This window comes from Geotrypetes seraphini, chromosome 16 (assembly GCF_902459505.1).
Source record: "Geotrypetes seraphini chromosome 16, aGeoSer1.1, whole genome shotgun sequence".
NCBI lineage: Eukaryota > Metazoa > Chordata > Amphibia > Gymnophiona > Dermophiidae > Geotrypetes > Geotrypetes seraphini.
This window is the reverse complement of record NC_047099.1, coordinates 1,503,080-1,631,176: the sequence shown is the minus strand read 5'-3', so window position 1 is coordinate 1,631,176 and position 128,097 is coordinate 1,503,080. Positions and strand designations below refer to the sequence as shown.

At 43.7% G+C, this 128,097-nt stretch overlaps 1 protein-coding gene across 2 annotated transcripts; it reads right to left on the bottom strand.

Moving 5' to 3' along the window:
• Positions 1 to 49,895: 49,895 nt before the first annotated feature.
• Positions 49,896 to 104,140, bottom strand: LOC117350666 (solute carrier family 2, facilitated glucose transporter member 3-like). 2 transcript variants are annotated; one of them, XM_033925135.1, is made up of 10 exons: positions 103,173 to 104,140; positions 98,380 to 98,475; positions 97,470 to 97,633; positions 95,597 to 95,837; positions 94,717 to 94,879; positions 63,058 to 63,245; positions 62,306 to 62,410; positions 62,017 to 62,118; positions 61,360 to 61,560; positions 49,896 to 51,362 (listed from the first exon to the last, which is right to left on the bottom strand). In XM_033925135.1, the coding sequence occupies exons 1-10, from the start codon at positions 103,188 to 103,190 to the stop codon at positions 51,072 to 51,074; spliced, it is 1,569 nt and encodes a 522-aa protein (XP_033781026.1). In that variant the 5' UTR covers positions 103,191 to 104,140; the 3' UTR covers positions 49,896 to 51,071. The 2 variants fall into 2 exon arrangements, with proteins under 2 accessions (XP_033781026.1, XP_033781025.1); XM_033925134.1 differs by having other exon boundaries at positions 98,380 to 98,478; positions 103,173 to 104,139.
• Between the last annotated feature and the right edge of the window lie 23,957 nt (positions 104,141 to 128,097).

Below are 128,097 nucleotides of genomic sequence, written 5' to 3'. Positions count from 1 at the left end.
GGCGGCCCCCAGGTCAAAGGCTAGTGCTCTAAATGAGTCCAGCCTCACCTGCCTGCATATGTCCCAGTTTAGCAGGAACTTGTCCAGCTTAGTCTTGAAACCCTGGAGGGTGTTTTCCCCTACAACAGACTCCTTAAGAGCATTCCAGTTTTCTACCACTCTCTGGGTGAAGAAGAACTTCCTTACGTTTGTACGGAATCTATCCCCTTTCAACTTTAGAGAGTGCCCTCTCGTTCTCCCTACCTTAGAGAGGGTGAACAGTCTTGTCTTTATCTACTAAGTCTATTCCCTTCAGTATTTTGAATGTTTTAATCATGTCTCCTCTCAGTCTCCTCTTTTCAAGAGAGTTTCTCCAATCTCTTACTGTACGGCAACTCCTCCAGCCCCTTACCATTTTATTTGCTCTTCTCTGGACCCTTTCGAGTAGCACCGTGTCCTTCTTCATGTACAGTGACCAGTGCTGCTGGTAGGAAGCAGGAAATTCATTTTCTCACCTTTAATTCCAGCTCCTCTACTTCAAATCTCTCATCTATTCAGGACCTGGGATTGAGACAACAGCTTATGAGTTTGACTGGACAGCAAAACTCTGAAAACAAACTTGAAGTGAGTTCAGGAACTGAGATCAGGATACTATAGAGGTTTTCATGTGAGGGAAGGAAAGAATAGAGAGACCTGGGGTACAATATAAACTCAGAGGATTAGGACACTATTAGGGTTACCCTATGGCTCCAGAAAAAGGCGGACAGATTGAGTCATCTGGGTTTTACTTCCGTTGCTTTCACTGAAAGTAAAACCCGAATGCCTTAATCCTTCCTCCTTTTTCTGGAGCCATAGGGTAACCCTACACTTTATCATTCACACCCTCTACTGTGTTTTCCTGGCTCCATCTATACTTTTGGTTCTGGTAAAGGTTCTCTAGTTTTAAAATTGCTTGTATATTCTTTCCAAAAATACAAGGTGTATTTGTATTTTCTACTGTTTCTTTAAATTATTTATAGTTAGATGACACAGGTTTGTTTTAACTTTTCCCGTCTTTCTGGAATATGAAAAAAGAGGACCAATAGAACACAACTGCCTTGCCATTGTAAATTTCAGATCCCTCTAGCCTTAGGCCATGTCAAATATGAATACAACACGGATAGCTGGAGGAAGAACTAAGTGATGAAACAGACACCCAACTAGAGAATACATATCAAACAGCTGAACAGAGAAATTGGGGGGGGGGGGATGCAATAATAAGCGACAAACGCCCTTAATCCAAGGGCATAGAAAAGTAGAATGCTTTTGTGATTAGAATTTTTTTTTTTAATGCTCTGGTTACAGGACACACAGATAGGTCAATTTCTCTCAGTAGCAGTGTCTCCAAACGGGTCACTTTTGCATAGGATACACAGTCCAGTATGCCAGTATCTTGCAGAAGGCTACACACTGTCAACGGCAATGAAAAAATCAGATATTGTGAGGTGGAACTGGGAGGCGGGGGGGGAGAGTCTACAGGTCTGGATTTTATAGTGTAAAATCTTGCAACTACTCTGACCAGAACTTCTTTCTTTTCCTGCAGCTTATAGAGTTATCGCTAAGGGCAGGCACTTTGCTGATTAATGCCCATCTGGAGTTTTTCTCTTTCACCACTGTGTTCAGCACCTTACAGGCGTCTAAAAATAGGGTAAGTGTTCCTAGCAGTTACATTTCTGATTTTCCATTTCCCCACTCCTGTATTTGCTGCGATCTGTATCTCCCGTAATGCACTGGCCTGGGTTGCAATTTCCAATTTCTTATCCTTTGATATCAGTTCTCCTTTCCTTAAATGTGTCCAGTTTTGTTTGATTTACATTTCCCACTCTGATTCCACATTAACCACCTGTTTTTTTGTATCATGCTGGTGAGGGTAATGTTGAAACTCTTGCTCAGCTAGGGGAAAAATGGTTCAGCCTTTATGCTAGACATTCGCCACATGAGGGCAGCACTGAGCATCTCTGCAGTATAAAGACACTGAAGAGAAACAGTTTTAATGTTCTGAATGTCATATGTATAAAAATTTCACTACAAGCCTTCAAAATATGGCATAGATTTTAATAATATTTTAGCCTTAGTCAATCAACATATGTCTCAATCCAATACAGGAGACCTAGGCTAGATTCAACGGTCCCATTCACTATTTTCTATGCTCTTTTAAAGGTAGCCTCAGCCCCACCACTCCACCGCTGTTAATTTGTCATTGCGGGAAGAATTATGTGAGAGCTTATCATTGGCTGCCTGTACGCATTTTTTATCAAAAATTAATTTGCATTTGTGTTATCTCAATAGTTTTAATAAATATTTAGTCTTTTAAAGTGCCAGTGTACTTAGCTTTTTTATTCAGCCAACGTCTGGGAGTCAAACCCGACATGACATGTTTCGCACTATAAAGTGCTGTATCAAGGGTCTCCCAAGAACGCCCGTGTCATCCGACTCCACAAATTTAAGATCTTTCACTCTTAAATTTGTGGAGTCGGATGACACGGGCATTCTTGGGAGACCCTTGATACAGCACTTTATAGTGCAAAACATGTTATGTTGGGTTTGACTCCCAAACATTGGCTGAATAAAAAAGCTAAGTACACTGGCACTTTAAAAGACTAAATATTTATTAAAACTATTGAGATAACACAAATGCAAATGAATTTTTGATAACAAATGCGTACAGGCAGCCAATGATGAGCTCTCACGTAATTTTTCCCGCAATGACAAATTAACATAGCGGTGGAGTGGTGGGGCTGAGGCTACCTTTAAAAGAGCATAGAAAATAGTGAATGGGACTGTTGAATCTAGCCTAGGTCTACTGTATTGGATTGAGACATATGTATAAAAATAACATACTGAATAGATATATTTTAAATGTTCTAAATGTGGTAATTATAAAGACACTGAAGAGAAATCTTTTAAACGTTCTAAATGTGATAAGAACATAAGAACTGCCATCTCCGGATCAGACCTACGGTCCATCGAGTCCGGCGATCCGCACACGCAGAGGCCCAGTCAGGTATACACCTGATGTAGTTTTAGTCGCCCATATCCCTCTATGCCTCTCGTAAGGAGATGTGCATCCAATTTGCCTTTGAATCCTAGCACAGTGGATTCCTTAATAACCTCCTTTGGGAGAGCATTCCAGGCATCTACCACTCGCTGCGTGAAGCAGAACTTCCTGACATTTGTCCTGGACTTGTCTCCCCTTAGCTTCAGTCCATGTCCTCTTGTCCGTGTCACGTTGGACAATGTAAATAATTTATTTTCCTGCTCTGTTTTATTGATGCCTTTCAGTATTTTGAAAGTCTCGATCATGTCCCCTCGCAGCCTCCTCTTCTCAAGGGAGAATAGTCCCAGTTTCTTGAGTCGTTCCTCACATTCCAAGTTCTCCATACCTCTTATTAGCTTCGTTGCTCTTCTCTGCACCCTCTCCAGCAGTTTTATATCCTTCTTTAGGTTGGGAGACCAATGTTGGACACAGTATTCCAAGTGCGGTCTGATCATTGCTCTATAAAGCGGCATTATGACTTTCTTCCGATCTACTCGTGATTCCTTTCATTTATCATGCCTAACATTCTGTTTGCTTTCTTTGCCGCTGCCGCGCATTGTGCCAATGGCTTCAGGGTCCTATCTATCAGTACACCCAGGTCCTTTTCTTGTTCGCTCTTACCCAGAGTTGCGCCTGACATTCTATACTCGTGTTCCTTATTCTTACTACCTAAATGCATTACTTTGCATTTAAGAACATAAGAACATAAGAAGTTGCCTCCGCTGAGGCAGACCAGAGGTCCATCTCGCCCAGCGGTCCGCTCCTGCGGCGGCCCATCAGGCCCTTTTGCCTGAGCAGTGGTCCCTGACTAGCTTTATAACCTATCTCTACTCCTATTCCTGTAACTTACCTCTACTCCTATCCCTATAACCCATCTCTACACTTATCTATACCCCTCAATCCCTTTGTCCTCTAGGAACCTATCCAAGCCTTCCTTGAAGCCCTGTACAGTGCTCCTATCTACCACAGCCTCTGGAAGCACATTCCATGTATCCACCACTCTCTGGGTGAAAAAGAACTTCCTAGCGTTTGTTCTAAACCTGTCCCCTTTCAATTTCTCCGAGTGCCCCCTTGTACTTGTGGTCCCCTTTAGTTTGAAAAATCTGTCCCTGTCTACTTTCTCTATGCCTTTCATGATCTTGAAGGTTTCTATCATGTCTCCCCTAAGTCTCCGCTTCTCCAGGGAGAACAGCCCCAGCTTTTTCAGTCTGTCAGTATATGAGAGGTTTTCCATACCTCTTATCAGTTTAGTTGCTCTTCTCTGGACTCCCTCAAGTACCACCATGTCCTTTTTGAGGTACGGCGACCAATACTGGACACAGTATTCCAAATGCGGGCGCACCATTGCACGATACAGTGGCAGGATGACTTCCTTCGTCCTGGTCGTGATACCCTTTTTAATGATACCCAACATTTTGTTTGCTTTCTTCGAGGCTGCAGCGCACTGCGCTGACGCCTTCAGTGTTGTGTCAACCTTCACTCCCAGGTCTCTTTCAAGGTTACTTACCCCAAGTAGTGATCCCCTAATTTTGTAGCTGAACATCGGGGTTTTTTTCCCCACATGCATGACCTTGCATTTCCCTATGTTGAAGCTCATTTGCCACTTTTTGGCCCACTCTTCCAGTGTCGTTAGATCCTTTTGGAGATCTTCGCAGTCTTCCATGGTTTTAACCCTGCTGTATAGTTTGGTGTCATCCGCAAATTTAATGACCTCACATTTTGTTCCCACCTCTAGGTCGTTTATGTAGACATTGAACAGGAGCGGTCCCAGCACTGACCCCTGCGGAACCCCACTCGTGACCCATTTCCAGTCTGAGTAGTGCCCCTTTATTCCAACCCTCTGCTTCCTGTCCGCCAGCCAGTTTTTGATCCATTGGTGGACCTCCCCTTGCACCCCATGGTTCCATATCTTCTAAAGCAGTCTTTCGTGTGGTACCTTGTCGAAGGCTTTTTGGAAGTCAAGGTAAATGATGTCTATAGATTCCCCTTTATCTACCTGGCTGTTTACCCCCTCAAAGAAGTACAATAAGTTTGTAAGGCATGACCTACCCTTACAGAAGCCATGCTGACTCGACTCTAGCTGTCCATTGTTTTCAATGAGTTCACAGATGCTGTCCTTAACCAGCGCTTCCATCATCTTTCCTGGGACCGAGGTCAAGCTCACCGGCCTGTAGTTTCCTGGGTCACCCCTTGAACCCTTCTTGAAGATGGGCGTGACATTCGCTATTTTCCAGTCCTCCGGGATCTCTCCATTTTTTAGGGATAGGTTGAATATTTGTCGAAGTGGCTCTGCTATTTTGTTTCTTAGTTCCTTGAGTACCCTTGGGTGAATGCCGTCCGGACCCGGCGATTTGTTGCTCTTTAGCCTGTCTATCTGCCTGAATACATCCTCTTGGCTTACCTCTAATCTGACCAGCTTAACATCTCGGTCTCCATTTACGATCTCCTCAGGTTCCAGAATGTTGGTTGTGTCTTCCCTCGTAAAGACTGACGTGAAGAACTCATTTAACTTGTCCGCTATCTCTTTTTTATCTTTTACCACTCCCTTTCTGTCTCCATCATCTAAGGGTCCCACTTCCTCCCTAGCCGGTTGTTTCCCCTTAATGTACCTGAAGAATGATTTGAAGTTTTTTGCTTCTCCCGCCAGTCTCTCTTCGTATTCTTTTTTTGCTTTTCTAACCACTCGGTGGCACTCCCTTTGGTGTTCTTTGTGCTCCTTATGGTTTTCCTTTGTTCGGTCTTTTTTCCATATTTTGAACGATGATTTTTTGTCACTTATCGCCTTCTTCACTGCATTTGTTATCCACGCTGGGTTTTTAGTTCTATTTTTTTTGCACCCTTTCCTGAACTTGGGGACGCACAGGTTTTGTGCTTCGTGCACAGTGTCCTTGAGTAGGTTCCAGGCTTTTTCTACGGACTCCATCTTCCTTGCATTGCCGTTGAGTTTCTTTCCCACCATCTTCCTCATGGCATCATAATTCCCTTTTTTGAAGTTGAGTGCCGTCGTTGTGGTTCTTTTCACCTTTACTGATCCAATTTCAAGCCTGCACTGGATCATGTTGTGATCGCTGTTTCCTAATACCGCCACCTCCTTTGCGGGTCCCCCTAGTCCGTTGAAGATTAGGTCAAGAGTAGCGTCTCCCCGTGTTGGTTCTGTGACAAGCTGTTCCATGAAACAGTCCCTCATGACCTCCAGGAATTTGGTCTCCCTCATGCAGTTTGAGTGCCCTATATTCCAGTCTATCCCAGGGTAGTTGAAGTCCCCCATCACCACCACTCTTCCACTTTTGCATACCTGCCTCAGTTCCGCCTCCAGGTCCTGGTCGATTTCTTCCGGTTGTCCAGGTGGGCGGTAGTACAGACCCAATTTTATGTCTGCTCCAGTTCCTCCCGGTAGCTTAACCCATAGTGATTCCAAGCCATCCGCCCTTACTGTAGTTTCCATCCTGGTTGAGGGTATGGAGTCTTTTATGTATAGCGCTATTCCTCCACCCTTTTTGTGTGTTCTGTCTCTCCTATATAGTTTATACCCTGTTATGGCCACATCCCATTTATTGTCATCAGTCCACCATGTTTCTGTGATTCCAATTATGTCTGTGTCCTTCTTGCTGGCTATGACCTCCAGCTCTCCCATTTTGGCCCTTAGGCAATGTAAGTCCCGGTTGTTTGCCCTCCCTGTTGGTTTTCCTTGTGTTTTGGCACTCCTGCAGGCCCCCTCATGGGTTGCCAGTCCCCGAGCTTCGTCTCGGTCATCCTCCTCCCGCGGTGTGTCTGTGTCGTCCTCAACCTGTTTCCCCGTTTTTGGTTGCCGCTCTGGCTCCTGATGTTCTCCGTTGATCCTGCTTGCTAGTTTCATTTGTGCCCTGGGCCCCTGCATTGCGTCCTTAGGTTCTTTTTCAATAATCTCGCACTCAGTCCCGAGCCCTCTTTCACAATGTCTTTGCCCCTCTGGCTCCTGTTGTTCTTTGTTGATCCCGCTTGCTGGTTCCATTTGTGCCCTGGGCCCCTGCAATGCGTCCATATGTCCTTTCTCCAAAAAGTCCCACTCGGTCCTGAGCCCTCTTATACAATGTCCCTGCTCAGTATCCTTACTTGATACTGTTGTCCGACGTGTCGAGGTCAGATCGACTATCGGCTTTCCCCCTCTCCTCAGTTTAAAGCCAAGTCTATGACGCTCTGGACGTTGCGTGCCAGCATCCTCGTCCCAGCTGTGCTCAGGTGCAGACCGTCTCTCCTGTAGAGCTTGCTCTTCCCCAAGAAGGTTGTCCAGTTCCTAACAAAGTGGAAACCCTCCTCTTCGCACCATCTCCTCAGCCAACCGTTCATTGCTTGTAGTTCGCTCTGCCTCCTTGTGTCCGCTCTCGGTACTGGCAGGATCTCTGAGAAGGCTATCTTCCTTGTCCTCAGTTTCAGTTTCCACCCCAGGATCCTGAACTGGTCAGTTAGTGTAGTCCTGTTGAAGTTTCTCCTGCTGATGTCGTTGGTTCCAATGTGGATCACTACTGCTGTCTCCTCCGTCTCGGCTCCCTCCAGGATCCTCCCAATTTTGTTGATGATGTCCTTCGTTCTTGCCCCCGGGAGACATGTCACTAGTCAGTCCTCTCTCCCTCCGGCTATGTGACTGTCCACTCCTCTCAGGATTGAGTCTCCAACTACGATAACTGATCACCCTTTCCTCAGCTGTCTCTCTGGTCTCAGATCTGTGTCATTTGCGCAGTCCGCTAGTCCTTCCTCCGGGCTCTGTTGGGTCTCCACCTCATCTGCCTGTCCAGGTCCTCCGCAAGGTCCTACTCCCATGGCATCTGGTGGATTCTGTTGTTCAACTGTTGGTTCTCTCCTGGTGTGTTGGTAGTCCTGTGCCTCCACCATCCTGCAGGCCTCCTCGATGAACTTCTCCAGCTCTCTAACTTGTTCCGTGATGTGGTTTTCTCTGGTGGTGTCTTCAATTTCCCAGCACTGCTCCTCTATGGTGCAGAGTCCCTCCAGTTCCTGGACTCTAACCTGCAGTCTCCCAACCTCCTTCTTCAGGCTATCCAGTTCCTGGCATCGACCGCATATGTACGCCTGCCTCCCGGAGGGGAGGTAGTCATACATATGACACCCGGTGCAGTATACTGGATAGCTCTGCTGGGTTCCTGCAGTCTCCATTTCTTTTTTTCTGGTTCCTTTGTCCCTCGGTGTGTGTGTGAGTGTTGCCCAGCGCGCAGTTAGCTGAAAGAGTAGAGAGAGAAGAGAGAATGAGTAGAGAAGAAGTATTATACAGAAGTTAGATATTAGATATTGCTGCCTGGGCTCCTTCTCAAGGCTCCTTCGCAAAGGCGCTCTCGCTCCACGTTGAACTTCATCTGCCATTGCTCTGCCCATTTCTCTAACTGATACAAGTCGCTCTGGAGTTCCTCGCTATCCTCCTGCGATCTGATTGCCCGGCATAGCTTTGTGTCATCTGCAAACTTAATGATCTCACTGGATATTCCGTCTTCCAGGTCATTGATATAAATATTAAATAGGATCGGCCCAAGTACCGAGCCCTGGGGCACACCACTAGTCACTTTCTCCCAGTCTGAGAACTTCCCATTTATGCCCACTCTCTGCTTTCTGTTTTCCAGCCATTTGCCTATCCACCTTTGTATATCTCCCTCTATTCCATGGCTTTGTAGTTTCCTGAGAAGTCTTTCATGTGGAACTTTGTCGAATGCTTTCTGGAAGTCCAAATATATTATGTCCACTGGCTTTCCGCTATCAATTTGTTTGTTCACGGTCTCAAAAAATTGAAGTAAATTCGTTAAACATGATTTCCCTTTCCTGAACCCATGTTGACTGGGTTTCATCAAGTCGTGTGTATCTAGGTGCCGGACTATGCTATCCTTGATCAGTGCTTCAACCATCTTTCCAGGGACAGACGTAAGGCTCACAGGTCTGTAGTTGCCCGGTTCCCCTCTCGATCCTTTTTTGAAAATTGGCGTGACGTTCGCTATCTTCCAGTCATCTGGTATCTGTCCAGTTCTGATTGTCAGGTTTGCAAGTTTTTGCAATAACTCTTCGATTTCAACCTTCAATTCCTTTAAGACTCTCGGGTGAATTCCATCCAGTCCAGGGGATTTGTCACTTTTAAGTTTGTCGATCTGGTAGTATATCTGGTCCAACTCCACTTCAACTGTGGTGAGGCTGTCTTCTATTACTCCACTAAACACTTTCACTGCTTCTGGTATTTTTGCGGTATCCTCCTCCGTAAAGACGGATGCAAAGAAGGAATTTAGTTTGTCTGCAATTTATTTATCTTCCTTGATGTACCATTTTCTTCCCTGGTCGTCCAGGGGTCCCATCGCCTCTTTTGCGGGTTTTTTCCCTTTCACGTATCTAAAGAAGGGCTTGAAGTTTTTGGCCTTTTGCGCTATTTTTTCCTCATAGTCCTCTTTGGCATCCCTCACCGCCTTGTGACGTTTCTTCTGATCATCTTTATGTTTTTTTCCATGCTTCGGTTGTTTTCATGTGTTTCCATTTTTTGAAAGAGTCCTTCTTTTCTTTTATGGCTTCCCTCACCTGTCTGGTAAGCCATGCCGGTTCTCCTTTACCTTTTGTTCTCCCTTCTTTGGAGATCCTCGGAATGTGGAGATTTTGTGCTTCTGTGATAGTATTTTTCAGTAGGGACCATGCCTGGTCTACCGTTTCAAGTTTGTCCACCTTTTTCTTGAGTCGTTGTTTCACCATGGCTCTCATGCAATCATATTTGCCCTTTTTAAAGTTTAAGGTTTTGGCACGTTTTCTATTCCCGATGTCAAGCTTAAAGTTGATCACATTGTGATCGCTCATCCCCAGCGGTACCGTAACTTCTACTTCTTTTGTCGGTCCCGTGAGGCCATTTAGTACCAAGTCCACGGTGGTGTTGCCTCTTGTCGGCTCTGTTACCATTTGTTCCAGGAAGCAATCCCCTAGCGCCTCCAGGAACTTGGCCTCCTTGCCGCAGTTGGAGGTTCCTAGTTTCCAGTCTATCCTCGGGAAATTGAAGTCTCCCAATATTATTACATTGCCCGTCTTGCATTCTTGTTTGATTTCCTCTATCATTTCTGAGTCAGTTTCCTCCGCCTGTCCTGGGGGACGATAGTAAAGGCCAATTTTTGTGTCTGCGCTGTTTTGGCCAAGAATCTTGATCCAGAGGGACTCTAGCTTCTCTTTCGTTTCCGTCGTAGCCACTTCAACAGATTCTACTCCTTCCTGAACATATAGGGCAATACCTCCACCTTTCTGCCCTACTCGATCTCTTCTATATAGTTTGTATCCCTGTAGTACTGTGTCCCATTTGTTTTCTTCATTCCACCATGTTTCTGTTATGCCAATGATTTCCAACTTATCATGTCTTGCTATTGTCTCTAGTTCCCCCATTTTGTTTCCTAGACTTCTAGCATTCGTATACATACATTTGAGTTCTCTTCGTGTTACCTTTTTGGCCTTTCTACTCTTTGCTGTCTCTACTGTTTCTTTCACGGTATCCTTAACCGCTCCAGTGTTGTCTCCCTTGTTTGCTGTGCGGTCATCCCCTCCTGTATCTGAGTTGACCCTTCCTGCCTTGTCTTCCTTATTTGCTGTGAGGTCGTCCCCTCCTGTGTATGAGTAGTAGCCCATGGTTCCTTCTTCGGGGCATCCTGTCGTCCGTGCCATTGACTGGTGGTCGACTGTCGGCTTTCCCCTATTTATTAGTTTAAAGCCTTCTCGATGGCCTTCTTCATGTTGCCTGCCAATACTCTTGCTCCTTCCTTGTTGAGGTGTAGTCCATCCTTTCTGTAGTACTTACTTTTTCTCCAGAATGCCGTCCAGTTGCGCACGAAGTCAAAGCCTTCTTCTTCGCACCATCATCTCATCCAGGCGTTGATAGCTTGCAATTCCCCTTGTCTCTTTCCATCCGCTCTTGGTACTGGGAGGATCTTGGAGAAGGCCACCTTCACCTCCCTGATCTTCAGCTGTCTTCCAAGTGAGCGGAGCTGGCCCTTCATCTCTTCCCTGTCATACTTCCGTCCGCTCACATCATGTGTTCCCACGTGGATGAGCACACCAGTATCCTCTCCCCCTGTGCTGTCTATGATCCTGGAGATCCTGTTGGCCACATCCTTCACTCTTGCTCCAGGCAGACAGGTGACGATTCTGTCCTCTCTTCCTCCTGCGGTATGGCTGTCCACGTGACATATAATGGAGTCACCTATGATGATCCCCATCTTCTTTATTCGGGGGTTTCTTGGGGGTCGTAAGTCCACGTCTATGGTATAGGGCCAATCTTCTTCCTCCAGTGCTACTCTTGAAATTGTTTTCGGCTCTTCAGATGGGGGGACATCTTCCTGTGTTCTCTCTCTTCTTCCTGGTGTGTGGATGTCTCCTACCTCATCTTTGGTTTTTTCTGTGTTTGCACGGGTGTCTTCTCTCCTCTCTTCCAGGCCTTCTTTCTGGGTATCCTGGGTACAGCTTTTCCAGCCCTGGGATCTCTACGTGTTGCTGGTGGGCTTCCTCGATGAATCTTTCTAGTTCCACGATCCCTTCGCTGGTATCGGGCTCCCCTAACAACTTCTCCTGCATGCAGTTTTCCTCCCTCCTGGCAAGGAGTTCTTCGAGTTCCATCACAGTTCCCTCCAGCAGATGAACTTGCAGTTTCAGGCTGTCCAGCTCCTCGCATCAACTGCAAACGTATGCCCTAGTCCCCGAGGAGAGGTAGTCATACATACTGCAACCGGTGCAGAAGACTGGAAAGCTCATCTTCTGGCTTCCGAGGGTGCTCATGTCTTGTTCTCCTTCTCAAATGTGTGTGTCCTGCCCTCGTTGGTCTTGGTTGTGTTGGTGCTGTTTGAGAGTGCTTGTCTCGGTGTGTGCTGTGTGGCTAGGTAATAGTAAACAAAAGAACAATAACCAGAATGTAACTTACGTATTGGGGCTCCCTGTTAGTCGGCCCAGCTTCCTGGCTCCTTCTGCAGGCTCCTTTGCAAAGGCGCTCTTGCTAAGGCGAGCGCCTTTACCGCTCGCCTTCGTCGCGCGCCGAACGGCTGTGTGCCGTTGGCTCTCCTCCTGTTAAGGGGGAGCCCGACGCTCTGGTGGTGATGCTGCTGGTGACGCGTTGGGGGAGGGCGGAGCTCCCTCACGCTCCCTCACGCTACTGCTCGCTGCCTGCCACTGTCTCCTTCGCTCCGGCTTCTCCTCTCTCCCTCCCACCGCTGTCTTCGCCGGGCCTGCTTCCTCCCACACCGGCTGAAGATGAGATGTGTAGCACCGTGCTCTCCTCCTGTTAAGGGGGAGTCCAGCGCTCTGATAAGAATAAAGACACAGAAGAGAAACCTTTTAAACGTTCTAAATGTGATCTGTATTATAAGCATGCTTTTTCTCTGCAATATCATATAGACACATATTGATGAGATACCTTTTAATTGTTCTAAATGTGATAAGTATAAAGACACTGAAGAGAAACCCTTAAATCATTCTGAATGTGATCTGTATTATAGGCATGCTATATCTCTGCAATATCATATATTCACATGACATGTGTGAAGAGATACCTTTTAAATGTTCTAAATGTGAGAGATATATATATATATATATATATATATAGAGAGAGAGAGAGAGAGAGAGAGAGAGAGAGAGAGAGAGAGAGAGAGAGAGAGAGAGAGAGAGACGCAATGAAGAGAAACCTTTTAAATGTTCTAAATGTGATATGTATTATAGGCATACTTTTTCTCTGCAATATCATATAGACACATACCTTTTAAATGTTCTAAATGTAATAAGTATAAAGACACAGAAGAGAAACATTTTTAACGTTCTGAATTTGATAAGTATTTTAGGCATGCTTTTTCTCTGCAATGTCATATAGACACATACTGAAGAGATAACTTTTAAATGTTCTAAATGTAATAAGTATAAAGACACTGAAGAGAAATCTTTTAAACATTCTGAATGTGATATGTACCATAGGCATGCTTTTTCTCTGCAATATCATATAGACACATAGTGAAGAGATAACTTTTGAATATTCTAAATGTGATAAGTATAAAGACCACTGAAGAGAAACCGTTTAAATGTTCTAAATGTGATAAATATAAAGACACAGAAGAGAAACATTTTTAACATTCTGAATTTGATAAGTATTTTAGGCATGCTTTTTCTCTGCAATATCATATAGACACATACTGAAGAGATATCTTTAAAATGTTCTAAATGTGATAAGTATAAAGACAATGAAGAGAAACCGTTTAAATGTGGTGTGTGTAGTGTAAGTGTTTTCTGTGTGTGCTGAGTGTTGCGTGTGTGTGTTCTGTGTGTGTTGTGTAAGTGTGTTGAGTGTGTGTTTTGTTGCGTGTGTGTTGTATGTTGTGTTGGTGTTATGTGAGTTTTGTGTGTGTGTTGTGTGTGTTCTGTTGTGTGTGTGGTGTGTGATGTGTTGTGTGGGTGTGTAAGTGTTGTGTGTTGAGTGTGTTGTGTTGTGTGAGAGTGTTGTGTTTCTGTGTGTGTTGTGTTCTGTGTTGTGTTGTATGTGTGGTGTGTGTTCTGTTGTGTGTGTGGTGTGTGTTCTGTTGTGTGTGTGTTGTATGTGTGTTGTGTGTATTGTGTGACACACATGACATGTGACATATATGACATGTGACACACATGACATGTGACATGTGACACACATGACATGAATCATTTGATTCACACGACATGCGCATGTGACACACACAACATGCAACATGTAGCTTGTGAAATGCAACACACATGGCATGTGACATGTGACACACATGACATGCAACACAAATGACACACACAACGTGCAACACTCATGACATGCGGCATTTGATATGCGACGTGACATGCAACATGACACACAACACATGACATTCAACATGCAACACACGACACACAGGACATGTGACACATGACACACATGACATGCAACATGTGACATGTGATATACCTGACATGCGACATGTGACACCTACGTCATGCGACATGCAACACACATAGCATGTGGCATGTGACATGTGACACACATGATATGCGACGTGTTGTGTGTGCATTGTGTGAGTGTGTTACTTGTGTGTTGTGTGTTGTGTGTGTGAGTGTGTTGCGTGTGTGTGTTGTTACTTGTGTGTGTGTTGTGTGACATGACATGTGAAATGTAACATGAATGACATGCGACATGACGTAACATCTCAGGACATGCAACACACACAACACACACACAAAACACACAACACACATACAACACACTCAACACAACACACATAACACACACAATACACACACAACATAACGCACACAACACAACACACACAACACATACGCAACTCACTCACACAACACACACACAACACACACAACACACAACACATACACAACAAACATAACACACAACACACACACCACAACACACACTACAATACACAATACACACACAACACAATGTAAACAACACAACACACACAATACAACACTCATACAACACACCCACAATAATACATATCACATTCAGAAAATTTAAATGGTTTCTCCTTGGTATATGTCTTTATTCTTATTACATTCAGAACATTGAAAAGGTTTCTCTTCAGTGTCTTTATACTTATGACATTAAGAATATTTAAGTATGTGCCTGTATGATATTGCAGAGACAAAGCATACCTCTAATACATATCACATTCAGAACATTTAAAGGGTTTCTCTCCAGTGTCTTTATACGTAAGACATTCAGAACAATGAAATAGTTTCTCTAGAGTGTCTTTATACTTATCACATTCAGAACATTGAAAAGGTTTCTCTCCAGTGTCTTCATTCTTATCACATTTAGAACATTTAAAATGTATCTCTTCAGTATGTGTCTATATGATATTGCAGAGAAAAAGCAAGCCTATAATACATATCACATTCAGAATATTTAAAAGTTTTCTCTTCTGTGTCTTTATACTTATCACATTTAGAACATTTAAAAGCTTGCTCCTCAGTGTCTTTATACTTATCCCATTTAAAACATTTAAAAGGTTTCTCTTCAGTGTCTTTATACTTATGACATTTAAAACATTAAAAAGGTATCTCTTCAGTATGTGTCTATATGATATTACAGAGTAAAAGTATGCCTATAATACATATCACATTCAGAACATTTAAAAGATTTCTCTTCAGTGCCTTTATAATTATGATATGCAGAACATTTAAATGGTATTTTTTCAGTATGTCTTTATATGATAGTGCAGAGACAAAGCATATCTATAATACATATCACATTCAGAACATTTAAAACGTTTCTCTTCATTCTCTTTATGCTTACCACATTTGGAACATTTACAAGGTTTCTCTTCAGTGTCTTTATAATTATGACATGCAGAACATTTAAATGGTATTTCTTCAATGTATGTCTTTATATTGCAGAGACAAAGTATGCCTAAAATACATATCACATTCATAATGTTTAAACTGTTTCTCTTCAGTGTCTTTAAACTTATCACATTTAGAACATTTAAAATGTATCTGTACAGTATGCTATTTTTATACATATGACATTCAGAACATTTAATCTGTTTCTCTATCAGTGTCTCTATACTTATGACATGCAGAACATTTAAATGGTATTTCTTCAGTATATGTCTATATGATATTGCAGAGAAAAAGCATGCCTATAATACATATCACATTCAGAACATTTAAAACGTTTCTCTTCAGTGTCTTTATGCTTACCACATTTGGAACATTTAAAATGTTTCTCTTCAGTTTGTGTCTATATGATATTGCAGAGAAAAAGCATGCCTATAATTCATATCACATTCAGAACCTTTAACAGGTTTCTCTTCTGTTTCTTTATACTTATCACATTTATAACATTTAAAATGTTTCTCTTCAGTGTCTTTATGCTTACCACATTTGGAACATTTAAAAGGTTTTTCTTCAGTATGTGCCTATATGATATTGCAGAGAAAAAGCATGCCTATAATACATATCACATTCAGAACATTTAAAAGATTTCTCTTCAGTGTTTTTATACTTATGACATTTAGAATATTCAAAAGGTATCTCTTCACTATGTCTCTATATGACATTGCAAAGAAAAAGCATGCCTATAATGCATATCACATTCAGAACAATTAAACCGTTTCTCTTCCTTGTCTTTATACTTACCACAAGTGGAACATTTGAAAGGTATCACATTCAGAACATTTAAAAGATTTCTCTTCAGTGTCTTTATAATTATGACATGCAGAACATTTAAATGGTATCTCTTCAGTATATGTCTTTATATGACATTGCAGAGAAAAAGCATGCCTATAATGCATATCTCATTCAGAACATTTAAAAGATTTCTCTTCAGTGTCTTTATACTTATCACATTCAGAACATTTAATCTGTTTCTCTTCAGTGTCTCTATACTTATGACATGCAGAACATTTAAATGGTATTTGTTCAGTATGTGATTTATATGATATAGCAGAGAAAAAGCATGCCTATAATGCATATCACATTCGAAACATTTAAAAGATTTCTCTTCAGTGTCTTTATAATTATGACATGCAGAACATTTAAATTGTATTTCTTCAGTATATGTCTTTATATGATATTGCAGACACAAAGTATATCTAAAATACCTGTCGCATTAAGAATATTTAAAAGGTTTCTCTTCAGTGATTTTATGCTTACCACATTTGGAACATTTAAAAGGTTTCTCTTCAGTATGTGCCTATATGATATTGCAGAGAAAAAGCATGCCTATAATGCATATCACATTCAGAACATTTAAAAGGTTTCTCTTCAGGTTCTTTATAATTATGACATGCAGAACATTTAAATGGTTTCTCTTCAGTATGTGTCTATATGATATTGCAGAGAAAAAGCATGCCTATAATACATATCACATTCAGAATATTTAAAAGGTTTCTCTTCTGTGTCTTTATACTTATCACATTTAGAACACTTAAAAGGTTTCTCTTCAGTTAATTTATACTTATCACATTTAGAACACTTAAAAGGTTTCTCTTCAGTTAATTTATACTTATCCCATTTAAAACATTTAAAGGTTTCTCTTCATTGTCTTTATACTTATCACATTTAGAACATTTAAAATGTATCTGTACAGTATGCTATTTTTATACATATGACATGCAGAACATTTAAATGGTATTTGTTCAGTATGTGCCTATATGATATTGCAGAGAAAAAGCATGCCTATAATGCATATCACAAATAGAACATTTAAAAGGTTTCCTTCAGTGTCTTTATAATTATGACATGCAGAACATTTAAATGGTATTTCTTCAGTATATGTCTTTATATGATATTGCAGAGAAAAAGCGTGCCTATAATGCATATTACATTCAGAACATTTAAAACGTTTCTCTTCAGTGTCTTTATACTTATCACATTTATAACATTTAAAATGTTTCTCTTCAGTGTCTTTATACTTACCACATTTGGAACATTTAAAAGGTTTCTCTTCAGTGTCTTTTTGCTTACAGTATGTGTCTATATGATATTGCAGAGAAAAAGCATGCCTATAATACATATCACATTCAGAACATTTAAAAGGTTTCTCTTCTGTGTCTTTATACTTATCACATTTAGAACATTTAAAAGGTTTCTCTGCAGTGTCTTTATGCTTACTACATTTCGAACATTTAAAAGGTTTCTCTTCAGTATGTGCCTATATGATATTGCAGAGAAAAAGCATTCCTATAATACATATCACATTCAGAATATTTAAAAGGTTTCTCTTCTGTGTCTTTATACTTATCACATTTAGAACATTTAAAAGGTTTCTCTGCAGTGTCTTTATGCTTACTACATTTCAAACATTTAAAAGGTTTCTCTTCAGTATGTGTCTATATGATATTGCAGAGAAAAAGCATGCCTATAATACATATCACATTCAGAACATTTAAAACGTTTCTCTTCAGTGTCTTTATGCTTACCACATTCAGAACATTTAAAACGTTTCTCTTCAGTGTCTTTATGCTTACCACATTTGGAACATTTAAAAGGTTTCTCTTCAGTATGTGCCTATATGATACTGCAGAGAAAAAGCATGCCTATAATACATATCACATTCAGAACATTTAAAAGGTTTCTCTTCTGTGTCTTTATACTTATCACATTTAGAACATTTAAAAGGTTTCTCTGCAGTGTCTTTATGCTTACTACATTTCGAACATTTAAAAGGTTTCTCTTCAGTATGTGTCTATATGATATTGCAGAGACAAAGCATATCTATAATACATATCACATTCCGAACGTTTAAAACATTTCTCTTAAGTGTCTTTATGCATACCACATTTGGAACATTTAAAAGGTTTCTCTTCAGTATGTGTCTATATGATATTGCAGAGTAAAAGCATTCCTATAATACATATCAGATTCAGAACATTTAAAAGATTTCTCTTCAGTGCCTTTATAATTATGATATGCAGAACATTTAAATGGTATTTCTTCAGTATGTCTTTATATGATAGTGCAGAGACAAAGCATATCTATAAAACATATCACATTCAGAATGTTTAAAACGTTTCTCTTAAGTGTCTTTATGCTTACCACATTTGGAACATTTAAAAGGTTTCTCTTCAGTATGTGTCTATATGATATTGCAGAGAAAAAGCATGCCTATAATGCATACCACATTCAGAACATTTAACAGGTTTCTCTTCTGTTTCTTTATACTTATCACATTTATAACATTTAAAATGTTTCTCTTCAATGTCTTTATGCTTACTACATTTCGAACATTTAAAAGGTTTTTCTTCAGTATGTGTCTATATGATATTGCAGAGAAAAAGCCTGCCTATAATACATATCACATTCAGAACATTTAAAAACTTTTTCTCATCATTGTCTTTATGCTTACCACATTTGGAACATTTAAAAGGTTTCTCTTCAGTATGTGTCTATATGATATTGCAGAGAAAAAGCATGCCTATAATACATATCACATTCAGAACATTTAAAAGATTTCTCTTCAGTGTCTTTATAATTATGACATTTAGAACACTTAAAAGGTTTCTCTTCAGTTTCTTTATACTTATCCCATTTAAAACATTTAAAGGTTTCTCTTCATTGTCTTTCTATTTATGACATTTAGAACATTAAAAAGGTATCTATTCAGTATGTGTCTATATGATATTGCAGAGAAAAAGCATGCCTATAATACATATCACATTCAGAATATTTAAAGGTTTCTCTTCTGTTTCTTTATACTTATCACATTTAGAACACTTAAAAGGTTTCTCTTCAGTTTCTTTATACTTATCCCATTTAAAACATTTAAAAGGTTTCTCTTCAGTGTCTTTATGCTTACTACATTTTGAACATTTAAAAGGTTTCTCTTCAGTACGTGTCTATATGATATTGCAGAGAAAAAGCATGCCTATAATACATATCACATTCAGAACATTTAAAACGTTTCTCTTCAGTGTCTTTATGCTTACCACATTTGGAACATTGAAAAGGTTTCTCTTCAGTTTGTGCCTATATGATATTGCAGAGTAAAAGCATGCCTATAATACATATTCCATTCAGAACATTTAAAAGATTTCTCTTCAGTGTCTTTATAATTATGACATTTAGAACACTTAAAAGGTTTCTCTTCAGTTTCTTTATACTTATCCCATTTAAAACATTTAAAGGTTTCTCTTCATTGTCTTTCTATTTATGACATTTAGAACATTAAAAAGGTATCCATTCAGTATGTGTCTATATGATATTGCAGAGAAAAAGCATGCCTATAATGCATATCACATTCAGAACATTTAAAAGGTTTCTCTTCAGTGTCTTTATAATTATGACATGCAGAACATTTAAATGGTATTTCTTCAGTATATGTCTTTATATGATATTGCAGAGAAAAAGCATGCCTATAATGCATATCACATTCAGAACATTTAAAACGTTTCTCTCCAGTGTCTTTATACTTATCACATTTATAACATTTAAAATGTTTCTCTTCAGTGTCTTTATGCTTACCACATTTGGAACATTTAAAAGGTTTCTCTTCAGTGTCTTTATGCTTACTACATTTCGAACATTTAAAAGGTTTCTCTTAAGTATGTGTCTATATGATATTGCAGAGAAAAAGCATGCCTATAATACATATCACATTCAGAACATTTAAAACCTTTCTCTTCAGTGTCTTTATGCTTACCACATTTGGAACATTTAAAAGGTTTCTCTTCAGTATGTGTCTATATGATATTGCAGAGAAAAAGCATGCCTATAATACATATCACATTCAGAATATTTAAAAGGTTTCTCTTCTGTTTCTTTATACTTATCACATTTAGAACACTTAAAAGGTTTCTCTTCAGTTTCTTTATACTTATCCCATTTAAAACATTTAAAAGGTTTCTCTTCAGTGTCTTTATGCTTACCACATTTGGAACATTGAAAAGGTTTCTCTTCAGTATGTGCCTATATGATATTGCAGAGTAAAAGCATGCCTATAATACATATCACATTCAGAACATTTAAAAGATTTCTCTTCAGTGTCTTTATAATTATTATATTTAGAACACTTAAAAGTTTTCTCTTCAGTGTCTTTATGCTTACCACGTTTGGAACATTTAAAAGGTTTCTCTTCAGTGTCTTTATGCTTACTACATTTCGAACATTTAAAAGGTTTCTCTTCAGTATGTGTCTATATGATATTGCAGAGAAAAAGCATGCCTATAATACATATCACATTCAGAACATTTAAAACGTTTCTCTTCAGTGTCTTTATGCTTACCACATTTGGAACATTTAAAAGGTTTCTCTTCAGTATGTATCTATATGATATTTCAGAGAAAAAGCATACCTATAATACATATCACATTCAGAACATTTAAAACGTTTCTCTTCAGTGTCTTTATGCTTACCACATTTGGAACATTTAAAAGGTTTCTCTTCAGTGTCTTTATGCTTATTACATTTGGAACATTTAAAAGGTTTCTCTTCAGTATGTGTCTATATGATATTGCAGAGAAAAAGCATGCCTATAATACATATCAGATTCAGAACATTTAAAAGGCTTCTCTTCTGTGTCTTTATACTTATTACATTTAGAACATTTAAAATGTATCTGTACAGTATGCTATTTTTATACATATGACATTCAGAACATTTAATTTGTTTCTCTTCAGTATCTCTCTACTTATGACATGCAGAACATTTAAATGGTATTTGTTCAGTATGTGTCTATAAGATATTGCAGAGAAAAAGCATGCCTATAATGCATATCACATTCAGAACATTTAATAGGTTTCTCTTCTGTGTCTTTATACTTATCACATTTATAACATTTAAAATGTTTCTCTTCAGTGTTTTTATGCTTACCACATTCAGAACATTTAAAAGGTTTCTCTTCAGTGTCTTTATGCTTACTACATTTCGAACATTTAAAAGGTTTCTCTTCAGTATGTGTCTATATGATATTGCAGAGAAAAAGCATGCCTATAATGCATATCACATTCAGAACATTTAAAAGGTTTCTCTTCAGTGTCTTTATAATTATGACATGCAGAACATTTAAATGGTATTTCTTCAGTATATGTCTTTATATGATATTGCAGAGAAAAAGCATGCCTATAATGCATATCACATTCAGAACATTTAAAACGTTTCTCTTCAGTGTCTTTATACTTATCACATTTATAACATTTAAAATGTTTCTCTTCAGTTTCTTTATACTTATCCCATTTAAACCATTTAAAAGGTTTCTCTTCAGTGTCTTTATGCTTACTACATTTTGAACATTTAAAAGGTTTCTCTTCAGTATGTATCTATATGATATTGCAGAGAAAAAGCATACCTATAATACATATCACATTCAGAACATTTAAAACGTTTCTCTTCAGTGTCTTTATGCTTACCACATTTGGAACATTTAAAAGGTTTCTCTTCAGTATGTATCTATATGATATTGCAGAGAAAAAGCATACCTATAATACATATCACATTCAGAACATTTAATCGTTTCTCTTCAGTGTCTTTATGCTTACCACATTTGGAACATTTAAAAGGTTTCTCTTCAGTATGTATCTATATGATATTGCAGAGAAAAAGCATACCTATAATACATATCACATTCAGAACATTTAATCGTTTCTCTTCAGTGTCTTTATGCTTACCACATTTGGAACATTTAAAAGGTTTCTCTTCAGTGTCTTTATGCTTATTACTTTTCGAACATTTAAAAGGTTTCTCTTCAGTATGTGTCTATATGATATTGCAGAGAAAAAGCATGCCTATAATACATATCACATTCAGAACATTTAAAACGTTTCTCTTCAGTGTCTTTATGCTTACCACATTTGGAACATTGAAAAGGTTTCTCTTCAGTATGTGCCTATATGATATTGCAGAGTAAAAGCATGCCTATAATACATATCACATTCAGAACATTTAAAAGATTTCTCTTCAGTGTCTTTATAATTATTATATTTAGAACACTTAAAAGTTTTCTCTTCAGTGTCTTTATGCTTACCACGTTTGGAACATTTAAAAGGTTTCTCTTCAATGTCTTTATGCTTACTACATTTCGAACATTTAAAAGGTTTCTCTTCAGTATGTGTCTATATGATATTGCAGAGAAAAAGCATGCCTATAATACATATCACATTCAGAACATTTAAAACGTTTCTCTTCAGTGTCTTTATGCTTACCACATTTGGAACATTTAAAAGGTTTCTCTTCAGTATGTATCTATATGATATTGCAGAGAAAAAGCATACCTATAATACATATCACATTCAGAACATTTAAAACGTTTCTCTTCAGTGTCTTTATGCTTACCACATTTGGAACATTTAAAAGGTTTCTCTTCAGTGTCTTTATGCTTATTACATTTGGAACATTTAAAAGGTTTCTCTTCAGTATGTGTCTATATGATATTGCAGAGAAAAAGCATGCCTATAATACATATCAGATTCAGAACATTTAAAAGGCTTCTCTTCTGTGTCTTTATACTTATTACATTTAGAACATTTAAAATGTATCTGTACAGTATGCTATTTTTATACATATGACATTCAGAACATTTAATTTGTTTCTCTTCAGTATCTCTCTACTTATGACATGCAGAACATTTAAATGGTATTTGTTCAGTATGTGTCTATAAGATATTGCAGAGAAAAAGCATGCCTATAATGCATATCACATTCAGAACATTTAAAACGTTTCTCTTCAGTTTCTTTATACTTATCACATTTATAACATTTAAAATGTTTCTCTTCAGTGTCTTTATGCTTACCACATTTGGAACATTTAAAAGGTTTCTCTTCAGTGTCTTTATGCTTACTACATTTCGAACATTTAAAAGGTTTCTCTTCAGTATGTGTCTATATGATATTGCAGAGAAAAAGCATGCCTATAATACATATCACATTCAGAACATTTAAAACCTTTCTCTTCAGTGTCTTTATGCTTACCACATTTGGAACATTTAAAAGGTTTCTCTTCAGTATGTGTCTATATGATATTGCAGAGAAAAAGCATGCCTATAATATATATCACATTCAGAACATTTAAAACGTTTCTCTTTAGTGTCTTTATGCTTACCACATTCAGAACATTTAAAAGGTTTCTCTTCAGTAGGTGTCTATATGATATTGCAGAGAAAAAGCATGCCTATAATACATGTCACATTCAGAATATTTAAAAGGTTTCTCTTCTGTTTCTTTATACTTATCACATTTAGAACACTTAAAAGGTTTCTCTTCAGTTTCTTTATACTTATCCCATTTAAACCATTTAAAAGGTTTCTCTTCAGTGTCTTTATGCTTACTACATTTTGAACATTTAAAAGGTTTCTCTTCAGTACGTGTCTATATGATATTGCAGAGAAAAAGCATGCCTATAATACATATCACATTCAGAACATTTAAAACGTTTCTCTTCAGTGTCTTTATGCTTACCACATTTGGAACATTTAAAAGGTTTCTCTTCAGTATGTATCTATATGATATTGCAGAGAAAAAGCATACCTATAATACATATCACATTCAGAACATTTAATCGTTTCTCTTCAGTGTCTTTATGCTTACCACATTTGGAACATTTAAAAGGTTTCTCTTCAGTATGTATCTATATGATATTGCAGAGAAAAAGCATACCTATAATACATATCACATTCAGAACATTTAATCGTTTCTCTTCAGTGTCTTTATGCTTACCACATTTTGAACATTTAAAAGGTTTCTCTTCAGTATGTGTCTATATGATATTGCAGAGAAAAAGCATACCTATAATACATATCACATTCAGAACATTTAAAACGTTTCTCTTCAGTGTCTTTATGCTTACCACATTTGGAACATTTAAAAGGTTTCTCTTCTGTGTCTTTATACTTATCACATTTAGAACATTTAAAATGTATCTGTACAGTATGCTATTTTTATACATATGACATTCAGAACATTTAATTTGTTTCTCTTCAGTATCTCTCTACTTATGACATGCAGAACATTTAAATGGTATTTGTTCAGTATGTGTCTATAAGATATTGCAGAGAAAAAGCATGCCTATAATGCATATCACATTCAGAACATTTAACAGGTTTCTCTTCTGTTTCTTTATACTTATCACATTTATAACATTTAAAATGTTTCTCTTCAGTGTTTTTATGCTTACCACATTCAAAACATTTAAAAGGTTTCTCTTCAGTGTCTTTATGCTTACTACATTTCGAACATTTAAAAGGTTTCTCTTCAGTATGTGTCTAAATGATATTGCAGAGAAAAAGCATGTCTATAATACATATCACATTCAGAACATTTAAAACGTTTCTCTTCAGTGTCTTTATATGATAGTGCAGAGACAAAGCATATCTATAATACATATCACATTCAGAACGTTTAAAACGTTTCTCTTCAGTGTCTTTATGCTTACCACATTTGGAACATTTAAAAGGTTTCTCTTCAGTATGTGCCTATATGATATTGCAGAATAAAAGCATGCCTATAATACATATCAGATTCATAATGTTTAAACTGTTTCTCTTCAGTGTCTTTAAACTTATCACTTTTAGAACATTTAAAATGTATCTGTTCAATATGTTATTTTTATACATATTATACAATTCAGCTGAGAGAAATTGTCTCACAGCGTTACCACCTTTCATTCACAGCTTATTGTTCATTTAATTTTTCACTGTTCCTCAGCGGGCCACCACACACTCAAGCGTTCTCATAGGGCATGGCTTTACGCTCCCACTCCTCATTGGAAACCAGCATACGTTTTTTTATATATATATATACTTCTTGCGTTTACTTTATAAATAAATTATATATACTAAAAGTACTTAGCTTTTAGCGAGACGCTGTGCAGGGGAGTTTGTGTGAGTACACCGACATGTTTCGCCCATGCAAATTAATGGGCTTTATCAAGGTTCCCACTCCCTATAAAATATAGAAACAGCAAGTTAAGTTTCCTTAATCCACCGTCCCAACTATTTTCAAACATATCACTAAGTGTAAAATCCATATTCATTTTCTTTTCTTACCTCTCACCAACAATCAACCACCATAGCGTCAAAACGAAATGGCAGGCCGACCCTGAATCATGTGATTTATAAACTCCCATTTATAAATCACATGATTCAGGGTCGGCCTGCCATTTCGTTTTGACGCTATGAGAATTCATCCTTGCCTATTCCACATTCAGACTAGACAGGAGTGCTGGAAGACCTACTTAACTCACAGAACGGCGAAAACTGGTCAATGACATTCAATGAACAGTGAGAAAACCAACTGGTCAACAGTGACAATTCATAACAATTCTTTCTACTAATGTTCACACTAAATGGGCCGCTTTTACAGATTATTTGGACTCTCTTTGAGAACTCAATACATCTGAGTATATTACTGCTCTCTGTTTCCACTTTCTTCCTCTTTTCTTCCTTCTCTTCTTTTTCTCTTTGGCCTCTGGGGGATCTCTCTCTTTTTCCTTCCCCCCTTTTTTCCTTTTTTTCTTTCCCCTGATTTAAGATCCTCTTCCCCCCCTTCGGGTTTTTCTTTATCACTCTCTCCTCTCCCTTTCTTTCCTCTTCCCCTTTTTATCACTCTCCTCCCCTATCTCTTTTTGATTATCACAAGAATCCAATGACAATATTATTGTTATATATATACACATAATTTTTTCCTTTATATATATTTCTAGAATTCTTTTGTCTTGATTATGGTAACCATTTATTGTTGACCTGTTTTGTTTATTTTTTATTTCTGTATTTTTGAAAATCTTCAATAAATTTTCAAGAAAAAAAAAATAACTGGTCAATAGTGACAATTCGTACTTGCATGTGAGAATTCATACTTGCCTATTCCACATTCAGTCTAGGAAGGAGTGCTGAAAGACCTACTTAATCAATATCTATAACACCCTACTTGAACAGTGTTTGTCGATATTTATAACACCCTACTTGATCAGTGTTTGTCAAGGCTGTGCTAGTGGTTGCTGTCCTTCCCGGGAGGGAACCTGTGCTTGGTGAAGGTGTGCATGGAGGACCAAGTGGCTGCATCGCAGATGTCCCCTATTGGTGTGTGGTGCAGATGTGCCATTGTGTTGGCTATGGTTCTGCGCTGGTGGGCGTTGGCTCCCACCTGCGGTTGATGCTGCGCTTTTCTATAGGTGAAGGGGATGCACTCTTATATCCAGCGCGCGCGCCTGCGTTTGGTGGCCGGAAGTCCTGGTCTGTTTTGGTCGTAGGAGACGAACAATTGAGGCTTGTCTAATCTGCTGCATAGTCAGGGCCCGCACACAGTCCAGGAGGCCCGTTGAAGCCGCCTTCGGCAAGAATCGAGGATGGGTACTGGGTACCACCCTGTTCTCATGAGGGAGTGTGTCGGTAGACACGATGATCAGGGTTTTCCCAGCCAGGAATACGGGATCTGCCTCCCCCAAAGGTTTGAAGGGGTCGAGGTGAGATGATGCTGCACCAAGTTGAGGTCCCATCCGGGCGGTGGTGGTCTGACCGGTGGGTGCAGATTGGACAGTCCCTTCATGAAATTTTGTGATTACTGGATGCCTCGACACTGGTTTGCTGTCTAGGCCAGCGTGGTATGCCGTGATTGCACTTAGGTGGACCTTGGTGGAAATGGGTTTTAGGTCCCCCTGAGATAAGCTCAGTATGTACTGCAGGATGTCCGGTATGGGGCAGTTGTAGGGGTCTCGCTGCGTGTCTGTGCACTGGTAGCGGAACCTTCTCCCTTTCAACCCATAGCGTTTTCTGGTTGAAGGTCTTCTGGCTGCCATAAGAGTGTGCTCCACGTCTTGTGGTAGGTTCATCCTCTCATCATCCATGCGGTCAGGGCTAAGGAACGCAGGTCGTGGTGGAGGGGGTAATGAGAACTGCACTGATCGGGAGCGGGGAGAGGTGGGTGAACCGCTATCCCTTGCCGGAACGGGAACCATGGTTGCAGGAGCCCGATCAGGGCAATCATGATCACCGTTGCTCTGTCCTGAAGAATCTTCTGCAGGACTTAGGGTGTTCCAACTCACAGACAGACCGTCGGGGCTGAGACGGCGATGGGTTGATCTCTTTGCGCAGAAGGTCGAGTATTTTGAGTTCGGTTCGGTTGCAAACAGGTCGATGCTCGGTGTGCCCCAGGTGCTGAAGATCTTCTTCATCGCCGCTGGGTTGAGACACCACTCATCGGGATCCAGCTGGTGGCTGAGTCTTTCTGCCAGGTCGTTCTGCTCCCACAGGAGGTAAGTTGCCTGGATGGTGCATTGAATGGAGTCGGAGAACTCCCACATGTGGCAAGCTTCCTTGCATAGCGAAGTTGACCCTGTCCTTCCCTGTTTGCTGATATAGTGCTAGGCCACCAGGTTTTCTGTTTGGGTGAGGACTGCCCTGCCTGTTTGAAGGTTTCGAGGGCATTCCCTAAGGCCCTGAGCTCCAGTGGGTGGGTGGTCAGGGGTTGGGTACACTGGTCCCAGTGACGTCTGAGGTGCCCTTTCAGGGATCACATGAGTAGTCTGGCGTGCTGCACAACAAAGACCGGAGCGTGCTGACGATGAGCTGCTGGCAGGGATGCACTGGGCCAGGGATGTCATGGCATCGATCTGGTAGTCCCGTAGGATGGCCTTGGTCTGCGTGGTGTCGATGAATGCCCAGATGAACGATATCCCCTGGGTGGGTATCAGGTGGGATTTCATGTAGTTGATGAGGAACCCCAGTTCTTGGAGGAGGGTTATGGTGGTTGACGGGGCTGCCAGCTGTCGAGATAAGATAGGACGCGCACCCCTTGAAGGCGAGGATGTGCCACTGCCACGCACTTTGTGAACGCTCTTGGAGCCGTTGAGAGTCCAAGGGGCAGGACCTTGTACTGGAGGCGTCTGTCTTGGCTTTAGAAGCAACGATGCCTCCTGTGGGCTGGGTGCATGGGATACTAGCCAATACTCGGGCTGTAACAGGGCCAAGACTGTACCCAGAGAGTGCATCTGGACCTTGTGTATGCATCTGTTGAGCTTACAGAGATCCAGGAATGAGCGTTGTCCTTGTCCATGGTGAAGCGGGGGTTCCTGGAGTAGAAACCCCTTGGTGATCTCCTCTGTTTGTCACTGCCACTATTGATTCTGCCGAAGCAGGTCCTCTCATTGCTGCAGGAAAGTTGGGTCGTCAGATGGAGGGTGCCCCGCCCACTTGGGGGGGGCGGGAGTGGAGACGAATTCGGAATCCCTGCTTGATGATGCTGAGGGCCCACTGGTCGATGGTGATCCTGGGCCAAGCCTTCGCAGACAATCTGATCATGCTGGGCCGGAGGGTGATCAAGGTTCTGTTTTTGTCTTGGGGAGAGGGCTGCCCTTGGATGCCCCTGCCCCTCGGGCGGTGCTTGTTTGCGTAGCAGTTATGTTACTGTTGCGAGCGCTGGGGCACAGACTGCTGCCAGTGTGGACTGGCTCAGTTGTGAGCTGGAGTCTCTATTTTATTTTATTTATTTATTTCCTCTCACTGGCCTCCTGATAAAGCTGCATCTGGAACTGGAGCGCAGCAATTCGTGCGCTCAGCATTGCGCCCTCGAAGGTCTTTTTCCCCGTGGAAACCAGGGTTTTTCAGGTCCTTCCCTGACGGGGGTTGGAGGGGGGGGTCGTGCTGCCCTGTTTCTCTTAAGCGCCAAGGCTATCGCAATGTCCATGTATGGCTGCTGCGGGTTGTCGAATATCTGGGCTGGAAAGATCTGGTACTTCAATCCCAGTCTCCTTGATGTTGGTTGCCCTGAGGAGGGAGTCAGCCAAATCTCGTCTCTGCAGTCCAGGAGGTTCATGTTGTTGCTAAGATGGCCAAATTAGTGCCCGATTGACAGTCCCGGACTCCCACAATGTGAAAACGAAGAGGAACCCTCTGTTGTGCAGAAAGACTGGAAAGTTCCGAGAGGGCCTCCCGGGTAACTTCGGTCAGGTGTTCCCCAGGTAGAGACTGAGCATAATGTCGGATCTGATAATAAGCAAAAAAGTCAGTGGGTTGTAAATCAAATGTCTGACGTAATTCCGCAAAGGTGGCTATTCTCCCCTCCTCCAGAAACAGGTGGAAAAGATATTGTAATCCCAGCTTACCCCCACCTCTGGAAGGATGTATTTTGCAGTCCAGGCTGAAAAGCTCCATTGCCCTGGATGGGTAAATAGAAGGAAACCCCAGAAGACAACTTTGCTGTTTTACATACCCACTTCCAGGTTCGCCGTGCCGGCGCAAATATCGGGTAGGGAGACACCAAAGGACGTATCCGTGGGTCCGTCACATGCAAGAAATAGCTTACATGGTACGGAGCCAACAAAGATAATTCTAAAGGAGTAGCAGTGAAATCTGATGTCCCCCTAAACCAATCATTAAGATGTCTCATCTGGCAAGCCATCGCGTACCAACGGACATTTAATAAACCATAGCCCCCTCGGTCCCTAGGTAAGCACATCCTAAGAAATTGCATACGGGGTCGTTTACCACCCCAAATGAAACATTGTAAACCTTTAATTAGACGTGCATTATGAGTATTGGTAACACCTGAAAGCGATATAACCATTTGGGAAAGAGCACCATATTAAAAAGAGCCACCCGTCCCGCTACTGAGAGTGAAGCCTGGAACAAACATAAAGATGAACAGAAGAAATGTCACAAGGCGGTGAGGGAAGCAAAACAGGACTATGAGGAAAAAATAGCCCGGGAGGCCAAAAACTTCAAGCCCTTCTTTAGATACGTGAAAGGGAAAAAACCTGCAAAAGAGGCAGTGGGACCCCTGGACGACAAGGGAAGAAAAGGGTACATCAAGGAAGATAAACAAATCGCAGACAAACTAAATTCCTTCTTTGCGTCCGTTTTACGAAGGAGGACACCTCAACAATACCTGAAGCGGAGAAAGTGTTTGCAGGAGAAATAGAAGACAGCCTCACCACAGTTGAAGTGGACTTAGCCCAGATATACTATCAGATCGACAAACTTAAAAGTGACAAATCACCTGGACCGGATGAAATTCACCCGAGAGTCTTGAAGGAATTGAAGATTGAAATTGGAGAGTTATTGCAAAAACTTGCAAACCTGTCAATCAGAACTGGTCAGATACCAGACGACTGGAGGAAAGCGAACGTCACGCCAATTTTCAAAAAAGGATCGAGAGGAGAACCGGGCAACTATAGACCTGTGAGTCTTACGTCTGTCCCCGGCAAGATGATTGAATCACTGATCAAGGACAGCATAGTTCAGCACTTGGACACACACGACTTGATGAAACCCAGTCAACATGGATTCAGGAAAGGGAAATCGTGTCTGACGAATTTACTCCAATTCTTTGAGACCGTGAATGAGCAAATTGATAGTGGAAAGCCGGTGGACATAATATACTTGGACTTCCAGAAAGCATTTGACAAAGTTCCACACGAAAGACTTCTCAGGAAGCTACAAAGCCATGGCATAGAGGGAGATATACAAAGATGGATAGGCAAATGGCTGGAAAACCGAAAGCAGAGAGTGGGCATAAATGGGAAGTTCTCCGACTGGGAGAGAGTGACTAGTGGTGTGCCCCAGGGCTCGGTACTTGGGCCGATCCTTTTTAATATTTATATCAATGACCTGGAAAACGGAACATCCAGTGAGATCATCAAGTTTGCAGACGACACAAAACTCTGCCGGGCAATTAGATCGCAGGAGGACAGTGAGGAACTCCAGAGCGATTTGTGTCGGTTAGAAAAATGGGCGGAGAAATGGCAGATGAAGTTCAACGTGGAGAAATGCAAGGTAATGCATTTAGGCAGTAAAAATAAGGAATACGAGTACAGAATGTCAGGTGCAACTCTGGGGAAAAGTGAACAAGAAAGAGATCTGGGTGTACTGATAGATAGGACCCTGAAGCCGTCGGCACAATGCGTGGCAGCGGCAAAGAAGGCAAATAGAATGTTGGGCATGATAAAGAAAGGAATCTCGAGTAGATCGGAGAAAGTTATAATGCCGCTTTATAGGGCAATGGTCAGACCCCACTTGGAATACTGCGTCCAACATTGGTCTCCCTACCTAAAGAAGGATATAAAACTGCTGGAGAGGGTGCAGAGACGAGCAACAAAACTGGTGAAGGGTATGGAGAAACTGGAATACGAGGACAGACTTATAACACTAGGATTGTTCTCCCTTGAGAAAAGGAGACTGCGTGGGGATATGATCGAGACCTTCAAAATACTGAAAGGAATTGACAAAATAGAGCAGAGAAGATTATTTACAATGTCCAATTTGACACGGACAAGAGGACATGAAATGAAGCTAAGGGGGGGCAAGTTCAGGACTAATGTCAGGAAGTTCTGCTTCACACAGAGAGTGGTTGACATCTGGAATACTCTCCCAGGGGAGATTATTGCGGAATCGACAGTCCTAGGTTTCAAAAGCAAACTAGATGCATATCTCCTTGAGATAGGCATATAAAGATATGGTTGGCTATAAAATAAGCCAGGTGAATACCTAGCAGGGCCTCCGCGTGTGCGGATCGCCGGACTTGATGGACCGAAGGTCTGATCCGGAGATGGCGCTTCTTATGTTCTTATGTTCTTATGACCAATTTTGTAGATGTTGTAAGGTGTCCTGCATGAGGGAATTAATATTACTGTCGTAAAGAGTTTTGAGGTCTCTGGGAATCCAAATTCCCAAATAGCGAATCGATGTTGTCGCCCATGCAAAAGGAAACTCTCCCACCCATGTCGGCTGTAGAGCCGCCGGACTAGCTAGAGCTATAGATTTCTGATAATTCAAAGTAAAGCCCGAGTAGAATCTAAATTCCTTTAGCGCCTGCAGCAGATGAGCAATGGAATGAGTGGGGTTAGTCAGTGTAAATAATAAATCGTCTGCAAAAGCTAACACTTTGATAGTGCTGTCTCCAAAGTCCACTCCCACTATGTCGGGGTCCAGCGTCACTGTCCGAAGAAATGGCTCCAAGTATAACAAAAATAGGAGGGGAGACAAAGGGCATCCCTGTCGGGTACCTCTTTCAATTAAAATAGGGGCTGTAATGATCTCATTAACAAGCAATCTCGCCCTCGGTGTCGAGTATAACGTGTGTATCGCTCTGGTGTACCAACCTGTCATTCCCATATATTCCAACACCTCAAATAAATAATTCCAATTGACTTGATCGAAAGCTTGGGCTGCGTCTAAACTAAGCAGCAACATCGGTGTATTATGAAATAGTAGGGCCTTTCGAACATTATGTACCGCCTGTCTGCCTTTCACAAAACCTACCTGTACTGGTGCAATAATATTCGGGAGAAGAGTTGCTAGTCTATCTGCTAATATTTTAGAAAGGATTTCAATGTCCACATTTAAAAGAGAAATGGGACGATAGGACTCGGGAGCAGCGCTCTCTTTTCCTGGTTTCAATATCAGAGTGATTAAGGCCTCATTTGCTTCAGTGGGAAAGTGTTCATCCTGTATGACCTGAGAATAGTAGTCCCGCAAAAAGGGACCAAGTTGAACTGATAACATCTTATAGAATTCTGCCGTGAAGCCGTCCGGCCCTGGAGCAGAAAAATTCCTTTGGCGCTGGATTGCATTTTGCAATTCTTTAGGGGTAATGGGTATATTAAGATATTCTATATCTGGGTCAGAGAGTGGCAACAAACCAGAATCTGCTATGTAATCCCTAATAAGGGATATCGCTCCCGAGTCCTGGCGACCATAAATCCTCTGAAAGTGAGAATGAAAAGTCTGGGCAATGCGAGCAGTAGAATGTCGCAGAATTCCTTTATCATCCCTCAATCCCAGCACGTATCGATGTCCCCTGGCCTGTGCAGTCAGCCGTGCCAACAATTTCCCAGCCCGATTACCGTAACGGTGGTAACGATATTTTTGATATAAAAGCATTTTGACTGTACGCTCATGTATATAAGAATTAAGGGTTGATTCCACCGATATTAAGCGTTCCCTATTAGTTCGTGTCGGGTATTGTGTATAATGGCGTTTGGCGGATGCTAATTCCTTTTCCAATTTAAGGATACCCCGAGACAAATGACGGTTCCGAGCTACGACATAAGCTATACAATCTCCTCTGAGCACTACCTTAGCGGTGCTCCAAAACAGCGTCGGATTGTCGCAATGCTTACCATTAAATTCAAGAAAGTCTTCCCACTTAGATGTTAAATAATTTTTGAAATGGTCATCAGAAAATAAATAGCTAGGAAAACGCCAGCGTACTGGGCCCCGCATACTAAAACCCACATTCACATCGATCCAAATCAACGCATGATCAGAGATTACGGCCGGGCCTATCATTGCTGCATCTACATTCAGAAAGGCCCTACTCGTGGTAAGGATGTAGTCTATTCTAGATTGGGTGTTGTGTGCCCTGGATCGATGGGTGTAATCCCTTTCTGTGGTGTGTAAAAGTCTCCAGGGGTCAACTAGATCTAAAGTAGCACAGAGATAAGGAATACCCCTAGTGTTGGACACGCAGGTGTTCGGTCCTGGCATAGATCGGTCACAGTTCGGGTCTAAGACTTGATTGAAATCTCCAGCTACGTAGACTGGTTCCTCAACACGCTCTAGTAACAATGCTACAATGCCCTCAAAGAAAGTATGATCATATTTGTTAAGAGCATACACATTCAAAAGAAAGAAGGAATATGTTCCCACCGTCAAGTGTAACAGTACATATCTGCCCTGTAGATCAGTTGCAATCACTCTGGCAGTATAGGGTATAGTCTTACGAATTAATATCGCTACCCCTGCCCGTTTTTGAGTGGAAGAGGCAGCAAAGACTGCGGCCACCCAGGACCTCCTCAATTTCTGATGTTCCATGTCCGTCAGGCGGGTTTCCTGCAAACATGCGATATCTACGTTATGTCTTTTGAGCTGTGTTAAAATTTTGGTTCGTTTAATAGGGGATGTAATGCCAGATACATTCCATGACACTATGCGCAGAGTATTAGCTATGACTTATGGAAATGGTAAATATGTGCAAAAAAGTAACAGTGTGTAGATACAAACCACCCCAGGTTCCCAGCCTCACCCAGGGTAGCCATGTGACACTCAGGACCTGCCGAAGCATCTGCAAAGCCACATGCCTGTCCACTTCAGAACTCTGACTCTCCTGCATCCAACATTGTCTTACATACCTCCAACAGAGCAAAGGACTCCCCCCCATACCCCCCACCCACCCCACCCACTCCCCCCTGTCGACCCCCCTCTCGCATCAGTGTGTAATCACAACTAAAGGTCCACCCCAAGGCGGTCCTAGAGATGTGAGAGATCACAAACTAATGCCACTCCAGGCCCCGAGTCACCCACAGATCAAAAACAGTAGGCCTGTAAGAAGCCCAGTACCAATTAAACTTATAGTGGGCAGCAAAATTAAGTGCACAATCCCAGTAACTGTGTCAACTTGAATGCAATTCTGAATAAACCAATCCATATCAACAAGTAGGAACATAAGTAAGAGAGAGTCCCGATCCCCCTTCCTTTGGGAATCTAAGAATCCCGGAAACCTCCACACCAAAGAGCAACCATCAGAATGCGGTGAGTGCTTCCATGAAGTGAGTAGTCAGTCATGTAGGGTCCGCATGGGAGAGCACTTGGGTATTCATAAAAGTGGCTGCCTCCACCGCTGAATCAAAGACTTGCCATTGTCCCTGATGATGTATACGTAAGGTAGATGGGTATAAGAAGAAAAAAACGAATTTTCTTTTCAGCCAGGGAGGAACAAAGCGGGTAAAATAACTTCCTGCGCTCGGTCAGGGTCGCGGAGTAGTCTTGAAAAATGCGCACCTCAGAATCTTCAAACTTAAGGTCCTCACGAAGTTGTTTATATTTGCCCAGTATTTCAACTTTGTGATTATAGTTCAAGACTTTTGCTATGACCATGCGAGGCCGCGCCTCCCGGGCCTGCTCCCTTCCTAGTCGATGCGCCCGCTCCAAACGTATCGGGCCCAAGCTCTCCCGTAAAGAAAAAGTATTGGTCAGCCATTCCTCCAGGACTTGTAGCAGTTTAGGTCCAGTTACAGTTTCCGGGATGCCTAAGAAACGCAAATTGGACCTGCGTGAGCGATTTTCCAAATCCTCCAGTCTCTCTGCTTGCTTTTTAGTAAGTGCCTGCAGCTCCTGTAAGGTAGTGTCCTGGGTGTTCTGTGTATCTTCCAAGCCAGAGACCCGGGTCTCTAAAACAGTTGTTCTGCGGGTAGTCTCTGTTAGTAAATTCTCTAATTTAGCAAGTTGGTCAGAGAGCCGATCCATACCGGGTTGTATTGCCGCCGTTACCGCCGTTGTTAAAGCCGCCAGCGCCTCCGGTGCTATATGGTGTATCGCCGAAGATGGGGCCGGCGCCATTTTATCCGCGCTAAGCTGCGGGCGATCGCGGTCTTTCTTGTTGGTACGAGTGGCCATCGGCGACACGGTGGAGGACAAGAATCGGTCCATGCGCACCCCACACCGCATGCGACAACTCGCCGCCCTCCGTCGTGTCCCCAGGGATCGGTAATGGGGCCCGGGAGCTCAGGCAACCGTCGTCTGCCCGCGCTCAGTGCATCACGTGATCGAAGAAAATAATTAAAAAAAAAAAAAAAAAAGCTAAAAGGATCGGTGGCAAAGGTTAGGACTGTAAATCAGTCATGGATGTTATTTAAAAATACCAGAGTGGTAGCCTAGATAAAAACATAAGAATAGCCTTACTGAGTCAGACCAGTGGTTCTTCAAGCCCAGTAGCCAGTTCTCACGGTGGCCAATCCAGGCCCCTAGTACCTGGCCAAAACACAAGGTGTAGCAATATTCCATGCTACTGATACAGGGCAAGCAGTGGCTTCTTCCATGTCTTTCTCAATAACAGACTATGGACTTTTCCTCCAGGAACTTGTCCAAACCTTTCTTAAAACCAGCTGCGCTATCCGCTCTTACCACATCCTCTGGCAATGCATTCCAGAGCTTAACTATTTCCTCCAATTGGTTTTAAAAGTATTTCCCTGTAACTTCATCAAGTGTCCCCTAGTCTTTGTCATTTTTGACGGACTGAAAAATCGATCCACTTGTACCCGTTCTACTCCACTCAGGATTTTGTAGACTTCAGTCCTATCTCCCCTCAGCCGTCTCTTTTCCAAGCTGGAGAGCCCTAACCTTTTTAGTCTTTCCTCATACGAGAGGAGTTCCATCCCCTTTACCATCTTGGTCGCTCTTCTTTGAATCTTTTCTAGCACCACTATATCTTTCTTGAGATAAGGAGACCAGAATTGAACGCAATGCTCCAGATGAGGTCACACCATGGAGTGATACACGGGCATTATGACATTCTTAGTCTTGTCAACCGTCCCTGTTTTAATAATTCCTAACATCCTATTTGCTTTTTTGGCGCTGCCACACATTGGGCGGAAGATTTCATCGTATTGTCTACGATGACACCCAGATCCTTATCATGGGTGCTAATCCCCAAGGTGGACCCTAGCATCCGGTAACTGTGATTCAGGTTATTCTTCCCAATGTGTGTCACTTTGCATTTGTCTACATTAAATTTCATCTGCCATTTTGACGCCCAGTCTTCCAGTTTCCTAAGGTCCGCCTACAATTTTTCACAATCCGCATGTGTTTTAACAACTTTGAACAGTTTAGTGTCATCTGCAAATTTAATCACCTCACTCGTCGTTTCAATTTCCAGATCATATATAAATAAGTTTAATAGCACCGGTCCCAGTACAGACCCCTGCGGCACTCCACTGTTTACTCTCCTCCAGGTATTAAAGGTAGAAAGAAGAGAAAGCAAGAGAGCTGGCATGGTTAAAAGGTGAAGTTAAAGAGGCTATTAGAGCCATAAAACATCCTTTAAAGAATGGAAAAAAGGATCCAAATAAAGAAAATGAAAGGCAAGTTAGATGCAAAGCATTGATACAGAAAGCATGGATTACTGCAATGTGCTATTCAATGGTCTCATGGTGAAGAATGTACAACTTGTCCAGCGGTGTTCAAAACATGGCGATTTGGCTTCTGAAAAACCTCTGTGCCTGCGATCCCAGGCTCTAACGTCGGCTTACTCGCTGCCCGTAGCCAAACATATCTTCGGGGGCCTGATGCTAGCATTCAAATCCTTGCACGATTTGGTGCTGGCCTATGTGATGACCAAACTTCCTCTGTATGTGCCGAATCGGTCCCTCTACTCCCAGGAGGAAATATGCCTCAAAACGTCCCTTGGTCGTTTCCTTCAACTGCAAAGCGACGGTCCTACTCCCACTGGAATCAACTGGCCCCACAGATCAGATCCCTTGAAGGACTCCTCAACTTTAGAAAAACAATAAAAACATATGTCTTCACCTAAACCCCTACCCTTGACCGATAGATTGGTACCAGAACCAGTATGTGTCACATAAGGATAACTTGTATCATACACGGTAAAAACGTACAGAAATGGTGTGTGTTGTACAGTTGGGGTAAAACATTAAAAATATTAATAAAATTTCTACAATAAATGACACAGGGCAATTTCAAACTGACAATACTGACAAATACTACAAAACTAGAGTGAAGTGGAAAAAACGTGAGGGAAAAAGTTACAAAATTATGATTCCTAGTGCGGAGAAAAAGAAGGTAGAAGGGGAGAGGGTAAAATCATTAGGAATTGGGTTTAAGAAACTGGAATTAAAATTTACATAGAAGGATGAGAATTTAGAGGTTAAATGCAGCTTTAAAGAGGAATGTTTTTAAACTATTTTTAAATGAGTTGAGATCTTTAGTATTTCTAATATACAAAGGAAGGGTATTCCATACAAGCGGTGCCTTAACTGAGAAGATGTCGTGGCGTCTAGTTCCTATAGTTTTTAATGAAGGGACCATTAATAGATCTTGTGTATTAGATTGGAGAAAACGATTTGAGGTTTGTGGAATTAGAAGGCGGTCAATGAACTGTGGTTCATTGGTAGTTGTTGTTTTAAATACTAATAAAGCTATTTTGTATGTTATTCTTTGGTTAATAGGTAACCAATGTGAATTTATTAGGTAAGGCATTACGTGGTCATATTTCTTCCCGTGATGGATTAATTTAATGGCGATATTTTGTATAATTTGTAGTCTCCTTTGTTCCTTATATGTTATGTTTAAATACAATGAGTTACAGTAATCTAGTTTCGAAATTATGAGGGAATGGACTAAGATGTTAAGTGATTTTGTCTCTAGATATTTAGACATCGACCGGATTAAACGCAAGCGATAAAAACAACTTTTAACGATATTATTGATATGTTCCTGGTAGGTAAATTTGGCATCTAATATAACGCCTAAGATCTTTAGTGATGGTACTAAATCAATTGAAGTGTTTTCGATTAAAAAAGGAGTGGAAAGCTTTAGGTCCTGTCTAGTTGGAAAGAGTAGTGCCTTTGTCTTGGATATGTTTAAAGCTAGTTTGTTTTGATTAAGCCAGTTTTTAATTTTTTCTAATTTTTGATTAATTTGAGTTACTTCATTGGGATTTTCTGGGTTGACTACGTGAATTAATTGAATGTCATCTGCGTAGGCGTAAGTGGTAAAACCTATGGATTGACTTAAGTTAAGTAAGGGAGCTATTACTGTATTTGTGTAACTTTGGGCGTGTAAGTTATGCATATGATTTAGGGTTGGCAGAGGCAGGTCAAAATGTCACCCATTCGATGGAAGTGCACACTGGTCGGTGTATGCAGGTCCTCGGTGCTTATGGTACAAGCATCAGCAAAAGTCACACGCGTGCCTACATTTTAGGTGAAAGCAGCCATAGAACTGAGATTCATAAAGAATGGGTGTAGATTATAATATTTATAAATGTGTCCGCCCCCCCCCCCCCACAGTATACCCAAACGCTGTCCATGGGAATGCCCACCTGCAAAATACACGCCATCGAAAACTGGTGTATAGGAATACAATAGCAGCAGAAACTGCTCACTTGAGTGTATTCAGATTCCCATTTCTGAAGGTCTTTGCTCTCCCCCATACGTATGACTTAGAGAAATAAATACATCCAGCCTATTATTGAAAACTGACCTCAATTTGTACTTACATTTTCCATACTGAAACCATTCTCAGCGTTTCTACTGCTTGCCCTCGCAGACATTTTAGCTACTCCTGGTTTCAAACGTACCTCCCCGTGCAGTGTGGGATTTGTAGTTCCTGGTGCTCCCCACTGAAATCAGTACTTCAGGTCCCACCATTCTTCAGGATAAGGTTGTCAGACATCTCCTTCCTGGAAATGGGCAATTTGGCAACTTTGCCATTTCAAGCTCTATCATCTTCCTTTCACCTCTAACTCCACCACCATGGGAGCCTCTGTATGTAGACATTACACTCACACAAGGTTTACTCCATTTTATTGCACACACTATACCTGTAACAAAACATCTGCATAGAGGTGGGGAGACACACTGCACAACACAAGGATACAGAGCCCTGCCCCTATTACATTACACATTTGGGATTGAACTGGTGAAGCCAGGAACCCAAAAGAGCTCTGCAGAGGGGCATGAACTGGACAATCCTGGAGTCCCTGCAAATGCTTCAGAGGTTTTAGCTTCCCTGTCATACCTGTCTTCCTAGTCCACCATAATTATTATATACATTTCTCTCTCTATAAATATATATATACATATATATCTGACATCACAGGACACTGACAAAAGGTTAACAATAACTTCCAAATATGCTCATTTCCATTAAGAGTTCAGCCTGAGGGTGGAAGTTAGGACTCTGTCCAAATGGTGACGGAACCCACGAGAGAAAAAGCGATATTGGATCTGGTCCTCACAAATGGAGAGAGTATCTCTAATGTTCGAGTGGGTGCTCACCTGGGTAGTAGCGATCATCAAACGGTTTGGTTTGATATAACGGCTAAAGTGGAGAGCGGCCGCACGATACTTAAAGTCCTAGATTTCAAACGTACGGACTTTAATGCAATGGGAAAGTACCTGAAGAAAGAGCTGTTAGGATGGGAGGACATAAGAGAAGTGGAAAGACAGTGGTCTAAGCTGAAAGGAGCGATAAAAATGGCTACGAACCTTTATGTGAAGAAAATCAATAAAAACAAGAGAAAAAGGAAGCCGATATGGTTCTCCAACCTAGTGGCTGAGAAAATAAAGGCGAAAGAGTTGGCGTTCATGAAATATAAAAAAACCCAAGAAGAGGAGAGCAGAAAGGACTACAGGGTGAAACTGAAAGAAGCCAAGAGAGAGATACGTTTGGCGAAGGCACAGGCGGAAGAACAAATGGCTAAAAATGTAAAAAAGGGAGATAAAAATTTTTTCAGATATATTAGTGAAAGGAGGAAGATAAAAAATGGAATTGCTAGGCTAAAAGATGCTGGGAACAAATATGTGGAGAGTGATGAGGAGAAAGCAAATGTGCTAAACAAATACTTCTGTTCTGTGTTCACAGAAGAAAATCCTGGAGAAGGACCGAGATTGTCCGGCAAAGTTACACGAGAAAATGGAGTAGATTCTGCGCCGTTCACGGAGGAGGGTGTTTATGAGCAACTTGAAAAACTGAAGGTGGACAAAGCGATGGGACTAGACGGGATCCATCCCAGGATACTAAGGGAGTTCAAAGAGGTTCTGGCGGGTCCTAGTGATTCCTGGGGATTGGAGGAGAGCGGATGTGGTCCCTATTCACAAAAGTGGTCACAGGGATGAAGCAGGAAACTACAGGCCGGTGAGCCTCACTTCAGTTGTTGGAAAAATAATGGAAGTGTTGCTGAAAGAAAGGATAGTGTACTTCCTTGAATCTAATGGGTTACAGGATCCGAGGCAACATGTCTTTACAAAAGGTAAATCGTGCCAAACGAACCTGATTGAATTTTTTGATTGGGTGACCAGAGAGCTGGATCGAGGACATATGCTAGATGTAATTTAGGGAGCTACTATCTCTACCTGGGATGCTGGAGGAGACTTTGTGAGTGTGCCCCGTGTTCCCTGCAGCAGTGTTGTCTGGGACTCTCCGGGCAGGCACTAGCAGAGACGGACCCCTGACGTCACCGGGTCTGTTTCTAATCTTCCTTAAATTTGACTCCGCTGCTGCAGTTGCAGCCGCAGCCTCAGGGTGTGCCCAAAGGGGCAGGTCTTGTCCCTTGGGAGCTCCTTGGAGCAACGAGGAGCTGAGGAGCAGGAACTCAGGTCGTATAAACATTATTTTGTCTGGTCATGGGGAAAAGGAAAATTGAACCTAAAAGTTCTACACCTGCTATGTCTGGTCCCATGGACAGGCATTTGATATTTCCGGCTAATAATCCCCCACAAACTTTATTGGATATGACTTCTCCTATATCGGGTGCATCAATGAGCCCCCTCGAAAGGACCCCCCCCTTCACCCAGTATTGTTCAAAAAATATCTCCCATCACTCTAACCTCCTCCCAACGAGTTCCCAATCAACACCTTCAGAAACACCCACCTATAGTATCTCCTTGTCTGTGATTTAGAAGGTACTGTAACCCTTCTACACTACACCTGATCTAACTTGATTCAATCGATATATAATATCTCCTGTGATATGTATTATCTTCTGTGACATGTATTATCCTCTGTGTTATGTACCATTCTGTTAAATTGTTGTATCATAATTCTACTGTTCCTGAAATCTACTCTTATCCTGTAATGTAATTCTACTGGAATTGCCCAGACATCTTCTATATTGTAATCCGCCTAGAACCGCAAGGCACAGGCGGAATAGAAATCCCTAATGTAATGTAATGTAATGTAATAGTGGGAAAGACATTCCCGCTATTTCCACTGAATATGGGGTAACCTCTACTCAGACAAGTAAATTAGCTTTTTCTGAAATACCTAAACCACTTGAATTTTCAAGTGTAGTAGAGGATCAACCACCAGCAGTGGAAACACAAGATCTTACCCTAAAAGACTTGTGGTTAGGCATATCTAGAGTTGAAGGGTTTCTCAGGGAAACAGTGAAACAAACATTGCACTTCTCACAGACTGTTTCTCAAAAAGTTGAGAATGTGGATTCCAATATAATTTGTCTGGACAAAAAGTTAAGTGTGGTTGAAACTCAAAGTAATACACTTCAAGCTGTCTCAGTATCTGCTGTTAAGGATTCTGTGGAAACGATGGAAAATATGTAAAGAGCGAGGAATCTCCGCTTGGTTAATTTCCCAGTAACTCATTTACTGTCTTCTGAAATTTTGTTAAGGAAATATTTTAAAGAAATACTTGGATTACCCAATGCGGAAAGTTTCCCATTAAACAATTACTACTATGTGCCACAAAGGAAAATACATCCGCCCAGGAGGTGGACCATCTGATTACAAATGAAGTGAATTTGACAGAGTTTTTGGAGGATAGTCGGGATGTGATCCAGAGTAGGTCCACTATGAGTGAGATAGATCAAATGTTATTAATGAAAACTTACTTCAAAAATAGATTGACAACATTTTGTGGAGACTTGGTTAGAATTTTTCCCGATGTCTCGAGAGCTACGCAATTAAGAAGGAAAGAGTTTTTAAAACTAAAAACAAAAGTGGTAGCCCTCGACGCATCGTATTAACTAAAACTTCCTTGTAAATGTCTTGTTAAATTAATCAGAAGAGACTTTTTCGTTTCAACTTATGAACACAAGTCTTTCGTCCGAATCACACAGCCACCAATTCTCTGACAGCCAAGTGATGGTCTGTTATTGAAAAAATGATAGGTTTTATATATATATTTTAAAAATACATTACTAAAAAAATGGCACTTAGGTAAATAAGAGAGTGATTCATTGAATTAATAAAGGTTGGACCGACGAAGCATTAAGCAACTGGTGGTAGGTACCCGATTGCTGTCTGAAGGTCCAGACATATAATAGATGCATTTCACATTAGTTTGCCTTTTAAGTTAGTTGTATTAGACAAACCAGTTTATGGCTTGTCAGACTGAACAACTGTACAAGACATTGAATATGTATTTTGGGATCCTATTCAGTTGCAACAATTTATATTAGCTAGAGAACAGAAATGAGTTTTTTTTCCTTTATTAAATATGTTTCACTACTGAGAATTGGAGGATGTGGTAGTCCCATAAATAGTAGGGATTGGTATAAGATTCACAAGGATGAATCAAGAACCAATTTTTTAATTTTCTTCTTATTTCTGTAGTTGAATTTAGTTTCAAGTTTATCAAGTTTATTAAGTATTTGATTAATCGCTTACTCAAATATCTAAGCGATGAACAAATCATTCAATTTACAGATAATACAGGGGTTATAAAAGACAGATGGACACTGAAGAAAACATATTAAATTAACGACTAACAGAATAAACAGAAAAGGAAAACAAAGGGAAAGGCAGGGAAATGAAATACAATAATAATGATAGAAAGAAGGACGATTATGGTAAAAAACAATAGGAGGGAAATAAAAGAAGTAGCCTTATGAAAATAAGCGAAAATAGGCTGGGACTCCTAATAATCATAAGCGTCTTTGAAAAGAAAGCTCTTAAGTTTACTTTTAAACTTATCTAAGTTCTTATCTTCTCTGAGATAAATAGGGAGGGAGTTCCAAGATTTAGTAGTATGTCTTCCCATGTTTGTGGGCTTGGAAAGGAATTTTGTTTATATGTTTAATTATTGTTAATTATGTGTACGAATCCTTTTTTTTTCCTGGCATCATCTGATATTGTAATCATTAAATGTGTGTTTAAAAATAAAAAATTTTAAAAAAAGATATAATTTACTTAGATTTCAGCAAAGCCTTTGATACGGTTCCTCACAGGAGGCTCTTGAAAAATCTTGAAGGGCTGAAATTAGGACCCAAAGTGGTAAACTGGGTTAGAAACTGGCTGTCGGACAGACGCCAGAGGGTGATGGTTAATGGAAGTCGATTGGAGGAAGGAAAGGTGACTAGTGGAGTCCCTCAGGGTTCGGTGCTAGGGCCGATCCTGTTCAATGTGTTTGTGAGTGACAATGCTGAAGGGTTAGAAGGAAAAGTGTGCCTTTTTGCAGATGATACCAAGATTTGTAACAGAGTAGACACCGAAGAGGGAGTGGAAAATATGAAAAAGGATCTGCAAAAGTTAGAGGAATGGTCTAATGCCTGGCAACTAAAATTCAATGCAAAGAAATGCAGAGTAATGCATTTGGGGATTAATAATCGGAAGGAACCGTATATGCTGGGAGGAGAGAAGCTGATATGCATGGACGGGGAGAGGGACCTTGGGGTGATAGTATCCGAAGATCTAAAGGCGAAAAAAACAGTGTGACAAGGCAGTGGCTGCTGCCAGAAGGATGCTGGGCTGTATAAAGAGAGGCGTAGTCAGTAGAAGGAAGAAGGTGTTGATGCCCCTGTACAGGTCATTGGTGAGGCCCCACTTAGAGTATTGTGTTCAGTTTTGGAGACCGTATTTGGCGAAAGACGTAAGAAGACTTGAGGCGGTCCAGAGGAGGGCGACGAAAATGATAGGAGGCTTGACTGGAAGCCCTGAATATGTATACCCTAGAGGAAAGGAGAGACAGGGGAGATATGATTCAGACGTTCAAATACTTGAAGGGTATTAACGTAGAACAAAATCTTTTCCAGAGAAAGGAAAATGGTAAAACCAGAGGACATAATTTGAGGTTGAGGGGTGGTAGATTCAGGGGCAATGTTAGGAAATTCTACTTTACGGAGAGGGTGGTGGATGCCTGGAATGCGCTCCCGAGAGAGGTGGTGGAGAGGAAAATGGTGACGGAGTTCAAAGAAGCGTGGGATGAACACAGAGGATCTCTAATCAGAAAAGAATAGCAAATATTGAAGAACTGGGTAGTACTGGGCAGACTTGCACGGTCTGTGTCTGTATATGGCCTTTTGGTTGAGGAGGGGCTGGGGAGGGTTTCAATGGATGGGATGGTGTAGATGGGCTTTGACGGAGACTTCAGCAGTTGAAACCTAAGAATAGTACCAGGCAGAGCTTTGGATTCTTGCCCAGAAATAGCTAAGAAGAAAAAAAAAATTTTGTTAATTGAATCAGGTTGGGCAGATTGGATGGATCTTTCGGGTCTTTATCTGCCGTCATCTACTATGAAACTATATAAATAGCCCTGCACAAGCACGGGTGCTAGCCCTTCTGATAAGGAGTCAGAAGAAGGGAGATGTCGCCTATCACTTCCCTGGATATCTAAGTGCTCCTGAAAACAGAGAGTGGACATGGGAAAAAGAAAGGTTTAACATTAGGCTTTGGCAGAGATTGTCTCTGCAGATGAAGTGCCTCTACTGGCTTTGACATGTTCTCTTCAGAGCACTCCACCTGGATGATGAAGTCCTGAATTTGCCCCGTTGCATGCTGGGACTTGTAATTCAGGTTTTCTTAACAGGGGCAGAACAAGGCCTGGATGAACCTCTTCAGGTGACTCGGCAAAGCTGTTTGGTGAAAGCTGGAGCTCATAGGGGAGACCCATAAAATGATTGCATTTGGAAATGTTCTCACACGACAGATGGCACTGTATTGTGTCTGCCCAGTTCATCGTACCACATTTTAAAAAGGTAACAAGATCTTTGGCTTTTTTCTCAACCTCTACAACTTCTGTATAAAAAATTCTGTTTAGTGTTACATAAAGAAATTTAGGCTCCATCAGCAGCCTGATCTTCCTTGGCTGCATAAGGGATTCATAGTGAAGCATCCAAACACTGTTTTCTATGCTAAGGCAATAGGCCAGGGGTAGCTTTCTGCTTGTGATGAGCAAACATGGTAATGTGGAGAAAATGAATTGTCCACAGAAGAGCCTGCTGTATAAAACTGAGGACTGCACACTGCCATATAGAGGACCTGGGTTCAGTCCCCATCAAAATGCCGAGGGGAGAGTCTCAGCCCTTGAGCAACAGCCAAGGGCCATGTTTAGGTTCCAGAGGCAGCCCCAGTGCACAGTCCCTAAGACCTAAAACAAGTTCGGAATGAAGGTTCTAATTCAGGGGTGTCCAACCTCGGCCCTTGCCAGGTCAGGTTTTCAGGATTTCATGAATGGGCATCCCTCCTGCTACAGCACCAGGGGTGTCAGGTTTTGGCTGTTGGGGGACCCTAGCGGTGGCGGCGGGAGGGAGTGGGCATCTTTTCTGCTGATTTTCCATTTGGGGGGGGGCTCTTTTTTTATTTGTGGGGTTTATTCTGCACATGTGCCAATCACTACTCATCTCATGTAAATTTAGCGAGCCTACGTGAACATCTGCATACCTCATTTGCATGCAGGGTCTTTTGAGAATGACTCATCTTTTTCAAATCGTTACACTAGCAGCACATTGGATTTTACTGCTGAGATAGATGACAGGAGCCTAAGGGAGACTTTTACAGGTTGTGAGACCTATTCCTGCATTTTGCTGGAGTTGCTGAAGTCACAGGCTTGTACAAACTGGTTTCAGTTCAGATGTTGAGATGCTAATGTGTGGCATGTGAGTGTGTAAATTTCTTGCTGTGAAGTTTCTCAAGGACACCAACCAGTGCTGGAAAGACAATAAGCTATTTGACAGTGCTGAAAGAAAATGCAAGTTAGCAGGACACTCCATTTGGGAACCTAAGAACTGATAAAGTGATGCCAGGCTAATGCACTGATACTGATGTACCCGTGTGAAAAATGGAAACTTCAAAAAGAAGAAAGTTCCAGAAGCTATGCCTGTCCAGGACCCCCCAAGGAAGAATGGAGGCGTGGACTAGGAGAGGGTTAGATAGGCAGCTGGTCTGCTCCAATAGGGTGATACATATTCACAGCCAGGGGAATGGTCTAAGACAAAGGCACTTTCTGTATAAAACCCCCATGCTTTTGCAGAGTTTTTTTGGAGAAGCTGCACCATACTTACAGAAATATGTTGGCACTGTTTGTATGAGGTTTTTTCTCTCCATTGTATATGTCCAAACTGATTTATTTCTGATTTGACACACGCTGCTATAATACTTATTACTAGAATAAAAAGTTTTTTGCTTTGGAATATACAATGTAATCTTGTGGGTTTTATTTTTATTTGGGGGGGTTTTTCTTCACGACGGATCCCCAGTGAGGTAAAGTAAGCAGCCTTTTACTTCACTGCAAATATTTGAGAATCTAGCCCTAAGTCGCTTCATTTCGTGCCCCTGGTTCTTGTCATTCTTCTGGCTCCTCTCCACCCTTTATTTGACTGCTGCTGGCTCTGATTACATTGGAAACAAACAGAAGCAAGAGAAAGCGGCAAGAGATTCTCCATCTCCACGAAAAGTCCTTCCACAAAACAAATGCAACAAGCAGAAAATAAAAATGAATTTGGCAATTTAAAAAAAAAAAGTCTTTATGTTTCATTTAACGCTGACACTGGAAGCAGGATCATGACGTGACTTCAGACAGCAAGTTTGAAGCCTAGGTTATATCTGCCAGAGATGAAATGCCTAGGAATGAAAGGGAGGTAATTTGGGAGCTCAAATAAAAATCCATGTTCCTAGCCTCGTCCTTCAACTCTCACTCACCCCAACAATGGCAGAAAGGCATTGCAAACACAATGAAAACGGGAAGCAAGAAGTGGCCAATATCTCCTTCTCCATCTTTAAAATGAGACCTCCGAAGAGCCTCCGTGTCTCCATATCATATGTGCATGCTTGAGTGTTCCTGCACATGTGAATGTGCTCTAAGGTTCAAGAATCCATTTTTATCAGTTGTCAGTGGCCTGTAACATCACCAGAAATCTAGCCTTCAACCCAAACACACAGGAGGCAAAGACTAAGACAGCGTGTTGTTCAAGGGACGATGGGATAAACATGTAGGTTCGCTCCGGGAAAATGCTTAAAAAGAGGGTTCTTGGAGTGGGTTTGCTCCGGGAAATTCTTAGAGGGAGGGTTCTTGGAGTGGGCAGACTTGTTGGGTCGACAGCCCTTTTCTGCCGTCATACTCAGGAAAGGGAAATCGTGTTTGACGAATTTACTCCAATTCTTTGAGACCGTGAACAAGCAAATTGATAGTGGAAAGCCGGTGGACATAATATACTTGGACTTCCAGAAAGCATTTGACAAAGTTCCACACGAAAGACTTCTCAGGAAACTACAAAGCCATGGCATAGAGGGAGATATACAAAGATGGATAGGCAAATGGCTGGATAACAGGAAGCAGAGAGTGGGCATAAATGGGAAGTTCTCCGACTGGGAGAAAGTGACTAGTGGTGTACCCCAGGGCTCGGTACTTGGGCCGATCCTTTTTAATATTTATATCAATGACTTGGAAAACGGAACATCCAGTGAGATCATCAAGTTTGCAGACGACACAAAACTCTGCCGGGCAATCAGATCGCAGGAGGACAGTGAGGAACTCCAGAGCGATTTGTGTCGGTTAGAAAAATGGGCGGAGAAATGGCAGATGAAGTTCAACGTGGAGAAATGCAAGGTAATGCATTTAGGCAGTAAAAATAAGGAATACGAGTACAGAATGTCAGGTGCAACTCTGGGAAAAAGTGAACAAGAAAGGGATCTGGGTGTACTGATAGATAGGACCCTGAAGCCGTCGGCACAATGCGCGGCAGCGGCAAAGAAGGCAAATAGAATGTTGGGCATGATAAAGAAAGGAATCTCGAGTAGATCGGAGAAAGTTATAATGCCGCTTTATAGGGCAATGGTCAGACCCCACTTGGAATACTGCGTCCAACATTGGTCTCCCTACCTAAAGAAGGATATAAAACTGCTGGAGAGGGTGCAGAGACGAGCAACTAAACTAGTGAAGGGTATGGAGAAACTGGAATATGAGGATCGACTTAAAACACTGGGATTGTTCTCCCTTGAGAAAAGGAGACTGCGTGGGGATATGATCGAGACCTTCAAAATACTGAAAGGAATCGACAAAATAGAGCAGAGAAGATTATTTACATTGTCCAATTTGACACGGACAAGAGGACATGAAATGAAGCTAAGGGGGGACAAGTTCAGGACTAATGTCAGGAAGTTCTGCTTCACTCAGAGAGTGGTTGACATTTGGAATACTCTCCCAGGGGAGATTATTGTGGAATCGACAGTCCTAGGCTTCAAAAGCAAACTAGATGCATATCTCCTTGAGAGAGGCATATAAAGATATTGTTGGCTATAAAATAAATATATATAATAGCAAGTGGAATATTAATAAGACACACCACCAAAAAGTATTCCAATAAATGCTCACTACTATGGAGAAGTACAGTCTAGAGATAAGAAGATGTAGTTATTTGGAGAAAAGACCTCAGTTTCCTCATCAAGACTTCTTCTTATCTCTAGACTGTACTTCTCCATAGTAGTGAGCATTTATTGGAATACTTTTTGGTGGTGTGGCTATAAAATAAGCCAGGTGTATACCTGGCAGGGCCTCCGCGTGTGCGGATCGCCGGACTTGATGGACCGAAGGTCTGATCCGGAGATGGCGCTTCTTATGTTCTTATGTTATGTACTCTATGTTTCTATTTCTTTCTGACACAGTCTCTCACTCCTTCTTACCTGTCTCCCTTCGATGGAGGCTGTACTTCCTCTGGTGAACAGAAAAATGTGCCCATGAAAAACACCCACATCAGCTCCTTCATCTTTGTTTGGCAAATCAGTAACTTAACTTCTTACAAATGAATATTTACAAATACAACAAGTTACAACAATTAAATAAAAGTAGAGACAAGCAGACAGTTTCTCCCCAAACACGTGGCCAAGAAAAATGGCTTCATTTCAATGTATTGTTCTTCAAAATGTTTTCAGAGGTAGAAACACACAAACTGACCCATGTGAAATAAGCTCAGGACTGACCGAGAAATGTGCTTTAAGAAGTCCAAAGGGCAGTAACAGTCAGTTCCCCCACTGTCCACAAGATGTCACCCAAATAACTGGGGCAAAGACACAAACAGCTGTTTCTTGAAAGGTGGGGTTGATTGTTCCATGGGCACCTAACAGAAAAGTCTTCACACGTAGTAACAGCATAATATACCAGAAAAAGCCCTTCCCACCCCCCACCCCCCATGCTAAGGATGTGTCCCAACTGCTTTCCACTATGGGACCCTTACAAGATTTCCCCTTCTTCTTCCGTCTTCCTCCTCTGAGCATACAAGATCCCCACCTGGTTATTCGTTAATAAAATAGGCGACAGGCACCCAGGTCCCTCGCGTATCAGGCTGCATCGGCATCTGTGTTTCCACTAGTCTTTGAGCTGATTGCACTTTGTGCAGCCCTGCTAGAAGACCCAGCTGCCTGTAGCCAGTCACATAACTCAGCCATTAGGGATCCCAATATTTCTTATCACCTCTTGGTACCTCCAGCATTAATTTTTGATCAGGTGAGTATGACGCTACGAATGTCAGGCTTCTGCTTCCTGCTTTTCCCACTTTTTAGCAAACAAGGATCCAAAATACTGATGGTGAGATTCTGCACCCCTTCCAACCCCCCTCCACAAATACGAAATAAAAGCAACGTCATGTAACAGCTTCCTAAAATGAACCACAGACAGCCAGCCTGGAGACACACGAAGACACCACAAAGTTCACGCAGAATTTCTGGGGGAGAAAATTGTCCAAAATGTCTTTTGGAATTCAGTTTCATTTCTATCCAAAACAGAGGAGAGAGATTCCACCCCTTCCTCCTCATCCCCAGGGCATACCTGGATTTTCTGGAGACTTCCTCTGTCTTCTTCAGGCAGATGAAAGAGGAGGAGTCTCTACTTTTCAAAATGTAATATGGTTCTGTCGTCATACACAGCTTGAAGTTAGTCACCATTGGAGGGGACCTCGGCTGTGGCAGTGGAATCGGGAGCTGTACCAGTGGCGACAGGATCAATCGCTTTGGTGGGGGCTTCATCGTTCACCGGCCTGACATTCGTCAGCTCCACCATGGGGCCCTTCTCTGAGGGGCTGGGCTTCAGGGATCTGCCCTCAAAGCCACGGGCGATTTCCTCAAAGGTGAGGCCTTTGGTCTCAGGGACTTTGAAGAAGGTGAAGATGAAGAAAAGGACGAGGAAGACGATGAAGATGACGAAGACAAAGGGGCCACAGTATTTCTGCAAACAATGAGAAAGAACGAGTCAAGAGTTTTAGTTGAAAATAGCAAGCTTGCTTCTCACGTTATCTTTCTGCATATATTCTGTATAATTGCACAGCTGAAATTTTCTCTTGTTCTCGTGGCTCTAAATCATCACAGAGCAGTAGAAAACTTAGCACTTCTCTAGGATTCATGGACAACATGATATAGCCAACCAGCAAGGGAGCTCTCCCAAGACCTTGAGCTATCGCCAGCCTCTGACCAATAGGAAAGCTCTGTATTCCTATCTCTACTTCTTAGCCCTCCTCCCCTCTATGAGCGCCAGACAGGGACTTCATAAGAACTTAACAGTGGCTACAATGGGACAGAGCAACTTATTCTGTATCCAGCAGTGGTCAATCCAGGTCAGGAACCCAAAAAAATAGATTCCAGGCTACTTATACCTAAGAATAAGCAATGGCTTTCCTAGGGTTACCATACATCTGGATTTACCTGGACTAGGGGGAGTTTGTCTGGGTTTTGGCCTCTCTCTCCAGAGGCGGGTATAGTTCTCCCTTGACCCCACCTACCTCCTTTGCACTACTGGGCCACTGGCAGCGTCAGCAAGTGTCTGTCCTTTGTCTGTCCCGGAAGCCTTCTCTCTGTTGTGACTTCCTGTTCCTGTGTAGGTGGGATGCTGCAGAAAGGATTCTGGGGCATACCAAAGACACTCAAAGATTCTGCTGGCAGCCCAAAGATTGCAGCACAGAGGAGGTAGGTGGGGGAAAGGGTAGAGCAAAACCCAACTCTAGAGAGAGAGAGGCCGCACCACTTTGGATCCCATTGGTGGTGGTGGGGGGGGGGTAGAGAGAGAGAATAAAAAGAGAAAGAAGCACCTGTGACAGAAGGGGGGTTAGAAGGAGAAAGATAGAAAGAAAGACCCACAGTAGAAGGGGTTGGAAGGAGAGAGAGAGAGAGAGAGACGTACCTGTGGTAGAGGGAGAGTTGGAGGAAGAGAGAGAAGCACTAAAAGTGTTCAGAGGATGAGAAGGAGGACTATGAAAATTGGTGAAAGGAGGGGGAGTGGGGCTAGGCCGGGGGGGAGTGTTTGTAGGGCAGGTGTGGCCAGGGGTGGGGGTCATATATCCTCTTTCTTGTCTTAACAAATATGGCAACCTTTGGCTTTCCCATAAGAATAGCCTTACTGGGTCAGCCCAAAGGTCCATCAAGCCCAGTAGCCCATTCTCATGGTGGCCAATCCAGGTCACTAGTACCTGGCCAAAATCCAAGGAGTAGCAACATTCCATGCTACCGATCCAGGGCAAGCAGTGGCTTCCCCCATGACTGTCTCAATAACAGACTATGGACTTTTCCTCAAGGAATTTGTCCAAACCTTTCTTAAAACCAGCTACGCTATCCGCTCTTACCACAACCTCTGTCAACGTGTTCCAGAGCTTAACTATTCTCTGAATGAAAAAATATTTCCTCCTATTGGTTTTAAAAGTATGTCCCTGTAACTTCATCGAGTATCCCCTAGTCTACAGGCCGGTGAATTTGACCTCGGTTCCGGGAAAGATGATGGAAGCACTGATTAAGGACACCATCTGCGATAACATAGAAAACAATGGGCAGCTGAAGGCAAGCCAGCACGGCTTCTGCAAGGGAAGGTCATGCCTCACGAACTTGCTGTACTTCTTTGAGGGAATAAACAGCCAGATGGATAAAGGGGAATCCATAGACATCATTTACCTTGACTTCCAAAAAGCCTTCGACAAGGTACCCCACGAATGGCTGCTTAAGAAGCTGTGGAACCACGGGGTGCAAGGGGATATCCATCGATGGATCAAACACTGGCAGGCAGGCAAGAAACAAAGGGTTGGAGTAAAAGGCCATTACTCAGAATGGCAATGGGTCACGAGTGGAGTCCCATAGGGGTCGGTGCTGGGACCGCTCCTGTTCAATATATTTATTAATGACTTGGAAACAGGGACAAACTGTGAGGTTATTAAATTTGCGGACGACACCAAACTCTACAGCAGGGTTAGAACCAAGGAAGACTGTGAAGACCTGCAAAGGGACTTAACGAGATTGGAAGACTGGGCAAGAAAATGGCAAATGAGTTTTAACACTGAGAAATGCAAAGTCATGCATGTAGGGAAAAAGAACCCGATGTTCAACTATAAAATGGGGGGATCATTGCTGGGGGTGAGCAACCTTGAAAGAGACCTGGGGGTGATGGTGGACACAACACTGAAAGCATCAGCACAGTGTGCGACAGCCTCAAAGAAAGCGAACAGAATGTTGGGTATCATCAAAAAAGGTATCACGACCAGGACGAAGGAAGTCATTTTGCCGCTGTATCGGGCAATGGTGCGCCCACATCTGGAGTACTGTGTCCAGTACTGGTCGCCGTACCTCAAAAAGGACATGGCGGTACTTGAGGGAGTCCAGAGAAGAGCGACAAAGCTGATAAAAGGTATGGGAAACTTCTCATATACTGATAGATTGGAAATGCTGGGGCTATTCTCCCTGGAAAAGCGGAGACTTAGAGGAGACATGATAGAAACCTTCAAAATCATGAAGGGCATAGAGAAGGTAGACAGGGACAAATTCTTCAGGCTGTGGGGAGCCACAAGTACAAGGGGGCACTCGGAGAAATTGAAAAAGGACAGGTTTAGAACAGATGCTAGGAAGTTCTTTTTCACTCAGAGGGTGGTGGACACATGGAACGCGCTCCCGGAGGCTGTGATAGGCCAGAGCACGCTACAGGGGTTCAAGGAGGGTCTAGATAGGTTCCTAAAAGAAAAGGGGATTGAGGGGTACAGATAGAAGTAGAGGTAGGTTATAGGAATAGTCAGAAACCACGTCGCAGGTCATGGACCTGATGGGCCGCCACGGGAGCGGACCGCTGGGCGCGATGGACCTCTGGTCTGACCCAGTGGAGGCAACTTCTTATGTTCTTATGTTCTTAATAAAGGTTTATGGGCTTTTCTTCCAGGATTGTGATCAAACCTTATTGAAACCCAGCTACAATAACTGCTGTTACCACTGAACGTTATGGAAACTGCGTACCATTAAATCCTTTTTTGAGTTTTTTGGATTATTGTAATATTGTATATTTAACAGTTCCAAAGAAAGACATGGTTAGACTCATATTGATTCAGAACACAGCAGTTAGAATGATTTATGATTTTAAAAAATAGGATCATAAGAACATAAGAATTGCCGCTGCCCTTTGGTCAAAGCCCAGAGCCCTGAGACTAGCCCTACCTGTGTATGTTCTGGTTCAGCAGAAACTTGTCTAACTTTGTCTTGAATCCCTGGAGGGTGTTTCCCCTATAACAGTCTCCGGAAGAGCGTTCCAATTTTCTACCACTCTCTGGGTGAAAAAGAACTTCCTTACGTTCGTACGGAATCTATCCCCTTTCAATTTTAGAGAGTGCCCTCTCGTTCTTTATTTTATTGTGAGTTGCACTGGCTGCCAATGGAAGCTCGTGTTTTGTTTAAGTTGGGTTGCTTTTGCTATAAGGTTATGTATGGCACCACTCCGTTTTACATGGTTAATAGATTCTCTCTAGCATCATATAAAAATGCCCTGTTTACCTTTCCGTCAGTAAAAGCAAGACATTTCTGGACCATACTCTAGCATCCCAAGCAGCTTCACGTGATAGAGAATTTCAATTGTTATTGCTTGGAGCCTGTTCTTACAAACATTTCAGAACTCAACTGAAAACTTGTCTTTTTTCAAAATACTTGGTCAAATCATTTCTTTGTTATCCTTAAATTGTCTGCGTAGAACTTATGGTTATGCGGTTAAGAAGTACGATGTCATGTTATTAAAAAGTATTTTCTCCCATTTGTTTTAAAAGTATCACCATGTAACTTCCACTCATCTTTGTACTTTTTGAGAGAGTGAAAATCAAAGCCATCAGGGCCATCTCCAAGTCGAAATGCACAGAAAGTATTAACTGCAGCAACGCAAGGAAAAGGTCGTGGATTCAAGGTTCGATCATGAATAAATGTTGGAGCAATTAATCAAGAGATGGCATGAGGAATTGAAAAGCGAAAGTAGCCATGCCGACTCACCTGGTTTTATACCATGTACCAGACTTAGGGATAAGAACTTGTACAGTTTGCACTAATACAAGGACAGATTTTGCCTGATAGGAAAGAGATTGTCCTTTTCTGTGCATTATCTAAGAATTATGATCTTTATTTATGGCTAATAACATGAACATATTATAGTAACACTTGGAAAAACAATCCTAAGTTGATATTGACTTTTACTGCCAATATGAAGATTTGTTGGCTCCAGAAAATATTGACCAAAGCAAATTCAGGAATTAATAAATCTTGAAAGTGACTGAATATGGATCACTAGTAGAAAGGGGAAAATGTTTGAGTACCTGAATAAATTTATGTAGCTCCCCTGGGAGAATGGTCTAGAAAATTGAATGAATACAGTGTGAAAAGTTTCAGCCTCTGATAACCAGAGCTGGTATTGTGACATCATAATGCCTCATTCCACCAATAAGAGCCAACCTCATCAGTGATGTCACAGTGGCTTCATTGCCCTAGACTTGGCTCACTTTTACTCCATTTTGATTTCTAGAGTGGTTAAGAACATAAGAACTGCCATCTCCGGATCAGACCCATGGTCCATCGAGTCCGGCGATCCGCACACGCAGAGGCCCAGTCAGGTATACACCTGATGTAGTTTTAGTCGCCCATATCCCTCTATGCCTCTCGTAAGGAGATGTGCATCCAATTTGCCTTTGAATCCTAGCACAGTGGATTCCTTAATAACTTCCTTTGGGAGAGCATTCCAGGCGTCTACCACTCGCTGCGTGAAGCAGAACTTCCTGACATTTGTCCTGGACTTGTCCCCCCTTAGCTTCAAACCATGTCCTCTTGTCCATGTCGCGTTGGACAATGTAAATAATTTATTTTCCTGCTCTGTTTTATTGATGCCTTTCAGTATTTTGAAAGTCTCGATCATGTCCCCTCGCAGCCTCCTCTTCTCAAGGGAGAACAGTCCCAGTTTCTTGAGTCGTTCCTCATATTCCAAGTTCTCCATACCTCTTATTAGCTTTGTTGCTCGTCTCTGCACCCTCTCCAGCAGTTTTATATCCTTCTTTAGGTTGGGAGACCAATGTTGGACACAGTATTCCAAGTGTGGTCTGACCATTGCTCTATAAAGCGGCATTATGACTTTCTCCGATCTACTCGTGATTCCTTTCTTTATCATGCCCAACATTCTGTTTGCTTTCTTTGCCGCTGCCGCGCATTGTGCCGACGGCTTCAGGGTCCTATCTATCAGTACACCCAGGTCCTTTTCTTGTTCGCTCTTACCCAGAGTTGTGCCTGACATTCTATACTCGTGTTCCTTATTCTTACTACCTAAATGCATTACTTTGCATTTCTCCACGTTGAACTTCATCTGCCATTGCTCTGCCCATTTCTCTAACTGATACAAGTCGCTCTGGAGTTCCTCGCTATCCTCCTGCGATCTGATTGCCCGGCATAGCTTTGTGTCGTCTGCAAACTTAATGATCTCACTGGATACTCCTTCTTCCAGGTCATTGATATAAATATTAAATAGGATCGGCCCAAGTACCGAGCCCTGGGGCACACCACTAGTCACTTTCTCCCAGTCTGAGAACTTCCCATTTATGCCCACTCTCTGCTTTCTGTTTTCCAGCCATTTGCCTATCCACCTTTGTATATCTCCTTCTATTCCATGGCTTTGTAGTTTCCTGAGAAGTCTTTCATGTGGAACTTTGTCGAACGCTTTCTGGAATTCCAAATATATTATGTCCACTGGCTTTCCGCTATCAATTTGTTTGTTCACGGTCTCAAAAAATTGAAGTAAATTCATTAAACATGATTTCCCTTTCCTGAACCGATGTTGACTGGGTTTCAACAAGTCGTGTGTATCTAGGTGCCGGACTATGCTATCCTTGATCAGTGCTTCAACCATCTTTCCAGGGACAGACGTAAGGCTCACAGGTCTGTAGTTGCCCGGTTCCCCTCTCGATCCTTTTTTGAAAATTGGCATGACGTTCGCTATCTTCCAGTCCTCTGGTATCTGTCCAGTTCTGATTTGTCAGATTGGCAAGTTTTTGCAATAACTCTCCGATTTCAACCTTCAATTCCTTTAAGACTCTCGGGTGAATTCCATCCGGTCCAGGGGATTTGTCACTTTTAAGTTTGTCGATCTGGTAGTATATCTGGTCCAACTCCACTTCAACTGTGGTGAGGCTGTCTTCTATTACTCCACTAAACACTTTCACTGCTTCTGGTATTTTTGCGGTATCCTCCTCCGTAAAGACGGACGCAAAGAAGGAATTTAGTTTGTCTGCAATTTGTTTATCTTCCTTGATGTACCCTTTTCTTCCCTGGTCGTCCAGGGGTCCCATCGCCTCTTTTGCGGGTTTTTTCCCTTTCACGTATCTAAAGAAGGGCTTGAAGTTTTTGGCCTCTTGCGCTATTTTTTCCTCATAGTCCTCTTTGGCATCCCTCACCCTCACTTAATCTCCCATTGCCCCAGGTACATTAGATGGACTGTAAACCTACTGGGACAGACAGGGAAAAATACCTGAATAAATTCCTGTAAACCGTTCTGAGCTTCCTGGGAGAATGGTATAGAAAACGGAATACATAAAAACTCAATTTGAGTTTACTCAGGATTTTGTAGCCATCTCTTACCAAGCTGAAGTCGAAGCTCCTTAGCCTCTGCTTAACCCCTACCTATTGTCTGCCCTTCTCTGTATCATCTTTTGGAGATATGGTGACCAGAACTGCACACGATACTCAAGGAGAGATTGCTCAATAGAGCGAAAGAGGCATTGCGGTCTTCCTAATAATTCCTGCTTTATGGCTACCGCAGCAGATTTTAAGAGTCACCACCTGAGCAACCGTGATTTATTCTTCTCAATATAATCTAATCAGTAATCTTATATTCTGTTGTTTTTCAATTGATATTCAGAGCAGATTACAAGAGAAACTATCCACCTATCCCCCCTTGAAACAATTTACACTTATGCAGATGACATCCTCGTCCTCCTCGAGACCGATTCGAACCTCACCGACCTGTCTAAGAACATATCCTCTTGTATAATGAACCTACAATCCTGGGCCCACACTGTGCAAATGAAATTGAATGAGTCCAAAACAAGACTTCTTTGGCTCGGTCCAAAACTAGATCACCTACCCACCTCCATCCCACTACCCTCTGGCTCCTCTCTGCAGCTTGAGTTCTCGAGCAAGGTCTTGGGCATCATCATTGATTCCACATTGTCCTTCAATGACCACCTCCAATCCTTGGTAAAAAAATGCTTTTTCAGCCTTCACATGCTGAGGAAAGTTAGATCCTGCTTCCATCAAAAACATTTTACCCTCCTTTTCCAATCCATCATCCTCTCCAGATTGGACTATTGCAACTCTATCTACTTAAGCCTAACTAAGAAAAACCTCCACAGACTCCAACGGATTCAGAATGCCGCGGACCAAGCTCATCTTCGCTAAAAGTAAATTTGACCATGTCTCCCCGCTCCTGGCCAAGCTCCACTGGTTTCCGATAATCGCCAGGGTTCACTATAAATGCGTCTGTTTAACTTTCAAAATCCTATATGGTATCCTCCCTCCCTTTATCCCTCTTTCTTGGAATTCCTCAAACCCTAATACCACCAGATCCTCCCACAAATTAAAACTATCCTTCCCCTCGCTAAAAGGCATTTCCCACACAGGAAAGCTAGGGACCTCCCTCCACTTCAAAATCACTGAGCTCTGGAACAACCTTACCTCCCCTCTTCGGAACTTGAGCTCTCTCCAAGTTTTCCGCAAACATCTGAAAACCTGGCTTTTCTCAAAAAATGTAAGTCTCCCTCCAACTTAGGAATCAAGGAAACTCTTATATCTTGGCATCCCAAGTCCTCTAAATTTTCTTCACACTTCTACCTCTAACCCTCTGTTGTAGTTCCTTCCTATTTCTCCTACTGTAAACCGCGTCGAGCTCTACGAACGTGGAGATGATGCGGTATACAAACCTAAGGATTAGATTAGATTAGATTAGAAACCCTACATTAAAATCAAGAGTAACATTTTTCAAAAAAGTAGGTCTTTAAGACTTTATGAAAAGCAATATACAAATCTAAGATTCTTATTTCTAAAGGCAGACTGTTCCATGTCTGAAAAGCCTGATAAGAAAATGATCGGACCAGTTGATTCTTCCTAATTATTCTAAAAACAGATGGAAACTGAAGTTTCAAACTACAGTTACTCTGTGTAGTAAAATGAGCTGGAACACAAAAAAGAGATGTTAATTCTTTTGAAGCATCACCATGAAAAGCCTGTATCTAACTGGAATTCAGAGCGGTGAAACCCTTTCAAATTCTCTAGCCGAAAAGATTGGTCTAGCAACATTTTACGTCAGCACATTTCCTGTAAGAAATGCCCCTACATTTCATCTTTCTTTAGATTGGAAGGGTGTGTATTCTCTTACCCCTCCTAACTCTCTTCACAGTAAATAATATAACGTTTCATCGGCCATGTAGATGTCCAGATCTTCCAGTTTGCCAATAAAGATCTATATTCTGTGTTTTAATTTTTCCAAAGATTTTTAAAGGGATTTTCTGCGTGAATTTGGAGAATATATGTGAGATACAGGTAGGGATTTTAGATGATTTTATTTCTGTTGATATTTCTTTCAGCTTCATATTTTATTTTCAGTTTAATTGTTTCATGTTTTGAAGATATGTGGTGGAGAGGAAAACGGTGATGGAATTCAAAAAAGCGTGGGATAAACATAGAGGATCTCTAATTAGAAAACGAAGCATGTAAATTAAAGAGCTAAGGCCGGTACAGGACAGACTTGCACGGTCTGTGTCCCGTATGTGGTGATTTGGTGTAGGATCGGAGTGGGGAGGGCATCGATGGGAACTCCACTAACTTGGTGCATGAGGATGGCCACCCGGATGGTCTCGGGACTCAAGGATCTACCATACAAAAAACGGCTTGACAAATTGCAGCTATACTCGCTCGAGGAGCGCAGAGAGAGGGGGGACATGATCGAGACGTTCAAGTATCTTACGGGCCGCATCGAGGCGGAGGAAGATATCTTCTTTTTCAAGGGTCCCACGACAACAAGAGGGCATCCGTTGAAAATCAGGGGCGGGAAACTACGAGGTGACACCAGGAAATTCTTTTTCACTGAAAGAGTGGTTGATCGCTGGAATAGTCTTCCACTACAGGTGATTGAGGCCAGCAGCGTGCCTGATTTTAAGGCCAAATGGGATCGGCACATGGGATCTATTCACAGAGCAAAGGTAGGGGAGGGACATTAAGGTGGGCAGACTAGATGGGCCGTGGGCCCTTATCTGCCGTCTATTTCTATGTTTCTATGTTTCTATGAGGAAGGTAGATATCCTGCAAACAGGATGGTTGGATAGGCTGGAGTGAGCTTGGATGGCAACTTCGGCATTTGGAACCTAGGACAAGACCAGGCGGACTTTACAGTCCATGACCCAGAAATATCAAAGAAGAGGCAAGTTAATTTAAACATGTATTTTTCATGGGTATAACTAATGGGCAGGTTGGATGGACCGCTCAGGTCTTTATCTGCCGTCATTTACTATGTTACTATATGATTACGCATTTATTCTTTGTCAGAATTGTAGCTGGTAAGGATTATAAATATTTTAAATTAAAATAAATGCAATGAAAATTGTCTCATAGTCTGCATGCAGTTTCGCCACTTTGAATAGTTTCATAGTAGCTACAAATTTGATCACTGATTGTTTCCATTTCTAGACCCTGTTAAACCGCAGCGGTCCACTACGATCCTCCTCCAGTGAGAGAATTGGCCCTTTGGCCCTACTCTCTTTTCCTTTGCCTCCCAGGGCTCCCAGGGCCTCCCAGGGTTTTTTTATTCTCTCACAAGGGACTTTCTCGACACTTTCTGAACATCCAGATACACCTGCCTGCCCGCCCTCCTTCCCTTCCCTCTATCTCCAAGGACATTTTCATTCCTAACTTACCGCTGCAAGAGGGAAAAGCATCCCAACCAGGAAGTTGGCTGTCCAATTAGAGCAGCCGGAGACGGCCATGGCTGCAGGTCGAGGTCCCTGACTGAAGAGCTCAGCCACAATGAACCATGGGATGGGACCGGGACCCACCTCAAAGAAAGCCACAAAGCCAAATATGGCCACTATACTGATGTAATTCATCCACTGTAAATACTAAAAAGAAATCAGAAGAGAAAGGAATTACAGGCAGAAAATCTCACCACCTGCCCCAACACAGCAGTCCCTGACTTTAGTCAAGCAGTTTGTAAATACAGCTCTGACTGCCCTAGAGATTCCCCACTCCTTATATTTAGAGACTGTCTGTAAATATCACCTCGTCTACCCCCATCCATGACTGTCTATAAATGCCCCTCTTATTCCCCTCCTACTCCATCCGTGTCTTCCCCAGTCCTTATATTCAGAGACATCTATAAATACCTCCTCTTCTCTCCTGACCCCAGTATAACCATGACTGCCCTAGAGATTCCCCCAACCCTTACACTGTCTGTCAATAGCCCCTCTTCTCTCCTCTCCCTATCCATGTCTGTCCTAGAGATTCTTCTTTCCTTAAAAGTGAGGTCTGTCTTTAACTCGGGTCAGTGGCTGCAGGTGGTTTTGCCATGGACTTACCTTATAATTCAATGCGATTGTCATTACAGCGGCACAGAAGGCCATCCCACCCAGTCCCACCAGATGTAGGGTCCGGCGTCCTGCCCGCTCAACAAGGAAAAGCTGAATGGAGGAAAAACATGTTAGAAAAATGAATGGGGACGTTTCTCTCACTCTTTTACCCGTTTGTTTCCTAAATCTTCTTAGCCACCCCATGTACATTGAGTTTTCTGAAGCAGCAGGCCATCACATGCACTTCTCTGATGCAGACTGAGGCGTCACTTGCTCAGACAAGAGTGAACTCACTTACCGAGACAACAGTGAACACCACATTCACAATCCCAGCTCCGATGGTTGCGTATACTGGCTGCTTCACATTGGCATCTGTGAAAATGCTGGTGGAATAGTAGAACACCTGTAGAGACAAAAAACAGCACTTCCTGCAGACGAGTTATAGGATTTCCAGACACACACAGAGGTCAGGGATGAGGAGTCAAATATCCTGAGAGAACCTGAGGCTGCTGGTAAGAGCGGATAGCGTAGCTGTGTTTTAGAAAGTTTTGGTGAAGTTCCTGGAGGAAAAGTCCATAGTCTGCTATTGAGACAGACAAGGGGGAAGCATGGATGATTGCTATTATTTGGGGTTCTAGAATCTTTTGTTACTCTTTGGGATTCTGGAATGTGGCTACTCCTTGGGTTTTGGCCAGGTACTAGGGACCTGGATTGGCTACTGGGCTTGATGGACCTTTGGTCTGACCCAGTAAGGCTAGTCTTATGGCAGCAGTTCAGAAGCATGCATCTGGCTTATTCCTCTTTGCAAATGCTTCTGGGGTCTTCGATACAACACAGAGAAGGGAAGACATCAGTACGTATTTGGTACAGCTCTGTATTTCTGACATTGGCTATGGGTGCATTTCAGTAGGACAAACTCTGGGAGCATGGCTGCCCTTTAAGGGAAGTTCCCAGGCCTCCAGACAGAGAGAGGATTCAACTTTTTAGGTTGAATAATCTGAGCACAGGATAGAAAGAGATGAGGAGGTGGGAAGCAGGTGCATTACATACAGCGTTGATACCAGACAACTGCTGAGAAAGCTGTAAGATGATGGAAATGACAATGGGCTGCCGATAATTCCTGTTGCGGAAAAGCTCCGGAATGGAGACGGGCTTCTCCTGGGACATCTTGACACTCTCCTCTTTCATCTCCTGGATATCCTGACTCACATCATTGGTCCCACGGAGTTTCTGCAGCACTGAAAGGGACAGAGTGATGAGTTTATCACTTCTCACCTCCAGGACATAGAACGCACATTTTCCTATCATATACATCTCAGGTTTATTAATAATAATAATAACAGCTTATATACCGCAATACCGTGAAGTTCTATGCGGTTTACAAAAGATTAAGCAAAGGTACAAATTGACTGACTTCAAGAGGGGAAGAAGAAAGAGAAGTAATTAGACAGGAAATTCATTGTTGAGGAGAAAAGTGATCAAAAGGACAGTAGGTCGCTATTGAGAGGAAAGAGATAAGTGGATCAGTTGTCAAGATGTTTTAGGAACAGGTGTGTTTTTAGACGTTTCCTCATAAGTAGAGGGCGAAAGTAATTGTTCTAGGTCTTTACCCCATGATGCTGCTTGGTGTGAGAGAAGGAATTCATGGTGTTTTTTCAGTTTGCAACCTCTCACTGGGGGGGAAACGAAGTTGGAATGTGAACTTCTCTTGTGTCTGTTGGTTGAGAAGGAGAAAAGGTCAGTAATGTATTTGGGGGCAAGTCCGTGTAATGCTTTAAAGCAGAAACAGGCAAATTTGAACTTTACGCGTGCCTTCATCGGCAGCCAATGTAGCTGCTGGTAGTAGGGTGTCAAGTGGTCAAATGTTTTTAGTCCAAAGATTAGTCTGACTGCCGCATTCTGCAACAGTTGTAGGCGTCGCATATTTTTTTGGGAAATTGCCAAATAGGCGATGTTACAGTAGTCAAGCAGGCTTAGTACGAGGGATTGGACTAGGATTCTAAAAACCGATGTAACAAAATAAGCTTTAAGGGATCTGAGTTTCCAGAGAGTGAAAAGTCCCTTTCTGATTAAGGAATCTACTTGGTCTTTCATGGTTAGGCATTGATCCAGAGTTACACCTAGTATCTTTATGGAGGGCTGGATAGGGTAACTAAGGTTATTGATACAGAGGGGTGATTTAATGTCAAGTGGATGTGGTGAAGCAATGAAAAAAGTTGTTTTATCTGAATTAAGTTTGAGCCTAAAGTTTGTCATCCATTGTTCCATCATGTTTATAGCTTCTGAAGCTTTGGGAATAGTTTCGGAGACAGAATTGGTGAATGGGATGATAATCGTAAAATCATCTGCATAACTAAATAGTTTTATCCCCAGCTGGGTTAGCTTCATGCCCAGTGAGGACATGTAGACGTTGAAGAGCAATGGGGATAGTGGAGAGCCTTGGGGCACACCGGATGGATTGCTCCAGGTGTCGGAAAGCTCATAATTAAAACGAACCTGATAGGTGCGGGATATAAGGAAGCCACGGAACCAGTTCAACACCTTATCCCGGATACCAATGGCATCTAGGCATTGCAGCAGTTTCATGTGGTCCACTAGATCAAAGGCAGAACTCATATTGAATTGCATTATCAGGGCATTAAGGCCTTTACTAAACAGTAGGTGCAAATTGTCTAAGATAGCCGCAATTACTGTCTCCGTACTGAATAATGGCCTAAAACCAGATTGAGTTTCATGGAGGAGAGAGAATTGATCAAGATAACCCATCAGTTGGGTGTGAACCAATCCCTCCATAATTTTTATAATAAACGGAATGGAAGCTACCGGTCTATAGTTGGATATTAGGGCTGAGGATACTTTACGATTTTTTAGAATTGGGGTTATAATAATGTGACCATTATTAGAGAGGAACTTCCCATTGTTTAGGTTGTAAGCCAAGTATTGCATCAGTGATAATTTAAATTCTAAAGGTGCCGCTTTCATAATTTCTGGGGGGCATGAGTCCAGAATGCAATATGATCTAGAGTATTTGTTATATAATCTGATATAATCATTCCACTCTAAATCCTGCCGGTATATCATTTCCTTGGGTGTTCGCTATTTGATGATCACAAGAGTCGTTTGTTGAACAATGGATTCTAAGGTTCTTCATTTTAGAATCGAAGTACAGAGCTAAGTCATTTGCAGAGGGTAGTTTAATGTTGTGTGTGGGTGAGGTGTAGCGAGTGGTGTCAAATAAATTTGTGATCAGGTTGAATAGCTCTTTTGTATTGATTCCTTGTGAACCATTACAAGATGAGTTGATTTTAGTGGAGTAGAATGCTTTACGTTTGTCTTTTAACATTTGTTTGTAGATTTTTATGTTAGCTCTCCAGTTGTTACGGTCGGCTAGTTCTCCTGTTTTTTTCCAAGTTATTTCCAGTCGTCTAGCTATTTGTTTCATTTTTAGAAGATTGATGTCAAACCATTTGTTATATTTATTTGAATTGCTTTTGCTATTACGTATAGGGGCGATTTTATCTAAAATGGATGTGCTGGTTGTCATCCAGTGATCCCAAAAATCGATTCCTTCATCTATCTCTGTTTGCAATTCGTATTGTGACCAGAGTTCTTTTGGATTAATATAGCCTCTTGTGTGATGTTCTCTTTTTATAATTGGGCGTGTTTTAGATTTATGATAAGACCAGAATAGCTGGAAATAATACGTAAAATGGTCAGACCAGATATCATGAATCCAGGTGCCTTTAAGTAGCGAAATGGCAGGGTCTGGGATATCCTTTGTGGACATGGCTACCACATCCAATTGATGGCCTTTTTCATGTGTTTGTGTGGGTAGAGGAAGATTGTAATTGAGTAGGGATAGAAAATTTTCGAACTCTATCGCATTTGTGTTGTCCACTTCATCTAGGTGTAGGTTTATGTCGCCTGCGATGATATTATAAGAAGGACCGATTGAATTGTTTAGGACAAATGCAAAGAAGTCTTCTTTGGCTTTTGGCCAGCTTTTTGGTGGGACATAGAATAATATGCAGGATAGGGATTCTTCTAGTTGACAGTTGCTAATTTTACAGGCTAAAATTTCTAAATGGTCTGTCATTTTGGAATCCAGAAGTTCAAAGTCAAATCCTTCTTTAAGAATAATTGCTAATCCTCCTCCTTTTTTTCCCACGCGGTTTAGCGGAAGGATTTTGAAATTACTTGGTAGGAGATCAATTATTATTGGATCATCTTCAGATAGTAGCCATGTTTCAGTTAGTAAAAGGCAGGCTATTTGCTTGTTGATGATCCAATCATTAATTAGGAAAGCTTTATTCCTGACAGATCTAGTATTAAGGTATGCACAGGAGACAGATGTGGGTGTGATAGTTTTGGTAGCGGTAGTGGTTTTGACGGGTTTTACTTGCCTTATTCTTTTTTTAAGTGTTCGTTGATGTCTTCTTTTATTTGAGATAACGGTAATATGATTTATTGTGTTTTCTTGTGAATTAGTGATGTATAAATGATAGATCCGGGTAGTTGATTGATTGTAATTGTGGGTGGAGTGAGTTAACATCTTTGATGTTGCCAATTAACAGACAGATCACTAAAATCAGGAGGGGATTCATGTTAGCAGGGTAAAGTATTATTCCTAGCACAAAAAGTGTAATGGAATGCCTGTGAATTCTTGACTTATCGTTTGTATGGTTGTTAATTGGATTGGCGTAGTTTTGAAGGTGGCCCAAATAGATATAGTTCGTTAAGCAATTCTATTGCAAGTCTCTAGTAATTACGCAAGCATCTAACAATTACTCATTCATTTAGCAACTATATGTGTCTTTGATGATAACACAAGCCTCTATAGTTCCTAGGTTGTCCTAATTCAAGTCTCTAACAATTGTACATGCAATTAACAGTTACACCTCCATCTAGTAATTGTATGTCTCTGATGGAAACATATGCCTAACAGTTATTTATGCAGGCAGGCAGTTCTGTCTTCTAGTCTGTGGGCTCTCGGTGGTTGCGGCTGGTCCCGCTGCTGCTTAGGTGTAAAAGCAGTTGATCTCCCACTGCTGCTGATATTTAAAAGCAGGCAGATTGATCTCTCCAACGGACTGCAGGGGGAGGAGCTCACACGCCTGGCTGGATCGGGTCTGTGGGCTCTCGGTCTCAGGTAAGGTTTCAGGTTAATTAGAAATTTGCTATACCGCCTCATCAAATATCAAAGCGGTTTTACAGAGTTAAAAAAAAAAAAAAAAGACCTTAAAAACAATTCTCAATACAGCAACAATGACTTACTGGTCCAAAAGGAACCTGGGAAGAACTTTAGATAGTAAAGAATGGGAAGGAAAAAACCAAAGGGGAGGAGAGGCAGGTACGTCAGCCAGAAGGGCTTGGCTTAAGAAAGTTTATTCATGGCTTGATATACCGACCATCACATGTATCTGGACGGTTTGCAATATTAAAAATTAGGAAAATCTAATACAATTTTTGATTTCGGTGAGATAAAATAAGAAGAGGGTAAAACTAAAACTATGACAAATTAAGACTTATTAGAGACAAAAGGTATTAGGGGATAGGGAAATTTTAATTACAATGATAAATAAAAATTAAAAGGATGGGGAGACGGGGATGTCGCTTCTTAAAAGCTATTTCTCCCCCCTTATTGGTCGGCATCTTTAAAAAGAAATGCTTCAAAACTAGCTTTGAATTTATCGAGGGACGTAAGCTTTCCAGATTGTAGGAGCCGTAACTGAACAAATACTGGTTCTCATAGTGTTAATGTATCTTAATGAGGGGACAGTCATCAGATTTTGATTCAAGGAACGTTGAGTACTATGAGCGATCAATGACCAGTTAATTAACTCTGGTTGGCCACTGATTTGACTTTTAAAGGTCAGTCAAAAAACAGCAAGGGAATATTTTTATCCAAGGTGATACTTATAAATCACTGTTGTACTAATCACCTTTGTTTTACTTCAAGCACAAATTACAACACAAGTTGATGTGGTTAAGTGAACACTCAGACCCACAGCTGAGGTCCGGTGAAACAAGTTCACGGAGCAGCTATTAAGGAGACCATCATTGATGTTCACAGTCTCCTCCACCAAACAAAGACTAAATAACAGCACATAAACTTGAAGAAAATAAAATAATAAATTTGACAGCAACTTAACTTTGAATGGTGTGGATGATACACATAACTGCTCCGGGCTCCTCCGTTTATTCACAATACCGACCCCCCAACCTAGGTTTCACCCGCTGGCTTCTTCAGGAGGGGTACTACAATTACAAGATGACTCAAATCAACACTACAGTCATCTTGTAATTGTAGTACCCCTCCTGAAGAAGCCAGCGGGTGAAACCTAGGTTGGGGGGTCGGTATTGTGAATAAACGGAGGAGCCCGGAGCAGTTATGTGTATCATCCACACCATTCAAAGTTAAGTTGCTGTCAAATTTATTATTTTATTTTCTTCAAGTTTATGTGCTGTTATTTAGTCTTTGTTTGGTGGAGGAGACTGTGAACATCAATGATGGTCTCCTTAATAGCTGCTCCGTGAACTTGTTTCACCGGACCTCAGCTGTGGGTCTGAGTGTTCACTTAACCACATCAACTTGTGTTGTAATTTGTGCTTGAAGTAAAACAAAGGTGATTAGTACAACAGTGATTTTAAAGGTCAGTAACATGATTTTATAGATGACCAGATTTATAAGGTATTTAGGGCATTATTCAGAAGTGTTTCCTCAGTCAGCACCTGACACTAACTGTATTAATGATTTTGTTTTTCATCTGAGTGCCAGCTGAGAATTCAAAGCCTCCTATATCAGAAAGATGGCATGGGCTTTACAGAATGGGGTCAAGTATTTGCAGAGAGCAGTTTTATCTGACTTTAGAAGCACACGTTGCATCTAGATGGAGAGATGAGCAGGTAAGTTCTCTGTGTATCTGTCTTGTTTGTGCAAATACAGATATTAGATGTCCTTAGAACTGATAGGGGGCTCTAAATGTGATATGAAATTACAAGGACATAAGATAGTCCTAGAGCTTCCTAATGCCTCATGTTGTGGTGACCCCCAACCAAAAAATTATTTTCGTTGCTACTTCATAACTGTAATTTTGCTACTGTTATGAATCATAATGTAAATATCTGCCATGCAGGATGTATTTTCATTGTTACCAATTAAACATAATTAAAGCATAGTGATTAATCACAAAAACAATATGTAATTATATATTGTGAAACATTTATTTCTAATTACAAATAAATGTTTGTGGGCATATCTGCATGTGGGACGGATAGAGGAGCGGTGGCTCGGTTCCTTAGACCAGTGTTCTTCAACCTCTTGACACCTATGGACCGGCAGAAATAAAATCATTATTTTGTGGACCGGCAGTTGAAGAACACTGGGCTATGTCGTGGGCCAGACCCCGCCCATCTCTACCCCAGACCCCGCCCCCATAATAGTACCAATTGTAACACCATTTTTTCCATTCATTTTTCACACACACAATATACTCGTATTAACAACACATAATGGTTAACCACAAAATTAAAATACACAAAGCACACTGTAAGCTTCTCAATATTCATTCCTACCAGAAAACAAATAACCCCATGCAAATGCAGGACCAAAAACTAAAAGTACTAATATTTACAAACAAACCCTAAGATGCAAGACTCTGCAAGCAGTCCAACCCAACAGGAAAAGAAACAAATGCATTTCTTCCTGAACATACAAATCAAACACTAAATAAAAAAAAATAAAAGCATTCCCCCTACCATTGTTGTCTCTCTCCCTCCATGTGCCTTGCCTTCTGGCCTCCCCCTCCCCCCCGGTGTTATCTTTGGGCCAGTCCACTGTGCAATCAACGCAGCATCTTCGGGCCAGCTCCCTGAGTGCTGCATTGCACAAAGCTGTGGGCAGCGGCTACTCGCACGCGTCTCACGCCTCATCTGGAAGCCTTCCCTCTGACGTTGCAACATCGGAGAGAAGGCTTCCGGTTCAGGCGCAAGACACGGGTAGGAGCCTTTTCCCACGGCTTTGTGCACTGCAGCACTCAGGGAGCTGGCCTGAAGACGCTGCGTTTATCGCACCTTGGACCAGCGGCTGAAGAACGCTGTCTTGAGCCCAACGGACCAGCGGTTGAAGAACACTGCCTAAGACCATCAGAAATATGTGTTTTCCGATGGTCTTAGGCGAACCCTGTGAAAGGGTCGTACAAGTTTCAAATTTATTTATTATTTGATTAATCGCCTATTCCAAATTCCAAGCGATGTACAAATTGGTAAAATAAATTGTCTAAAATATACATAAAATAGACCATATAATTAACAGGGGGATAAATCACAAAACAAACTAATTAAAATAAGACAAGAATACAATAAGACAGGTGGGATAGAAATACAATCTTAGATAAGAAAGAATCAACATTAAAGGTAAAACACAACTGGAATAGAAGGACAAATAAATAGGTAAAATATAAGTAGACAAAAGAGCAATTAACGAAAGAGCAAATTAACATTTCAATTAAGTATTGAACGCATCTTTAAAAAGAAAGCTCTTAAGTTGACTCTTAAATTTTTCCAAATTCTTTTCCTCTCTTAAGTATAGTGGGAGTGAATTCCAGGTCTGAGGCGCCGTAACAGTAAAAATAAATTGCCTTCGAGTATTGATAATTTTGAGAGTGGGGATGACCAACAAAAGTTGGTCATTTGATCTTAAAAATATGGGAGAATTATAAGGTATCAATACTTTATAAATAAAAGCAGGAGTTTTATATAATAGCGATTTAAATGTACAACCGCCAAAGGGGTCGCGACCCACAGTTTGAGAACCATTGTCCTAGAGGGATATTTTCAGCTGTTAAGAGTTTCTTCTGTGTCCCACAATGCACTGCTGCAAGTCCTCCAGATCATAGAGAAGGGAGAAGAGGTGCAGGACCTGTTGGATGATGCATTTACTCATAGGGCTCAAACCCAACAGGATTTTAGGATTCCACATGTACCGTATATACTCAAGTATAAACCAAGATTTTTGGCCCACAAAAATTGCCCAGAAATGGGTGTCTTGGCTTATATTTGGGTCATCGTTCACTCGCCCTCCCTACCCGATTTGTTGCAGGTCTCTGCCCGGCCTGCCGTATGGCCTGGTGGGTTGGCCGACACAGGAGGGATCCCTCCCATCTCTTGTACCAGCAGACTCTGCCAATTTTTTTACCCCCCTCCCCTCTCTCCCCTCATAACTTTTTGAATCCCCGGTGGTTCAGTGGTGTACCATGCATGAGCAACCTTTCCTCGATCCTGCCCGGAGCTGAGCCACTCGCTGAATGGCTGGACTGGGGGCAGTTAGGACTGGGGTGTAGTGGGGCGGGTCTAGGGGTCTGGATTTTGCTAATGTAAAATCTAGTAACTCTAAGGGCACAGATCCTGGCAGAGCACATGAATATTAACCCCCCCCCCCCCAAACACACACACACACACACACCTTTCTTATATTCAAGTCAACCTTTTTTCCTCCTTTTTTTGACTTATATTCGAGTATATATGGTAATTACTCGCCTTTCTACATCCAAGCTCAGAGGGAATTACATTTAGACACTGTATTTCCCTGTCTACTTAATTCCAGCTCTGTGTTGTCCCCTAGTGAAAATATTAGGGAATAGGGAAGTGTCACCAATTTCTTATCAAGGGCTCCCAATGGCTTGGCTTTGCTCTGCTCCCCTCAGTCAGTCACTTTCATTTCACATTTCATCTTTATTTACTATACTGCAAATATGTAAGTGGTTTAGAATAATATTATAAGTACGTGATGGAGGGTCAAGGTTACCAGGAAGAGTTACCGAAGTACTAATTGCATCTAAGTCATGAAAGCAGAGGGGGGGAACCGCTATTATACTACACGAAAGTTTTAATTTCATAGTACAAGATTCACTGATAAAAATAACTTATTGGAATATCTTGCACTTTTAACCGATCAGACCTTTTTAGATTCTTTAAAGTGTATTTTGTTTTATCTGCCCCCTGGATCCTGGTCTCAGACCAAATAGTACTTTTATGAATTTGTTTTTAATAATTTGCTTATAGCCTCTCATTGTCTGCTGTTAGGTGACATCAGTTTCCATTATGCAACTTTCATAAACCCATAAGGGAGGTCATCATCTTGATTTAGGATCCCTAACCACTAAATTTGATCTTTCATCTAAAATTAAGCTTCAAGGAGGTAGATGGTCACAAACTCCTTGGTCTGACCATTAATTATATCTACTACTAGCTGATGCCCTGGCGTTGCACGGGTATTTAATTATAGCAAAAACACTGTAAATGGATTCAAATAAAGATACTTTATAGTGGTGAATGAAAGTATTTTTTTACAGCTTAATAAAAAGTACAATATTCAAATTATAATGTGAAATATTTGACAAAATGAATACAATACAACTAACACAAAACGTGATTATAAACAACAATTTTAGTTTCACCTCCTGGAGCAAGAACATATAAATTCTTGGGTGAACCCACCCTTGAGCAAGCAACATAGAGTTGTGGGCCGCAAGACCCCCAGAACATATCACCCCAGGTAGTGAGGGATCTGCATACCAAGTTTCGTTCAAATCGGTCAAGCCGTTTTTGAATTACTGTGAGAATGGCAGCTTTTTACATTTTTTCCATTGACATGAATGGGTGAAATCTGATTTTCTGTTTGTAGCTCCGCCCACGTGTGCAGGTGGGCCGCGAGACCCCCAGAACATATCACCCCAGGTAGTGAGGGATCTGCATACCAAGTTTCGTTCAAATCGGTCAAGCCGTTTTTGAATTACTGTGAGAATGGCAGCTTTTTACATTTTTTCCATTGACATGAATGGGTGAAATCTGATTTTCTGTTTGTAGCTCCGCTCACGTGTGCAGGTGGGCCGCGAGACCCCCAGAACATATCACCCCAGGTAATGAGGGATCTGCATACCAAGTTTCGTTCAAATCGGTCAAGCCGGTTTTGAATTACTGTGAGAATGGCAGCTTTTTACATTTTTTCCATTGACATGAATGGGTGAAATCTGAATTTCTGTTTGTAGCTCCGCCCACGTGTGCAGGTGGGCCACGAGACCCCCAGAACATATGACCCCAGGTAGTGAGGGATCTGCATACCAAGTTTCGTTCAAATCAGTCAAGCCGGTTTTGAATTACTGTGAGAATGGCAGCTTTTTACATTTTTTCCATTGACATGAATGGGTGAAATCTGAATTTCTGTTTGTAGCTCCGCCCACGTGTGCAGGTGGGCCACGAGACCCCCAGAACATATGACCCCAGGTAGTGAGGGATCTGCATACCAAGTTTCGTTCAAATCGGTCAAGCCGGTTTTGAATTACTGTGAGAATGGCAGCTTTTTACATTTTTTCCATTGACATGAATGGGTGAAATCTGAATTTCTGTTTGTAGCTCCGCCCACGTGTGCAGGTGGGCCACGAGACCCCCAGAACATATGACCCCAGGTAGTGAGGGATCTGCATACCAAGTTTCGTTCAAATCGGTCAAGCCGGTTTTGAATTACTGTGAGAATGGCAGCTTTTTACATTTTTTCCATTGACATGAATGGGTGAAATCTGAATTTCTGTTTGTAGCTCCGCCCACGTGTGCAGGTGGGCCACGAGACCCCCAGAACATATGACCCCAGGTAGTGAGGGATCTGCATACCAAGTTTCGTTCAAATCGGTCAAGCCGGTTTTGAATTACTGTGAGAATGGCAGCTTTTTACATTTTTTCCATTGACATGAATGGGTGAAATCTGAATTTCTGTTTGTAGCTCCGCCCACGTGTGCAGGTGGGCCACGAGACCCCCAGAACATATGACCCCAGGTAGTGAGGGATCTGCATACCAAGTTTCGTTCAAATCGGTCAAGCCGGTTTTGAATTACTGTGAGAATGGCAGCTTTTTACATTTTTTCCATTGACATGAATGGGTGAAATCTGAATTTCTGTTTGTAGCTCCGCCCACGTGTGCAGGTGGGCCACGAGACACCCAGAACATATGACCCCAGGTAGTGAGGGATCTGCATACCAAGTTTCGTTCAAATCGGTCAAGCCGGTTTTGAATTACTGTGAGAATGGCAGCTTTTTACATTTTTTCCATTGACATGAATGGGTGAAATCTGAATTTCTGTTTGTAGCTCCGCCCACGTGTGCAGGTGGGCCACGAGACCCCCAGAACATATGACCCCAGGTAGTGAGGGATCTGCATACCAAGTTTCGTTCAAATCGGTCAAGCCGGTTTTGAATTACTGTGAGAATGGCAGCTTTTTACATTTTTTCCATTGACATGAATGGGTGAAATCTGAATTTCTGTTTGTAGCTCCGCCCACGTGTGCAGGTGGGCCACGAGACCCCCAGAACATATGACCCCAGGTAGTGAGGGATCTGCATACCAAGTTTCGTTCAAATCGGTCAAGCCGGTTTTGAATTACTGTGAGAATGGCAGCTTTTTACATTTTTTCCATTGACATGAATGGGTGAAATCTGAATTTCTGTTTGTAGCTCCGCCCACGTGTGCAGGTGGGCCACGAGACCCCCAGAACATATGACCCCAGGTAGTGAGGGATCTGCATACCAAGTTTCGTTCAAATCGGTCAAGCCGGTTTTGAATTACTGTGAGAATGGCAGCTTTTTACATTTTTTTCCATTGACATGAATGGGTGAAATCTGAATTTCTGTTTGTAGCTCCGCCCACGTGTGCAGGTGGGCCACGAGACCCCCAGAACATATGACCCCAGGTAGTGAGGGATCTGCATACCAAGTTTCGTTCAAATCGGTCAAGCCGGTTTTGAATTACTGTGAGAATGGCAGCTTTTTACATTTTTTCCATTGACATGAATGGGTGAAATCTGAATTTCTGTTTGTAGCTCCGCCCACGTGTGCAGGTGGGCCACGAGACCCCCAGAACATATGACCCCAGGTAGTGAGGGATCTGCATACCAAGTTTCGTTCAAATCGGTCAAGCCGGTTTTGAATTACTGTGAGAATGGCAGCTTTTTACATTTTTTCCATTGACATGAATGGGTGAAATCTGAATTTCTGTTTGTAGCTCCGCCCACGTGTGCAGGTGGGCCACGAGACCCCCAGAACATATGACCCCAGGTAGTGAGGGATCTGCATACCAAGTTTCGTTCAAATCGGTCAAGCCGGTTTTGAATTACTGTGAGAATGGCAGCTTTTTACATTTTTTCCATTGACATGAATGGGTGAAATCTGAATTTCTGTTTGTAGCTCCGCCCACGTGTGCAGGTGGGCCACGAGACCCCCAGAACATATGACCCCAGGTAGTGAGGGATCTGCATACCAAGTTTCGTTCAAATCGGTCAAGCCGGTTTTGAATTACTGTGAGAATGGCAGCTTTTTACATTTTTTTCCATTGACATGAATGGGTGAAATCTGAATTTCTGTTTGTAGCTCCGCCCACGTGTGCAGGTGGGCCACGAGACACCCAGAACATATGACCCCAGGTAGTGAGGGATCTGCAATACCAAGTTTCGTTCAAATCGGTCAAGCCGGTTTTGAATTACTGTGAGAATGGCAGCTTTTTACATTTTTTCCATTGACATGAATGGGTGAAATCTGAATTTCTGTTTGTAGCTCCGCCCACGTGTGCAGGTGGGCCACGAGACCCCCAGAACATATGACCCCAGGTAGTGAGGGATCTGCATACCAAGTTTCGTTCAAATCGGTCAAGCCGGTTTTGAATTACTGTGAGAATGGCAGCTTTTTACATTTTTTCCATTGACATGAATGGGTGAAATCTGAATTTCTGTTTGTAGCTCCGCCCACGTGTGCAGGTGGGCCACGAGACCCCCAGAACATATGACCCCAGGTAGTGAGGGATCTGCATACCAAGTTTCGTTCAAATCGGTCAAGCCGGTTTTGAATTACTGTGAGAATGGCAGCTTTTTACATTTTTTCCATTGACATGAATGGGTGAAATCTGAATTTCTGTTTGTAGCTCCGCCCACGTGTGCAGGTGGGCCACGAGACCCCCAGAACATATGACCCCAGGTAGTGAGGGATCTGCATACCAAGTTTCGTTCAAATCGGTCAAGCCGGTTTTGAATTACTGTGAGAATGGCAGCTTTTTACATTTTTTCCATTGACATGAATGGGTGAAATCTGAATTTCTGTTTGTAGCTCCGCCCACGTGTGCAGGTGGGCCACGAGACCCCCAGAACATATGACCCCAGGTAGTGAGGGATCTGCATACCAAGTTTCGTTCAAATCGGTCAAGCCGGTTTTGAATTACTGTGAGAATGGCAGCTTTTTACATTTTTTCCATTGACATGAATGGGTGAAATCTGAATTTCTGTTTGTAGCTCCGCCCACGTGTGCAGGTGGGCCACGAGACCCCCAGAACATATGACCCCAGGTAGTGAGGGATCTGCATACCAAGTTTCGTTCAAATCGGTCAAGCCGGTTTTGAATTACTGTGAGAATGGCAGCTTTTTACATTTTTTCCATTGACATGAATGGGTGAAATCTGAATTTCTGTTTGTAGCTCCGCCCACGTGTGCAGGTGGGCCACGAGACCCCCAGAACATATGACCCCAGGTAGTGAGGGATCTGCATACCAAGTTTCGTTCAAATCGGTCAAGCCGGTTTTGAATTACTGTGAGAATGGCAGCTTTTTACATTTTTTCCATTGACATGAATGGGTGAAATCTGAATTTCTGTTTGTAGCTCCGCCCACGTGTGCAGGTGGGCCACGAGACCCCCAGAACATATGACCCCAGGTAGTGAGGGATCTGCATACCAAGTTTCGTTCAAATCGGTCAAGCCGGTTTTGAATTACTGTGAGAATGGCAGCTTTTTACATTTTTTCCATTGACATGAATGGGTGAAATCTGAATTTCTGTTTGTAGCTCCGCCCACGTGTGCAGGTGGGCCACGAGACCCCCAGAACATATGACCCCAGGTAGTGAGGGATCTGCATACCAAGTTTCGTTCAAATCGGTCAAGCCGTTTTGAATTACTGTGAGAATGGCAGCTTTTTACATTTTTTCCATTGACATGAATGGGTGAAATCTGAATTTCTGTTTGTAGCTCCGCCCACGTGTGCAGGTGGGCCACGAGACCCCCAGAACATATGACCCCAGGTAGTGAGGGATCTGCATACCAAGTTTCGTTCAAATCGGTCAAGCCGGTTTTGAATTACTGTGAGAATGGCAGCTTTTTACATTTTTTCCATTGACATGAATGGGTGAAATCTGAATTTCTGTTTGTAGCTCCGCCCACGTGTGCAGGTGGGCCACGAGACCCCCAGAACATATGACCCCAGGTAGTGAGGGATCTGCATACCAAGTTTCGTTCAAATCGGTCAAGCCGGTTTTGAATTACTGTGAGAATGGCAGCTTTTTACATTTTTTCCATTGACATGAATGGGTGAAATCTGAATTTCTGTTTGTAGCTCCGCCCACGTGTGCAGGTGGGCCACGAGACCCCCAGAACATATGACCCCAGGTAGTGAGGGATCTGCATACCAAGTTTCGTTCAAATCGGTCAAGCCGGTTTTGAATTACTGTGAGAATGGCAGCTTTTTACATTTTTTCCATTGACATGAATGGGTGAAATCTGAATTTCTGTTTGTAGCTCCGCCCACGTGTGCAGGTGGGCCACGAGACCCCCAGAACATATGACCCCAGGTAGTGAGGGATCTGCATACCAAGTTTCGTTCAAATCGGTCAAGCCGGTTTTGAATTACTGTGAGAATGGCAGCTTTTTACATTTTTTCCATTGACATGAATGGGTGAAATCTGAATTTCTGTTTGTAGCTCCGCCCACGTGTGCAGGTGGGCCACGAGACACCCAGAACATATGACCCCAGGTAGTGAGGGTTCTGCATACCAAGTTTCGTTCAAATCGGTCAAGCCGGTGTTGAATGACTGTGAGAATGGCAGCTTTTTACATTTTTTCCATTGACATGAATGGGTGAAATCTGAATTTCTGTTTGTAGCTCCGCCCACGTGTGCAGGTGGGCCACGAGACCCCCAGAACATATGACCCCAGGTAGTGAGGGATCTGCATACCAAGTTTCGTTCAAATCGGTCAAGCCGGTTTTGAATTACTGTGAGAATGGCAGCTTTTTACATTTTTTTCCATTGACATGAATGGGTGAAATCTGAATTTCTGTTTGTAGCTCCGCCCACGTGTGCAGGTGGGCCACGAGACCCCCAGAACATATGACCCCAGGTAGTGAGGGATCTGCATACCAAGTTTCGTTCAAATCGGTCAAGCCGGTTTTGAATTACTGTGAGAATGGCAGCTTTTTACATTTTTTTCCATTGACATGAATGGGTGAAATCTGAATTTCTGTTTGTAGCTCCGCCCACGTGTGCAGGTGGGCCACGAGACCCCCAGAACATATGACCCCAGGTAGTGAGGGATCTGCATACCAAGTTTCGTTCAAATCGGTCAAGCCGGTTTTGAATTACTGTGAGAATGGCAGCTTTTTACATTTTTTCCATTGACATGAATGGGTGAAATCTGAATTTCTGTTTGTAGCTCCGCCCACGTGTGCAGGTGGGCCACGAGACACCCAGAACATATGACCCCAGGTAGTGAGGGATCTGCATACCAAGTTTCGTTCAAATCGGTCAAGCCGGTTTTGAATTACTGTGAGAATGGCAGCTTTTTACATTTTTTCCATTGACATGAATGGGTGAAATCTGAATTTCTGTTTGTAGCTCCGCCCACGTGTGCAGGTGGGCCACGAGACCCCCAGAACATATGACCCCAGGTAGTGAGGGATCTGCATACCAAGTTTCGTTCAAATCGGTCAAGCCGGTTTTGAATTACTGTGAGAATGGCAGCTTTTTACATTTTTTCCATTGACATGAATGGGTGAAATCTGAATTTCTGTTTGTAGCTCCGCCCACGTGTGCAGGTGGGCCACGAGACCCCCAGAACATATGACCCCAGGTAGTGAGGGATCTGCATACCAAGTTTCGTTCAAATCGGTCAAACCGGTTTTGAATTACTGTGAGAATGGCAGCTTTTTACATTTTTTCCATTGACATGAATGGGTGAAATCTGAATTTCTGTTTGTAGCTCCGCCCACGTGTGCAGGTGGGCCACGAGACCCCCAGAACATATGACCCCAGGTAGTGAGGGATCTGCATACCAAGTTTCGTTCAAATCGGTCAAGCCGGTTTGAATTACTGTGAGAATGGCAGCTTTTTACATTTTTTCCATTGACATGAATGGGTGAAATCTGAATTTCTGTTTGTAGCTCCGCCCACGTGTGCAGGTGGGCCACGAGACCCCCAGAACATATGACCCCAGGTAGTGAGGGATCTGCATACCAAGTTTCGTTCAAATCGGTCAAGCCGGTTTTGAATTACTGTGAGAATGGCAGCTTTTTACATTTTTTCCATTGACATGAATGGGTGAAATCTGAATTTCTGTTTGTAGCTCCGCCCACGTGTGCAGGTGGGCCACGAGACCCCCAGAACATATGACCCCAGGTAGTGAGGGATCTGCATACCAAGTGTCGTTCAAATCGGTCAAGCCGGTTTTGAATTACTGTGAGAATGGCAGCTTTTTACATTTTTTCCATTGACATGAATGGGTGAAATCTGAATTTCTGTTTGTAGCTCCGCCCACGTGTGCAGGTGGGCCACGAGACACCCAGAACATATGACCCCAGGTAGTGAGGGATCTGCATACCAAGTTTCGTTCAAATCGGTCAAGCCGGTTTTGAATTACTGTGAGAATGGCAGCTTTTTACATTTTTTTCCATTGACATGAATGGGTGAAATCTGAATTTCTGTTTGTAGCTCCGCCCACGTGTGCAGGTGGGCCACGAGACCCCCAGAACATATGACCCCAGGTAGTGAGGGATCTGCATACCAAGTTTCGTTCAAATCGGTCAAGCCGGTTTTGAATACTGTGAGAATGGCAGCTTTTTACATATTTTTCCATTGACATGAATGGGTGAAATCTGAATTTCTGTTTGTAGCTCCGCCCACGTGTGCAGGTGGGCCACGAGACCCCCCAGAACATATGACCCCAGGTAGTGAGGGATCTGCATACCAAGTTTCGTTCAAATCGGTCAAGCCGGTTTTGAATTACTGTGAGAATGGCAGCTTTTTACATTTTTTCCATTGACATGAATGGGTGAAATCTGAATTTCTGTTTGTAGCTCCGCCCACGTGTGCAGGTGGGCCACGAGACCCCCAGAACATATGACCCCAGGTAGTGAGGGATCTGCATACCAAGTTTCGTTCAAATCGGTCAAGCCGGTTTGAATTACTGTGAGAATTGCAGCTTTTTACATTTTTTCCATTGACATGAATGGGTGAAATCTGAATTTCTGTTTGTAGCTCCGCCCACGTGTGCAGGTGGGCCACGAGACCCCCAGAACATATGACCCCAGGTAGTGAGGGATCTGCATACCAAGTTTCGTTCAAATCGGTCAAGCCGGTTTTGAATTACTGTGAGAATGGGCAGCTTTTTACATTTTTTCCATTGACATGAATGGGTGAAATCTGAATTTCTGTTTGTAGCTCCGCCCACGTGTGCAGGTGGGCCACGAGCCCCCCAGAACATATGACCCCAGGTAGTGAGGGATCTGCATACCAAGTTTCGTTCAAATCGGTCAAGCCGGTTTTGAATTACTGTGAGAATGGCAGCTTTTTACATTTTTTCCATTGACATGAATGGGTGAAATCTGAATTTCTGTTTGTAGCTCCGCCCACGTGTGCAGGTGGGCCACGAGACCCCCAGAACATATGACCCCAGGTAGTGAGGGATCTGCATACCAAGTTTCGTTCAAATCGGTCAAGCCGGTTTTGAATTACTGTGAGAATGGCAGCTTTTTACATTTTTTCCATTGACATGAATGGGTGAAATCTGAATTTCTGTTTGTAGCTCCGCCCACGTGTGCAGGTGGGCCACGAGACCCCCAGAACATATGACCCCAGGTAGTGAGGGATCTGCATACCAAGTTTCGTTCAAATCGGTCAAGCCGGTTTTGAATTACTGTGAGAATGGCAGCTTTTTACATTTTTTCCATTGACATGAATGGGTGAAATCTGAATTTCTGTTTGTAGCTCCGCCCACGTGTGCAGGTGGGCCATGAGACACCCAGAACATATGACCCCAGGTAGTGAGGGATCTGCATACCAAGTTTCGTTCAAATCGGTCAAGCCGGTTTTGAATTACTGTGAGAATGGCAGCTTTTTACATTTTTTCCATTGACATGAATGGGTGAAATCTGAATTTCTGTTTGTAGCTCCGCCCACGTGTGCAGGTGGGCCATGAGACACCCAGACATATGACCCCAGGTAGTGAGGGATCTGCATACCAAGTTTCGTTCAAATCGGTCAAGCCGGTTTTGAATTTACTGTGAGAATGGCAGCTTTTTACATTTTTTCCATTGACATGAATGGGTGAAATCTGAATTTCTGTTTGTAGCTCCGCCCACGTGTGCAGGTGGGCCACGAGACCCCCAGAACATATGACCCCAGGTAGTGAGGGATCTGCATACCAAGTTTCGTTCAAATCGGTCAAGCCGTTGTTTGAATTACTGTGAGAATGGCAGCTTTTTACATTATTTTTTCCATTGACATGAATGGGTGAAATCTGAATTTCTGTTTGTAGCTCCGCCCACGTGTGCAGGTGGGCCACGAGACCCCCAGAACATATGACCCCAGGTAGTGAGGGATCTGCATACCAAGTTTCGTTCAAATCGGTCAAGCCGGTTTTGAATTACTGTGAGAATGGCAGCTTTTTACATTTTTTCCATTGACATGAATGGGTGGAAATCTGAATTTCTGTTTGTAGCTCCGCCCACGTGTGCAGGTGGGCCACGAGACCCCCAGAACATATGACCCCAGGTAGTGAGGGATCTGCATACCAAGTTTCGTTCAAAATCGTCAAGCCGGTTTTGAATTACTGTGAGAATGGCAGCTTTTTACATTTTTTCCATTGACATGAATGGGTGAAATCTGAATTTCTGTTTGTAGCTCCGCCCACGTAGTGCAGGTGGGCCACGAGCACACCCAGAACATATGACCCCAGGTATGAGGGATCTGCATACCAAGTTTTCGTATCAAAATCGTCAAGCCGGTTTTGAATTACTGTGAGAATGGCAGCTTTTTTACATTTTTCCATTGACATGATGGGGGTGAAATCTGAATTTCTGTTTGTAGCTCCGCCCACGTGTGCAGGTGGGCCACGAGAAACCCCCAGAACATATGACCCCAGGTAGTGAGGGATCTGCATACCAAGTTTCGTTCAAATCGGTCAAGCCGGTTTTGAATTACTGTGAGAATGGCAGCTTTTACATTTTTTCCATTGACATGAATGGGTGAAATCTGAATTTCTGTTTGTAGCTCCGCCCACGTGTGCATGTGGCCACGAGACCCCCAGAACATATGACCCCAGGTAGTGAGGGATCTGCATACCAAGTATTCGTTCAAATCGGTCAAGCCGGTTTTGAATTACTGTGAGAATGGCAGCTTTTTACATTTTTTCCATTGACATGAATGGGTGAAATCTGAATTTCTGTTTGTAGCTCCGCCCACGTGTGCAGGTGGGCCACGAGACACCCCAGAACATATGACCCCAGGTAGTGAGGGATCTGCATACCAAGTTTCGTTCAAATCGGTCAAGCCGGTTTTGAATTACTGTGAGAATGGCATGCTTTTACATTTTTTCCATTGACATGAATGGGTGAAATCTGAATTTCTGTTTGTAGCTCCGCCCACGTGTGCAGGTGGGCCACGAGACCCCCAGAACATATGACCCCAGGTAGTGAGGGATCTGCATACCAAGTTTCGTTCAAATCGGTCAAGCCGGTTTTGAATTACTGTGAGAATGGCAGCTTTTTACATTTTTTCCATTGACATGAATGGGTGAAATCTGAATTTCTGTTTGTAGCTCCGCCCACGTGTGCAGGTGGGCCGCGAGACCCCCAGAACATATGACCCCAGGTAGTGAGGGATCTGCATACCAAGTTTCGTTCAAATCGGTCAAGCCGGTTTTGAATTACTGTGAGAATGGCAGCTTTTTACATTTTTTCCATTGACATGAATGGGTGAAATCTGATTTTCTGTTTTTAGCTCCGCCCACGTGTGCAGGTCCCTCACTACCTGGGGCACCCCAGGTAGTGAGGGATCTGCATACCAAGTTTCGTTCAGATCGGTCAAGCCGTTTTTGAATTACTGTGAGAATGGCAGCTTTTTACATTTTTTCCATTGACATGAATGGGTGAAATCTGAATTTTCTGTTTGTAGCTCCGCCCACGTGTGCAGGTGGGCCGCGAGACCCCCAGAACATATACCCCAGGTAGTGAGGGATCTGCATACCAAGTTTCGTTCAAATCGGTCAAGCCGTTTTTGAATTACTGTGAGAATGGCAGCTTTTTACATATTTTCCATTGACATGAATGGGTGAAATCTGAATTTCTGTTTGTAGCTCCGCCCACGTGTGCAGGTGGGCCGCGAGACCCCCAGAACATATGCACCCCAGGTAGTGAGGGATCTGCATACCAAGTTTCGTTCAAATCGGTCAAGCCGGTTTTGAATTACTAGTGAGAATGGCAGCTTTTTACATATTTTCCATTGACATGAATGGGTGAAATCTGATTTTCTGTTTGTAGCTCCGCCCACGTGTGCAGGTGGGCCGCGAGACCCCCAGAACATATACCCCAGGTAGTGAGGGATCTGCATACCAAGTTTCGTTCAAAATCGGTCAAGCCGTTTTTGAATTACTGTGAGAATGGCAGCTTTTTACATATTTTCCATTGACATGAATGGGTGAAATCTGATTTTCTGTTTGTAGCTCCGCCCACGTGTGCAGGTGGGCCGCGAGACCCCCAGAACATATCATCCCCAGGTAGTGAGGGATCTGCATACCAAGTTTCGTTCAAATCGGTCAAGCCGTTTTTGAATTACTGTGAGAATGGCAGCTTTTTACATTATTTTCCATTGACATGAATGGGTGAAATCTGATTTCTGTTTGTAGCTCCGCCCACGTGTGCAGGTGGGCCGCGAGACCCCCAGAACATATCACCCCAGGTAGTGAGGGATCTGCATACCAAGTTTCGTTCAAATCGGTCAAGCCGTTTTTGAATTACTGTGAGAATGGCAGCTTTTTACATATTTTCCATTGACATGAATGGGTGAAAATCTGATTTTCTGTTTGTAGCTCCGCCCACGTGTGCAGGTGGGCCGCGAGACCCCCAGAACATATCACCCCAGGTAGTGAGGGATCTGCATACCAAGTTTCGTTCAAATCGGTCAAGCCGTTTTTGAATTACTGTGAGAATGGCAGCTTTTTACATTTTTTCCATTGACATGAATGGGTGAAATCTGAATTTTCTGTTTGTAGCTCCGCCCACGTGTGCAGGTGGGCCGCGAGACCCCCAGAACATATCACCCAGGTAGTGAGGGATCTGCATACCAAGTTTCGTTCAAATCGGTCAAGCCGTTTTGAATTACTGTGAGAATGGCAGCTTTTTACATTTTTTCCATTGACATGAATGGGTGAAATCTGATTTTCTGTTTGTAGCTCCGCCCACTGTGTGCAGGTGGGCCAGCGAGACCCCCAGAACATATCACCCCAGGTAGTGAGGGATCTGCATACCAAGTTTCGTTCAAATCGGTCAAGCCGTTTTTGAATTACTGTGAGAATGGCAGCTTTTTACATATTTTTCCATTGACATGAATGGGTGAAATCTGAATTTTCTGTTTGTAGCTCCGCCCACGTGTGCAGGTGGGCCGCGAGACCCCCAGAACATATGACCCCAGGTAGTGAGGGATCTGCATACCAAGTTTCGTTCAAATCGGTCAAGCCGTTTTTGAATTACTGTGAGAATGGCAGCTTTTTACATTTTTTCCATTGACATGAATGGGTGAAATCTGATTTTCTGTTTGTAGCTCCGCCCACGTGTGCAGGTGGGCCGCGAGACCCCCAGAACATATCACCCCAGGTAGTGAGGGATCTGCATACCAAGTTTCGTTCAAATCGGTCAAGCCGTTTTTGAATTACTGTGAGAATGGCAGCTTTTTACATATTTTCCATTGACATGAATGGGTGAAATCTGATTTTCTGTTTGTAGCTCCGCCCATCGTGTGCAGGTGGGCCGCGAGACCCCCAGAACATATCACCCCAGGTAGTGAGGGATCTGCATACCAAGTTTCGTTCAAATCGGTCAAGCCGTTTTTGAATTACTGTGAGAATGGCAGCTTTTTACATTTTTTCCATTGACATGAATGGGTGAAATCTGATTTTCTGTTTGTAGCAACGCCCACGTGTGCAGGTGGGCCGCGAGACCCCCAGAACATATCACTCCAGGTAGTGAGGGATCTGCATACCAAGTTTCGTTCAAATCGGTCAAGCCAGTTTTGAATTACTGTGAGAATGGCAGCTTTTTACATTTTTTCCATTGACATGAATGGGTGAAATCTGATTTTCTGTTTGTAGCTCCGCCCACGTGTGCAGGTGGGCCGCGAGACTCCCCAGACCATATGACCCCAGGTAGTGAGGGATCTGCTACCAAGTTTCGTTCAAATCGGTCAAGCCGGTTTTGAATTACTGTGAGAATGGCAGCTTTTTACTATTTTTTCCATTGACATGAATGGGTGAAATCTGATTTCTGTTTGTAGCTCCGCCCATGTGTGCAGGTGGGCCGCGAGACCCCCAGAACATATCACCCCAGGTAGTGAGGGATCTGCATACCAAGTTTCGTTCAAATCGGTCAAGCCGTTTTGAATTACTGTGAGAATGGCAGCTTTTTACATATTTTCCATTGACATGAATGGGTGAAATCTGAATTTCTGTTTGTAGCTCCGCCCATGTGTGCAGGTGGGCCGCGAGACCCCCAGAACATATCACCCCAGGTAGTGAGGGATCTGCATACCAAGTTTCGTTCAAATCGGTCAAGCCGTTTTTGAATTACTGTGAGAATGGCAGCTTTTTACATTTTTTCCATTGACATGAATGGGTGAAATCTGATTTATGTTTGTAGCTCCGCCCACATGTGCAGGTGGGCCGTGAGACCCCCAGAACATATCACCCCAGGTAGTGAGGGATCTGCATACCAAGTTTCGTTCAAATCGGTCAAGCCGTTTTGAATTACTGTGAGAATGGCAGCTTTTTACATATTTTCCATTGACATGAATGGGTGAAAATCTGATTTTCTGTTTGTAGCTCCGCCCATGTGTGCAGGTGGGCCGCGAGACCCCCAGAACATATCACCCCAGGTAGTGAGGGATCTGCATACCAAGTTTCGTTCAAATCGGTCAAGGCCGTTTTTGAATTACTGTGAGAATGGCAGCTTTTTACATATTTTCCATTGACATGAATGGGTGAAATCTGATTTTCTGTTTGTAGCTCCGCCCATGTGTGCAGGTGGGCCGCGAGACCCCCAGAACATATCACCCCAGGTAGTGAGGGATCTGCATACCAAGTTTTGTTCAAATCGGTCAAGCCGTTTTTGAATTACTGTGAGAATGGCAGCTTTTTACATTTTTTCCATTGACATGAATGGGTGAAATCTGATTTTCTGTTTGTAGCTCCGCCCACGTGTGCAGGTGGGCCGCGAGACCCCCAGAACATATCACCCCAGGTAATGAGGGATCTGCATACCAAGTTTCGTTCAAATCGGTCAAGCCGTTTTTGAATTACTGTGAGAATGGAAAGCTTTTACATTTTTTCCATTGACATGAATGGGTGAAATCTGAATTTATGTTTGTAGCTCCGCCCACGTGTGCAGGTGGGCCGCGAGACCCCCAGAACATATCACCCCAGGTAGTGAGGGATCTGCATACCAAGTTTTGTTCAAATCGGTCAAAGCCGTTTTGAATTACTGTGAGAATGGCAGCTTTTTACATATTTTCCATTGACATGAATGGGTGAAATCTGATTTCTGTTTGTAGCTCCGCCCACGTGTGCAGGTGGGCCGCGAGACCCCCAGAACATATCACCCCAGGTAGTGAGGGATCTGCATACCTAGTTTGTTCAAATCGGTCAAGCCGTTTTGAATTACTGTGAGAATGAAAGCTTTTTACATATTTTCCATTGACATGAATGGGTGAAATCTGATTTTCTGTTTGTAGCTCCGCCCACGTGTGCAGGTGGGGCCGCGAGACCCCAGAACATATCATCCCAGGTATTGAGGGATCTGCATACCAAGTTTCGTTCAAATCGGTCAAGCCGTTTTGAATTACAGTGAGAATGGCAGCTTTTTACATATTTTTCCATTGACATGAATGGGTGAAATCTGATTTCTGTTGTAGCTCCGCCCATGTGTGCAGGTGGGCCGCGAGACCCCCAGAACATATCACCCCAGGTAGTGAGGGATCTGCATACCAAGTTTCGTTCAAATCGGTCAAGCCGTTTTTGAATTACTGTGAGAATGGCAGCTTTTTACATATTTTCCATTGACATGAATGGGTGAAATCTGATTTTCTGTTTGTAGCTCCGCCCATGTGTGCAGGTGGGCCGCGAGACCCCCAGAACATATCACCCCAGGTAGTGAGGGATCTGCATACCAAGTTTCGTTCAAATCGGTCAAGCCGTTTTTGAATTACTGTGAGAATGGCAGCTTTTTACATTTTTTCCATTGACATGAAATGGGTGAAATCTGATTTTATGTTTGTAGCTCCGCCCACATGTGCAGGTGGGCCGTGAGACCCCCAGAACATATCACCCCAGGTAGTGAGGGATCTGCATACCAAGTTTCGTTCAAATCGGTCAAGCCGTTTTTGAATTACTGTGAGAATGGCAGCTTTTTACATATTTTCCATTGACATGAATGGGTGAAATCTGATTTTCTGTTTGTAGCTCCGCCCATGTGTGCAGGTGGGCCGCGAGACCCCCAGAACATATCACCCCAGGTAGTGAGGGATCTGCATACCAAGTTTTGTTCAAATCGGTCAAGCCGTTTTTGAATTACTGTGAGAATGAAAGCTTTTTACATATTTTCCATTGACATGAATGGGTGAAATCTGATTTTCTGTTTGTAGCTCCGCCCACGTGTGCAGGTGGGCCGCGAGACCCCCAGAACATATCATCCCAGGTATTGAGGGATCTGCATACCAAGTTTCGTTCAAATCGGTCAAGCCGTTTTTGAATTACAGTGAGAATGGCAGCTTTTTACATATTTTCCATTGACATGAATGGGTGAAATCTGATTTTCTGTTTGTAGCTCCGCCCATGTGTGCAGGTGGGCCGCGAGACCCCCAGAACATATCACCCCAGGTAGTGAGGGATCTGCATACCAAGTTTCGTTCAAATCGGTCAAGCCGTTTTTGAATTACTGTGAGAATGGCAGTTTTTTACATATTTTCCATTGACATGTATGGGTGAAATCTGTTTTGCTGTTTGTAGCTCCGCCCATGTGTGCAGGTGGGCCGCGAGACCCCCAGAACATATCACCCCAGGTAGTGAGGGATCTGCATACCAAGTTTCGTTCAAATCGGTCAAGCCGTTTTTGAATTACTGTGAGAATGGCAGCTTTTTACATTTTTTCCATTGACATGAATGGGTGAAATCTGATTTTATGTTTGTAGCTCCGCCCACATGTGCAGGTGGGCCGTGAGACCCCCAGAACATATCACCCCAGGTAGTGAGGGATCTGCATACCAAGTTTCGTTCAAATCGGTCAAGCCATTTTTGAATTACTGTGAGAATGGCAGCTTTTTACATATTTTCCATTGACATGAATGGGTGAAATCTGATTTTCTGTTTGTAGCTCCGCCCATGTGTGCAGGTGGGCCGCGAGACCCCCAGAACATATCACCCCAGGTAGTGAGGGATCTGCATACCAAGTTTCGTTCAAATCGGTCAAGCCGTTTTTGAATTACTGTGAGAATGGCAGCTTTTTACATATTTTCCATTGACATGAATGGGTGAAATCTGATTTTCTGTTTGTAGCTCCGCCCATGTGTGCAGGTGGGCCGCGAGACCCCCAGAACATATCACCCCAGGTAGTGAGGGATCTGCATACCAAGTTTCGTTCAAATCGGTCAAGCCGTTTTTGAATTACTGTGAGAATGGCAGCTTTTTACATTTTTTCCATTGACATGAATGGGTGAAATCTGATTTTATGTTTGTAGCTCCGCCCACATGTGCAGGTGGGCCGTGAGACCCCCAGAACATATCACCCCAGGTAGTGAGGGATCTGCATACCAAGTTTCGTTCAAATCGGTCAAGCCGTTTTTGAATTACTGTGAGAATGGCAGCTTTTTACATATTTTCCATTGACATGAATGGGTGAAATCTGAATTTATGTTTGTAGCTCCGCCCACGTGTGCAGGTGGGCCGCGAGACCCCCAGAACATATCACCCCAGGTAGTGAGGGATCTGCATACCAAGTTTTGTTCAAATCGGTCAAGCCGTTTTTGAATTACTGTGAGAATGGCAGCTTTTTACATATTTTCCATTGACATGAATGGGTGAAATCTGATTTTCTGTTTGTAGCTCCGCCCACGTGTGCAGGTGGGCCGCGAGACCCCCAGAACATATCACCCCAGGTAGTGAGGGATCTGCATACCTAGTTTTGTTCAAATCGGTCAAGCCGTTTTTGAATTACTGTGAGAATGAAAGCTTTTTACATATTTTCCATTGACATGAATGGGTGAAATCTGATTTTCTGTTTGTAGCTCCGCCCACGTGTGCAGGTGGGCCGCGAGACCCCCAGAACATATCATCCCAGGTATTGAGGGATCTGCATACCAAGTTTCGTTCAAATCGGTCAAGCCGTTTTTGAATTACAGTGAGAATGGCAGCTTTTTACATATTTTCCATTGACATGAATGGGTGAAATCTGATTTTCTGTTTGTAGCTCCGCCCATGTGTGCAGGTGGGCCGCGAGACCCCCAGAACATATCACCCCAGGTAGTGAGGGATCTGCATACCAAGTTTCGTTCAAATCGGTCAAGCCGTTTTTGAATTACTGTGAGAATGGCAGCTTTTTACATATTTTCCATTGACATGAATGGGTGAAATCTGATTTTCTGTTTGTAGCTCCGCCCATGTGTGCAGGTGGGCCGCGAGACCCCCAGAACATATCACCCCAGGTAGTGAGGGATCTGCATACCAAGTTTCGTTCAAATCGGTCAAGCCGTTTTTGAATTACTGTGAGAATGGCAGCTTTTTACATTTTTTCCATTGACATGAATGGGTGAAATCTGATTTTATGTTTGTAGCTCCGCCCACATGTGCAGGTGGGCCGTGAGACCCCCAGAACATATCACCCCAGGTAGTGAGGGATCTGCATACCAAGTTTCGTTCAAATCGGTCAAGCCGTTTTTGAATTACTGTGAGAATGGCAGCTTTTTACATATTTTCCATTGACATGAATGGGTGAAATCTGATTTTCTGTTTGTAGCTCCGCCCATGTGTGCAGGTGGGCCGCGAGACCCCCAGAACATATCACCCCAGGTAGTGAGGGATCTGCATACCAAGTTTTGTTCAAATCGGTCAAGCCGTTTTTGAATTACTGTGAGAATGAAAGCTTTTTACATATTTTCCATTGACATGAATGGGTGAAATCTGATTTTCTGTTTGTAGCTCCGCCCACGTGTGCAGGTGGGCCGCGAGACCCCCAGAACATATCATCCCAGGTATTGAGGGATCTGCATACCAAGTTTCGTTCAAATCGGTCAAGCCGTTTTTGAATTACAGTGAGAATGGCAGCTTTTTACATATTTTCCATTGACATGAATGGGTGAAATCTGATTTTCTGTTTGTAGCTCCGCCCATGTGTGCAGGTGGGCCGCGAGACCCCCAGAACATATCACCCCAGGTAGTGAGGGATCTGCATACCAAGTTTCGTTCAAATCGGTCAAGCCGTTTTTGAATTACTGTGAGAATGGCAGCTTTTTACATATTTTCCATTGACATGAATGGGTGAAATCTGATTTTCTGTTTGTAGCTCCGCCCATGTGTGCAGGTGGGCCGCGAGACCCCCAGAACATATCACCCCAGGTAGTGAGGGATCTGCATACCAAGTTTCGTTCAAATCGGTCAAGCCGTTTTTGAATTACTGTGAGAATGGCAGCTTTTTACATTTTTTCCATTGACATGAATGGGTGAAATCTGATTTTATGTTTGTAGCTCCGCCCACATGTGCAGGTGGGCCGTGAGACCCCCAGAACATATCACCCCAGGTAGTGAGGGATCTGCATACCAAGTTTCGTTCAAATCGGTCAAGCCATTTTTGAATTACTGTGAGAATGGCAGCTTTTTACATATTTTCCATTGACATGAATGGGTGAAATCTGATTTTCTGTTTGTAGCTCCGCCCATGTGTGCAGGTGGGCCGCGAGACCCCCAGAACATATCACCCCAGGTAGTGAGGGATCTGCATACCAAGTTTCGTTCAAATCGGTCAAGCCGTTTTTGAATTACTGTGAGAATGGCAGCTTTTTACATATTTTCCATTGACATGAATGGGTGAAATCTGATTTTCTGTTTGTAGCTCCGCCCATGTGTGCAGGTGGGCCGCGAGACCCCCAGAACATATCACCCCAGGTAGTGAGGGATCTGCATACCAAGTTTCGTTCAAATCGGTCAAGCCGTTTTTGAATTACTGTGAGAATGGCAGCTTTTTACATATTTTCCATTGACATGAATGGGTGAAATCTGATTTTCTGTTTGTAGCTCCGCCCATGTGTGCAGGTGGGCCGCGAGACCCCCAGAACATATCACCCCAGGTAGTGAGGGATCTGCATACCAAGTTTCGTTCAAATCGGTCAAGCCGTTTTTGAATTACTGTGAGAATGGCAGCTTTTTACATTTTTTCCATTGACATGAATGGGTGAAATCTGATTTTATGTTTGTAGCTCCGCCCACATGTGCAGGTGGGCCGTGAGACCCCCAGAACATATCACCCCAGGTAGTGAGGGATCTGCATACCAAGTTTCGTTCAAATCGGTCAAGCCGTTTTTGAATTACTGTGAGAATGGCAGCTTTTTACATATTTTCCATTGACATGAATGGGTGAAATCTGATTTTCTGTTTGTAGCTCCGCCCATGTGTGCAGGTGGGCCGCGAGACCCCCAGAACATATCACCCCAGGTAGTGAGGGATCTGCATACCAAGTTTCGTTCAAATCGGTCAAGCCATTTTTGAATTACTGTGAGAATGGCAGCTTTTTACATATTTTCCATTGACATGAATGGGTGAAATCTGATTTTCTGTTTGTAGTTCCGCCCACATGTGCAGGTGGGCCGCGAGACCCCCAGAACATATCACCCCAGGTAGTGAGGGATCTGCATACCTAGTTTTGTTCAAATCGGTCAAGCCGTTTTTGCGTGATCGCGGCACATACACACACACACACATACCTCCGATTTTATATATATAGATTTCTCTTTAGAATGGCCCAAGAAACTACATTTAAGTCCACTACAGCAAAAGCAACTAATATTAGTTAGGAAATCACCAGATCCAGTGGAATTTTGGAAAAGAGTCGATTCTTTCCAAAATGAAAATAACACTAATTTTCCATTAAATTGGAAAAACAATTGAAACACAATGCTAGATGAAATTGCTCCCAAACATACAATAAAGAGACGATCACGTGATTCCAAAAAGTGGTATGAGTCTGAATTGCTAGAGATGAACCGATCAGTAAGACATCTTGAGAGAAAATGGTTGAAATCAAAATCAACTGAAGACAAAGTAAAATGGAGACAGGAAATTGGAATCTATAAATTAATGATAAGGAATAAACCAAAAGCCTATTATACAGCCAAAGTAGGGATTACAAGCACTAATGTTAAAAAAATTATTTCAATTAGTTAATTCTGCATTTGATGTTACCAAAAAGAAGCAATCCATTTGGTTACCCCTTCCGTCTTCGGACAATTTAGCTAACTTTTTTAGCTTTACGGTACTATCCTTGAGATCTTCTAATCCATCTTGTTTTTCGAATTTAGATTCGTATTTTAATTTTAACTTAAATGAGGATGGAGTTTCTGCAGATCAGTGTTGGTCCACCTTTGATAAGCCGGATTGGCATGATTTTATTAAACTTTTCCAAAAATATGCGCAGTCTTACTGCTGGTTAGATCTTGTCCCCCAGATTTAACGATGGTTGCTCCTGTACACCTTAAATTGAAATTATTTGAGTGGATAACTGGCTCTTTGGATGTGGGAAAATTTCCTTCAGAAGATGGCAATATAATCATCACTCCGATAATTAAGAATACCAAAGAATCTACCTCATTGCCGTCTAATTATAGACCGATCGCATCAATTCCCTTCGTTGTAAAACTTATGGAAGGCTTGGTTCATATACAATTGACAAAATATTTAGAACAACATTTATTACTTCATAATACACAATTTGGATTTAGATCTCTATACAGCACTGAAACAGTGATAGCTACACTGCTGGATCACTTAAATAACTTAATAAGTAAAGGCAGTAGTGCACTGGTGCTCCAATTTGATCTGAGTAGTGCCTTTGACCTGGTAGACCACACCAACCTACTAACTTGCTTGGATGCTTTAGGTGTACATGGCAATGTCTACTCATGGTTTAAGGGATTTATGGAATCTAGATCCTACCAAGTCAGATTTCAGACTCAACTCTCCTCTAGTTGGAGAAATCCATGTGGCGTGCCTCAAGGATCTCCACTATCACCTACATTATTTAATGTCTACCTTTCATCACTAGGTTCGTGCCTAAGCAATCTGAATAGAAGACTGTTCAGTTATGCCGATGACATCACAATAGTTTTACCTTGTAATTCGGTTCTATCTCAGATGACTACTCAAATTGAGACTGTCATGGAAAGGATGAATCTTTAGATGCAGCAATTCAAACTTAAGCTTAATTCTGATAAAACAAAGTTCTTTGTAGCATCTCCTACCAAAATTTTTCATGAACTTTCCATCAATATATTTTCAACATCTTATACAATCCATCCAAGGACTAAAATTTTAGGAATCGTATTAGATCCTTACTATGAAAACCCAGATAGATGCTGTTGTACATAAAAATTATTTTACTTTATGGAGACTTCGAACAATTAGACCCTATTTTGAATTTTCAGCCTTTAAATTATTGGTCCAGTCATTACTGTTGAGTGTCCTTGACTATTGCAATATTGCTTATTTATCAATTACTAAGAAGGAATTATTGAGATTTATCATTGATACAGAACACAGCTGTTAGATTGATTTACGGATTGAAGAAATACGATCCTGTTACGTTATTTTATTGCGAATTGCATTCGTTGCCTGTTTTTTTTACAGCCCCTACTTATCTGGCTAATAGTTTTTTCATAGCTACACACAAATGCAGTAGAAAAACTCATGCTCTGTTCAGTTTCCCTTCTGTAAAAGATTGTAAAAGCAAAAAATTCCTAAATCACTCTTTAGCATCTCAGGCAGCTTCTCTTGAAATTTCGATCATTGTTGCTCACAGCTGTTTCTTACAGACATTTTAGAAAACAGCTAAAAATCTATCTTTTCTCCAAATACCTGACTAGCTGATTCATTCAAATATACAATTATGTTTAATGTTTATAATCTTTTGTAAACCGCGTAGAATTTTTTGGTAACGCGGTCTATAAGTATAATGTTATGTTATGTCACACTCTCGCTTTCAAAGGAGCCCCAACCCCCACTCCGGCTGTCTAATGCTGGCTAGGAAAGCGTGGGACCCCGGTCATACTTGGGAAAAACTGTCTAGAACAACTTGGACACAGGTCAGTTAGGGATGCGGAAGCCACTCACCTTTCTGTGCCTGCTCCTCCTTCTTCTTGTTAATGAGAAGGAAACGTGGGCTCTCAGGACAGAACGGTAGCATTATACATTGAAATATGGCAGGAAAAATGGTGAAGGCCAATAGCAGAGGCCACAGCGTGCTGGTCCCCATGATGACATTCAGACCAAAGATCTGCCGAGTGGGAGGAGAGGAAGTAGGATTAGTTTGTCAAATAAATTCTTAAACTGTTTCTCAGATTTTTACTTCCGTTTGTTTCTTTCAAACAAAAAAAGCAGCAGAAATCTTTAAGAAAATATGACAACTAAGGTTATACATGTAATAATTATTGCTTTCATTGTTATTACTCTGTGTAAGTACTAGGGGGCGCTGCTGTACTAAAAATAGAAAGATAATTGCACTAGAATGGTGTGGGGGGGAGAGGAGCAACTGCACTGGAATGGGAAAAGTAAGATACTTACACACATACACACATAAATGCACACAGGCACACGCACATCTACCTAAAAAAGCCCAGAAACACAGTCACACCCACGCACAAAGCCCCTGTAGAAGGAGGCATGATCAGCCTCAACTCAGAAGCACCCCTGAAGCAGGGAGGAGCCTTCTCAATACCCAGAAAATCTGGACCCCCTTAGACCACCCCAGTTCCACCAATCCCTGCCCCAAATCTTCTCCCCCCCCCCTGCTGCCTGCTCTGGGCAGATAGGGAGGAAATCCACGCATGGCAGATTTCCTCTCTGCCCATCACGATTTGAGGAGGCTTTTCAAAACCTGGAGAACCCCCAGACATGTCTTCAAAAGGGAAATCTGGACGTGTGGCAACCCTACCCAAACCTAGAGCAGATGCAGTAACCCCTAGCAAGGAAGACCCCCTCCCCTCTCCCCTACCTGTGCAATCAGGATGCCTACAACAATGCCCAGTTGATTGACAGTGCCAAAGGCTCCACGCAGAGCAGTGGGTGAGATTTCACCCATGTACATGGGTACAAAGCCTGTGCAGAGTCCAGCGTACATCCCGATGATAATACGTCCAAGGATCACCATTTCGAAGGAGTAGGCCATCTTGGCAAAGCCCATTAGGGCCCCAGCTATAATGACCAGAATATTTGCAAACAGCATGGAGTTTCTCCTGTCAAAACAAGAAGAGGAGATTTCTGGAGTTTGATCTGCCACTCTGGAAGTCCCGAGTGCAATTTTGTCATGGGGAAAAAGAGTGAAAATAGAAACCAAACTGGAGATTGGGGGGACTGAAAGGGGGAGAGTGACTACTTGGGATGACGTGGGGAGCTGAGAGACAGAGCTCTGAGAAATGGGGGAGGACTGAGAGAAAACAAAGCAGTTAAAGAAACCACTGAGCTGAGAAAGATAGAGGAACTGGGGGGCAAATGCTCAAAACTAAAATCTACCGGTTTAGCCTGCATGTATTTTAACAGAGGATTATTGAGGTCTTTTCCGAGTTTTCTAGCAGTTTCTGATGCTGCCATGCAAATGTAGTACAACGAGGGCATTAATATTAAAATGATCACTTCAAACGATTCTCTTTAATCAATGAGTCATTCTCTAATCTCGTTGTGCCACATTTGAGGTCAAAATTTGCCAACGGGTCTAAGCTGTCGTTGCCTTTCTTTTTGATCAGTGCCTGAGCATTGATTGGCTCAAGCACTGACAGGAATGTAAGGTTTGACAGCTCAGACCCCCCACCCCCGCCCCCCAAATTAAAATAATAAAAACAATCCCCAAATTGAAGATCGGCAGGAGAGATGCCCATTCTCTTCTGCCACACCACGCAATCACCCAACACTGATACCACCTTTCCTCCACAGTGGGAGAGATGCCCATACCCTTCTGCCACCAAGCAATCCCTCTCCCCCTTTCCCCCTTACCTTGCTTATGATGGCTGGCCAGAGGCCTGCCTCTTCAAAATGGCGGGCCTTCCCCAGTGCATCCTGGAATGCACCGGGGAGGGGCCTGATTGGCCCAGTTTGTCTAAGGCCCCTCCTATGGGCAGTTTACTCTGACAGAGATTGGGGTACTCGTCATATTTTAGACAAATATAAACTCTGTGAGGTTGGGTTTCTCTCAGCTACTTGTGACCTGGATTGGCCTCCGTTGGAAGCAGGAAACTGACCCGGGATGGCTGTTTTTAGGTTCTTATAATGTTCTGAAAAATTACAGGTTCTTAGCTTTGATAAACTGAGAAGAGGAGGAGGGGTCAGAGTTTAGGCAATTGTAAGAGCATCAGTAGAGCTTATCCTGAAGTTTGAGGCTTCAAACCAGCCTTTCTTTCTCCCTCCCTCCTTCCCTTCCCTTTCTCTTTTTCTCTGTCTCCCGCCACCCCTTTGTGTGTGGTCACACAATCTTACCTCCTTTTTCCTGTGTGTCTTCCTCTCTCTCCACCCCCTCCCCCAAACGCTAACCCTATTGTTTTCTCTTACCAGCTTATGTGAGCTATTGTCTAATCAATAAATAGTTTTTCGGTTTGGTCACACAGTCTTTCCTCTCTTTAGATTTTTCTCCAAATATCACAGAAGGGACCATTTGATAATGTCCTAACATTTTTATTGTCTCCCATGGGTGTATCACCCTCTGTCCCTCTTCTGTTTGCCACTCCACAGTACAAAGTTTTGTAAAAAAGCAATTAAACAACATAGTCTCCATTGAGGGCTTTATACTGGCCAAACTGGAAAGTGGTTAGGCCTGGATGAAGACTACCTTTCAATCCACCCTCATAAATATTCCCTCCTTCCCACAAGTGACATACCTGCCAAGAAGGTTCACGAAGAAACCCACAGAAAGAGACCCGATCATACCCCCAACGGAGAACATAGCAACGGAGACAGACCAGAGTGAGGTCAGGTAGTCAGATGATATGAATGTTCCATTATTGCGATGAGCATAGGTCTCATTGTAAAATTGTTGAATAATCTATGGAAATGTAGGAAGAAAGAAAGACATCCCCTCTCATTTAGACTGTGATATAACCAAGCACCCCATATAATAACTCTATGAAATACACCCACCTGCCTCATGCAATAACTCACTGAAATATAGTATGACCAAATGCCCCACATTATTTCTCTCTAAAATATATCCACCTGTAATTTACACAGTGATACAACAAACCATCCCATATAATAAGTGTCTGAAATACATCCCACTGTCATGTCTTATATAATAGCTCTGTAAAATATATTCCATTGTCATTTACACCATGATACAATCAAATGCTTCATGTAATAGCTGTAAAATATATCCCACTGTCATTTACACCACAATACCACCAAATACCTCATGCAATAACTCTCTAAAATATATATCACTGTCATTTGCACCATATCATCAAATGAGTCATGTACAGCTGTAAAATATATATGTTATTTACACCACAATACTACCAAATGCCTTATGCAATAACTCTCTAAAATATATCCCACTGTTGTTTACACTGATACCATCAAATTCTTCATGCAATAACTAAAATATATCCCACTGTCATTTATGTAATAACTCTGTAAAATATATTGCATTGTCATTTATACCATGACACCACCAAATGCTTCATGTAATAACTGTCTAGAATATATTCCACTGTCATTTATACTGTTATAGCACCCCACAGAAATTGGCATCACAGTTGTAATATATCTGCCAGCCTCATCTCCATCCCTTACCTTTTCCGGTGCATTGATAACCCCGGTGTTGTAGCCAAACTGTAGTGAGCCAATGGAAGAGATGAAGATAGCAAAGAGCAGTGGGGCTGTCACCTGCTTCTGTGCAAATGAAAGAACAAAGTCAGAGATGTCCTATAAGAGCCCAGAGAAAGAGGGAGTCAGACCCTCTCCCCTGCCCACCTACAGGCACCTGCTAAACTCTGAATGCCCAGGCTGGTTTAATAGGAAGTAAAACCCTAAGGCCAAAGGTGAGAGAATTATCTGATCTGATGCACTATGAGACCCTCAGAAAAGATTTACATCCACCTAGTTTTATAATCTAGGGATTAACAGGCAACTTTGAATTGCATGAAAATAAAGCTGTCTAAAAGTGGGAGGACCAGAGACTGCAGTTTAATTTGGACTCCACATCAGTTCTACCAGTTACCTAGTTTGAGTCAATTTACAAACACTATAGGAACTCAAACATAGGACATGTGGACAGGAAGTAAACCCAAACCTGATATAGCAATTCTGGACTAGAAAGAAAATCATCCTAACTCAAGAAAAGTCTCACATGAAAATCCAGAAAGGCAGGTGGAACCTGAGAGGGCTCTAGGCCAAATGCTCAGATCCTGTCTGGCCACTGGCACTGAATTTCCAGGTCTGGGGTAGCCACCAGGAGTTAACTCTGGTCCTGTTGATATGCCTTGACAGCTATCCAAGATGGTTCAGGGCTGGAATCAGGCACCACTGATATTCTGGCCAGGTCCCAGATGGCAACCCAAAAAGGGTGTCTTAAGCTAACCAAGTTCTTCTGGCACTTCCTTGAGAATTGGTGATGCCAGGATAACCACAACTCTGCCCACAGACCACCCTGGCACTCAATGTCTGGTTTAACTGGACAGAAGCCTTTCCTGCCCAGTTAAACCACTGTACATTTTTTAATCAAGAGGAAAAGCCACACAGAAAGCGCCAACCATTGGCCACATCTTTTCTCCACAAGTTCAGGCTAAGAGAATAACCATCCTCTTGGGGAGAATGGTTATAGATTTATCAGCTTCACAAATACTTTCGATTCTGTCTGGCACCTCATCTTCAATCTTAAATCACTAGAAACTGGAATCAGAGGGAAACCTCTGACGTCAGAACTAGGGACACTTCCCTTTCCTACTTGCTGTAGAAAAAATGAATATTCAGATTCTGAAGATCAGCTCAGCAACAGCCGCACAAACTCCCTCCACTCCCAGGCTCTGTGTGACCTAACACAACCCCCCCCCCTCCCCAACACATGCTGCACCTACAGAGCAAATCTATCACACCAGAACAGCATCAATTGCTATGTTATGTTCAATCCTCACTTAGTGGACTTCTAGGTGGGTTACAAAGGTTCATATAGAAGCATAGCCTTAATTCATATAGACTTAATACATCAAACATGGCTGACAGAGGTGAAATTTCAATTACATTCTTACTAATGTTTTTAAGGATGGTTGTCTTACGTGTTATATTCCTGTGGGATTTTGTTGCAGTTTATTTTGTAACCAACCAACCTATAAAAAGGCAACATTGCAAATATTATACCAGCCCTGGAACACCTAGACCCCTACCCAGAATCTGCACACTAGCAGAGCAGTGAGGGACCAGGTACTTGTGACCTCGATTGACAACTGTTGGAAACAGGATTCTGGGCTAGATAGACCATTGGTCCAACCTAATATAGAAACATAGAGTATGACGTCAGAAAAGGGCCGACGGCCCAACAAGTCTGCCCACTCAAGAACCCTCCCTCCCTCGAGAATCCGTCTATTAAGCATTTCTTTTGAGCGACCCCCACCTGTCTGTCCCATCATCCCTTGAAGTCAAGCGTGTTACTGGTATTGACTACCTGACGTGGAAGACCATTCCATCGATCAATTACCCTTTCGGTGAAGAAGTACTTCCTGGTGTCCCCATGAAATCTTCCCCCTCTGAGCTTTAGCGGATGCCCTCTCGTCACCGTGGGACCAATAAGAAAAAAGATTTCTTCCTCCACCTCAATGCAGCCTGTGATGTATTTGAATGTTTCTATCATGTTTCCCCTTTCTGTGCGCTCTTCGAGAGAATACAGGCATAGCCTGCTCAGACGTTCTTCATATGGGAGATCCTTAAGACCAGAGACCATCCTAATGGCCATTCGCTGAATCGACTCCATTCTCTTCACGTCCTTCAGATAATGTGGCCTCCAGAACTGAACACAGTACTCCAGGTGAGGTCTTACCATGAATCTGTATAACGGCAGTATAACTTCAGGCTTTCAGTTGATAAAGCTCCTTCTGATGCAACCCAGCATTTGTCTAGCCTTTCCTGAAGCTTTCTCTACCTGATTGGCAGCTTTCATATCTTCCCAGATGATTACTCTCAAGTCCCGTTCTGCTACTTATTCTTACGTTCTAATACAAAGAAACCAGAGTCGGTATAAGAACCAGAAGCAGAAATGGATTTCCTTCTGTCCTGTGTAAAATGCAAAGAGAGAAGAGATGCACATTCCCCAAAAAAACAGAGAGAGAAAAGAATGAGCAGGAAAGCCTGTGTCAAATCCTGGGGAAAGAGGCGTTCTCCTAGGACAAGCCAGAAATGGGTGATGTCCCTGTCAGCTCCCATTGGTTGGATAAGCTTGGACCAGTACCAGAACCTGGGGACTGTCTCCGGGATTTCTCTTTAGTACTCCGCAGTTGTTCGATTTAATCCTTTTCTTGAAGTAGCCCAGAAAAGGTCCTGAACTCCTCAACCCATCTGGAGTCTGGACGGGCATTTTATATTCAGGTTATTCAGTGAAAATGGATGGTGATCTAAGTGTTGAAAACAATGTACAGGCTGAGGCTCGTGGAGATCTGATCCTAGGATAGATCCTTTTCCTTCTCCAAAGGAGACATCTACTCCTTTCTCTCTCTGTTCCTCTTTGCATTGCATTTGTGGTTTTTCGTCCACTATCTTTTATCACTTCTATATCTTGATGTATTATGATGAGAAACATTTCCACAGTAACTATAGCATTAGCCTGGGAGAAACTGGCTGAATGTTGTAGCTCAGCAGAGAAACTGCCTAAGGTCACAATAGCAGGAACTTCCTTCCCAGCATCCTGGACTGCTCATCAGCTGCAGTTTTCATCATGTGAACTATGTAGGGGAACTGGGGAATCAGTCACAACACGCCAGACACCAAGAAGAGTGCCAAGGCAGAGGGAATCAAAGACAACATGTTAAAGGGAGCACCTTGGAATGTTTCCCTACGGATTTCACCCTCAAAGTGGCACTAGTTGAATTCTTCAGCCACATGGACACGATATTTTGGTGTTCACCTTCTTATCAGGTAAGAGAAAGAGCTTGGGATTGTTTTAACTTTTTCTAGGGCACTTACTGGTAGAAGGAGTGGACAGACATTACCACGGACTCTTTTGTGGAGACCAAATACTGGTGTCCCGGAATAGACTTCATTGGAGTCTGTACAACGTCTGAGAAGGGGAAGTCTTAAGGAGGAGATGCACCCCTTGCCCATGGAGTTTAGGAGAAAATTCCTCTTCGAACATGAGTGGACAAAGTCAGAGGATGCTCACATCCTAGAGCTGACCAGCTATCAGGGACAATGCATGACTCTTGGCATATCAGTGTCAAAAAAATGTCTGGAATAACTCTCAAATGGATGATTTTTGCTCATAGTTTGGCACAGAAATTCAGCCTGTACACTTGAAACTCAATGGTCTGCCTGGAGTGCTCCCCAGAACAGGGGCGGCAGCAGCAGGAGGATCACTGGATGCTCTGGGTAAGGTCAAACCAGTTAACCCTTTAGATATTGGCCAATCACCTCCTACAACTTTGTGTTGCTGCTTTTTCTTGAAGATTGACAGTGACTGAAAGGGACTTAACATGAGGCTTAACTTCCTGCAGAACATCTTCAGGTATCCTGAAAGCTTGAAGCTGGACCTCTTCAAACAAGCACAGTAAGCAGACTAAACTTAAAAAAGGAAACTCCTTTCCACTCACAGTCCACTTCAGGAGTAGAAATCCAGCCTGCAGACTCCTCTGACCATCAGTGCCAGCGAGAGCTCTCCATTACAGAAGAGTTTCTCCATGGCTCCCGATATGAGGGTGGGGCCTATCTCATTCTCTACATCTATCCATAGGACTAAGTGCCAAGGGAATTGGAGCCTTCCTCAGCTGCTCTGAACCTGGCTCATGCCTTCTTTTCACAGTCTTTCAGATAAAACTATGGCCTCATCTGTCGAAATTTGATGGCACTCTATTATTAACTTCAGCTGGATATTTTCCAACCACTGTCTGGCCACTTCTTGAAGCCACTGTCACTATCAGAAGAAAAGCTGATGCAAAAAGCAGAAAGAACAATTTTAACCATCAGAAGGCTCAAAAACTGAAAAGAAGCACAGCTGAGAGATTTTACAGAAGCCGCCAGAAAAGAGTCTGACCAACAGAGCTGAAAACGACATCAAATTGCCATTAAAGGACAATTAAAAACACAAAGGCACATGAAGTCTAAAAGGAGAAAATGGAAATGAAAAGAGAAAACCTGCCAGAGCAGTGAGCAGTAGAGCTGCAGAACCTGACCTTCAGAGTTAAGGGGAAAAGCAGGTGAATGCCACGGGAACGCAGGAGCTGGGCACAGACTCACAGGGGGGTTCAGCACCATGGAATGCTCTCACCCATCTTTACTGAGAGACTCCATCACTACAGCAGTGATTCTCCTCGGGGGATCGTACAGCCTGTTGCGTTTGCACATTAGTCCAGATTATAACACATCCCCTGGCTCAGTTCTCTTACCTTGCTTTGTGTTTCCATCTTCCTGAGATGAATGCCCCCAGATCCTGGTGTGCTGCAAGCACTAGCCCACTTCCACACCCACACACGCAGACCGTGTCTGTCTCTTCTGCATTCCTCCGTTGCAGTGGAAAGGCGGGTCTGTGGTTTAAAAGCATCACACACTGGGTACAACCTTTTTCATGTGTGTTTTGGGAGGGAGATAGCTCCTAGTTCTTAGGAGGTGGAGGAGAGAGAGAGAGTATGTGTGTGTGTGTGTGTACATGTTTGTACGTGCTAGTTAGTGATGTTTTAAGCTTCTATGCTACCATTAAGGGGAAGGAAGCTGTGGCTATGTGAAAGCCACTGTGGCATTTGCTGATGAAATGTAGGTCATGGCTTGGACCGGCACATCTTCCCAGGACATCGACCGACTGCAGCCGCGACCCCTTTTCTCGGTGTTGTCATGGCAACAGGTGCCCTGCTGCCGAAATAGATGTTGCAAGCAATGCAGCACATCTCACTGGGATGGAAAGCAGCGAGTGAGACAGCAGGAGAGGTGCTGGGGTAACCCCTCCTCAAACTCAAGGATGGGCCTGTGAGGGACTATTTCCACGTGCGTTACCCACATTCCCACACAAGCAGGTTTACGCTTGAGAGGAAGAAAAAGGAGAAACTGAAGCAGCAGCAAACACTTGTGCAGTGAGGACACACCCCAGGACTTTTGTATGGATGGGGGTAAAAGGCCCAGGAATCTCCCTCCCAGTCCGAGTTGTTCTTTCTCTTGCTGGGAGCATTTTCTTGCTTTCTGCTGCCAGAGCTCTTCTTGTGAAATGTTGTGCAATTCATTTATGGTAAATTGGGAGTTTGGGTGTAGCTTTGTGAAGAAAGTCTCCTTGGATTCAAACAGTGAGAGGGGAGGGAGGGAGGAATGTGTCTGCCTGGTGACCTTTGCTGACCCTGTGCCAGCCTTTGCCCACACACAGAACCCACGCAGTACTGGGGAGCTTAGAGAGAAACACAGAGAACTGCTTCTTGTCTGAGGTAGACTAAAACCAGAGTCTCACTTCTTTTTCTAGAAGAAATCATTCAAGAGAGGAACCTGAGAATTGAAAGGGGATTTTGACACAAGTGCTGGGTTCTAATCCCAGCCTCAACACTGATCACTGATCTGTCTAATCGAATCGAATCTTTGATTTCATATACCGATTCATCCCAACAGGAGGGCTTGACTCGGTTAAAATTATACAAGAGATCAGAACACAAACTGTATCTTTTAAGCCAAAAGTATTATCTTTTAGGATTGATTATTTGAAACAGAAAAATCATTAATAAATTTCTGGAATAAATATGTCTTCAACGCTTTACGAAAAGTGGGTAGGTGAGAGAGAACTCTAATTTTAGAAGGAAGGTCATTCCAAACTTTTTCGAATAAAAAAGAATTGGACATAGTTTTTCTTCCTTTAAGAGTGGGAAAGCCAAGTTTATATTTCTGAGAGCTCCTAGAAAGTGTAGTTACTTACCTGTAACGTAGGTTCTCCGTGGACAGCAGGATAGTCAGCCACATATGGGTGTTGTCCCAACAGCTCCCAATTTGCGGATAAGCTCTCCAATAGCTCAGAGAGATTTTTTTTTTTTTTTTTTTTTTCTCTGAGCACGTGCAGTGCCCGGGCCCCACTGGGCATGCCCAAGCCCTACCCATTTCCCCCTGCTTCCCCCTAATCCCCAGGATGTTCCTAGCTGTGGCCGGGTCGGCCGTATGGGGAGGCGGGTGGGTTGTGTGGCTGACTACCCTGCTGTCCACGGAGAACCTACGTTACAGGTAAGTAACTACACTTTCTCCTAGGACAAGCAGGATGAGTCAGCCACATATGGGTGACTCCCTAGCCGAGGGATGTACCGACTGGACCTGCGCCTTAGCGCTTTGTGCATCCCTCGCCTGGCTGTGGAGGCCGAGCCGGGCAGGGTAATCAGGCAAAGCAGGTGAAGTTGTGGAAACAAGGTTTTAGATAAAGTGCTGTGTTAACTGAGCAATAATACTCACAGAACAGTGAACTGGTCAATGACAATCAATGAACAGTGAGAAACCAACTGGTCAACAGTGACCATTCGTACTTGCATGTGAGAATTCATACTTGCCTATTCCACATTCAGTATAGGCAGGAGTGCTGGAAGACCTACTTAATCAATATCTATAACACCCTACTTGATCAGTATTTGTCGATATTTATAACACCCTACTTGATCAGTGTTTGTCAAGGCTGTGCTAGTGGTTGCTGTCCCTCCCGGGAGGGAAGAGCCACTTCCAAGACTGCTCGGCCGAATGCATTTGGAGCGTGGAATGCTATGTCGAGGCAGTAGTGCTTGGTGAAGGTGTGCATGGAGGACCAAGTGGCTGCATCGCAGATGTCCCCTATTGGTGTGTGGTGCAGATGAGCCGTTGTGTTGGCTATGGTTCTGCGCTGGTGGGCGCAGAACCTGCGGTTGATGCTGCGCTTTTCTATAGGTGAAGGGGATGCACTCTTATATCCAGCGCGAGCGCCTGCGTTTGGTGGCCGGAAGTCCTGGTCTGTTTTGGTCGTAGGAGACGAACAATTGAGGCTTGTCTAATCTGCTGCATAGTCAGGGCCCGCACACAGTCCAGGAGGTGTTGCTGAGGTGGCAGTGTGCCTCCCTGTGGGGAGATGTAGAGTGCTGGGAGGCACGCTGAAGCCACCTTCGGCAAGAATCGGGGGTGGGTTCTGGGTACCACCTTGTTCTCATGGGGGAGTGTGTCGGCCGACACGATGGTCAGGGTTTTCCCGGCCAGGAATACGGGATCTGCCTCCCCCAAAGGTTTGAAGGGGTCAAGGTGAGCTGATGAGGCACCAAGTTGAGGTCCCATCCGGGCGGTGGTGGTCTGACCGGTGGGTGCAGATTGGACAGTCCCTTCATGAAATTTTGTGATTCCTGGATGCCTCGACACTGGTTTGTTGTCTAGGCCAGCGTGGTATGCCGCGATTGCACTTAGGTGGACCTTGATGGAAGTGGGTTTTAGGTCCCCCTGAGATAAGCTCAGTATGTACTGCAGGATGTCCGGTATGGAGCAGTTGTAGGGGTCTCGCTGCGTGTCTGTGCACTGGTAGCGGAACCTTCTCCATTTCAACCCATAGTGTTTTCTGGTTGAAGGTCTTCTGGCTGCCATAAGAGTGTGTTCCACGTCTTGTGGTAGGTTCATCCTCTCATCATCCATGCGGTCAGGGCTAAGGAACGCAGGTCGTGGTGGAGGGTAAGGTTCCCGCGTTGTGTAATGAGAACTGCACTGATCGGGAGGGGGGGAGGTGGATGAACCGCTATCCCTTGCCGGAACGGGAACCATGGTTGCAGGGGCCCGAACAGGGCAATCATGATCACCGTTGCTCTGTCCTGAAGAATCTTCTGCAGGACTTAGGGTGTGGCGGGTAGGCATATAAGAGTCCGTGGTTCCAACTCACAGACAGACCGTCGGGGCTGAGACGGCGATGGGTTGATCTCTTTGCGCAGAAGGTCGAGTATTTTGAGTTCGGTTCGGTTGCAAACAGGTCGATGCTCGGTGTGCCCCAGGTGCTGAAGATCTTCTTCATCGCCGCTGGGTTGAGACACCACTCATCGGGATCCAGCTGGTGGCTGAGTCTTTCTGCCAGGTCGTTCTGCTCCCACAGGAGGTAAGTTGCCTGGATGGTGCATTGAATGGAGTTGGAGAACTCCTACATGTGGCAAGCTTCCTTGCATAGCGAGGTTGACCCTGTCCCTCCCTGTTTGTTGATATAGTGCAAGGCCACCTGGTTTTCTGTTTGGGTGAGGACTGCCCTGCCTGTTTGAAGGTTTCGAGGGCATTCCCTATGGCCCTGAGTAGAGAATGACACGGTGGCGGTATACCCGCGGCTACCGCGTTTAGCCGCGGGTAACCCGCCAAAAACAGGGAATGAAAATTAGCAGCCTCTGCGGGGACGGGGACAAGGCCATCACTGCCCCGTGGAGCGGTGAATGGTCTTGTCACCGCAGTGAGGCATAAAGGATCGTGCGGTCCCCGCAGCCCCCACCCGCCCACCTGCACGCCGGCTCGATCGTTTAACCAGCTTCCTCTCTCCACCTCACCTTAGTTTGCCGGCTTTCTTTTTCGGCGACCGGAACGCTTTCAAAACAGCCGCGCACGCACAACTGCTCAGTATTCAATCTTCTGCTCTGACCCAACCGGAAACAGGAAGTTGCAGCAGAGCAGAAGATTGAACTTTGAGCAGCCGCGCGTGCGCGGCTCTTTGAAAGCGTCCCGGTCACCGAAAAAGAAAACCGGCAGACTAAGGAGAGCTGGAGATCAGTAGCGTACCAAGGGGGGGGCGGGAGGGGCGAGAAAGGTAATGGCACCAGGCCTTGGAGCACTGAGGCAGACCGTTTCTCCCCCCTCCCAGCCGAACCCCCGCTGACCCTCCTATCTCTCCCCCAAGTGAACCTTTCCGACCCTCCCAGCGAAAGCAGAAAACCTCCCTCCAGTAGCGTCAGCTTTCTCCTCCCTCTGCCGCATCACTGATGATGTCATCAATGACATGGCAGAGGGAGGAGAAAGCCGCGAAGGAGGTTTGCTGCTCTCGCTGGGAGAGTCGGAAAGGTTCATGGGGGGGAGATAGGAGGGTCAGCGGGGTTCGGCTGGGAGGAGGGAGAAGCGGTCTGCCTCGGTGCTCCATTACCTTCTTCGGGCAGCAGCAGCGTTTACAATTCGCTGCTGTTGCCGGCTTCAGGCCTTGTTCTCTGCCGGGTCCTGCCTACTTCCTGTTTTCATGAAGACAGGACCCGACAGAGAGGAAGACCTGAAGCGGGCAACAGCAGTGAATTGTGAATGCTGCTGCTGCCCGATGAAGTTCAGGACATCGGGGAAGGAGCAGGGAGAAATCGGCTGCTGGCTTGGGGGTGAGGGTAGGGAAAGAATCGTGGAAGTGGAGAAATTGGCACGATGGCTTTGTGGAGGCTAGGGGGAGAGAGAAAGAAAGGCAGAAATAAAAAGGGGGTCAAGAGGGAGATAAAGAAAGGCAGAAAGAAAGAGGAGGGCCAGGGGGAGAGAGAAATAAAGAGGGAGGCCAGGGAAAGAGAGAAAGAAAGGCAGAAATAAAGAGGGAGGGCTAGAGGGAGAGAGAAAGAAAGGCAGAAATAAAAAGGGGGTCAAGGGGGAGAGAAAGAAAGGCAGAAAGAAAGAGGAGGGCCAGGGGGAGGGAGAAATAAAGAGGGAGGCCAGGGGGAGAGAGAAAGAAAGGCAGAAATAAAGAGGGGGGCCAGGGGGAGAGAGAAAGAAAGGCAGAAATAAAGAGGGGAGCCAGGGGGAGAGAGAAAGGAAGAGGGGGGGCAGGAGAAGAAAGAAGAAGGACCAGAGACTCATGAAATCACCAGACAAAAAGGTAGGAAAAATGATTTTATTTTCAACTTAGTGATCAAAATGTGTCCGTTTTGAGAATTTATATCTGCTGTCTATATTTTGCATTATGGCCCCCTTTTACTAAAACGCAATTGCGGTTTTTAGTGCAGGGAGCCTATGAGCGTCGAGAGCAGCGTGGGGCATTCAGCGCAGCTCCCTGCGCTAAAAACCACTATCGCAGTTTAGTAAAAAGGGAGGGGGAATATTTGTCTATTTTTGTATAGTTGTTACTGAGGTGACATTGCATAAAGTCATCTGCCTTGACCTCTTTGAAAACCCGCGGAATATAAATGATAATTAACATTTTCTCTGCGTACAGCGTGCTTTGTGTTTTTAAAATTTTATTGTTGGTAGATCATTTTGACTTGGCCACAAAGGTAAGGGGGAGGGAGGGGAGCTGCTGAAAGACATCTAGTAATCCTTGCAGGCTTGACTGTGCAGGGAATTATTTTTGTAAAATCATGTTTTGTTATGTGACTGGCATTATCTAGACTTTAATTTCTATGAATGAATAGAATGAAAATGATATAAAATTATTTGCTTGCGGGGACCGCGTGTTCCGGCTCACACAAGGAAGGAGGGGGTGAAAGGGAAAAAGTTGCTCTTCCTTGGAAATAGATTCTGAAGTGACCTCATCAAAGAAGACCAGCACCAAATGTACAAGAAATCCCTTAAACAATGTCAAAAGAGCCCAAAATAGAAAACTGCTACTGCCTTGAGACTCCATTATTGAAGGAATCAACTTGAAATCACAGAAGAGACAGGAATAGGTTAAATGCCTCATGGAATCCTCAGGTACAAAACACAAACCAAATTGTGAATGAAATCAGAGCAGACAGTAAGAATTATAAAATTGATGTCATTATCCATCTGGAAAAAAAGGCATACTAGAAATAATGCCTCACCAATACAATTTTCAGAAGTTCTATTTGCTCATGGTAAGGGAGAAGAGAGACTGCTAGTGATGGTGGGGGGACTGATAGAAGATATGAAAGAAGGGTGGTAGAAAGGAACAGATGGTAAAGGAGGGAGGGAAGGGTGGTGGTGGAAAGGAGGAGGAGGCCTATAGGAAGGTGGAGGAACGGGACCAGCAGCTGCACAGACGGATGTCGGCAGACGAGACCCAGGATCCACAAGGCGACACCGGGGAAGGACCTAGCGGAGGAACCACGCAAGAGGAGGAGACCGCGACTCACCGGGACCCCGAGGGAGAGACACCGCACTACACCAAGGACACGGACCTGAGGCAGAGGAGGTTGCTGAGGAAAGGGAAGTCTGCTATTGTGGTGGGAGACTCGATCTTGAGAGAGGTAGACAGTCACGTAGCTGGAGGAAGGGAGGACCGGCTAGTGACTTGTCTCCCAGGGGCCAAGACACGAGACATCACTGATAGGATCGAGAGGATCCTGGACGGAGCAGAGACAGAGGAGACTGCGGTAATAATCCACGTCGGAACGAATGATGTGAGCCGGGGGAACTTCAGCATGGCCACACTGACTGACCAGTTCAGGGTCCTGGGACGAAAGCTGAAGCGGAGCACACGGAGGATAGCATTCTCGGAGATCCTGCCTGTACCGAGAGCAGATGCAAAGAGGCAGGCAGACCTCCAGGCTGTGAATGCATGGTTGAGGAGATGGTGCCAGGAGGAGGGCTTCCACTTTGTGAGGAACTGGACGTCCTTCTGGGGAAAGAGCAAGCTCTACCGGCGGGACGGCCTGCACCTGAGCACAGCGGGAACTAGACTACTGGCAGCCAATGTGAGGAAGGAGATCGAGAGGGCTTTAAACTGAGGAGAGGGGGAAAGCCGACAGCTAATCTGATGTTGACACTTCGGACAACAGTATCCAGAACAGATGCTGAACGGGCTGACTGCAGGGAGGAAGCAGAGGGACCAGAGGATCTTATGATCAGACAGTGAGGGAAACATCAGGTAAAGGGAGCTTTCTGGGAGAAGACTAAGGGGCATGGAGACATAGGGGGACTGGGTGGCACGAGGGCGAAAGCTGAGAGCAATATAGAGGTACCACAAGGCGAGGGGGATCAAACAGAGGCTCAAGGGATGATAGCCCAGGAGGGGGCCGGTAGGGCTAGAAAACCCAGAGGAAAAGCGGGGAAGTGGGGTGGCGGGAATGTGGGGAAGCTGAAAGCTAAGAGGGTAAAGGCTGAGGGCAAAGCAGAAGCACAGGGAACGGGAGAACTGCCTGAAATCCAAGGGCAGGCGGCCCAGGTAAATGCAGAGGTGGAGGAAAAACGACGGGACCTACGGGACCTGCGGTGCTTATACGCAAATGCAAGAAGCCTCATGGCCAAGATGGGTGAACTAGAAGTCGTGGCCAAGGGGGAGGACCTAGATATAATTGGAATTGCAGAAACCTGGTGGACAGAGGAAAATCAATGGGATGTGGCGCTGCCGGGGTACAAGCTCTACAGGAGGGACAGGACCCACAAGAAGGTGGGAGGCATAGCACTATATATAAAGAACTCTATCCACTCGGTCGGGATGGATCTGGCAACGAAGGCAGAGGGGCTGGAATCGTTATGGGTCAAATTGCCGGGAAACAAGGGTGCAGGCATAAAACTGGGGCTGTACTATCGCCCACCTGGTACGCCAGAAGGAGTCGGACATGACTTGGAAGCGGAATTGAGACAGGAATGCAGGACTGGAAGTGTAACAGTGATGGGGGACTTCAACTACCCGGGAATAGACTGGAGTACGGGTCACTCCAACTGCACTAGGGAAACAGGATTTGTAGAAGCTGTGAGGGACTGCTTCATGGAGCAACTAGTCAAAGAACCGACGCGAGGGGGTGCTACTCTTGACCTCATCCTAAACGGATTAGGGGGGCCTGCAAGAGGGGTAGAAGTGGGAGGACCACTAGGCAACAGTGATCACAACGCGATCAGATTCACATTAGAAAGGGGGACACCCATAGTAAGGAGGACCGCAACAACTGCGCTCAACTTCAAGAAAGGGAACTATGTTGCTATGAGGGAAATGGTGGGGAGGAAGCTCAGAAACATCTTTAGGATGGAGACTGTGGGAAGCGCCTGGACCCTATTCAGGGACACCCTGCAGGAAGCACAAAGAATGTACGTCCCCAGTTTCAGGAAAGGCTGCAAGAACAAGCGATCAAAGGACCCGGTTTGGATGTCAACTGAAGTAAAGAGGGCAATAAATGACAAAAAAGTATCCTTCTGGAGATGGAAAAAGGACCCAACGGAGGAAAATCACCAGGCGCACAGGAAATGCCAAAAGGAATGCCACCAAGAGGTTAGAAAAGCGAAAGGGGAATACGAAGAGGGGCTGGCCAGGGAGGCAAAAAACTTCAAGGCATTCTTCAGTTACGTAAAGGGGAAGCGACCAGCGAGAGAGGAGGTGGGGCCGTTGGACGATGGGGATAGGAAGGGAGTGATTAAGGAGGATAAAGAGGTAGCTGAGAGGTTAAACACGTTCTTCTCGTCGGTTTTCACGAGCGAAGACACATCTAATATACCGGACTCAGAGGAGCTCATGAGTGGGGAACAGGCCGAAAAATTGGAGCACATAGAGGTAAGTAAGGAGGATGTCCTCAAACAGATAGACAGGTTAAAATGCGGTAAATCACCGGGCCCGGACGGGATCCACCCAAGGGTTCTGAAGGAACTAAGACAAGAAATAGCGGGCACAATCCAGCATGTTTGCAACCTATCCTTGAAAACTGGTGAGGTCTGGAAATTGGCGAATGTCACACCTATCTTCAAGAAGGGATCGAGGGGTGACCCCGGGAACTACAGGCCGGTGAGCCTGACTTCAATTATAGGGAAGATGGTGGAAGCTATGATCAAGGACGGCATTTGCGAGCACATCGAGAGGAATGGCCTACTGAGAACAAGCCAGCACGGATTCTGTAAGGGAAGGTCGTGCCTAACGAACCTTCTGTACTTCTTTGAGGGAATAAGCAGTCGGGTGGACAATGGGGAACCCATAGACATCATTTACCTCGATTTTCAAAAGGCTTTCGACAAGGTGCCACATGAAAGGCTGCTTAGGAAGCTGTAGAACCACGGGGTGGGAGGGGATGTGCACAGATGGATCAAGCACTGGTTGTCGGGTAGACTGCAGAGGGTCGGAGTGAAGGGCCAATATTCTGACTGGCGGGGAGTCACGAGCGGTGTGCCAAGGGATCGGTGCTGGGGCCGTTACTCTTCAACATATTTATCAATGACCTGGAAAAGGAGGCAAAGTGCGAGGTTATAAAATTTGCAGACGATACCAAACTGTGCGGTAGAGTTAGGTCCAGGGAGGAGTGTGAGGACCTGCAAAGGGACCTGGACAAGCTGGAAGACTGGGCAAACAAATGGCAAATGCGCTTTAACGTGGAAAATTGCAAGGTCATGCATATAGGGAAAAAGAACCCGTTGTTCAACTACAAATTGGGGGGGGCATTGTTGGGAGACAGCAGACTTGAGAGAGACTTGGGTTTGCTGGTGGATGCATCACTGAAGCCATCTGCACAGTGCGCAGCAGCCTCGAAAAAAGCCAACAGGATGCTGGGCATCATAAAGAGGGGCATAACAACCAGGACGCGGGAAGTCATCATGCCATTGTATCGAGCGATGGTGCGTCCACATCTGGAATACTGCGTTCAGTATTGGTCGCCACACCTCAAGAAGGACATGGCGGTACTTGAGAGAGTCCAAAGGAGAGCAACGAAACTGGTAAAAGGGCTGGAACACTGCCCATACGCCGAGAGGTTGGATAGGCTGGGGCTCTTCTCTCTGGAAAAAAGGAGGCTCAGGGGAGATATGATAGAGACCTTCAAGATCATGAGGGGCATAGAGAGGGTGGATAGGGACAGATTCTTCAGACTGAAGGGGACAACAAGTACGAGGGGGCATTCGGAGAAACTGAAGGGAGATAGGTTCAAAACAAATGCAAGGAAGTTTTTTTTCACCCAAAGGGTCGTGGACACTTGGAATGTGCTACCGGAGGAAGTGATCAGGCAGAGTACGGTACAGGGATTCAAACAGGGATTGGACGGATTCCTGAGGGATAAAGGGATCGTGGGATACTGAGGGAGGAGCTGGGATGTAACACAAGTATAGAAAGCTAACCAGGTAATAAGTATAGAAACCCAACAGGTCGTGCATGTGCAAGACCGGAGGGTTAGGACTACAATGGGAAGATAGGACTTCAATGAGAAACCAAGGTGGCAAGGGAGCCCCTTCTGGTGATTCAGACAGGTCGTGACCTGTTTGGCCCGCCACGGGAGCGGACTGCCGGGCAGGATGGACCTATGGTCTGACCCGGCGGAGGCACTGCTTATGTTCTTATGTTCTTATGAATAGAACAGACATTGGAAGAGGGTAGAGAGGAACAGACCCTGAAAGGAAATGTGGAAGGCAGAGTGGGGAGAAGACGCTGGAAGGGAAGAAGACAGATGCCAGACTATGGGGGAGCGGAGGGAAGAAGATGGGTACTAAATGGGGACGGTGACGGGGCGGTGAATGGGATGGCAGTGGCGGTGACGGGGCGGTGAAAGGGATGGCAGTGACGGTGACGGGGCAGTGAAGGGAACGGCAGTGACGGGGCAGTGCAGAGGATGGTGGGCCGGGGACAGTGCAGTGACGGGGACAGATTTTTTCCCCATGTCATTCTCTAGCCCTGAGCTCCAGTAGGTGGGTGGTCAGAGGTTGGGTACACTGGTCCCAGTGACGTCTGAGGTGCCCTTTCAGGGATCTCATGAGTAGTCTGGTGTGCTGCACAACAAAGACCGGAGCGTGCTGACGATGAGCTGCTGGCAGGGATGCACTGGGCCAGGGATGTTATGGCGTCGATCTGGTAGTCTCGTAAGACGGCCTTGGTCTGCGTGGTGTCGATGACTGCCCAGATGAACGATATCCCCTGGGTGGGTATCAGGTGGGATTTCATGTAGTTGATGAGGAACCCCAGTTCTTGGAGGAGGGGCTGCCAGCTGTCGAGATAAGATAGGACACGCACCCCTTGAAGGCGAGGATGTGCCACTGCCACGCACTTTGTGAACGCTCTTGGAGCCGTTGAGAGTCCAAGGGGCAGGACCTTGTATTGAAGGCGTCTGTCTTGGCTTTAGAAGCGACGATGCCTCCTGTGGGCTGGGTGCATGGGATACTAGCCAATACTCAGGATGTAACAGGGCCAAGACTGTACCCAGAGAGTGCATCTGGACCTTGTGTATGCACCTGTTGAGCTTGCAGAGATCCAGGAACGAGCGTTATCCTTGTTCATGGTGACGCGGGGGTTCCTGGAATAGAAACCACTTGGTGATCTCCTCTGTTCGTCACCGCCTCTATTGATTCTGCCGAAGCAGGTCCTCTCCTTGCTGCAGGAAAATTGGGTCGTCAGATGGAGGGTGCCCCGCCCACTCAGGGGGGGGCGCAGGAGTGGAGATGAATTTGGAATCCCTGCTTGATGATGCTAAGTGCCCACTGGTCGATGGTTATCCTGGGCCAAGCCTTCGCAGACAAACTGATCCTGCTGGGCCAGAGGGTGGTCAAGGTTCTGTTTTTGTCTTGGGGAGAGGGCTGCTCTTGGATGCCCCTGCCCCTCAGGCGGTGCTTGTTTGCATAGCAGTTATGTTACTGTTGCGAGTGCTGGGGCACAGACTGCTGCCAGTGTGGACTGGCTCAGTAGTGAGCTGGAGTCCCTATTTTATTTTATTTATTTATTTCCTCTCACTGGCCTCCTGATAAAGCTGCATCTGGAACTGGAGCGCAGCAATTCGTGCGCTCAGCATTGCGCCCTCGAAGGTCTTTTTTCCCATGGAAACCAGGGTTTTTCAGGTCCTTCCCTGATGGGGGTTGGAGGGGGGGGGTCGCGCTGCCCTGTTTCTCTTAAGCTACCACAATGTTCATGTATGGCTGCTGCGGGTTGTCGAATCCCTGGGCTGGAAAGATCTGGTACTTCAATCCCAGTCTCCTTGATGTTGGTTGCCCTGAGGAGGGAGTCAGCCAAATCTTGTCTCTGCAGTCCAGGAGGTTCTTGTGGACTGGAATCGCCTCTGCCTGCGTGAAGTACTGGTACTGGTAGTTCAGGCCTTGTAGTACTCTGTCTTGGGTACTTGTTGTCCACCCACGTGGATCTTGAGAAAGGCTGTGAGTTTCTGGAGGGACTTGGGGTGAGTCCTTGTTTGTGGGGGGGGGGTTTGTTTTTTTTTTTTAAGTAAATATTTATTTATTTATTTATTTATTTTTGTGGGTGGTGACTCGGGGCGTGGCTGGAGGCTGGTGTGTAGCTTGTTCCTCCGTTGCTTGGGTGAATGGCATGCCGCTGGACCGTGCCATGTTGTTGTGTGTGGCTCCCTCTAAAGGGGGACATTGTGGGGAGTGTAGCCCGCTGAGAGAGGAGTGGGTCAGCAGGAGGATTAACTGTGGCTGCTGGTCCCACCCCTGGTGGTTCGCAGGTTCATGTGCCGCTCCACTTGACTGGTTGGGTGGCTCCATGTACCCCACCACCCTTCTCTGTCCTTCTTGAGAGGGGGGAGAGCCTGCAGAGAGGGGGCAGGATGCACCCCTTCATCTGTGCCAGTGCTCCTGGCTGCGTTTCCCACTGTGCCTGGAGGCAGAGAAAGAGGAGTGATAATGCCTCTTGAGTGGGCTTCTCCTGCTGTACTGCCTAATGTATATTAAATTGTACAGCGCTGCATATGCCTTTCAGTGCTATAGAAATCATGAAAGTATCAGAGTCCCTCATGCTAGCTGGAAAAGCACTCTGCCTAGATATTATGAAGAGCAAACAGCTTTTTAGACTGAGGAATTTCAAACCTTCACCTTTGGAGAGGCATGGTCTGACATGCCGCATCTCTGATGATATCAGCACCCTGCTGAGAAAGGCAGACTCCTCGTTCCCAACATGAGAGGGGGAGGGGGGGCGGGGGGGAGAGGTGTGAATTGCAGACTCTGCAGGACCCCAAGAGGGAAAGAAACATCGAGTTGTTTTTTGGGGGGGTTTTTTTCAGCATGTCCTTTACAAGCTGAACTCTGGGGCAGCCTGTCTCCTACTGGGGGGTCCCCTCCAAGGGAAAGAAGCATGGGAGATTCTTTCTCCTTAAATTCAGATTGGGAGGAGGGTGGGGCAGAGCCCTCAGGGCTGCAACAGATTATCAGAGGTTTTCCCAAAAACAAGCAGATAGGACTTACCTTCGAACCCCGATCGGCTCCCTGCAAAGGCTGGCTGTACGCAGCAGCATGCAGTCTGGAGGGCGAAAGCCCCGATCTGTTGCTTGCAGAGGCTGTGGATTTACGCAGCAGCATGCGAGACTCCTATCGGCTGCCCTGCAGAGGCTGGCTGTACGTGGCAACATGCAGGGACTCCTGGAGAGATCTCTCGGTCTGGCGAGACTCCTATCGGCTGCCCTGCAGAGGCTGGCTGTAAGCGGCAACATGCAGGGACTCTGGGAGATATTTCTCTACCGGGCCAAGTACAGGCGGGGGGATTAGCTGAGCCAAGGCATCCTGGAGGCTCCTTGCCACTGTAGCTTGTGGATCCCCCGCTGCTGCATTCCGATGAGGATGGCTGCTGGAGGAAGATTCTCGGGCCTCACTTCTCTTCATGAAGTCTCTCAGTGCCCTCTTCCTTAGCTTGCGTGCACGTGGTGACATGTGCGCACAATGCAAGCAACACGGAAACCTCGAGCGCCAGATCCAATCAGTGGGCGCACAATTCATGAGGATCCAGTGTGTTCATCCTCCTCCTGCATCCCAGTTGTTTCTTTAGATGATTCAGGCATCTTTAAGTTGATGAGTAGAAAAGTTGTAATGGAGAGCTGTAGAAAATCCGACCGATGGGAACGGGCGGAAACTAAAGACTGGGGATTAGGGGGAAGCAGAGGGAAATGGGTAGGGCTCGGGCATGCCCAGTGGGGCCCGGGCACTGCACGTGCTCAGAGAAAAAAAAAAAAAAATCTCTCTGAGCTATTGGAGAGCTTATCCGCAAATTGGGAGCTGTTGGGACAACACCCATATGTGGCTGACTCATCCTGCTTGTCCTAGGAGAATTAGAGATTTCTTGTGAATTAAATGAAACAGAGACCAAAGGAGAAAAAATACCAGATAGGATTTTGAAAATTTCAGTTGCACACTTCAATTGGATCCTCCAGTAGACAGGAAGCCAGGGAAGGTGTGACATGGTCATATTTATGTTTGCCGTATATCAGTTTAGCCGCCGTATTCTGGATAAGTTGTAGCCTCTTCAAATTGCATTTACTTAAACATAATAATAGTTATGCTCAAAACACCTTGTACAATCCAATGGAAATTCTGATTCCACTTCCTCAAAGCGAGTCAGTGGTGTTGGAATTCTTCATCATTCCCAGTATATGGAAAGTACTCAAAATATTTTTTAGAGATATATATATTTTTTGGAAATTTTTTATATATTTTCTTATTTATTTTATAACATCAATATAGCTTAATATAGCTTAAATAGCTTCTATGTAGAAAAAGGTTTAAAAGTGCATCACTTAACTTAAATCCTTATCGGTTCCCCTTCCCGACGCGTTTCGGAGTTCTTTTTCAAGGTCGGGGGAACTGAAAAGCAACACACACACCAAGAGATATCATACCCAAACAATCTCTAAAACATACAGGTCTTCTTAGTATTCGACTTACCAAGAGATAAGGTTAATCCTCAACCATAATTTTTACTGCCGCTGGCTATCAAAGAAAATGGCCGCGGCGTTCATCCAGAGCATTAAATAATCCCTCCCCCCACGTCACATTCAGTATCCTAGCAATCCAAACGACCCAGAGAGCAAGTTCAAAACAAAAGGCCTCTCTTTTTTTAGAGATCAGCAATCTACTTGGGCCATCCAATCTGAGGCTTCATTCAACCCGGATGGGGCCATAGTTTGAAGTTGAAACATCCAGCGCAATTCCCGCAGATTTAAAGTGCGCTCGATGTTACCTCCCTCCCACCCAACAATGATCTTATCTAATATTCTCCATTTCAGGTCCTTCAAACCATGTTTACATAATTTCCAATGTCTCACTAGAGGGAAAGCTTCACAACTAGTGTTCACTCAAGATTTATGCTCAGTAAGCCGGATCTTAATAGCCCTAGTGGTACGACCCACATAGAGTTTGGGGTATATGACATGGTCTGAATTACAATTGGTGTTATGTCTAGCAATATACTTGGTACCTAAAATGGGATGAATCCAGGTCTCTCCTGCCAGCACAAACGGACACCACTGACACTGGCCGCAGGATTCATGGCTCCCCTTACTTTTAAATGGAGAATCCCTAAGGATATAATGCCCTAGGCTTTCCCCTAAATTTTTCCCCCGGCGATAAGAACATATCGGATATTCAACCAAGGTGGAAATGGCAAGTTGAACAAAATGCCAGTGGTTTCGTACCATGCGGGCAATTTCTGGAGCATGGGTGGAAAAGTTTTGAACAAATGTAACAAATTCAGAGTCTTCAGTAGATTTATCAGTAGTCGGTTTCAACAGCAATTCTCTCTGAGCAAACTTAGCTCTTTTATAAGCCCTCTGGACCACCTCAACCGGATAACCCCGTTCATAGAACCGTTGTTTCATCCCTCTAGCTTGTAGCCTAAATTCATCCAAGGAGTAGCATATTCTTCTTAATCGAAGGAACTGGCTAATAGGAAGGCTTTGTCTCAATCCCTTAGGATGGAAGCTATGGAATCTCAGGAGACTATTCCGATCAGTTTCTTTTCGATAGATGTTTGTTATTAATTCCCCATTCGCTTTCATAATTTTTAGATCAAGGAAATTAATTTGGTTTTGATGGACAGACATGGTAAACTGGATATTCCTGTCTACTTGGTTCAACCAGTCCACAAACTTGATTAAGTCCTCCAAGGAGGCAGACCACAAGCAGAAAATGTCATCCAGATAGCGTTTCCAGATCTTCACATGTTCAAAGTATGTACTTTTATAAATGTGATCTTCTTCCAACTTTGCCATGTACAGGGATGCCAAAGACAGAGCTAGCGAGGCTCCCATTGCTATTCCATGAGTTTGGAGAAAGAATTGCTGTTGAAACCAAAAATAACTCTTAGTTAGAACTAGATGAGCTAGTTCCATTAAAAACGAGGCCGTAATGTTAGATCTTATTTCTTGGTGTTCAAACACCCCCTGTAGCAATGACAGAGCCCCCTCTGTGGGTATCATTGTATACAGAGCTGTTACATCGAGGGTAACGAACAGCCATGAGGACTCAACCCCCTTGATATTCGCTAACATAAGAACATAAGAAGTTGCCCCCGCTGAGTCAGAGCAGAGGTCCATCCTGCCCAGCGGTCCGCTCCCGCGGCGGCCCATCAGGCCTAGTGCCTGAACAGTGATCCCTGATTAATTTACCTCTAATCCCATCCCTATAATCTACCTCTACTCTTATCTGTACCCCTCCAAGTACCTATCCAAAGCTTCTTTGAACCCCTGTAGCGTGCTCCTGTTTATCACATCCTCCGGTAGCGCGTTCCATGTATTCACCACCCTCTGTGTGAAAAAGAACTTCCTAGCGTTTGTTCTAAACTTCTCCCCTTTCAATTTCTCTGAGTGCCCCCTTGTACTTGTTGATCCCCTTAATTTGAAAAATCTGTCCCTGTCTATTTTTTCTATGCCCTTCATGATCTTGAAGGTTTCTATCATGTCTCCTCTAAGTCTCCGCTTTTCCAGGGAGAAAAGCCCTAGCCTTTTCAGTCTGTCAGTATATGAGAGGTCCTCCATACCCTTTATTAGCTTAGTTGCTCTTCTTTGAACTCTCTCAAGTACCTCCATGTCCTTCTTGAGGTACGGCGACCAGAATTGAACACAGTACTCCAGGTGCGGGCGCACCATAGCACGATACAGTGGCAGGATGACTTCCTTGTTTCTGGTCGTGATACCCTTCTTAATGATACCCAACATTTTGTTTGCTTTCCTTGAGGCTGTTGCACACTGTGCCGACGCCTTAAATGTTGTGTCTACCATCACTCCCAGATCTCTTTCAAGGTCGCTCACCCCTAGCGCTGATCCCCCCATTTTGTAAGTGAACATCGGGTTTTTTTTCCCTATATGTACGACTTTGCACTTCCCTATGTTGAAACTCATTTGCCATTTTTTGGCCCATTCTTCCAGTGTTGTCAGATCTTTTTGGAGATCTTCGCAGTCCTCCATGTTATTTACCTTGCGATATAGTTTGGTGTCATCCGCAAATTTAATAACCTCACATTTTGTTCCTGCCTCCAGGTCGTTAATGAATATGTTGAAAAGTAGCGGTCCCAGCACCGACCCCTGTGGAACTCCGCTCGTGACCCATTGCCAGTCTGAGTAATGGCCCTTTACTCCAACCCTCTGTTTCCTGTCCGCCAACCAGTTTTTGATCCATCGGTGGACCTCCCCTTGCACCCCGTAGTTCCATAGCTTCCTTAGTAGTCTTTCATGTGGCACCTTGTCGAAAGCTTTTTGGAAGTCAAGGTAAATGATATCTATGGATTCCCCTTTATCCACCTGGCTGGTTACCCCCTCAAAGAAGTATAATAAGTTCGTGAGGCATGACCTGCCCTTGCAGAAGCCATGCTGGCTCGACTTTAGCTGCCCATAGTTGTCGATGTGTTCCCAGATGCTGTCTTTAATCAGTGCTTCCATCATCTTTCCCGGGACCGAGGTCAAGCTCACCGGCCTGTAGTTTCCTGGGTCTCCCCTTGAGCCTTTCTTGAAGATGGGCGTGACATTTGCTATTTTCCAGTCTTCCGGAATCTCTCCAGTTTTTAAGGATAGGTTGCATATTTGTCGAAGTGGTTCAGCTATTTCGTTCCTTAGTTCCTTGAGTACCCTTGGGTGAATGCCATCCGGACCTGGCGATTTGTCGCTCTTTAGCCTGTCTATCTGCTGGAGGACATCCACCTTGCTTACCTCTAGTTGGACCAGATTTTCATCCTGATCTCCTTTTACGATCTCCTCGGGTTCCGGAATGTTGGTTGTGTCCTCCCTCGTGAAGACTGACGTGAAGAACTTATTTAGCCTGTCAGCTATCTCCTTTTCTTCTTTTACCACTCCCTTTCTGTCCCCATCATCCAAGGGTCCCACTTCCTCCCTTGCTGGTTGCTTCCCCTTGACGTACCTGAAGAATGATTTGAAGTTTGTTGCTTCCCCCGCCAGTCTCTCTTCATATTCTCTTTTTGCTTTCCTAACCACTCGGTGACACTCCTTTTGGTGTTTTTTATGCTCCTTTTGGTTCCCCTCTGTTTTGTCCTTTTTCCATTTTTTGAATGATGCTTTCTTGTCACTTATCGCCTTTTTTACTGCATTTGTTATCCACACTGGATTTTTTGTTCTATTTTTTTTGCACCCTTTCCTGTACTTGGGGATGCACAGGTTCTGTGCTTCGTGCACTGTGCCCTTGAGTAGGGCCCAGGCATTTTCTACGGAGTCCATCTTCCTTGCGCTGTCGTTGAGTTTCTTTCTCACCATTTTCCTCATGGCATCATAATTCCCTTTTTTGAAGTTAAGTGCAGTCGTTGTAGTTCTTTTTACCTTTGATGATCCAATCTCTAGCCTGTACTGGATCATGTTGTGATCGCTGTTTCCTAGTGGGGTTAGTACTGCCACCTCCTTAGCGGGTCCCCCTAGTCTGTTGAGGATTAGGTCAAGAGTGGCATCACCCCGTGTTGGTTCCGTGACCAGCTGTTCCATGAAACAGTCCCTCGTGACCTCCAGGAATTTGGTCTCCCTCATGCAATTTGAGTGCCCAATACTCCAGTTTATTCCCGGGTAGTTGAAGTCTCCCATCACCACCACACTTCCGCTTTTGTATACCTGCCTCAGTTCAGCCTCCAGATCCTGGTCGATTTCTTCCGTTTGTCCAGGTGGGCGATAGTACAGACCCAATTTTGTGTCTGCTCCAGTTCCTCCTGGTAGCTTAACCCATAGTGATTCCAAGTCACCCGCCCTTACTGTTGTTTCCATCCTGGTTGAAGGTATGGATTCTTTTATGTATAACGCTATTCCTCCACCCTTCTTGTGTGACCTATCTCTCCTATATAGTTTAAAACCTGGTAAAGCCACATCCCATTTATTGTCATCAGTCCACCACGTTTCTGTGACTCCAATTATGTCTAGTCCCTTTTTGCTGGCTAGGACTTCCAGCTCTCCCATTTTAGCCCTTAGGCTCCTAGCATTAGTGTATAAGCAAAGTAAGTCCCGTTTGTTCGCCTTTCTTGCTGTTTTTCCTCGTGGTTTGGCGCTCCTAGCGTCCCCCTCGTGAGTAGCCATGTCAAGCATGTGGGTAGTATCTTTCACCCGGGACTTAATTTCCAAAACTTCTTTTTGAAGAAAAATGTCTAAAAACTTAGACAACAGTTCAAGTGGAGAGTCCCTCATGGAAACGATGGGGCGGCCGGGGGGGGTTTTCCAAACTCTTATGTATTTTAGGGAGGAAGTAGATTTTCGGAGTTACATGAAATTTAGGGTTCAGGAACATAGCTTCTCGGAGAGTAATCATCTTTTCTTTATAGGCCTTAGATATAATTTTGGAGATAGTCCCCTTTAATTCTCCCACAGGATCACCCTGTAACAGTTGGTAATAACGTGTGTCCCTCAGTTGGCGATACGCTTCCTTAGTATATTGTTCCTCAGAGAGTACCACGATTGCTCCACCTTTGTCAGCCTGAATGATAATCTGAGATTTTACCTTCTACAATTCCAGCAGAGCTTGCCATTGATCATAACTTAGATTAAATTCTTGGCCAGTGTCCAACTTTTGTTGTTCAATGGATTCAACTTCAGCCAGTATCAGGTCTCTAAAGGTAATCAAATTCGGGTGCAGAGGAGTAGGAGGCATCCAACCAGACTTACGGGAGATTAAGATCCCATCTTCCCGAGGTCTATGATCTGCAAAAAACATCTTCAAATGGAGTTTTCTCAGGAGACTATAAATGGACAGTCTTGTTTCAAACGCATCATAATTATTATTGGGTACAAAACCTAAACCAAGATTTAACAAAGATTCCTGATGTTCCGTCAATCTGTTACCCGAAAGATTTATTACAGCTGATTGACACTCTGCTGAGATCTCGTCTGCGGGCCTTGTGGTTGTCCTTGTTGCATTTGAAATCCTACTCGTCGGGGTCCTCTCGACTTCTGTCTGCCCCTCTGTCCGCGTGCCTGTTGAAAACCCCCCTGGATTTACTTAAACAAGCATAAAGCGAGATGCCATAGTCCAACTGAGATAAAATAATAGCCTGAACCAAAACTGGAAAATGTTGCTGAAAAAAAAAAGATGACGTACTCTTCTAAGCATCTTTAAACTGTCTGTGTCTCAGTTCTAAGCCAAGCTCTGACATTGACTTACTTAAAGAAAGAAAGTTGAACTTCCCATTATAGAGAAATGTCTCATTTTTTTTTCATCTCCAAACTTAAAATGCATTTGTTAGAACATAAACCATATGACAAGCCTAATGCTAGAGGCTTTTCCTCCTGGTACTCTGGCCTAGAGCCCTCCTTCATGGTCTCAGAGTGTCCTGAGTTCCAATATCTCCTGTCTTCAACCTGTGTCAGGAGTCTCAAGACAGAGAAAGGAGGTCAACCGGGCCAGATGGGACAGGTTAGGAAGTCATCCAGATGCAGGCAAATACAGTACTTCAAAAACCCATTCCAAAATTCAGTAGGGAGGGTAAAGTATTCAGCTCACAATCAGCAGGAAAAGACATCACAGTGGCTGTGAAACCAAGATAAAGTGTGGCAAATGACATTGTAATTCTAGGCGTACTAAAACACACAGTTTCAAGCTCGTCAATGAGAATACTAGTGAGGGGATAGGGTGGGGAGGGAGCATGATTTTCAAAGAATGACAGTGGAGGAGTGCTATCTGGGGAACTTGTAGGGAAAGGCAGAGAAGCAGTGGATGGAGAGGGAACATCAGGAAGTGGTGAAGGGCTGTTGGCTTGGCATGGGCCTGCAGGGGTATTAGCTGTAAGAAAGGTGCAGAAAATGGAGAGAAGTGCTGGGGTTGAGGGACTGTCTCTTTGTACTGGTGTGAAAGTGCTAGCTGTGGTGTACTTATCCCTTCCTGCTTGGCTCAGATACTCCTGCAGTATGGGGCAAGTTTCCTCAGTACAGCCGTTGAGGAACCTTCGTGGTTGGCTTGCCTATGCTGAGTCAGCGTGATATTTACAATGACCGGAAATCACTCAATATCTGTGTGAATGGTGGAAGGAAATATAGGGGGGAGGAATGCTGAGATAACTGTGCAAGTTTTAATGAGAGCATAAGAACATAAGAATTGCCACTGCTGGGTCAGACCAGTGGTCCATCATGCCCAACAGTCCACTCCTGCGGTGGCCCTTAGGTCAAAGACCAGTGCCCTGAATGAGACTAGCCTTACGTGCGTACGTTCTGGTTCAGAAGGAACTTGTCTAACTTTGTCTTGAATCCCTGGAGGGTGTTTTCCCCTATAACAGACTCCGGAAGAGCGTTCCACTTTTCTAACACTCTCTGGGTGCAGAAGAACTTCCTTACGTTTGTACGGAATCTATCCCCTTTCAACTTTAGAGAGTGCCCTCTCGTTCTCCCTACCTTGGAGAGAGTGAACAACCTGTCTTTATCTACTAAGTCTATTCCCTTCATTATCTTGAACGTTTCAATCATGTCCCCTCTCAGTCTCCTCTTTTCAAGGGAGAAGAGGCCCAGTTTCTCTAATCTCTCACATGACCGACAATATCCCTACTGCTCAGGCTATAGCCACACATTTTACTGATAAAATACAGAAAATTAGAGATGCTATCCCATACTCCGACAATGACAATCTGTGATAAAATATAAAATGCTACTGCAGGAAACGAATCCTTAACTCTCCCATTTTCTAAATGTTCATGATTCACTCTGCCCATGTATACTAGATCTGGTCAAATCTAGCTTAGCTTCTGGATCCCTACCAAAACAGTGGTAAGAATCAATCATCTAAAATCAGTGTCCAGGAAATATCTAATTATCGACCTTTTTAGTTAGGCTTACTGAAAAAATCGTCTTCTCACAAATCACCAACTTCATTGAACAGACAAAGGTCTTGCACCCTAATCAAACTGGATTTTGCTAGCATCATTCAACCGAACTTTCACTCATAGGTCTGACCACTAAAATACTTTATCATCTCGACCAACATCAATCAGTCCTGCTCATTTCTCTGAATCTCTCCTCCGCATCTGACACAATTGATCACAAACTTCTGCTGTCACGTCTCCAAGAAATTGGTATCTTAGACCAAGTCATGGACTGGTTTTCCTCTTTATTTTCTGAAAGATCATCCAAAGTAGTTTTCAACACCTCATCATCAGAAACTTTCATAAACAAACATGGTATCCCACAAGGCTCCATCTTATCCCCTCTGCTCTTCAATATCGTTATGGCGCCATTCTTAACTCTTGGCCAATCCATCGGTTTTACAATATTCGCATATGCGGATGATGTACAATTGATTCACGGAATTAACCTTAATGACCCAGAAGAAATAATACTTATTAATCAGAAATTGGAGAAAATTAAACTAGGGCTAGCCCTCAACTTGGAAAAATCCAAAGTAATGATCTTCCCTATCAAGGAAGGTCTGTCGATCCAGGCTCCCCTTAAACTCAATTCCTCGAACATTAAAATTGTAAACTCCTAGGGATCACTTTTGATAGCAAATTTACCTATCATCTTCACATTAGTTCAGTAGTCCAGCGTTGTTTCCGTAGATTGCAAATGATCAGATCACTTGCTAAATTGTTAGAACCTTCTTCCTTAAACATCCTCATCCATTCGATAGTCATATCATGTATTGATTATTGCAAAGCCCTCTATAAAGGCATAACAAAAAAAAAGAACTAAGACGCCTCCAAATTGTACAAAGCATCACAATAAAAATTATATTTAATGCCAAAAAATACATGCCCCCCCCCTCCTGCGTAAAGCACACTGGTCGCCTATAGAACACAGGATTAGTTACAAACGTATATTACTTATATTTAAGACATGCCAAAGTAACCAACCAGATTTTATCAATAGTCTATGAATTCCCCACTCTCCATCTAAAACACTTCATTCTATGACACAAAACCTTCTTGCGATTTCATCCCTAAAGCAATAACTTTGCAGTGACTGCGCCATCTCTCTGGAATTCTATTCCTAATTAAATTTCTGATTAATTTTAAAACAAAGTTAAAAAGATTTCTGTTGCCCTTGTAAGGGCTAAACACATGCCGACTGCAGAAGGCATTTTCCTTCCCCTCCCTCTTGTTTTTTCCTTAATTGTTCTCTTTTCCCATTTGTTTCTGTTTGTCATTGCTTGAACTTATTATGTAGATTTTATTCGTTAAATGCTTACCCCTATTTTATATGACAAAAGCTGTCTTTTTATTGTACACTGCTCAGAAATTTGATTGAGCGGTATAAGAAATTTTGGCAACTCCTCCAGCCCCTTAACCATTTTAGTCGCTCTTATGCTTGGAGACATGTTTTTCTTTCCCATTTCTCCACTGCAAATCCTTTCAATTAACTTCCAGAGCTTTTGGGAATGAGTGAGGTCCTAAAGGAAGAAGAAAAGGCCAAAACTCTTTATAACAAGTAAAAGAAGGAAACCTCAGAATTGGGAAATACAGCAGAATAAATCATGAACGCCAAGCCACACTAATGGCCTTTGTAGGAACGGGGAAGACAGAACATCATCTATTCCTCAAAACAGAGCAAGAAGGAAGTCACGTGAGGGGCTGAGCAGGTGAGTGTGTTCGCCTGGGGCTCCATAAGACATTCTAGTAACCCCCCCTCCCCAAATCCATCAACCAGTGCTACTGCTAGTGGGTGCACAGACAAATATTTGCAAAAACCACAAAAGAAGAGAAAATGAGTGAGGAAGATCTGCAGATAACAGAGGCTCTTAGAGGATGAACCAATACTGCAATGATGCCATATAAACCGAGGGCTGCAAAAGTCTGCATTCCATAGACACATGGAGAAAGTTATTCCCACAAGTAAAGGATTTTACCCACATTGCCAGGGTGCATAATTCAACGTGCAGGATACACTATGGCTTAGTAACAAGGGAGTGGTTTGCAAAGATAGATCTGATAATTATCTCAGATCACACATTCATATAGATAGCTATGTATTTTGAGGATGGGAGCAATAAGAACATAAGAACAGCCATACTGGGACAGACCGAAGGTCCATCAAGCCCAGTATCCCGTTTCCAACAGTGGCCAACCCAGGTCCCAAGCACCTGGCAGAAACCCAAAGAGTAGCAACATTCCAGAGCTGAGATTGTGATGTCATAATGCCAACCTCAGCTGTGATGTCACAATGGTTCGATTGTCCTAGATGTGGCTCACTAAGAGTTGCTTTAATGGGACAGACTGAAGGTCCATCAAGCCCAGTATCCTGTTTCCAATAGTGGCCAACCCAGGTCCCAAGTAGTAAAACAGATTTTATGCTGCTTATCCAAGGAATAAGCAATGGATTTCTTCAAGTGCCAAGTCTTTTTTAAACCCTGCTAAGCTGACTGATATGGGCTGCATATTCCCTTGACAGC

Bases quoted from the DNA above. Each gene is read 5' to 3' on its own strand.
- LOC117350666 (XM_033925134.1), bottom strand. The intron at 97,634-98,379 runs GTAAGGGATGGA...ACATTTCCATAG, and splicing joins TTATCAATGCACCGGAAAAG to ATTATTCAACAATTTTACAA. The intron at 62,411-63,057 runs GTATGTAATGCA...TTGTCTCTACAG, and splicing joins AGTTGTCTGGTATCAACGCT to GTGTTCTACTATTCCACCAG.